Below are 144,179 nucleotides of genomic sequence, written 5' to 3'. Positions count from 1 at the left end.
TGATGCTATGATGAAATGACTGAGTCTGAAATTTGTAGGGTCATGTTTGAAGTTTCCATTGGATTGGGTATTCCAAGAATTTTGTCACCTAATCCCAATATCTCCATGACTCTCCTCACACATTTCTGACTTGAGGCAGAAACAGGACTTAACATAGAGTTACTCAGAAATGTAAACAGTTTTCCCTAGAACCTCCAAAGCAACCGAAGAGCAGTCAGGTCATGAGGGTCATCACAGGCCAAGAGGAGGATTTTGGCTCTCACTGTGAATGTGAGGGATAATCACTGGGGCTGAAGATGAATACACGGAGGATTTAAGAGCCTAAGATGGGGGCAGGAGATGCCCCTCTATGACAGCAACAGAAATAAACCTAGGCTCCGCAAAAATCATTTCCATTGGAGCATGCCTTCCCAAGCCATATTATAAGATATGACTTCCTCTGCGATCTTTGGACCTCTCACCTGTGTCATCTGCTTCATCCATTCGCACGTACCTGGTTATCCAGCTACTGTCTCCATTCCCTTCACATCTCAGGGATTCTTCTTTTACTCCAAAAAGGGGACCTGTTAATTAGAAAAATGAACATAAGTTTTCCTGGAGATCCTACAGTTTCCAATCCAGTATTGAGCTTAGATGAGAAGAGAAGGTATTGTAGAATGTTAAAATATTCTAGAAATTGACTTCCCCAATTACCGGTCTTTTGAAAGCTCCTTTATTGTAGTAGACAACAGTTAAAAAAATCAGATCCTGAGATTCTGACCAAGATCTATTAAGTAAAAAATAAAGGGTAAAAGTCTGATTTTAAGATGTGGGCAGCACTATCTTATAGCACTGAACTTACAGAATTACCACTAATCTAGTGAAGGATGAAGATTACCTCCAGAAAGAAGGTTGGAATTATGATGAATCATCATGCAGCCTTTCTGTCTATACCCACAAACTCCCATTTTTTCCTTGAAAGCAGGGATCTGAAACTCTATTGTAGGACACAGAAGATTCCAGGAGACATTCTACAAACGAAGGAACCAAAACCCTGTGGACGGATAAGGAATTCTGGAAGGAAGTTATCCACACCCAAGGAGACCAGGTTCCTATAGTTCTCTAACATCACATTCTTATGGACAAGATCAGGCATTCCCACTCATCCTGAGAAAATTCTATGGCCACATATGTGAATGTCAACAGTCTCTGAGATTAAAGAGTACATTTGCCAAGTGGCAATGGGAAGAGTTCATTATTTGACCCAAGATGAAAACAGCAAGTTAAGAGAACTGGTTTGATTTAGGACAGTGTCTTGAATTATGCAATAAAATAATTTTTTTTACACAGAAATGTTCTGTATCATATTTCTAACTCCAAGAAAAGAGGATGACATATGATTCATGACACCACTGTAGAGACTATTATTACCTTGAAGAGAAATTATAAAATGATGGCATCAACACAGGCATATGCATTTTTGAATGTTGTACTTCCATTACACAGGATAAACTGTATATATTTCTCAGGTGGAAAAGTCATAATGAGTTAGAAGTAAAACTGTCATATTTTAATATGTAAGAAAGCAAACTGGGGATAATGTAAAAATGCAGATTTTTGACTCAAGAGCTCTGGAGTGGAGCCTGAGTTCCACATTTTTAACAAGCTCACCTTGAACTAGTAATGCCAATGTCTCTGGTCCATGTACCACATATTTTGATACCATAACAGAACAGCATGGTAACAATCTATGGTTAACTTTGAACTTAAAGTGTTTAATGGATTTTGCAGGTCTAATAGAATAGTAAGCATACCAGCAACAATTCTTTTTCAATATTTATGATATATAATATAGCTTTCTACCTTTTTTAACATATTACTGAATGCACCACATAAATAATTGAAGAAACATACTGTTACTCTTCCTTTTTTTGAGAATATTTTGTCAAACATCCATAAAATGGTAGAGCTTGGGTTTCACTCCAGTTTACTTGAACTAGAATTCATCTAAAAAGAACACAGACAAATACACAGACAATCCTACTCAAAGTTTATAGCAGTTTCCATAACTGGGAAGAGCAACAGAAACAATAAAAAAGGATCAGACAATGTTAACATATCGTGCACACAGTTATACATAAAAAGAGCAACTTTGTACCTATTTAAAGTGATAGAGTATGTAGAGTCCAAACTACAACACAAATGAATATGTCTACACAACAGAAACAGACTCACAGACACAGAGAACAGACTTGTGGTTGCCAATGGGGAGGGGACTTGGGGGAGGGAGTTTGGGATTAGCAGATGCAAACTAGTATATATAGGATGGATAAACAACAAGGTCCTACTGTATAGCACAGGGAACTGCATTCAATATCCTGTGATAAATCATAATGGAAAAGAATATAAACAAGTACATATCTATAAATGAGTCACTTTGTTATACTGCAGAAATTAACACAATATTGTAAATCAACTATACTTCAATAAAATTTAAAAACATAAACGTGACAGAGAAGAAAATATACATGTCAACGAAATCAAAATTTTTACTTAGATAAATCTTATAAATCTGTGGAGGATAATCTTTGTATTTTAAAAATACACTAGGGTGCAAACATACATAGTGATATAAAATAAATTAGAGCTATTGGTTTAAATCTTTTCTTTCCTTTAAGATCTTTATAGTTTGTGCTGAGCTATATATTAGAAATTTGACACCATTAATGTAATATGATGCTTGGAAACTTTCTGGAGAATGCAAAGGAGTGATTAAAAAAAAAGAGTATGTCGGCGACATGAGTGTGGAGTATAATGGAAACTGACAAAACCTTGACTGATGAAAAGGCTTGAAGAAAACCTTCACTTAAGGGCTTCCCTGCTGGCACCGTGGTTGAGAGTTCGCCTGCCAATGCAGGGGACACGGGTTCGTGCCCTGGTCCGAGAAGATCCCACATGCCGCGGAGCGGCTGGGCTCGTGAGCCATGGCCACTGAGCCTGGGCGTCCAGAGCCTGTGCTCCGTAACAGGAGAGGCCACAACAGTGAGAGGCCTGTGTATCTCAAGAAAAAACAAAAACAAAACAAAAACCTTCACTTACAAAACCCAGTATCTCTAATAAGTAAAGTTGAATTTTTATATTTCAAAGCCAACTGCAAACAAAGAGAAACTAAAAAGAAATGGAGTTTCTACATTAACTGGAATGGTTTATACATTTCCCTCATTAAATCTTTCCAAGACTGTTATTAAGGCTAAAAAAATTTTGAACTTCATAGTGCAGGAAATTGGCAGAAAGTACCTGAATCAGTGAACCTCAGGTGTAATGGGATAAATTGGTATCAGGTGACTGAAGCACGCAGCAGGACACATTATCACTGCTTAGGTATTTTGGGCAAAAATAAGGAAATCAGAATCTACCAGGGGAAAATATGAGTTTTATGCAAATTCCAATCCATATGTACCTCCCTTGTTCCGTATCCCTAACAGTGCATTTAAATAGTAAGTTTTTCTTACAAATAGTTTAATGTTTTCTTCAGAACTTTCTGAGGAATTCTGGACCATTAAAGTCAACCTGTTTATACGTGCATTTCCTTAATCCTGTTCTAAAGAGCTGATGTTGCATCCATATATCAACTAAACACTCTTCCCTTCTTCGCTAAGATCCCCAGATCCAGCCCCACCCCAGTGGGAAGCTTGGCTATCAATGCCTTCCCGTGTTGATCTCTCACAAAGAGCTCTCAGTAGCTGAAAGTCATTAATTCTTGGTGAGAATTCTTCAGGCTCTGCAGGGAGCCTTGATGCAGACACCTGAGAAAAGGCTCTGGAATATGAGGGAGAAGTATTCTAAAGCACTGATTTTGACTATAATAAAAGGGAAAATAATTAAGTAGTTGAAAATGACCACACTAGGCAACATCAGAAGTAGAGAATTAAAGGTTTGTAAGTTCTTAGCCCATGATATTTCAGGAGGAAAAGCAGACACAGCCTCTGATATAGGACTGGATATTTACCTGAGAAACTGCCGTTTCCTCCTTTCTCCTCCTGTGCTGGGTCCTTTTCTCATCAATATTATGTTGAGGAATCACACCAGCATCTTGAGAATATGCCTTCAACGGCGTCAGCACCGCTCCTTCACCTGCTCCCAGCACAGCCACAGGCAGGAGGACCTTGAAATGCTGAAAAAGCCAACCTCTCCTGTCCTTTGTCTCAGGAGAGACTGGGGAACAATCAGCTCCCACAAGGAAAACAAACTGAGGTTTTTCTTTGTTGTCTACACGTGTTCTCTCCTCATACAGACAAACAAAAATTCTTCTAACACAGAATATGTGGGCTGCACTGACATTCCCCTTCCAACCCCACGTACAGGCGACCCTGCTGCCTCCCCCAGGACTGAAGCTTTGTCTGAACTCTCACAAATGTAGCTGGGAGCCGACGTATTTCACCCAGGCGTCACCTTAGAATCACCTGGAGCACGTAATACAAACAATGCTGACGCTCCCACAGCACCAATAGCCAGATGCTGTGGGGAGGGCACAGGTGATGTGATTTATTGATATTGGTCATGTGATCCCGCTGGGAAACCAGATGAGAATCACTTAGCTAAACGTTTTCTCTGAAGCTTTAAAGTGAATACAAATCTTTTGGGGCTCACCTCCCCAATCTAAGAAGTTATGAATCAGCAGGTTTGAGGTGAAGCCATGAAATGACATGTTTAACAAGTTCTCTGTTGGTGCTGATGTTACTACCTACAAGACCTGTTTTCCATAGCACTGAGCTATAGAGATATCACACACAGCACACCTGAGACCTCTGAGTAGGGTGAGCAATTTGGGGCCGTAACTTCTAGAAGCACTGGCTCTGTCAGCCTGATATTCTGGGGATGGGGCCTTTTTTGTTATGGGCATGGCCCTGTCATAGCCTAGTTCATATGCCCTTGGGGAAGGGGAGGTGAGTGATTGACAGGAATCACATGATGCCATTGGGATTGTGTGAGACTTTGCTCTCAGAATTCTCTCAAAAGTTACCCTGAGTCCTTAGGTCCTTTCACCCCCTCCTCTCCCTGGGGCCACATGCATTCACAAAATGATTTGCAGCGACCTCCTGTCTGTAGGTGAGAGAGCCTCCGTCTTCAGAGAGGAGGTGCATGAAGGTGTTTACATCACAGCTTTCTTTGAAAATAAACCAAAGGCAGCAATGGAGGATGGATTAAAATGTATGTTGGAAAGGGACAAAAGCCTTTGGAAATGATGTCATAAATGTGTATTTGATGATACACAAAGGAAGTAATGATCAATATTAAGTAATAATGCACACTATAACTGAATGAACATATGATTTTTTTGGTGTTTTTGCCCTATCGTGTGTTTCTATGTTTTAAGAATTGCATGGCTATAGTTTGTTCTCTCCCCACTCCTTACATAATACTTATATTTTATCACATCTATAAAGTGCATTAATTGAGATAAAAATAAAACAAGGGAAACATGTCCATTTTCTAAATATTATTTGAGAGCATTAAATATTTTGAAATATCCTATTAAGTGTGCATGCACCCATACCAATGTATTTTTTTTTTAAGTTTAAAGAGTTTTTTTTTTTTTTTTTTTTTTTTTTTTTTTCAGTACGCGGGCCTCTCACTGCTGTGGCCTCTCCCGTTGCGGAGCACAGGCTCCGGACGCGCAGGCTCAGCGGCCATGGCTCACGGGCCCAGCCGCTCCGCGGCATGTGGGATCCTCCCGGACCGGGGCACGAACCCGTGTCCCCTGCATCAGCAGATGGACCCCCGACCACCGCGCCACAAGGGAAGCCCTAAAGAGCTTTTTTAGAGAAGGTTTAGTTTCACAGCAAAATTGGGAGTAAGGTACAGAAATCTCAATATACTTCTTATTCCCACACATGCGTAACCTCCCTCATTATCATCATCCTCCACCAGAGTGGTACATTTGTTACCATTGATGAATCTATATTGACATCATAAGTAATTAAAGTCCATAGATTACCTTAGTTCACTTCTAGGATTGTGCAATTTGTGACATTGGAGAAATATATAATGACATGTATCCATCATTACAGTTTTCAACCTTTTTTTTTAGTTTTTTAAGGAACCTCCATACTGTTCATAGTGGCTATACAAATTTATATTCCCACCAACAGTGCAGGAGGGTTCCCTTTTCTCCACCCCCTCTTCAGCATTTATTGTTTGTAGATTTTTTGATGATGGCCATTCTGACTGGTGTGAGGTAATACCTCATTGTAGTTTTGACTCGCATTTCTCTAATAATTAGTGATGTTGAGCATCTTTTCATGTGCTTCTTGGCCATCTGTATGTCTTCTTTGGAGAAACGTCTATTTAGGACTTCTGCCCATTTTTGGATTGGGTTGTTTGGTTTTTTTTGATATTGAGCTGCATGAGCTGTTTGTATATTTTGGAGATTAATCCTTTGTCAGTTGCTTTGTTTGCAAACATTTTCTCCCATTCTGAGTGTTGTCTTTTCATCTTGTTTGTGGTTTCCTTTGCTGTGCAAAAGCTTTAATTAGGTCCCGGTTGTTTATTTTTGTTTTTATTTCCATTACGGGTCGAAAAACATCTTCCTGCGATTTATGTCAAAGAGTGTTCTGCCTACGTTTTCCTCTAAGAGTTTTATAGTGTCTGGCCTTGTATTCAGGTCTTTAATCCATTTTGAGTTTACAAACACTGAAACTTTTGATGTCTTACACCTGTGTCTTTAGCAAATATCATATTGTTAAAATCATATATTATGTAGTCTTTTCAGATTGGCTTCTCTCACTTAGTAATATGTGTTTAAGGATCTTCCATATATTTTCATGCCTTGAGGCTTACTCATTTTAGCACTGAATAGTATTCCATTCCCAGTATGTACCAGAGTATATTTATCAATTCACTCACTGAAGGACACCTTGGTTGCTTTCAAGTTTTGAATAAAGGTGCTATAAATATCCATGTACAGGTTTCCGTGGAAGTAAATATTCTATTCCTTTCAGTAAATACCAATAAGCAAGCCTGCTGGGTACAGGGATGTTTATTATTGTACAAACTGGCAATCTGTCTTCCAAAGTAGGTGTACAATTTTGCATTTCCACTCACAGCGAATGAGATTTCCTTTTGCTCCACATCCACCACAGCATTTGTTATTGACCCTGTTCAAATTTTGGTCATTCTAAGGGGTATTTAGTGTTATATCATTGAATTTTTAATTTGTATTTCACTGATGACATGTGATGTGGTTTATCTTTCCATATGTTTATATGCCAAGTGTCTATCTTCTTTGGTGAGGTATCTGTTAAGTTTGTTGGCCCATTTTTAATCCAGTTGCTAGTTTTCTTATTTTTTTCTTCCAATCTATCTTGTATCCAATCTGTATTCATTTTACTTCCTATTCTTGTCTAATTGCATTAACATGGACTTCTTATACAATATTGAAAAGAAATAGTGAAAGGAGACAACCTTGCTTCGTACCTGGACTTAGTAAGAAAGCTTCTTGTTTCTTATCAAGTGTGATGTGAGCTGTAAGGTTTTTTGTAGATTTTCCTTGTTAACATGAGGAAGCTTCTTTGTATCCCCAGTTTACACAGAGTTTTTATCAAGAATGGTGTTGAAATTTGTCAAAATTTTCTTCTGCATATTGATATTATCATATGTATTTTCATCATTAGGGTGTTGATGACATGGATACAAGTACTTAATTTTGCAGTATTGAAGCAGCCTTGCTTGACTGGGATAAATCCCTTTTGGTCGATTGCACAATTCTTTTAAAACATTGTTGGATTCAACTCGCTGATATTTAATTGAGGATTTTTGCATCTTTGTTCCTGAGACATACTGGTCTGTTATTATGAATATTATTAATGTTTTTGTCTGGATTTGGATATTCTGGTTTGATGTAAGACATTTGGGGAAATTTTCAGTCATTACCATTTCAAATACTTTGTATTCCTTTCTCTCTTTATTCTCCTCCTCATATACCCATTGTACATATGACACACTGTTTTAATTGTTGCACAATCTTTTCATATTCTGTTCTGTTTTTCTTTTCCAGCCCATTTTCTCTTTTGCTTCAGTTTTGGAGGCTTTTACTATGTCTTCAAGCACAGAGATATTTTTCCACAGTTGTGTCCAGTCTACTAATAAGTCTCTCAAACACATTCTTTATTTCTGTTAGTTTTTTTCCTAATGTATAGCATTTCTTTTTGATTTTTATTAATTTTTTTAATCTCTCTACTTATATTGCCATCTAATCATTCATGCTGTTTATTTTATCCATCACAGCTCTTAGCATATCAATTGTAGTTGTTTAAAATTCCTGACTATTTCCCCAATTTTTAATTCTACTTCTGTTTTGATTAAGAATTCCATATTTACATTGTTTCCCTCTTCTCCCAGTTTACTATAAGCATTTAAGAGAAAGACGACTCCTTCAACATTTTGCTTAGACACTTCCTCAGTCGAAGTTCCAGTTTCATTACTCACAAAATCTACCTTCCAAAGAACTCTAGGAGAGGACTACAATTCAGCCAATCTACTGCCACATTAAAACAGCAATCACTTTCCTCTAGTTTCCAAAAAAATGTTCCACATTTCTGCCTCATCCGATTGTTCTTCAAAGTACAGATTGCTCCCCCAGTTTTGTTTATGGACACTGAAGTATTCCTTAAGAAGTCTGAGGTTCTCTGTGGCTCTCCTCTTTTCCTTCTAAGCTTCCGTCAGAGCTGTCCTTAATAGTTCTTTCATGGTGAAGCAGCGGTTCTTTTCAGCAGGCACTTCCAAACTCTCCTGTGCTCTATCAAACATGCAGTTCTAATGGCACTTGTACATTATTAAGTATTCTTTATCAGATGTACTCTTATTTCCCAGTACCAATTTTTGCCTTATTCTCTTTGGGTCGCTAAAAAACAAATACCAGAGCCTGGGTAGTTGATAAACAACTGATGATTTTTTCCTCAGTGTGGCAAAGACTGGGAAGTCCAAGATCAAGGCACCAGCAAATTCACTGTCTACTAAAGGCACAATTTCTGGTTCATAGAGACGGTCCTCTAGCTATGTAGTCAAATATGACTAGGGGCAAATGAGCTTTTCTGCGGTACTATTATGAGGGCACAAATCCCATTTATCAGGTCACTTCCCTCATGACCTTATCATTTCCAATATCACCACCTCCTAATACCATCACCATTGGAATTGGGTTTCAAATACAAAAATCAGATGAACAAAAATGTTCACAACATCAGAGGAACCAATGAGAAAATTGATTATTTCTTTACTGCTGGAAGGTATGAACACTGTAAATTTGCTTACTTAGTCTCAATAAATCTTAAATTGGTAATAGGATTCTCACCTTTGTTATGTTTTATGAGCTACTCTTTTTTTTTTTTTTTTTTTTTTTTTTGCTGTACGCGGGCCTCTCATTGTTGTGGCCTCTCCCGTTGCAGAGCACAGGCTCCGGACGCACAGGCTCAGCGGCCATGGCTCACGGGCCCAGCCGCTCCGCATCATGTGGGATCCTCCCAGACTGGGGCACGAACCCACGTCCCCTGCATCGGCAGGCGGACTCTCAACCACTGCGCCACCAGGGAAGTCCTATGAGCTACTCTTACTGGCAGCCTTGGGATTTGCATCCTGAATTCTTTTACTTGCAAAAATGCCAAATTAGCTTCTGAATATTATAGGAAAAAAATGCCTTTTTACAGATCTCAAATTACATGCAATTTTACCCCAGAAATCATGTATTTTAAAATTTTCAACACTCACCTGATGTCTTTAAAAAATTAGCAAAAACATGTTTTGTGCTCTCTTTCAGCCACTCTAGATCTTACTGGCCACTTCCAAATGAAAATGTTTAAATGTGCTAATGTGCATTCATAACATCACATTTCAAATGAGTGCAATCTCTTCAAAGATTAAATATAAGAAGTTCATATTTAGGACCCCCCAAATCTTTACTCTCTGAATCTGAAATACCCTTCAGCTTAACACCACACTGTTCACTCTTTTCTGGGATTTTTTTTTTTCTTGAATGACCATCTTGGATGCTGTTTATGTCACGTAGCGTTTCCTACAGTTCCATGCATACTTTATTTCTGGGAAAATTATTATTCTAGATTGACAGTTACATACACAAACACTTCTCTGTAAGTCTCAACTCCTGCTTAATACTGCCTAGACTCTGAAGCTCTCTTACAAGCATGAATAAAATTTCATTTACATAAGTATTTATATGATAATTGCACAATAATGTATTTAAAATTGTATTGCTTCTTTAGGAGCACAAACTTAACTGTTTTGTTTACCACCCTTGTAAGTGACTGTTTAATAATTGTACTTAGGACTCAAAGAGGGATGAATAAACAGCTGAACAAAGTGCAAATACAAGCAATTTACATATGTCTCATAAGACTAGGTGATCATTTAATCTTTATACAAGAAAAGAAGAGCCTGGATACTCTGAGGTCATGACTCATGAGAATATAGGGGCTTACGGTTGGGAAACATGCAGTAATCAGTGCAGCAGAGTTCACCAGCCACCTGCTGTGATTGTTAAAAAGAGCCAAACAAGTGTGAAAGACTGAAGAGAGAGTGTACAAAGACACAAAAGTGCTCACCAGGACAAGGATACTTTGGATCGCTCTAGATTCAGGGGAGGATCTTGGAGAGATATTGGTTGTATGAATGTATAGCACCCTTTGCTTGTGCCTAGGCAAGATGAAAACCATGGAGCCACTGGACCAGATCATGAGCACCAAACATGAAACACCAGGAAATAACAATAATCCTACATTCAGTAAGACTGTGATTCTGTTATGAATTCAAGCAGAACAGAATCCCAAATCTTTTTTCTTTGCGATGTTTATGTTACTCCCATTATCTGTCACATACCTAGTAAATATAATATTTATCAACATGTGCAGAATCCAGCAGAGGAAAATAGAGGATTCAACGTATTTGGGCACTTTCATTTTAAGCTGTGCCCACCTGGAGTTCCTGGGACTGATGTTGATGGTCTGGCGGACACTCAAGAGGCAGATGTTGCCAATGGACACACACCTGGCCTCTCTGTGAATACAGTAAACAACTTTGCGTTCAATATCATTGAGAAAATGTTTCCACCCAAACGCTCCCATTGTCCTTGGGATTCCTGTAGAGAGCATGACCAAGGAGTTGGCTATAAGCAGACGCTCAACAATCAGATCTGTGAATCTTGGGCTGTATCCAGTGAAGTGACAGAAGAGATAATGGTAAAGAAGAGAGAAATTTCCCAGGATTCCAAGTATATTCTGGGATAGGAAGATCATTTTATTGCAAAATCTCTGGTAGCCATCCTGTCAGTTCTCTGTGAATGATATTTCCCTTCTGAGCTAGAGTTTCCCGAACAGAAAGATGAGGCATGTGTTACGTGTGTCATTATCAACTGAAATCCAATCTTCTCAACTTATTATTAGTTTCCACTGAGATAGTTTACCTTAATGTTTTTCTTTTAATAAGAGGTTTCCAAGATTTTAATATATAAATTTTAAAGAGCTTTTATATGTCATATGATATCACATATGTGGAATCTAAAAAGAAAATAGTACAAATGAACCTATTTACAAAACTGAAATTGAGTCACAGATGTAGAAAACAAACTTATGGTTACCAAGGGGGAAAGGGGCGAAGGATAAATTGGGAGATTGGGATTGACATATACATATTACTATATATAAAACAGATAACTAATAAAACTTACTGTATAGCACAGGGAACTATACTCAATACTCTGTAATGACCTATACGGGCAAAGAATCTTAAAAAGAGTGGATATATGTATATGTATAACTGATTCACTTTGCCGTACAGCATAAACTAACACAACATTGTAAATCAACTATACTCAAATAAAAAAATTAATTTAAAAGGAAAATAAAATAAAAGCAGAGAAAATCTGAAAAAAAAAAAAAAAAGAGCTCTACTGATGAGTGAATCACTGCTGTGAAGGTCATACATGTACTTGGTAACTTCTTTATTTTTCCCAAACCTGTGAGAAGGAACAGGTTACTTTTATTCTCAAGAAGAGGAGAACTTAGATACAGAGAAATTAAGTGGACTAAATTTACACCATAGTTATAGGCAGGAAAGGACTTAAACTTGACTTGTCTGATAAAAAACTTAGCACGTTTAATCGCTATGACATACTGACAAATCCAGGTAGCTGTGTTCTCCTAGTAGTTTAAATATATATTTAGCTGCTTTGATAATGTGTCATAATATTTGAAGTCAGTGGTCATTTATTTTATAATTTTAGTTGTAACAAGTTTCCATTATGTGTAAAAATGTATTTCATAGACAAATAACAATTGTTCATGAAGATTTAGAGATCTTAACCAAATGTAAATTCTGGGATTTTTAAATACTACAGAAAGCGGCCACACGGCCAAGTTGGATTTAATAAATACAAGAGCGGCTCAGCGTCAGGACCACAATAGACAGTGTCACTCGCTTTTGTGCCTGAACAAAATGTAATACCACCAAACACAGGAATTATCGAACATCATACTGTGCCATAAAGTCGTGGATATGAATCACTAATGTGTAATATAATTGCTAGTGTAGAACAATTTTTAATAATTTCTGATCATGTATTCATGAATATATTAATTCATGAGCAAAAGTATTAACAAGAAAGGTAGATTGTCTTATATTTTAACCTTTAAGAAAGTATGCAAAATGGAATCTCTAATGTGTAAAACTGTGCTTTTTATTAAGTTGGAATTAGACATTTTTAATCGATAGTAGAACATTTTTAAATAAGTGAAAGTATCACGATATATTTGTGTCTGACTGCGGCTATCTGAGACTCATCATAAATTTACATTTTTCTTATGTGCTGATTCCTTTTCTTCAATAGGGAAAACAGACTCATCAAATTAAACAGACCAAAGACATTTTCAGGAGGTAACAATTACGGTCTCCATTAAGTACTTCGTATACCCAGAGTTAGAGCAAACAGTTTTATACCAGGAACTGCCATTTCGATTCACCATTTCTGCACAGGCCTAAATGCCTTGTAGCTTCATCTTACTCTTTATGATAAGCAGAAGGTGTTATAGGCACACACATCTGCAGTAATCCTGAAAATTTAATATATGGTTTCAGTAAACGAGGCTGAACTTCAGACTGCGTTCAAAACTATTGTTCTTCAGAAAATTAAAAGTCAAGCTGCATTATCACTTCGATTCAATGCTGGGAATCAAGGTCATTGTGGATTACACTAAATCATACTCTATAAATTAGGAGCCATTATGGATTGACGTTGGATCTATAATCCTGATCTCTCTTTACTAGTCCAGCTCAAGTCTCAGAATCATTCCATCTTTCTGTGTGGCTTTGGCGCTGGACTAGATTTGAACCCTGAAGAATTCCTCTTTCTGAGATAATCACTTACCCCTGTTCCTGATACTGGCAGACTCTCCCTCTCAGACTGAAATAGAAAATTGTAACACGACTTCTTTCAGTTCCCAGGATGCTGTGCAATGCAGTGTGATGGTTTGAAAACCAGCACCTGTGTTACACGGGGGGCAGTCAGACCCCTAGATATGGGTTTACGTTTCTGTGACCTCCCCTCCCCTCAGAACTGCATTTATCTTTTCACTTTTAGCTGCAGTGCGAAAGCAGGCTCAAGAGGGTATGTGTGAAAAACTTAATTAACTTTTTAAAAGCTGTTAATTACCAGTAACGCTACAATCAACTTGTCATTCCCAAGGAGACCATTGTAGTGCTTTGAGAAGCTTTTTCTTTTATATGATCTGGGGAGGCAGACAGGTTCTCATACGGAATGAGCAGGAAATACTGAGTTGACTGGTGAGAGTCTGGCAATGAAGCTCTTGTATCTTGCTGACTTCTCTGCTGCCCTGAGAAATTTTTCTACCCAACAGTGAGTTCTTTCCTAATCTTCAGACCCGCAAGCACCAGCATCAGTTAAGTATGAGCAGAGACAAAGAACCAAAGTGCCTGAGAATTTCCAAGCCCTATAAGTAAAAGGAAGGCCATGATGACAGCAATTTATATTATAAATTATTGCATATATTTGTCCAACTCAATGCCAATGAATTTGGAAGTCTAAGTGGTGATAAAGATGCTTTCTAGTAAAATGTATTTTGCCAATATGGACCCATTCTCAAGTAGTCTAAATAGAAAAATATACATAGAAATATAGAAATCTATAAGCCTCTCCCCCCCAAAAAGCACCTCAATAGTAAGTTTTAACAGATGCTACTATTTAACTGTCACATACGTCATTGTTACTTTGCTCAGTTCAAGAATGTTGAATGGTTACTACCATCCTCTACAACATTTTTCCCCTGCATTTTCAGCAAAATTGATTGCTTTTGTAAATAAATAAATATAAAATGTGAGTTCAGCTAATCCTTTTATCTGCATACAAATCTACATTTTTTTTCTGGGTTTACTGTTCAAACCCTCCCAATTTCCAAGCCAGAAATAAGAGCATAAAAGCTAGACTTCCCCAGTAACTACTACATCTATATACACACACACACAGAGAATTTACGTTCATTTGTTATTGCTATAAAATCAGAGTGACTAAGATTGTTGTGGTCTGATAAAAGAAGAGGGATAAGCATGAGATGGAGGCTTGGAAGGTTAGTAGGTTGATTAGTAGTAAACCTACTAGTAGGTTTACACTCTCTTCTCCATCTTCCAAGTCTGTGTTGCTCTTTTTAATAATCCCAGTTGGTTACCAGTGAACATCTCTGCATTCGTTGCTGCATGTTTCCCAACTGTCAGTCCCTTTCTTCTCACAAGCCATAAAGTCAATGTAATACAGGCTCTGCTTTGCCTGTGTAAGGAATGCAAAAGCTCCTGATCTTATCAGAAAGAGATAAAGTTATGTTTTTGTACCATGTTCACTTGTGTATTCACTCATCCTCACGGAGCTGTAAGTGAAATTATGGAAGTCACATCACAAGGAAGTGGTGCACAAGACATAAAATTCTGCCCCGTAATAAACGATGAAAAGTAGTAGCAACTGTAAATGAAACATTATGTAATTATTATGTAATTACTTATACAATTGTATTAATGTTTTTAGTGGAGTAGTTCAGAGTCAATGAAATTTTTAAAAAGCAGAAACAAAAAAACAGTAGAGCCTGACACAATCTGGATGTCCTGAGGATGTCTTTGAGTGTGTAACTTTCAATTTCACATAATGAATTTATCCAGAAGTTAACTAAACATGGAATTTCTGTAAAAGTTCCATGAAAAAAAAGAATAGCATGTAGGATGGTCATTAAGAAACTGAAGAGAAAAATGTTCTCAGGGAGTAATGAGGTACCATGGGGTGAAGATGGAATGGAAATCAGTTTCAGAGAGTAGGTATATTGGGAGCCAAGTTATGAAATTTGTATGTTACATCGTTATAAAGATGGTGCTCATGTGAAGTATAATGATATATAGGAAGACAGCATATTTAATTTTTTTTTTCATGTAGCAATGGCCAGATTAAATGGAGTGGGGAAAAAGAGAGTATAAAGATGTTTTGGACAATTTTAAAAAAAGAAAAAAAAACCATGAGGTGAGTGAGAAAATTTAAAAAGACATGATGTTTGGGATAAGATGGCACGGGTTTTGGCATCTGTAGAAGATAGATTTTTCTGTATAGTGTGAGGACGCCAGCTGACCGTATTGGAAAGAAAGCGATTTGAAGGAGTACTCTCATGTCAATTACATGAGGAATTAAGTGGAGGTTTTTACTAAACACACACAGTGGAGGAATAGTTATTTGGGGAAGAAAGTCATGAATCCTTTTTGTTTCTGTGGAGTTGATGGCAGGTGGATTTCTGCAGGAGCAAGACAGTTGTCTCAAGTATAGGAAATATTTTAATATAGCTATCTCTGTAAAGTATTAAAGATACAATCAATTGAAAAACAAAGAATGAGTTTGAAATAATGGATGTTGATATGTTGAACCTTGTGGCCTGGAAATAGAGAAATACAAATTTTTAGCTGAGAAGAGGCACTTTGAAATATTTACCACATATTAGACCATAAACACACACACACACACACACACACACACACAATTATGTTAGATTATGTTTGTTATTTATCAAGTAATAGTACTGGGAAATTGTACCTTAATAAATGTTGTAATAGTACCATTTAATTATACTGATGACCTACTGTAAAGTCTATTATATGGTCATGTTGTGTTTTTAATAGGTTAAAAAGCCATGACATATATATTTCTTTTTTTTGTTTTTTTTTTTTTTTGCCGTACTCGGGCCTCTCACTGTTGTGGCCTCTCCCGTTGCGGAGCACAGGCTCCGGACGCGCAGGGTCAGCTGCCATGGCTCACGGGTCCAGCCATTCCGCGGCACGTGGGATCCTTCCAGACCGGGGCACAAACCCATGTCCCCTGCATCGGCAGGCGGACTCTCAACCACTGCGCCACCAGGGAAGCCCTATATTTCTTTATTTTACTTTAATCCAAATGTTTTAACTAGATCTCTTGAAAAAAAAAAATCCAACTGGAGTCAAACCATGTTAGACCTGGAGGAAGGAGATCAGGATGGTGGAGGAGGAGGGTGCTGAGCTCATCTCCCCCTATGAACATATCAAAAATATTTTTACATCTACATGGGGAAAAATTCTCTTGCAAAACTAAGTGGAAACTGGTAAAAGGACTCCTGTACAACCAAGGCTGTAAAGAAAGATATACACAGAGTCACGCAGGAAGGGAGGTGAAGCAATCAGGGTGGGATCCACAGGGATATCACAAGCTTGGAGATCCTCCCTGGAGAGTAAGGGGTTCAAACCACATACTGGGCACCCTAGCCCTGGGGTCCAACCCCAGGAAGACAATTCCCCTTGGTTAGTTTGAAAACCAGTGGGACTTAAAGGAGAGCTGTAAGAAACAGATTCCACTTGTGAAGAGCACACGCATGCTCACTTACTCCCAGGAACAAGGTGGTGAAGGAAGCAGGCTGAAACTGCCCGGGGCTCTGGTCAGTGTCCCGACTGCTCCAGTGAATGCCCTGGCCCACACCAAGTGCCCGCCCCAGCCCCTCTAGCTCCAGCACAGCTCCCCACTAGGGAAGAGACTATCACTGCAGGGGAGTGTGCACTCCGGGCAGCAGGGGGGTGGTGAAGAGCAGGCTAGACCCGGCACTGCATCTGAACAGGGGGAGAGGGGAGAGCAGTCATTATTGGTGCTCATGGAAGCGGCAGATGAGGAGTTTGTCTGGAACTCTGACATGCCAGGAACATCCCAACACACTCCAGCCCACACCGGGCACCTGCTCTGACCTCTCTTGCTTCAGCACCGCTCCTTTTGGGTTGAAGGTGCTGTTGCCAGGAGGATGGAGGGCACACACTCAGAGGAAACAGAACCAGCTTGGACCCTACCCTCAGGGCTTCTGCTCCAGCACCTTGGGACCCAATCCCACCCCTAATAGGGTGGTGATGGTCACTGAGCAGAGGGGAGGGAAAGTTCCTGCTCGCACCTGGCTCTGGCTCTATCTCCTCCATCTCCAGCCGCACCCCCCACCAAGGTGACAGCTGATAGCAACCCTGGGGAAGACGTGACCTGTGCTTACTTCAGATGCAGCTCTCCCACCAAAGCCACTGGGCACATGCAACCGCATAGAGATGCTCCCACATAAGGACAGGCTTACTGACTCACCTAATTTCATTGAGACAGAGAAAGTTAACCAAAATGAGAAGACAGAGGAATTTGTTTCAAATGAAAGAAAAAGAAAAAAAAAAATAACTGAAGAAACAACTTATAAAAGAGAGATACACAATTTACCAGATAAAGAGTTCAAAGCATTAGTAACAAGAATGCTAACGGAACTTGAGGGGAAAAATAGATGAACACAGTGAGAATTTTAACAAGGAACAAAAAACATAATAAAAAATCAGTCAGAGTTGAAGAATACAATAACTGAAATGAATATCTCACTAGAAGGAATTAACAGCAGACTAGGTAATATAGAAGAAAGTATAAGTAACCCGGAAGACAGAATAATGGTAATCATCTAATCATAACATCAAAAAGAAAAACAATTTTTTAAAAAATGAGGACAGTTTAAGAGACCTCTGGGACAACATCAAGTGTACTAACATTCCCACTATAGGGGTCCCAGAAGGAGAAGTGATAAAAGGGTTAAAGATGTATTTGATGGGGGCTTCCCTGGTGGTGCAGTGGTTGGGAATCCACCTGCTTATGAAGGGGACATGGGTTCGAGCCCTGGTCCAGGAAGGTCCCATGTGCCGCAGAGCAACTAAGTCCATGCGCCACAACTACTGAGCCTGTGCTCTACAGCCCATGAGCCACAACTACCAAAGCCTGCACATCTAGAGCCTGTGCTTCCACAAGAGAAGCCACCGCAATGAGAAGCCTGTGCACCGCAAGGACGAGTAGCCCCCCACCTTGCCACAACTAGAGGAAGCCTGCATGCAGCAACAAAGACCCAATGCAGCCAAAAATAAAATAAAATAATTTTTTATTCTTATTTATTTATTTTTGCAGTACACGGGCCTCTCACTGTTGTGCCCTCTCCCGTTCCGGAGCACAGGCTCCGGACGCGCAGGCTCAGCGGCCATGGCTCACGGGCCCAGCTGCTCCGCGGCATGTGGGATCTTCCCCGACCGGGGCATGAACCCGTGTCCCCTGCATCGGCAGGCGGACTCTCAACCACTGCGCCACCAGGGAAGCCCTAAAATAAAATAATTAAAAAATATACATATTTGATGAGATTATGGCTGAAAAATTCCTGACCCTGAAGAAAGAAACAGATATCCAGGTACAAGAACCACAGAGAGTCCCAAGCAAGATGAACCCAAAGAGGCTCACACCAAGGCTGAGAGAACGGCTTTGGAGGTGGTATGCTCTCACAAGAGCATAAATTGCTCTTAAATTGAGAATCCCACGAATTAGAATACAGCTACATGCCCTACAATGGGAAGGCTCACACAAGCACAGTGCCTCCTATTTACCAAATGCTTGCACAGGAAGGTCCCCGTGAGCCTCACAGTACTCACCTGAGATCTGCAGGGCAGGTGCCACCTCAAAGGGGCAATCTGAGACTCACAAAGGTTAAACAACTTGTCAGGACCCAGAAGTTCTGCCACAAACCTCAACTAGTAATCCTCATACTACACCAGAACTATCTTTATACTCCTATTCTTGTCTCATGCTGTACAAAATTAAAAGGATCTCCCCAACTGTCACTACTGGAAGTGTGTGTGTTTTATTTCAGGAACTATGACATTCACCAGTATGCCCATTAAATTCTCTTAAAAGCACTAGGAATGCCTGGACCCCGCTCAGAGTTTTTGTGCAGAGACATAAGGTATTAGAGAACCGTATTAGAAGACACATTCCATCCAAAAGGTAAGACCTGTGCTTGCGCATCTTTCTCCATGGTCAGGCTTTTGAGAAGCCCTGCCTTGAACAACCAAGCTTCTGATCCCTGTTTTTAAGGACAAGATTGAAGCTCTGTTCATTCAGAAATGAAAGAATCACAGTGGTGCTTCTAGACTTCGGTCTTCCTCTTTCCTCAGAAGGTCTGCTCACTTCATGCAGGATTGGTGGTGGTTCCAAAACGAAGTATCCACCAAACCATAATACAGCAAACACTTTAAAAACCGAGTTCTCTAGTTCTACCCTTGTGCTCCTGATTCAGGAGTTCTTGCAAGTAGAGTAGACCTGTATTATGTGGGATGTAGGCACATCCACATTTACAATACTCATGAAACAGGAAGAGGTGATGAGCAGACAGTTGTAAGAATTATTGTTAAGACTCATTTATCATATCCTTTATTCTCATATCAACAAACAGCTGGATTTGAATTTTGTAAAAGCCACAGCAAACCACATTCCCTTTAACTTTTTATTTTGAAATAATCACAGATGTACAGGAAGGTACAAAGATAGTAGAGGCATCACCTAGTTTCCTCTGATAGTTACATCTTACACAAATATAGTACAGTATCACTCTGTGGACACAGTAAACAAATTTGCAACCAAAATCGCTGAGAACATGTTTCTGCCCAAAAGCCATCACTGTCCTGGAGATTCCTGTAAAGATGAAGACGAAGGAGTTGGCTACAGACAACCTGACCATCAAATCTGTGGACCCTAACCTTCACCTAGAGAAGGAAAGCAAGATATAATGGTAAAGAAGTGAGAAATTCTCCAGGAATCTAATCATAGTCTGTGATAAGAAGACCATTTCTATTGCCAAAAAAACCTGGAGGATCTGTTAGCTCCCAATGACTGACATATTTCTTCTGGGGGATGCTGCAGGAGAACCTGAAGCAATGGTTATATTTACCATTTCAACTGAAATTCAATATTCTCCACTTACCATTAGTTCTCACTGAGAAATATTTACTTAAGTTTTACTTTCATTAAGAGCCTTCAAAGAGTTGAATGTGTAACTCTGAAAAACCTTTACAATGTAAGAATCACTGCTAGGAAGCTCAGTAACATCTTCATTCTTCACAGATCTTGGAGATGGAAACTACTACTATTTTTATTCTAAAGAGGAAGAAAACTTAAGCACAGGGAGTTCAGTGATTTCAATAAATTCACACATTGGTGAGCAGCAGATATGGGGACTTCAACTTAGTGGAGACGGTAACAAAGTATAGTATTTAACCATCATGATATACTGAAGAAGAAGTTTAGCTACGTTCTTCCAATAATCTAGACCTATATTTAGTTGTTTTCGTAACTTGTCAGCATGTTTTAGATTAGTGGTATGTTATTTTGTAGTTTTGGCCGTGACAAGTTTCCATTTGAGTAAAGATTTTTCTATATGCCAATACCAATTATGCATCAAGCTTTTGAGATCTTAATAAAATGCAGATGCTCTGACTGCAACACAGAATAACAGGAACTTGGCCCATGACCAATTCGGATTTAATGACTAAGACTGCGTCAACATTAGTATGGTAACAGAGAGGCTCTTTATGCCATGAACAAAACGGGGTGGCACCTATCACTGGAACTGAACAACTGCATGATACCCTAAAGTGTGGTACAATAAAACACTACAGTAGGGCTGCAGGATACAAGGTTAATGTATATATACCACCAATGAACAAGTGCAATTGAAAATTAAAAACAAAAACCAAAAATAAAGGAAAGAAAATTTAAAACAAATCACTTTTTACATTAGGAACGAAATTTTTAAAAAGTTCCTTTACAGGTGTAAAGTTCCTTTACAGGTGTGTTTCATCATGGCAGCACATGAGAGGTCTGTGATGAAGATATAACATCATTAACAGATGTTGAACCTCAGATTAAAAGTCACTAAAAATGGAGCCTTAACAAGAAATCTAAGAATAAAAACACTTCATAACTTGGTAAGTGGGCCTTTTCAAACATCCTTGATCCTTTGACCCCCCCGCCACCATCTCATGAATTTTAGATGATTTTAACTTTTAATTAGAGTGTAACATGATTTGACTAATCTTCAAGAAGGACTAGACTTAGTTCTCCCTACTAATAATTCCCTGATGCACGGTACATTCTGAAACCTGCTTAAACAATTTACCTCACTCATTATATTTGTAAGGGTTTTCTCCATTATGAAATCTTTGGTGGTCCTGAGGCCAGGTCATTTCTCGAAGGCCTTAATATATTCTCCTGTAAGGTTTCTTTCCAGTATAAATTCTCTCATCACTCCAAACATATGAACATTTAATAAAAGCCTTACCACACACTTTACATCTGTATCTTCACTCCATGTATATTCTGGTGTCTGTTGAGACTTGAGTACTGCTTAAAGGCTTTGCCACACTCGTGACACTTGTAAGGCTTCTCCCCAGTATGAATTCTCTGATGAACTGTAAGGCTTGAATTCTGACTGAAGGCCTTGCCACATACATGACATTTATATGGTTTCTCTCCAGTATGAACTTTCTTATGTTGAGTAAGGTTTGAGCTCCCAGTGAAGGCTTTGCCACACTCATGGCATTTGTAAGGTTTCTCTCCAGTATGGATTCTCTCATGGCCCCAAAGGTGTGAACGTGTGGTGAAATCCTTACCACACTCCTGACATTTATAAGGTTTCTCTCCAGTATGGATTCTCTTATGTTGAGCAAGATTTGAATGCTCAGAAAACGCTTTGCCACACTCATGACATCTGTAAGGTTTCTCTCCAGTATGGATTCGCTCATGGCCCCAAAGGTGTGAACGTATCATAAAGTCCTTACCACATACGTTACATTTATATGGTTTCTCCCCGGTATGAATTCTCTGATGCCTTGTGAGGTTTGAGAGTCTGTTAAAGGTTTTGCCACACTCGCTACATTTGTACGGTCTCTGTTCAGAATGAATTCTTTGATGATTGGCTAAGACTGAGCAATGGCTAAAAGCCTTCCCACAGTCATTACATTTGTAGGGCTTTTCTCGAATATGTGTTTTCTGGTGTTGTGTAAGCAATGAAGGATGCGTTAAAACCTTCCCATTTTTATTACAAATGTTGGTTTTGACACTAGCAGGAATTATTTGAAGTGGTGAAACTGAGGAACAGTTTTTGGTAGACTTCTCAACGTGATTACATTCGTAAATCTTCTCCTCAGTTTGAAAAATCTGCAGTTCAGCCAAATGCGAATGAAGGCTTAATCCAAGCCTAGCTTCCAAACATCTCAAACACATGTTTCCTGAATAGCCTACGTTACTTTTTAGTTCCTTATTCCTCATATATGACTTGTAATACTTGTAATATTGAGACATACTTCTTACAGAAACATTCTGCTTTAAAGGAAAATTATTCCAGGATTTATGATGTTGTTGATCTCTACTACCAGTGAGATTTTTGCAAGGGGTTGCAGTCACTCCTTTGTAACTTTTTTCTTCATATTCCCACTGATTCACAAACTTGTGCATATTTTGCTGGACTTCATTGAAATCAAAATCATCGAAATCATGACTTACAAGTCTTTCAAAAGCCAATGTCTGAAATAAGTCTCCATTATTAATGTCCTCTTTTGGTGATAATTCTTTGATCACACATCTGGTAGACATATCTGTAAGATATAAGGCTTCCTTTTAACCAGATTGGAAGATAGATATTTTATGCTGAAAAATATAATATTACACCAAAGGTAAAACTCACAATTAACAGACTTATCAAGCTTTACAACCATGGTCTGCAAATGTTTAGGAACACAAATGAATAAGATTCCTCTAAAAAGAAAGGGTGATTACATGCAATTCAAATTATTTTCAGGAAAGCCTATTTTCAAATGCTCTGTTATCAAAAGTTACAATAACCTTGAAAGAAAAGGAATTTCCCCACAGGCACCCCAAAGCACACACCAACTCATGGGAGGCATACAACTGTCTAACATTTGAAAAATAAAAGATATCAAAAATAATCACTGGGGTCCAGTGGTTAAGACTCCACGCTCCCAATGCAGGGGGCACAGGTTCAATCCCTGGTAGGGGAACTAAGATCCCACATGTTGCATGGCGGGAGGAAGGGAGGGAGAGAGGGAGGAAGGGAGGGAGAGAGGGAGGAAGGAACGAAGGAAGGAAGGGAGGGAGGAAGGAAGGGAGGAAGGGAGGGAGGAAAAGTTTCTTAAGAAAATTAATATTAAAAAAAACACTACTGCATACTTGTACACAACACTAAAACAACACTGTAAGAATAGCAAAACATTATTTTGAATACTTGTTATACAACTATACCCATGAAAAACAGGCATACTGCAACATAACGATTAGTTCACTGTGCTTATATTACATAACATATGCTAAATATTAATTATCTGTTAATCAAAATAAACAGTAACAAACATTTTAGTAATGTGAGACAAATCCAGCCATAAATCGTAAATAATAAGCATTTACATTTGTTAAATACACACACACACAGACACACACACAGTGTATGTGGAATTCTAAAGAATTCACCTTATAAGACTAAAAGAAAGAACGTATTTCAGAAGGAGCACACAATATGAGAACTGGAAAATATGTTAAAAATCACTGATTTTGAAATAAAAGGTCCAGGTAAATATGTAATATTACAGAAATTAATGGGGAAATGTGACAACAAAACTGACAAAGCAGGGAACGCCAAATGTACTTCTCTGTACAAAACAAGAATTGAACTCACAAAAACTGTCAGAATCAACTTTATAAGAACTCTGGAAATGAATCAAAGGATTCCAGCTACCAGGAACACTCTTAACCAAGAAAAAGGCAGCTGTTTTTTCTTACCTTGACCCATCCCTGTTCCTCAGCTAGGCAGTGGCCTTGAAGATGAGAGCCCACAGGCTGGTACAGGTTTCCAGAACCAGAGGTGACAGAACAGACCTTATAAAGAATTTCAGCTGGTTGGGTTTTGGTTTTTTGGGTTTGTTTTTCTTGTTTTGATCTGCCTGATGGATACCTAAAGGACTGGCTCAAAGTACTTGCAAAACTATACCTAGGTGGAACTGCTAACCTGAGGGCTTGGTCAAAAACATTTAAAGGTAAATATACTAGCCACTGCCACCTAGGGCAAGGGATAACAACTTGGGCAAACAATGGAAAAATCGAAAACCCTGAGAAAAATGTGGGGAGTGAGTTGTACTGGGAATTAAGGACTTTGAAGATCTCCCACATATTCCAGGGAATCCAGATAGATTTGGGCATGCCTAGGACTGGCAATGTAAGAAAAGACCTGAGAAGCTCCTAAGCCCTCATGTCCAGCTGAACATCAGATTTTCTGCAAGAAGCGAATGCTAAGGCAGAGTTGTAAACTCCTTGCCTGAGTGTTTAAGGAATTCTCCAATACAAAGAGCTCATCTACAAAGAATATAAGGTGGTTTTGTTTTGGTTTTGGTTCCAGGTGTTTAAGGAAATCTGTCAAATCACTAATTGACCAATAAGTCAACAAAGACTTCAGTGGCCACACACAGCAATGAAAACACATCACACAAAATTAGTTGAGAGAAATAAAGACACAACAGCAGTCACAAGAAACAACAACAAAATCCAGGGGGGTGAGCATGGGGGGAGGAGTGGATTATGATTTCCAAGGTTTCAACATACTCAAAATATCCCATTTGTTAAACAAAAGGTTACAAAGCAGGCGAAGTAACAATAAAGTATCAATATAACCCATACAGAAAAATGAATAAACAAATAGCATAAATTGTCCATAATGGAGCCTAAACTTTGGACTTAATCAACAAACACTTAAAATCAACTAATTAAGCTAAAGGGAATGATGGACACAGAATTAATGAAAGTAAGGAAAACAGTGTTTAAACAAATAGAGAATATCAATAAAATGATAGAGATTATAAAAAGAAACTAAACAGAAATTCTGGGGCTGAAAGGTAAATTTATCAAAATGAAAAATTTCCTAGAGAGGTTCAGCACCAGATTTGATTAGGCAAAAGGGAGTATCAGCAAACTTATAGGTAGATCAGTCAGAATTACCTAGTCTAAGGAGCAGAAATAAAAAAAGACTGAATATAAATGAACAGAGCCCAAGAGACCTGTAGATACCATCAGTGGACAAACATACAAATAATGGGAGTCCCAAAGAGAAGGAGAAAGAAGGCAGAAAGAATATCAGAATATGGTCAAAAATTTCTTAAATGTGAGTAAAGACATGAACCTACAAATCTAAAAACTGAATGAACCACATGTAGGAAAACTCAAAGAGAATCACACGATAACAAATTATAATCAAACTGTTAAAAGACAAAGGGAAAGAGAGAATCTTAAAAGCAGCAAGGGAGAAGGTAGGTATTTGTCATATACAAAAGATCCTCAGTAAGATTAAAAGCTGATTTCTTGTCAAAACCATGGAGTCCAGAAACAGTGGATGATGTATTTGAAGTGTTGACAGAGGAAAAAAAACTGTCAGCCAATTCTACCTCTAGAAAAACTGTCTTTTAAAAATGAGGGAGAAATTATGACTTCCAAGATAAACCAAAGTTGATGGATTTTCTTACGACTAGACCTGCCCTATAATAAATAAAAGAGAGAACACTTCTTTTTTTTCCTTTTCCATTATGGTTAATTACAGGATATGGAATATAGTGCCCTGTGCTATACAGTAGGACCTTGTTGTTTATCCATTCTATATATAATAGTTTGCATCTGTTAATCCCAAACTCCCAATCCATCCCTCCCCTACCTCTCCTCCCCGTTGGCAACCACAAGTCTGAAAAGAGAGAACATTTCTTAATTCATTCTATGAGGCCAGCATTATTCTGATACCAAAGCCAGACAAAAACAGCTCAAGAAAAGATACTACAGACCAACATATTTTATGAATATAGATGAAAAATCCTCAACAAAATACTAGCCAATTGAATACATAGCATATTAAGATTATATATCATAAAAAAGGCAGCCTTGTTCCAAGAATTCAAGGGTAGTTGGTTCAACATATGGAAATCTATCAATATAATAGCCCACATCAATAGTAGGAAGGGGGGAGACCTACATAATCATCTCATTGTATGCAGAATAGATATTTGAAAAAAATCCAGAAACCGTCATGATGAAAACAGTCAGCATACAGAAAGTGAACTTCCTCAACCTGATAAAGATCATTTATGAAAAATTCACAGCTAATATCATACACAGTCAATGATGAAATAATAAAAGCTTTCCACCTAAAATAAGAAATAAGACATGATGCCCACTTTCACCACTGCTATCCAGCTATTCAATGTTGTACTGGAAGGTCTACCCAGAGCAATTAGGCAAGAAAAAGAAATTAAAAGTATATAAATTGGAGAATAAAAAGGAAAATTATCTCGATGAGCAGATGACACAATCCTGTATAACGAAAATTCCATAAAATACACACACACACACACACACACACACACAAACAAGACCTACTAGTCTTATAAGCGATGTCAGCCAAGTTGCAGGATACAGTATCTACATATGAAAATCAGCTGTGTTTCTATACATCAACAATGAACAATTTGAAAAAATTTTTTTTAATAATTCCACTTACAATAATATCCAAAGAATAAAATACCTAAGAATGAATTTAAGCAAGGAGATGAAAGACATATAGACTGAAAACTACAAAACATTGCTGATATAGATAACTAATAAGGACCTACTGTATAGCACAGGGAACTCTACTCAATACTCTGTAATGGCCTATACGGGAAAAGAATCTAAAAAAGAGTGGATATCTGTATATGTGTAACAGATTCACTTTGCTGTACATCTGAAACTAACACAACACTGTAAATCAACTATACTCCAATAAAAATTTAAAAAAAACGTTGTTGATAGAAATTAAAGAAGACCTAAATAAATGGGAAGACACTCCATATTTATGATAATATTTACCAACATGGTCTATAGATTATATGTAAACACTATCAAAATTCCAAGAACATTTTCTGGAAAAATGGAAAAGATGATGAAATTCATACGGAACCGCAAAGGGCCCTGAACAGTCAAGACAGTATTGCAAAAGATATGATATACACAGAATAGATAAATCCACAGAGACAGAATGCAGACTGGTAGTTGCCAGGGGCTGGGGACAGAGGAAAATGTTGAGAAACTGCCTAGCAGGGAATGAATGCTAATCATACTTTTTTGAACAATAAACAATGGCATACACATGCAATGAACACTGTTGCAAGAACAACAGTTTGGCCAATGGTCTCACTGATATGTGGTTATGAACTTGCAATTTTCTCCCTAGAATAAATCCCTGTACCTGAGACAACCCCAAATCAAACAGGATGATCGTTAGTATACTTAATCAACATTGCCACACTGCCCTTCAGAGACACTTTTGTGATGATCCACAAAACCCAGAAGGACAACTGGAACCATGTGTGCCAGGCTCTCATGATACTTTCTACCTCAGCATCCTGGAACATGCTGACCACTCTACTCAGTTACTTCAGAAGGCACTTGCCCATGAAGCAGGATGATACTGTAACGTCTAAATCAAAGCATTCTCCACTCAGAATTTTACCCAGTGACACTCCCCGTGGCATAGTTCACTAGAGCTTCTCCAGCACCTAAGGGGTGGGTTATCACAGCAGGAAACAGAAAATAACATTTCGGACACCAAGCAGGTGTATTTCAGAAGCAAATTTCAGAGGCAAAATCACACACACTCAAAAAAACATGGAAATCAGGTAGAGCCCAAGTTTTTCCGCATTTGCATACTAAGTAGGCACTGCAAGAGAGAGAAAAATAAAAGACACGAGAGTAAAGCAAGGGATTCAGATTTTGTGGGATGTTGAAATGGGCCCTGGGGTCTGCCTACAAACCCCAAAATGTGCCTGAGATATGCCCCCCCGAAGGACTGGGGATCAAAGAAAGGTTCTCTCTGCCCACTGTCTTTACAATACTGCTGAGGAACAATCGCAAAAGATTCATGCCAGTCCCATGATACATGCTCCTAAAGGCAAAAGCAGAAACGAAGAAACGTCTGAGGCACCTGAAGGGGTACAGAGGGCTTGAGACAGGCCCCTGTACTTGCCTGGGGCCCCAGATGCAGTGGATGAGCAGCCCGTGGCCCCCATCCCCAAAAGAAGGTCTCTCACGTATGTGAAATGGGGATGGAAGCCAGAGAAGGAGAGGAGCCGGGACAAGCGAGACCTCAGCTCCATGTGTGTGGACTGAGAACTGAGTCTAGAATGAGAGGCTGGTCCCCCAAAGTCCAAATACAAAAACAGTCACAGACGGCAGGTAACAGAAAGTTGTGAGTCAGGATAAAGACTCTGCCTTTGTCTTTGCAACGAGATGGAATACCACTGGGATGGGAGGAAACTTTTAAGACACATGGGGCTTCCCTGGTGGCGCAGGGGCTTCCCTGGTGGCGCAGTGGTTGCGAGTCCGCCTGCCGATGCAGGGGACGCGGGTTCGTGCCCCGGTCCGGGAGGATCCCACGTGCCGCGGAGCGGCTGGGCCCGTGAGCCATGGCCGCTGAGCCTGCGCGTCCGGAGCCTCTGCTCCGCAGCGGGAGGGGCCACAACAGTGAGAGGCCCGCGTGACGCAAAAAAAAAAAAAAAAAAAAAAAAAGATAAATAAGACACATGAATAAGAGGAGGGGAAGTACAATTTCCTTCGAGAGCTCACAGCAATAAACTTCTGTCTTCCCAAAGACCTCTCACATTTAGGAAGAATTTCCTAAAAAACGTTTGATGAAGTAGCCACCTCTTTGCCGTCTGAGTTCTTCCGTATGTTCGTATCGTTGATACATTCCCACCCACCTCATTTTTTTTTTTTTCTATTTTCACCTCACTCTTCAGAGGCCAGGGCTCTCTCCCCTGCTCCAAGATGAAAATAATATTCATCTCAGAAAGACAGACTCCTGCTTACATGAAAAAAGGTGAATGATGTGCTGTGCCTTTTCCATAATACAATTCCAGCCCTTTGCCCAGCTGAAAAGGACAATACAGATGGCATAGAATAGTATTTCACAAATTTGTTCAATGACGGTCTTCTTCCAAATGCTTAAAGAATATTTTAAATATACAGATATGTAGCTTTCTTCCAAGAACTACTAAACCAATAGTACAGAAGTAAAAGCAGGCAGATAGCTTAAAATTTTGCCATAAGATTTTGTGCTTACTCAACTTCCAGAACCACCACCACCTAGCATGTCGTGGACAGATCAGCTGAAGAAAGAGGAGGTTTAAAGTCCGGACACTCCATTATAAGGCCTCTCATTTCTGAATCAACATGGCTTCAGCCGTAGGTGAACAAGGCAGGGGTTCCCAAGAGACTCAAGATAAATGCAAAGACACCCGAGGGCAGATCCCAATTTCTGGAGGGAAACTATCCTCACCCAGGGAGACCAGGTTCCTGTAGTTCTCCAACATCACGTCCCTGTACAAGGCCCTCTGAGCAGGGTCCAGGCATTCCCACTCCTCCTGAGAGAATTCTATGGCCACATCCCTGAATGTCAACAGTGCCTGAAATGAAAACACATTTCACCAAGAGGCCGTCAGGAGAGTACTTATCTTCACACAACATGAGAAGAGGAGAGAGGCGCCAGCGCCAATTAGATAGAAGTGAGTGTTCTGATAGTGCCACAAAGAGAATCTTGAACAATACACCCCTAATTTTGCTTTATTACACTGTTCTATCAGAGGATGTCAAATCTACTAAATTACTGAGGAATTTAAAATTGCATGCAAAAAAAGTATATATATATATACACAAATGAAAAAAATTCAACAAAGCGTTATCTATACACAGGTTCCAGACATTATACACCAAATGATAACTAACTTCCAGATGAGGTACAGTAATGTCTTTAGGGATGACAAAGTCCACAGTAGCTTTAAAGAAAGGTGAGAACTGAAAAAATGGGATAATGATAATTACAGTAACAACCAAAAGTTACCATACAGTAAGCATTACTCCAAATGTTTTATAAGTATTAACTCATATAACAACAAAGCATCCAATTTATTCCCACCTTACAGAGGACCCAACTCTGTTATTCAACAGCTAATAAATGGCAGCCTTCACCTGAACCAGGTGGTCCAGCTTTAGAACAGAACCTACAGCATCATACATTTAAGTATCAGGTATGACATTAAAAGTACGATGACACAGTTGTTTCCTAACTGAGAAAACCTGAAACAAGTTCAAGGCTGAAAACACAGAACTGGCTGAAAGGTCAATACATATACACGTACACACACATGCGTACATTCAATGAGCACTGTCCTTACTGCTCGTAACTCATTAACATGGCACGGTAGGAGAAAACTTAAGGACATGGAAAGCATGTAAGACACACTTTCAAAGTTAAAATAAATATAAGACTTATTTATGAAATGATGGTGTTGTTTAGACACACCATGGGTTCCTGCTCACAGACACAAGTGGGTGCACTATAAACATACACACCAAAATGAACTGAAATAAAAGCGGTAGTGTCTAAAATGACATTTTTAAAATACATCTTCATTTTCTATTATTTTTTACTTGTGTATTTCAGCATTTTTGGTACAATGAACATGTATAAATTGTACTAAATTTAATTAAGATTGTCAACATTATTCTATAGTAGCCTGATTATTAAAGAACACTGCAAAAATTGAGAAAAAATACATTAGAAAACTTAACTTTGATCTCCATAAATACATCGAGTGTGTAAAGATACAGAAGAGAGTCTGTGTGGCGATGAGAGGAGATTGAAGGAAGGCCGTGGGGCGAGTCCGAGCAAACCCGTCAGGCAGGATACTTGAGAGTGAGAGATTATCAAGTCCAAATGGCATTTCAGGACAGAGAGGACTGAACAGTAAACTAAGAATATGACTTTACCTGAGAAAGAGTCATTCCTGACTCCTCGTCCTTTCCTCTTCTTCCTCTTCAGGGCTTCTTCCTCAGGCAAGGTGAGTCCTGAGATGCCAATCCTGAGTGTCAAAAGATGCTGTTTAATGCTTGGAATCGACACACCCCCTTCCTGTACCACAACCACACACAGGGAGGACCTCAGCATGTGGAACAGACGGTCCTCTGCTGTAAGGTTTTTGACCCCTTTCTTCAGAACTCACTCCCCTCCTGGTTAAGCCACACACACGCTGCAGCAGTGGGGACCTAGGAAGGACTGACCCTCCCCTTCAGGTCAGAGAACCAGTCCTGACCGAAGGCCATGCAGAGGACAGCACCCCCTCCACCCCTCTAGTTTAAGGGCCGGTCTCAGTCCTCAGAAACAGATGAGCCAGAGCCCTAGTGCTCAGGGCTGGATACAGATTCGATCGCCTGAGGCTACTTAGTCAGCCATGACCTAGAAGAAAACTCTAGGGGAACTGGGCACAAAAGAGGTATCTGAAAAGGGCTCAGCAATCTAATGGAAAGTCAGGGTTGAGCGTCATTCAGAGGGGTCAACTCCAGCACACCTCCCACTCTGTGGCCCTGCCCTCTCCTCGGGCCCTGCCCCCTGTATCTGGATAATGGAAGGGGAAAGAGCAGAGAGAAACACACAGAGCAGGCATTACAGGCTAGGGCGGGGGGAGGAGTGCGGCTGCAAAGTTAAATGAGAGACTCAGAAAAGGCCCCACTGAGAATGGGGGCAGGTGTGTTATCAGAACAAAGATCTGGAGGAGGAGGTTCACCATGTGCATCTGAGGGGTCAAAGAGTTCTAGGAATCCCTGAGGCAGCGGTGACCCTGACTCTGGGAAAAGCAGAGACATCTGTGTGGCTCAATCTCAGTGAGAAGGGAGGAAACAAGCAGGAGACGGTGTCACACGAGTACTGCAGGAAGCAGATCAGCAAGGCCCGTGGTCTTCAGACATTTTTCTACCCCATCCCAAGTGAATTTTGGAAACTATGTATTGTCTCATCCACCTTAACATCTAATTCTTTTGTATCTCAAGTTAAAACACATATGAATAATGTAATATCCTGTATATGTGAAAAGCAGCCAAGACGGTCACACTGGCCCCAGGAGGTATGCCACAGCTCTTAACGGAAATGTGCAGGGCTGTAGGGTCCAGGAGCTAATGTCTGCACAGTGTGGCAAGAAGATGCCTGTGAGACGCGCCAGCAGGGATGTGAAGGGTACCGCTGGACAACAGGAGTCTGGAGTTCAGGGCTGAGGTCTGAGAAGGAGATGTGGAACTGGGAGATGTCAGGGTGTCTAAAGCCATAAGATGGGATGATATGGAAAGTCACTGAGTGCGGCCAGAGAAAAGGTCCCAGATGGAGCTTGGGGCCCTGCCCCCATCAGCGACCAGGGGTTAAGGCAAAACCAGGAGAAGAAAATGAAAAGTGAACAAGGAGAAAAGAAAATTGAAACAGATGGCCAGACTTAAAATGATAGTTTATCTTTAAATACTGGGATGTCCTGCAAGCCATGAGAAAACAAAGAAAAAAGTGTTTAACGGAAGAGGGAGTGATCAACAGTTGCTGACAGGACAAGACAAAGACTGTGAATTAACCAGTGGGTTTAGAAACAGGGAGGACATTACAGCCTCTGACAAGGAAAGTGGATGGTAGATGGGGAAGCTTGATTGGATGGGGTTCCAGCAACAGCTGGAAGCAAAAGCTGACAAATGGTGCCATGATGTCCTCTTGCTTGAGGACTAATCACTGTTTGTCTTGAGAACATGTGCATAAGGGGTTGTGTCTGCTTGGCTATAAAAAAGGGTGAGGTTTCTTTCTGCCACAGCAATCTTTTTGGTGGCGTCCCTGTGATGCGGGTATATGTCCAGAAGTGCAATTGCTGGATCACACGGTAATTCTACGTTTAATTTTTTGAGGAAATTACCACTGTTTTCCACAGCTTCTATATCATTTTATCCTTGTAAACAATGCACAAAGGTTTCAATTCTCCACATTCCCTCCAATACTTGTTATTTTCAGTTTCTTTTGATAGCAGCCATCCCAATGGGTGTGAAGTAGTGTCTCACTGTGTTTTTTTTTTTTTTAATTAATTAATTTATTTATTTATGGCCGTGCTGGGTCTTCGTTTCTGTGCGAGGGCTTTCTCTAGTTGCGGCGAGCGGGGGCCACTCTTCATCGCGGTGCGCGGGCCTCTTACTGTCGCGGCCTCTCTTGTTGCAGAGCACAAGCTCCAGCCGCGCAGGCTCAGTAGTTGTGGCTCACGGGCCCAGTTGCTCCGCGGCAAGTGGGATCTTCCCGGACCGGGGCACGAACCCGCGTCCCCTGCATCGGCAGGCGGACTCTCAACCGCTGCGCCACCAGGGACGCCCTCACTGTGGTTTTGACTTGCATTTCCCCTACGATTGGTGATACTGGGCGTCTTCTCATGAGCTTATTGGCCATCTGCACATCTTCTTTGGAGAAATGTCTATTCAAGTGTTTTGCCTCTTTTTCAACTTTGTTTTTCAGTGGTAGTTCTTTATATATTCTAGATAATAATTCTTTATCAGATATATGATTTGCATAATTTTCCTCTTATTCTGTGGGTCGCCTTTTCACTCTGTTGATAGTGTTCTTTGATGCACAAAGATTTTTATTTTGATGAGGCCCATTTAACTATTTTTTCCTTTGTTGCCTGTGCTCTCTGGTGTCACATCCAGGAGCCTGGATTTTGTCCCAAAGGCAATGGGAAGCCAGCAGAGGGGTTAATGCCAGGTACTGAAATGGTCTAACTTCAGATTTACTTCCGATGCAGAGACAGAACTCTGAGACAGACTCTGTCTCTGAGCCCTGTATCTTTCCTAGTAGTTTTCATCATCGTTGTTGGCCTGGCACTCTTTTAAGCTTATAATTACAATGGTTACCCTCTTGCAGAAAAATGCCACATAGATATCCATGCAATATTGTCAATCATTTTAGGGATCGCTGTCATTCAGCAATCCTGATCTTGTTCATCACCTGTGTGGTAGGTAGGTTCACAGAGGCCCAGAAGGGAAGTTACCTTGAGAACATCTGAGCTGAGTGAGAACTGCCTGTCACTGAATTTTGAAAGGGTGGCCTAGAAGAGACAGTGAGCAGTTTGTCCTTATCATCTCATTCCCCTTTGAAAAATTCCAGGATCATGTTTAATACACCTGAGCAAAAGACACCTCTTTTGTGGTTTTAATCACATTGATCCCAAGCATTTACTCCCTCTTTTGCAGAAAATCACAGTGAAACACTGAAGAAATATAAAATGATGAACACAGATTTTGGTGCTGAAACTTTTAAAGAGGGTTAGCTATGGAAATAGGATCAGTGCAAATTTCTTTACCATGAACAGATGGGCTGTTAGAACAAAGTTTCAAGTCGATCCAGCCCATCCCTCATTATTTTCACAGAATGGACAAAAGGGACTTGAGCGGAACATCTACTTTGTATCTCACAGCTCACTAATTCAATAAATCACACAAAGGGGACAAAAGAGGCTGCTGAATATTAGACTAACTCACTAAACTAAGTTCTAACCATTAAGATGCTATACACCCTTACCAAGTATATATTGAAACAGTCTAAAATTATTTACTAAGTACTACACAATGTTCCAACATATGACAAAGGGTAGAAAGAATGCAGTCTTTATAATCTGAACTAGACACAATATATTCAAAAGGGAAAACAATTTGGGACTATTTTTTTTTTTAATCTAATGACTTCTGGGGTCAAAATTTGTTTTTAAATTGAGACTACCTAATATTTAGAATAGAATGATGACAGCTGGTTATCACATGTCACCGAAGCTTATTTCAGAAGCTGATGATAATTTACAGAGAAAGGGGAATTCGGTATACTAAAATTTACCTCAATATGCTTTTTAAAAAAATGAATTAAATGTAAGACGGGTGCAAAAATGTATGTGTCCATTTAAAAGAAGAAAAAGCAACGGTTTTAATATTCCCTTAAAAAGCACCACGTAGTGACGGATTCAGTAATTTCTTGTCCCAGCTCACCTCCCTCACACCATTCCAAGCAAAGATGGCAACGTACAACTCACAGACAAGTCTCCCCTCGTTGTCAGAGTAAAGGGCTGCAAATGGAAGCTGCACTGTGAGGCGAATAATTATAAAACGCACAAGCCTTATAAACAGGAGTTTTGCAACTCTCATTCTCATCTGTAAAATTAAAACAATTAAGCAAATTTTAAACTAAATATATTACAAAGCCACAAGTCAATATATCACACCTTAGCCATATCCCATCGAGTCACCACTCACGCAAAATCAGGTTCCCCTTCTTTCACTCTACTCTGTATTTCTGTTAATCTGTTTATGTCTCCCTTTCCTTGCTTCTCTCCACCGTTCTCCTTTTCTGTGTTTCCTCTCTCACTCCCGCTGCTCTTTCTCCCCTTTTCTCTATTCCTTTCCTTACACTTGTTTTGCACAAGGCTTGAAACCTATTTCAACTTCAGTTTCTCCTTCTCCCCAGTCTGTTCCCAATCTCTATATATGTCTGCCTTTTTCTCCCCGCATTTCTGTGTTCCCTCTGCTCTCCATCACATTGTCTTTCCTATTACACCCCCTCTGCCCCGCCTCACTGCATCCCTAGCTGGCCAGGTTCTCTCAGTGCTGTTTCTCACTCTGCCAACCCTAAGCCCTCGTTCTGTCCCTCCACTCAGCTCCTCCAACTGTTTTTCTCCTAACCACTCTGTCTGAAGTGCCTTGACCTTCGTGGCTGGAGCTCCTACCTTTCCTCTGTGTTTCTATTTTCTTTTCTCCTCTTGCTACTTTGCCGAGTTATTCCCTGTCACTTTGTCTCTCTTCAAGTCCTTCCCAGATCCTCTATTTTTGCCTTAAATTATGCGCCGCCCCATTGATCTTTTTCTCCCTCTCACTTTTCTATTTCTCTTCATTCTCTCTCTGTCTCTCTTTCTCCTGATCATCCTCACTCCCTTGTCCGGCCGCTTTCCTGGTCTCCCCTTTGCAATCATCACTTCCACAAAGCACCAGATCCCCGCACGGGGGAGGTGACTTGCTCTTGGGGCACCCCGAGTTCTTCAGTCCTAAATCCCATCCTTCTGAAAAGTGTGTTCTTCCGAGACACTGGGCTTCTTATTAAGCGGGGGGGGGGGGGGGGGGGGGCGGGGGGAGGTTCCCAGGAAGGCGGTGGGGTCTGCTGAATCCCAGGGCCAGGGAGAAAGCCAGGCCTCTATGGGCCAAGAGGGACGAGGATGAGGGGAGACGCGCAAAGTGTTCGAATCTATCTCAAAAGTCCATCTGCCATGACGCTGAACAGCGCGGGGCGGGAGGAGTGGTCAGTGAAGGGTTTTACAGGACAGCAACGCGGCAGGCGGGTCTAATGGCCCGAAGGCCCAAAATCCATGGGCGGGGAAGGCCTCGGAAATATTTTAACAGAAAATGAACGTGGACCCCCAACCCAGCAGCGAAGCGGTCAGGCTTCGGGAACTCTCACCGGGACGCCAGAACTTACCGAAGGTAAGAGGCACGGGTGCAGGAACGTTAACGTCCGTAGCAACCCCAAAACTCCAGGCGTATAGGACTGTGGACTGAGACGCTCAAGTTTAAACTCAAAAAGACGAAAACACAGACGCCGACGTGACCCTAGCCCCACGCTAGCCTCTTCCGGTCTGCGAGATACTGCGCGTGCGCGCTTCTTTCGGGGAAATGTTGGAGGCGGGGCCTAGGCGGAGCTCCTTCGGAAAGGGGCGCGAATGGTGACCAGGCGTAGGCGGGGACCGCGGGGGGGGCGGGGCGGAGCCGAGCCGGGATGGGGCGGGGACGGGGCGGGGCCGGGGCGGACGGGGCGCCCCTTGGCAGCTCCCTAAGGGCGTGTTTTCTTTCCGAGTTTGGATCACTTTGAATTTCTTTCCTGTGCCGCGGAGCCGGGCTGCTCCTTGCCTGTTTTAAGTTGATGTTTCAAACAACTTAAGGGGAAAACTTAGAGTTGAGAGGCCACTTGTTGAAAGCTAAGATGTTTGCGTTTTAAGTAGTTGAAAACGAGTTTAGTCAAAAATCGTTTTTGCAAAGGGGTGCCGGGTCCTGAGAGAGAGACGAGGCGGACTCTGCGGTCTGGGAACCCGGACCTGGATTCGGAGTCGATGTGGGGAGATAGTTGGATCCAGGAACGCCTCCTGCAATTAGAATTTAATTTAAGCGATATAATTAAGCAAGGAGTGCAGTTGTCTGTGCAAGAAATGCAAACTTGAATGTGAAATGCAAAACTCTACGGGTGGGAAATGGGCCACTTCGTGCGGACGTCCATCAGAACATCATATCCATTTACATTCCCCATTCACTCTGTGCTCAGCCCTGTGCTCAGTTCCAGAGGCTTTCATAGGTACAAGACCCGAGCAGGGGGAGGTAGACACATGAGGCATATGATGATTTAGGTCACCAACCACTGCTTTAAAAAAATTAAAAATCAAAAATTAATATAAACTGTATTGTTCTTTATAGTACTTGTTATTCTGTTCCACACCTGAGGCGAATGATACGTACCTCTGAGATAAATTTTTGTGACGTCATAATTCATTTGTCAGTAATTTCCAAAGATAACAATCTAATTCACTTTACATTTATCCAAGAGTAACTAGGAAGAATATTTTTAATAAAAATATTGTTTTACATTTTAGCTCTTTTGTTTATTTTCTATTTCTCAATGTTCTGTCAGGTGTGAATAACAAACCCTATATGTACTCTTTAGAAGACTACTGAAGTTGTTTTCACCTCAAAAATACTATTGCAATATTTCCAGGGGTGTTTGATAGGGATGTCTATATTATTTTATATGAACCCTAAAGGAAGCAAACTAGATTTATAGAATTTCCAATGGTCTCTTTTATAATCTTTAAGGCAATTTCCATGAGTTAATATCCACCATGAAATGTGTTTCTTTCAAATCCCTAAACGTAGAAGATTTCTCTCCAGTAAGAATTTTTTAATGCGATAAAAGCATTTTGAATAAAAAGTCTTTTAACGTATATTTAATCTGTAAGGTTTCACTGCAGTATATATTATATGATTTTTCACAAATTTTAAGCATTGATTATAGCTTTTTGATGTTCATTACATTTGAATTAACTGATATTTAAGGCTTCAGCATCATTACTCATAAATTGAAAAGATTTCACTCCCAAAATAATATTCTGACGATCCCCCACAGATTGACTTTTGGACGAGAACTTCACCACACACATTATATTTTTAAAAATTACTCTTGTGTATTTATTTCCTGATGTTTAGTAATGTTTGGCTTTTGGTTAAATACATTGCCCCATTCATTATAATTTTAAGATATCCCCCAGTATGCATTTCTGATGACCAATGATGATTCATGCTGCCTAAAGACCTTCCAAATTCTCTGCATTCGTTAAGCTTTTTTCTAAATGGTATAACTCTGATATTTTGTAATCAATGAAGAATGGATCAAAACTTTCCCACCTTTATTGCAAATATTGCCTTTGACACACGGAATGATTCTTCCAAGTAGGGAAACTAAGGAACCATTTTGATAGATTTCTTACCTTGATTACATTTATTCTAGGCATGCTCAATTTTAAATCTCTGCAGTTCACTAAGATTTAACTGAATGCTCAATCCAACCCTATTATCAAATTATTCCATGCATTTTTTTCCTGCACTAGACACATTTTTTAATGAAAAAAATATATACAGTGTCAGGGCTAGATTTTCAGATCTTTACAAGGAAGACTGTGTAAATTATGCTGTATTATGTATTATTGCCAACTAGCCATGTTGGCACAAAAGAGATTTCAGCATGGACTCCCATGTTCTCATGCAAATAAATAAATGGATGGTGAAACTTTTCATCAAACAGAACATCTGGAGAGAAGCCGATCATAGGTGAAATTCATGAATCCACATTGCTTAAGGGAAGTTTTGTTGCCTGTATAATTTACAAGGGAGCAAAACAAACTAATTCACAAGAAAAAGAAAGGATATTTCCTTAATCGCAGGAAGATTTTGACATATGTCTCCCTGTAGTATTATAAAAACAGATGCAGGGCTTCCCTGGTGGCGCAGTGGTTGAGAGTCCGCCTGCCGATGCAGGGGACGCGGGTTCGTGCCCCGGTCTGGGAAGATCCTACATGTCGCGGAGCGGCTGGGCCCGTGAGCCATGGCCGCTGAGCCTGCGCGTCCGGAGCCTGTGCTCCGCTATGGGAGAGGCCACAGCAGTGAGAGGCCCGCGTACCGCAAAAAAAAAAAAAAAACACACAAAAAAAACCAGATGCAAATTATTAACGATTATTAAAGACTTCAAAATAAAGACTTCAAAAATTTGAAAAACACAGGAAGTAGTTTGACCTACTGTATTAAACTCTGTGTCAGAAAAATAGAGACACTACATTTTTAAAGCATGCTGTAATATACAATATTTACGACTGCCAAAATTTTAAAAAATATCTCGACTTAGGTAAGGAGACACTTCATACAAAAGATGATTGCAAATAGAGAGAATGCTCTGACCACAAGATCTGCACATCTGTAATGGGTCTTTTAAAAAGGAACATTAAAAACTTAGGCTAAAGTGGGGTTTATCCCAGGAATGCAAGGATTCTTCAATATACGTAAATCAATCATTGTGATACACAATATTAACAAACTGAAGAATAAAAACCATATGATCATCTCAATAGATGCAGAAAAAGCTTTTGACAAAATTCAACACCCATTTATGATAAAAACTCTACAGAAAGTGGGCATAGAGGGAACCTACCTCAGCATAATAAAAGCCATATATGACAAACCCACAGAAAACATCATTCTCAATGGTGAAAAACTGAAAGCATTTCTTCTAAGATCAGGAACAAGACAAGGATGTCCACTCTCACCACTATTATTCAATGTAGTATTGGAAGTCCTAGCCACGGCAATCAGAGAAGAAAAAGAAATAAAAGGAATACAAATTGGAAAAGAAGAAGTAAAACTGTCACTGTTTGCTGATGACATGATACTATACATAGAAAATCCTAGAGATGCCACCAGAAAACTACTAGAACTAATTAATGAATTTTTTAAGTTTGCAGGATACAAAATTAATGCATAGAAATCTCTTGCATTCCTGTACACTAACAACAAAAGATCAGAAAGAGAAATTAAGGAAACAATCCAATTTACCATCGCAACAAAAAGAATAAAATACCTAGGAATAAACCTACCTAAGGAAGTAAAAGACCTGTACTCAGAAAACTATAAAACACCAATGAAAGAAATCAAAGATGACATAAACAGATCGATAGATACACCATGCTCCTGGATTGGAAGAATCAATATTGTGAAAATGACTATTCTACCCAAAGCAATCTACAGGTTCAATGCAATCGCTATCAAATTACCAATTGCATTTTCCACAGAACTAGAACAAGAAATTTTGCAAGCTGTAGGGAAACACAAAAGACCCCGAATAGCCAAAGCAATCTTGAGAAAGAAAAATGGAGCTGGAGGACTCAGGCTCCCTGGCTTCAGACTATATTACAAAGCTACAGTAATCAAGGCAGTATGGTACTGGCACAAAAACAGAAATATAGATCAATGAAACAGGATAGAAAGCCCAGAGATAAACCCACACACATATGGTCACCTTATCTTTGACAAACGAGGCAAGAATATACAATGGAGAAAAGACAACCTCTTCAATAAGTGGTGCTGGGAAAACTGGACAACTGCATGTAAAAGAATGAAATTAGAACACTCCCTAACACCACACACAAAAATAAACTCAAAATGGATTAAAGACCTAAATGTAAGGCCAGATACTATAAAATCTTAGAGGAAAACATAGGCAGAACACTCTATGACATGAATCACAGCAAGATCTTTTTGACCCACATCCTAGAGAAACGGAAATTTAAAAAATAAACTAATGGGACCTAATGAAACTAAAAGCTTTTGCACAGCAAAGGAAACCAAAATTGAGACAAAAAGACAACACTCAGAATGGGAGAAAATATTTGCAAACGAAGAAACGGACAAAGGATTAATCTCCAAAATGTACAAGCAGTTCATGCAGCTCAATATCAAAAAAACCCCAAACAACCCAATCCAAAAATGGGCAAAAGACCTAAATAGACATTTCTCCGAAGAAGACATTCAGATTGCCAACAAAAACATGAAGATGCTCACCATCACTAATTATTAGAGAGATGCAAATCAAAGCTACAATGAGGTATCACCTCACACCAGTTAGAATGGCCATCATCAGAAAATCTACAAACAACAAATGCTGGAGAGGGTGTGGAGAAAAGGGAACCCTCTTACACTGTTGGTGGGAATGTAAATTGATACAGCCACTATGGAGAACAGTATGGAGGTTCCTTAAAAACCTAAAAATAGAATTACCATATGATCCAGCAATCCCACTATTGGGCATATACCCAGAGAAAACCATAATTCAAAAAGACACATGTGGGCTTCCCTGGTGGCGCAGTGGTTGAGAGTCCACCTGCCGATGCAGAGGACGCGGGTTCATGCCCCGGTCCGGGAGAATCCCACATTCCGCGGAGCGGCTGGACCCGTGAGCCATGGCCGCTGAGCCTGCCCATCTGGAGTCTGTGCTCTGCAACAGGAGAGGCCACAACAGTGAGAGGTCCGCATACCACACACACAAAAAAGACACATGCACCCCAGTGTTCATTGCAGCAGTATTTACAATAGCCAGGCCATGGAAGCAACTTAAATGCCCATTGACAGACGAATGGATAAAGAACAGGTGGTACATATATACAATGGAATATTACTCAGCCATAAAAAGGAACGAAATTGAGTCATTTTTTGAGATGTGGATGGATCTAGAGACTGTCATACAGAGTGAAGACAGAGAGAAAAACAAATATCGTATATTAACGCATGTACGTGGAACCTAGAAAAATGGTACAAATGAACCAGTTTGCACAGCAGAAGTTGAGACACAGATGTAGAGAACAAACGTATGGACACCAAGGGGGAAAACTGTGGTGAGGGGGGATGGTGGTGTGCTCTTTTGGGTGATTGGGATTGATGTGTATACACTGATGTGTATAAAATTGATGACTAATAAGAGCCTGCAGTATAAATAAACAAACAAACAAACAAACAAAACAACTAATACTAAACTTTCTTTGAGTTATTTGTATGAAAATATGTTAATATAAATGTTTCTAACATTACATGAAATTTCTAAAAATCTTATATGTTCTGGTATAATGTTATAAGTCATAATTCTATTTATTACTTTAAAATGTATATCTCAGAAATAACTAAATTTCCTTGTCAATTGCATTATTATGAACTTTCATCAAATATTTAACTGTGGTCATTTTTAAGTCTCTTGTCATTTATAGACAGTTCTGGGTGTACTCTGATTCTTTTGCAAATATGTTCCTATAAAAGGGTTTCATGGAAAAGACTCTGACAAGTACAGGTTTCTGTTAACTGAAAATGCTGCTGCACTGAATGAATAAGCATTTTCAGAACTCTAATGGAAAACTGATGAATTCATAAAAGTGCTAACAAAAGATCAAGATAAAAAAAATTAATTACATGGGACTGAGTGAACTGATGAGGATAATTACAATTTTTGTGACTTTCTGTTTGAATTGAAAAAAAAAATCCCACAAGGACTCAGAGGGAAAAAATATACAAATCAATTTTCACTGCAAAGTAAAGGAGCTGTTACAGTGGAGGATTCCTGGACTGAATGTCAATATTATGACATAGTGTGAGTGTGTTTCGTGTTTGGTAATTGCAGTCATTGTTGCTTCTGTTGTGGTCATCCCTTTCCAATGCCTGGTGTCAGTTTATTTATCTCTTGTAAAAATAACATACGGTGTGTGTGTGTGTGTGTGTGAAAAGAAAAACACACCTGGGGAAGTGTAAAACACACGTATAGAAGGGCTCTATTTGAAATAGGTTAGCTACATGAAAATAGAGGATACAATGGAGAAAACTTTAAAAAAAAATTAAAATTAAATAAATAGCATTAGATGATGAAAACTCTAATTCAAAAAGATACATGTACCACAATGTTCACAGCAGCACTATTTACAATAGCCAGGACATGGAAGCAACCTAAGTGTCCATCGACAGATGAATGGATAAACAAGATGTGGCACATATATACAATGGAGTATTACTCAGCCATGAAAAAAAGAATGAAATAATGCCATTTGCAGCAACATGGATGGACCTGGAGATTATCATACTAAGTGAAGTAAGCCAGAGAAAGACAAATATCATATGATATCACTTATATGTGAAATCTAAAAAAATGATACAAATGAACTTATTTACAAAAGAGAAGTAGACTCACAGACATAGAAAACAAACTTATGGCTACCAAAGGGGAAAGAGGGGAGGGAGGGATTAACAGATACACATGACTAAATATAAAATAGATAAACAACAAGGACCTATTGTATAGCACAGGGAACGATATTCAATATGTTGTACCAACCTATAATGGAAAAGAATCTGAAAAAGAACCTGAATCACTTTGCTGTACACGTGAAACATAAATCAACTATATTTCAATTTTGAAATGTAAATGAATGGGGATATGTTTATATGTATAGCTGATTCACTTTGTTATAAAGCAGAAACTAACACACCATTGTAAAGCAATTATACTCCAGTAAAGATGATAAAAAAAAGTAAATGAGTAAATAAATAACATTGGATGGTTACCACATTTTTCTATACCTACTTTTTCCTGAATTTTCAGTATTCAGCTCTAATTGCTTTTGTAATTAAGAAACAAAATGCATTGTCAATTAATTTTTTCCTTAAAAACAAATACATAATTTGTCCATATCATCTATTTAATACTCCCCCATCCAAGTCAGAATAGAGCCACAACTGTGGACAACCCTCCTGCACATGTGCAAACACACACACACACAAATACAAACACATTTGCACATAAATGAAAACACACTTGTGTATTTACAACACACAGGCAAATACACAGCAATATACCCTCACATACTAACACACACTCTCACATACACTTTCCATAACAAAATCACACTCATCCACACATTGAGGAGCACACACTCACATTTACACACTCTCACTGTTAAAGGTACTCACTCATACTCACACATTCCCTTTCACACTCATAAAACCACATTCACAGTCAATATGCAAGTATGTATCTCAATAATGTGCTCATATATTGAAGCCAGGGGGATGTATTATAAGGTAGTGGCTCAGGAGATTATGGAGGCTGAGAAATCCCAAGATCTGTGGTTGGCAATCTGAAGACCCAGAAGAGCCCACTGTGTAAGTAGCAACCTAAGCCCAAGTCTGAAGGCAGGAGAAAATCTATATCCTGGCCAAAAAGATAGAGCAAATTCTTCTTAACATTTTTGTTCTATTTGGAGGGATTGAACGAGGCCCACCAACACTGGGGAGGGCAATCTGCTTTACTAGGTCTACCCATTCAAATGTTAATCTCACCCAGATACACCCTCAAAGACACCCAGGAGGATAATGCTTAACCAAATATATGGGCACCCTGTGATGCAGGCAGGTTGGCCCATAAATGAACCATCACACCATTTAACAGAACTAGCAAATAAAACATGGAAAAGGTCCCTGGGTATCCTGGGTATTACTACTTCCATAGTAAATAAGACCAAATCTTATAAGAGTAGGGAGGTGGCCCCTCACACTTTCCTCTTCTTTTTTTTTTTTTTTTTTTTTTTTTTTTTTTGCGGTACGCGGGCCTCTCACTGTTGTGGCCTCTCCCGTTCCGGAGCACAAGCTCCGGACGCACAGGCTCAGCGGCCATGGCTCACGGGCCCAGCCACTCCGCGGCATGTGAGATCTTTCCAGACCAGGGCATGAACCCGTGTCCCCTGCTGCCAGCAGGTGGGCTCTCAACCACTGCGCCACCAGGGAAACCCCCTCTTCATTTTTTTACAGCAGCTGTCTTGCCACATTGCGAATAAGAGCTGTGTGATAATTCTTATATGTGGAATCTAAAATTTGACACAAATGAACTTATCTACAAAACCCAAACAGACTCTGAGACATAGAGAACAGACTTCTGTTGCCCAGGGGGCATGGGGGAGTGAAGGTATGGATGGGGATTAGCAGATGCAACCTATTATATAAAGAATGGATCAACAACAAGGTCCTATTATATAGCACAGGTAACTATATTCAATATCTTGTGATAAACCATCATGGAAAAAATGTGAAAAAGGTACATATATAAAATATATACAAAACTGAATCACTTTGCTGTACAGCAAAAATTAACACAACATTGCGAATCAACTATACTTGAATAAAATAATTTTTTCAAAAAAGCTGTGTGATAATAAAAGTAGGGTAGGTAGAAAGAGGTAGACCGGGTCCTTGATGACTTCCTTGGACAGCTGTCACATCCTGAACTGCAACCTCTAGATATCCTATTGTATGAAATAATAAACCTACTTGTTCCTGTCACCATGTTCCAGGCAATCTTTCACTCACAAACAAAACCATAACTACCTGACAAAGCACACTATTGTTTTGTGTTGGGAGTCGAGTGCATTTAAGAGGGAATCTTGAAATATTTAAAATCAAGTGACTTAGAAACAGGGAATGAAAACCTTTCTCCAGTGCATGTTCACCAACGCCAAAGCTCTTCAAACCTTGTCCTTCAGGGGATTTTGGAGGCTTCATTACATCGGCACGATTAATTAAATCATTGACCATCGGTGATTGAGTCAACCCTCAGCCCCACTCCCCTTGGAGGTCAGGGGTGGGACTAAAACTTCCAACCAATCACATGGTTGGTTCCCTGGCAACCAAGCCCAATCCTTGGGTGCTTTTCAATAGTCACCTCATTAACATAACAAATGATAACTTTGTAGCCACTTAGGAAATTCCAAGTGTTTTAGGAGCTCTGTGCCAGAAAAGGGAAATAAGACCAAATATATAATTTTATTATAAATCACAATATTATAGTGTCTCAGATATAACTACATGTTTACTTAGCCATAAGAGTTTATTTATTGTACTGACTTTGTTCTTTGCATTGACAAAATATAGTCAGTCTTTTATTCTTTTCTTCAACCTATATGTGTGGAGTATTGGCCGTCAGGAACTGTTTTAATCATTAGTGATCTAGCAGAAAACAAAACCTATTCTCTGGCCTCAAGTAGCTTTTTTCTATTGGTGTTATGGACTGAATGTGTCCTCCCAAAATTCATATGATGAAATCCTAACACCCAGCCTGATGTTATCAGGATCTGGAGTTTTTGAGAGGTGATTGGATCCTGAAGGAGGAGCCCTCATGGATGTGATTAGTGTCCTGATAAAAGAGACCCCAAAGAGCTTTCTTACCCAGTTCATACTGTGAAGACAGAGGGAGAAGAAGACCATCTATGAGCCAGGAAGAGGGCCCTCACCCAACATCGAATCTGCTGGCGCCTTGATCTAGAACCTATTATCTTCTAAAACTATCAGAAATAAATATTTAGTTTTTATGGTATTTTTATTATAGCAGCCTAAAAGGACTAAGATAACTGGGATAAGTAAGCACTAATTAAGTAAAAATACAATATGATGATGAGTCCAATGAAAGTGCATTTGTTAGGTTACAGTGGGTGAGGGGTGTGCTAATTTAAAACTGGGAGTTTGGGATTGACATATATACACTAATATGTATAAAATGGATAACTAATAAAAACCTGCTGTATAAAATAAATAAATAAAATAAAATAAAAACTGTTTGTGGAATGCCTGTGTGAAAAGGTGATAAATGAGCAAGACATGGAAATAAATGGAGTGGTTCATGCAGAGGAAAGGGGCAAAACAGAATTAGGCAGAGAAAATAGATGGAGAAAATTCCCGGGATTGATATATAGCTTGGTGAGGTGTGTGTTTCTACTGCACGCATTTATAATTTGGGATTTCAGATTTTTTTGTGTGTGTTTTCAGGATTTAAAAGTCAAGACCTATGTAAACTGATTGTGTATATTTTTGATCGTTGATGCTTTCAAAAATAAAAACCATAAAGAAAAAATTCCCTAGGAAGCTTTTTTTTGTTTTGGCCACACTGCTTGGCTTGCAGAATCTCAGCTTCACAACCAGGGGATTGAACCCGGGCCACGGCAGTGAAAGCACCAAGTCCTAACCACTGGACCCCCAGGGTATTCCCTCTAGGATTTTTAAGATATAAGTAGAGGATACATAATCATGACGCATTTGGGGTCCTCACAAAAAATTTCCTTTAGGACAAGCTATTTACTTCCTGGGGTAGGGTAAATAATGAATGAATGGGAAGAAATTTAATGTCGTTTTCCAAAACTATCTGAGATGTGTAATTACTAACACTGCAAGTCATTTTTAGAAAACACCCTTTTCCTGTAGTCCCCACGGTAGCCACCAAGGGGAACATTGTTACTTTCACTTATGAGTGAGTATTGAGTAAAATTAATGAGTTAAAAAAATGTTTTAATCTGCAATTTTCACCACTCTATACCTTCAAGGTTGATGTCACAAAGGAAAATATTTTAACACTTAATAAAATTTTGTAGTTTCAACCAAATTGCAACATACTCCCTCATCTCCATACTCTCCTTGTTTTGAATCCAGGACCTACTGTCTCTGAATGAATTCTGGGTTACTCTTCCAGTTGAGACCAATTTCGTGTCATCCTTGCTTAATATTTGACCCTAAAATGGACTTGTCGGTGTTCTTCTATTTCCCAAATTTTATAATCACACACACACACACACAGGATAAAACATAAATCTACATCAAAAGTAGCAATTTTTTTCTGTATACAGCCAAATAATAACTATTTCAGTCTTTGTAAACTACTCTGCCTTTGTCAGACCAACAATGTGTAAACGAATGGATGTAACTGGGTTCCAGTGTAACTTTATTAAAAAACAAAAGAACGAAAAAACAGAGGGTGGAGGGATTTAATGAAAATCCAAGGCTTCATCTCTCCACAAAAGCAACTGATGGGGGAACTTACCTGGTGGTCCAGTGGGTAAGACTCAGCACTCCCAATGCAGGGGGCCAGGGTTCAATCCCTGGTCAGGGAACTAGAGCCTGCATGCCACAACTATAAATAAATAAAATATTAAAAAACTGATGAATCAACTGTACTTCAATTAAAAAAAACAGCAACTGATGAGCTGGTGAAAACTATCAGAGTCAACTTTTGCAGAACTCTGCAACAATTAAAAAAATTACAGCCAGGGGAAGCCTTCATGTAGGGAGAAGATACTGCTTTGCTGTGAGAGACTACTGGGGTGCATCAAAATGCCTGCTTTCTATCACCAACATTCCATATGAATGGCAGTCATGGGGATGCCAGCACACACTCCTAATGCATATTGCTTTTGCCAGGAGGAGTTACACTGTCCTCCTCACAACCAATTGCACTTTAGTGTTTTGATCTATCTGCCTGAGGGACAAGGGGAAGGGTTTACCAAGTGAGTCTTTGATTAAAGATTCCAGGAAGAGTTTTTCCTTTCTTTCTTTTTTTTTTTTTGGCTATGTTGTATGGCATGTGGGATGTGGGATCTTAGTTCCTCAACCAGGGATCGAACCCATGCCCCCTGCATTGGAAGCACGGAGTCCTAACCATTGGACCACGTCTGAGGTGGGTATCTCTGCAAATATGTAATGATCATTTGCGTGCATTTGTGAAATTTAATTTTGCATGTGTTGTCTATTTCTATTGGGTTGTTCCTCTTCCTCCTGATACAGAAAAGAATCCTAGCGTATATTGGTTATTTTCTGCCTATTAGTCTGCCAGTTTCCCTTTGTCCTAAATTGCTTATGATTTTCCTGTTTTCTATTATGATATGGTTGAAACTGTCAGCCCTGTATTGCAGGCAGTTTGATAATTCTGACTCCTGAAGTGTCTACATGAATTTCCTCCCACAGCATCCCACCCGGCCTGTGCCTGTCCAAACGTCCAGGATGAGTTTTTCTTAGTGCTTGTCTCTAGATTATCTGCATCAAGAACACCCAGGACATTAATTCAAGTCATAGGTTCCTGGACCAACCCAACGACAATTTCTTGTAGAACCCGAATTTTCTGTTTATCAAAGCATCACTGGTGATTGTAGGGCTGTTGATTCCAACTGCTGTCACTTTTCTCCAACTTGCTAAGCAGGGCTGGAAGCAGGGGAGCTCAGAAGACTCACTGAGACTCTGAAGCTGACGTCAATATCACATTGTTATTCTGCAGTGCTTAGTGGGTGTCTTAGGGGCGTTATTTCTGCTTCCAAGGAATCCTCTTTGCAGCAACCTGGGTACTCAACGTTGAAGAAACAGCACTAGTGTGATATTGATATATATATATATATATATATTTTTTTTAAACCTTAGATTAGACTGAGGTAGTTCAATGCGATGACATGGTCTTTAGGGACAGGGTCCTGGAGAGACAGAAAAGCTCTCCTGAGACAGAATGTCACAGGGGGAAAGGGGACATCTTCTTTGCTGCTTCCAGTGAAATCACACTCTGAAGAGAGCCATTTACTCTTGTTGATTCAGGGCAGTTTCCCCCAAAAATTGAAAACGGGAGAGGATGGGTTAGTGGGGCATTATCTTTGCCCTCTCCTTCCAGAGAGGATGCAGGTTATACATAAGTGCAGAGTGTTTCACAATCCTTATGTCCAATTAAATAAAGAAAAACCCAGGACTTCCCTGGTGGCGATATGTCCCCATATCTCCTCCCTCTTGCGTCTCCCTCCCACCCTCCCTATCCCACCCCTCTAGGTGGTCACAAAGCCCCGAGCTGATCTCCCTGTGCTATGAGGCTGCTTCCCACTAGCTATTTTACATTTGGTAGTGTATATATGTCCATGCCACTCTCTCACTTTGTCCCAGCTTCCCCTTCCCCTTCCCCTTGTCCTCAAGTCCATTCTCTACGTCTGCGTCTTTATTCCCGTCCTGTCCCTAGGTTCTTGAAAACCTTTTTTTTCTTTTTTTTAGATTCCATGTATATGTGTTAGCATATGGTATTTGTCTTTCTCCTTCTGACTTACTTCACTCTGTATGACAGATTCTAGGTCCATCTACCTCACTACAAATAACTGTTTCATTTCTTTTTATGGCTGAGTATATTCCATTGTATATATGTGCCACATCTTTATCCATTCATCTGTCGATGGACACTTAGGTTGCTTCCATGTCCTGGCTATTGTAAATAGAGCTGCAATGAACATTTTGGTACATGACTCTTTTTGAATTATGGTTTTCTCAGGGTATATGCCCAAGAGTGGGATTGCCGGGTCATATGGTAGTTCTCTTTTTAGTTTTTTAAGGAACCTCCATACTGTTCTCCATGTGGCTGTATCAATTTCCATTCCCACCAGCAGTGCAAGAGGGTTCCCTTTTCTCCACACTCTCTCCAGCATTTATTGTTTGTAGAGTTTTTTGATGATGGCCATTCTAACCGGTGTGAGGTGGTACCTCGTAGTTTTGATTTGCATTTCTCTAATGATTAGTGATGTTGAGAATCCTTTCATGTGTTTGTTGGCAATCTGAATATACATATTTTTAATTGTCTCATACCATGTCTCAAACCAAACCCAATAAATAAATATCCCTGGGGGCAGGCACAAGTCGTTATACTTTTTAAAACTCACCATGTGATTCTGATGTGCAAATTCAGATACAGCTTATTTTCGTGCTTATCAACCTACATAATTATGCTTGTCACACTTCAACCTAAATATGAAACACCTGGAATTGTCACTCAGCCCCAAGATACTGGTTCAAGAGGGCTGGCTTATGCCTGAGAACTTGTATTCCTTACAAGCTACAGGGCCCTGGATTTCACTGTAGGTACCAAGGTCCTCTTTACTCAGGTCAATAAAATTTGATGAAAAAAATAAAGAAAATTGACCTGAGGTGATAAGGAAAAATCAGCACACCTGCAATATATGTTCTATTTCAGAGAAGTTTATTACTATTGAAAGAAATCGATCAAACATAACGTTGCAATGGTTTTTGATAACAAACTGTCCAGGTTAAGAAAATAGTTCCCATTAACCAAGGTGAAGAGAATTTCTACTGAAACTCTTCCACAGTGTCAAAAATTCTACACACAGGAAACATTGTTTAAAAAGTGCAGACCTTTTCCAAAATCATAAAAAGGTCTTTTGTCCAGTTACCCAAATTTCATTTATTCACCCACACAGATGAATTTCATAGCACTCTACTGACATTACAGTGTAACACGGTTTCCTTGTATTGACTCCGTTTCTTATACACGTAACTGACAAAGGACTACATATGACAATTTCACAAGCTCCATTTTAAATACAACATGAATTTACAAAATTTAAAGGCAGTGTTTGTCCCTTAGTCCCTAGTCATATTTGGAGTTCCAGAAGTTGCACAGGTACCACGTGGGGAAGTGCTGCTTCACCAGACACAGGTGCTCCTACATCTTTCCAATCCTCAGTCTTTCAGTCTCGTCCAATCACAAGAGACTTGAGGTTGGGCCTCCTTCCATGGCGGTGGGGAGGGGGACGGTCACACAGTCAATGCGAGGAAGAGACCAGGAGGTCCTCACAGAGGACATTTATTAGGACTGAAGAACCTGTCCCTCAGACTCCTCTATGATGTGAGGTCTCCGACAAACAAGTGTAGACTTCTTGAGGAAGATGAGAGCACTTGAGATTCAGAGCTCGGCCATTGCTTGTCCAGTCTCATAAAGATAGTTCTGTCCAGCTGGCCTGAAACATTCATGGTGGGTGTTGGGGACACTGCAAATCTCGACTGGGCTCAGGCAACGTGAGTCGGATGGAGTCTGCAGGTCAAAGGTGGACATCAGGGGACTTCCCTGGCGGTCCATAAGACTCTGTGCCTCCACTTCAAGGGGTGCAGGTTTGATCCCTGGTTGGGGAACTAAGATCCCACAGGCCACACTGCGTGGCCAGAAAAAAAAAAAAAAGCTGGGCATCAGGGCTGGTGTCTTCCTGGTCACGTGGGGTTGCTTGTTAGGATCCAAGTCCAGGTGTACGAGGGGAAGCTGAAGAGCTTGTCAGCCCCAGACCAGGTCACTGAGAAGTGGGCTGGGAGCTGTAGGATAGGCTGAGTCTTGCTCTTTTGTGGGTAATTCTGGCAAGTCTGGAGGGGATCTGGGATGACCTCTCAAATTATGCCTTGATGCTACATTCACAGTTCTGGCCACACTGTTGTGTGGCAGGTTGTGGGCTGGGCTTTGAATCCCCATCAGGACAGTTGACCTGTGCCTGGAGGTCACAGACACAACCCAGGGCGAGTGTCTTCCTGTTAGACTGCAGACGTCACAGGAGACACCATCAGGCCTGCTGGCTGTCAACTTGTCCATGAAAGATGCATTCCGGCAGAAGCTCTTTAGAGCTTGGTGGGCAAGGCACTGGAATCCACCTCATGTCTTGGGTCCACAAGCACTCAGTTCAGGGGCTTTCTTTCTTTTTTTTTTTTTTGTGGTACGCGGGCCTCTCACTGTTGTGGACTCTCCCGTTGCGGAGCACAGGTTCCAGACGCGCAGGCTCAGCGGCCATGGCTCACGGGCCTAGCCGCTCCATGGCATGTGGGATCCTCCCGGACCGGAGCATGAACCCACGTCCCCTGCATCGGCAGGCGGATTCTCAGCCACTGCGCCACCAGGGAAGCCCGGGAGCTTTCTTGAGAGACTGTGTAGGGCAGAATCATCTCCTATTAAGGTTCTTGACTGGTGGCTGACCTGTGAGAACAGGACCCAGGACAGATCTCCTCCTGGACGTTTGGACAGGCACAGGCCGGGTGGGATGCTGTGGGAGGAAATTCATGTAGACACTTCAGGAGTCAGAATTATCAAACTGCCTGCAATACAGGGCTGACAGTTTCAACCATATCATAATAGAAAACAGGAAAATCATAAGCAATTTAGGACAAAGGGAAACTGGCAGACTAATAGGCAGAAAATAACCAATATACGCTAGGATTCTTTTCTGTATCAGGAGGAAGAGGAACAACCCAATAGAAATAGACAACACATGCAAAATTAAATTTCACAAATGCACGCAAATGATCATTACATATTTGCAGAGATACCCACCTCAGACGTGGTCAAGGGAAAAAATTACAATACGAATCTGAGTTTTTTGCCTATCAGATATGGTATGATATTGCCTGTTGTTGAGGTCAAGGGTAAAAACATTTTCCTGTGCAGTGTGGAGAATATCAACAGCAACTATCCTTTTGAGGACAATTGGGAGTATTTACAAGTTAAATGATCCCTTGTCTTGACGTGAAGCCAGAGAAGGAAGCTGATAAAACACTTCACACACACACACACAAAAAAACACTTCACACATGCGCTGAAAGGCTTCCACTAGCATTTGCTGGCCTACTTGCACAAAATAGGAAAAAAATTCAAATTAAAAAAAATGGAAAAAAATAAAATGGGACCAGAATTTTGGATTACCTAACCCATAGAGAAAAAAAAAGGAATATGTAAAACACAGAAAAAAATTAGAATATGAGAAATACAGGGAGAAAAATAACAGGACTCCTAGCATCCAGCCTGGGTTTAACATAATCCTGCACATATGAGGGGCATAGGACTGAAGCACAATGGGGATGGAGGGGAGAAACAGCAGGGGAGCAGGGGCAGGACTCACCCTCACAAAGGCACACGATTCCACGGATTCCTTCCAGGGTCTCTGCCTCTTCTCTTGGCGTCTCTCAGGACACGTCTGTGGTAGAGGATTTCTCTGCCGCCCCTCTTGCCTGCAGAACAGTTCATCTTAAGTGTCTGGATGCCCTCACCAGTGACTGGGAACCAAGAGGACTGTGGGAACCCAGTCCTAGCCCTTGTTTGGGGGTGAAGGAGGCATCCGAGACCCTGTGACCTTTGTAAGGGCAAGTCCTTCCATGACTTCAGAGGCAGCCCTCACTTCCGGGAAGCACCTCCTTCCCTACCGTGGTTTCATCATTGAATACTTTCAGGTGGTTCTCTGCCTGCCATGTGCATCATTCCAAGGGAGTTTCCGGCCCCTCCCCCTTCATGATTCTCAGGACTAGACTGAGCTCTGAGTGTGAAGCCCTGGAAGGCACAAAGCTCTCGAACGCTGCTCTTGAGTCTCCCTGTCTGCACCTGAGAGATCTATATAGAAAGAGTAGAGGGGCAAGACCGTCTCCCTTGGTACCACTGTCCCCCAACTCATTCTGACCCTGTGGTTCCTCACCTCAGTTCTGGTTCCTTCTCTCTGGCAGCCGTGTTGACAGACCCTGGAGTCCGGAGGTCCTGGGGGTTCGTGGGTGTCAGATTCTCCTTCTTATTGGAGCCCAAAGTCTGGGGAGCAAGGGCCCCACCCCAGGACTTCATGGGGCACCACTTGCTGATGGCCAAGTGTCCAAAGGCTCCACAGTTCCTGCATTTCACCTGGGGGTGGAGGAGGAGGGTGGGGTCAACAGAAACCACAGGCAAGTTTCTTTCTTGTTTTAAAAATTAATTAATTTGGGGCTTCCCTGGTGGCACAGTGGTTGAGAGTCTGCCTGCCGATGCAGGGGACACGGGTTCGAGCCCTGGTCTGGGAAGATCCCACATGCCGCGGAGCAACTGGGCCCGTAAGCCACAACTACTGAGCCTGCGCATCTGGAGCGTGTGCTCCGCAACAAGAGAGGCCGCGATAGTGAGAGGCCCGCGCACCGCGATGAAGAGTGGCCCCCGCTTGCCACAACTAGAGAAAGCCCTCGCACAGAAATGAAGACCCAACACTGCAAAAATTAATTAATAAACTCCTACCCCCAACATCTGAAAAATAAGTAAATAAAATTTTTTTTAAAATTTATTTCTTTATTTATTTTATGGTTGTTTATTTTTTAGGCCATGCTGTGGGCATGTGGGATGTTAGTTCACCGACCAGGGATCGAACCTGCACCCCCTGCGTTGGAAGCACGGAGTCTTAACCACTGGACCACCAGGGTAGTCCCTGCAGGCAAGTTTCAAAGGTTAACACAGTTGACTCTTCAATGACGTGGGTTGGAACTGGGCAGGTCCACTTACACTCAGATATTTTTCATAAACCTGGACTATAGTACTACACCATCCAGAGTTGGTTGAATCCTCGGGTGGGGAACCTCAGGTACAAAGGGCCAGAGGGCTGGCTATAAACTTATACGTGTATTTTCCACTGACTAGGGTTTGCTGCCCCAACCCCTTTGTTGTTCCAGAGTCACCTGCATAAGGACAGATTTTTGAAGTTGGATAGCGGTTTGGGATACAAGACATGGATTAGAACTGCCAGGACATTCGAGATGCTATGGTGCTGCCCGTGGAGCATTTTCGAGAGAGATCAAGGAGAAGAGAATTTAGTGTCTAAAGGTGATGAAAATGAGCCAGATTTGTGCACTGGACAGACACCAAGCTTGACATGACACCGAACAGGGAATAAGGTAGCTCCTCAGAGGAGCCGATGGGCCAATCACCCAGATGAGGATACTACAAACCAGGCCAGCCTGACTTGGATAAGTAAGAACATCTGTCATAAGGCACAGGTGTTTCTGAGTTCCCTGGTGGACCCATGATTAGGGCTCGACACTTTCACTGCCATGGGCGGGGGGGTTTGATTCCCTGGTCGGGGAACAAAGATCCCACAAGCGTTTCCATGGTAAAAACCACTCTCTGGGCCTCCCTGGTGGCGCAGTGGTTAAGAATAAGCCTGCCAATGCAGGGGACACGGGTTTGAGCCCTGGTCCAGGAATATCCCACATGCTGCGGAGCAGCTAAGCCTGTGCACCACAACTACTGAGCCTGCACTCTAAAGCCCGCGAGCCACATGCCACAACTACTGAAGCCCGTGTGCCTAGAGCCCGTGCACTGCAACAAGAGAAGCCCACACACCACAACGAAGAGTAGCCCTGCTCACCGCAACTAGAGAAAAGCCCACGCGTAGCAACATAGACCCAACACAGCCAAAAATAAATTAATTAAATAAATAAAATAAATTAATTTTTTTAAAGTTAATTTAAAAAAAAACACTCTCTGGGATCCATGCAGACACCCTGGTTCTTGAAATATCCAAGCCTCCAATTACCTTGGTACCCTTCTCTCCTGAGAAGGGAGTCTTCTGCCCCACTGGTCCCCTCTGTAGCGTCTTCACATTCTGGGCCGTAGCGGGTCTTTGGGGCGGATTGTGAATGTTGTGACCTTTTATCTGCCTCACGTCCTTGGGCTTCTGGTCATTCTTCCTCGGGAATTGACTGTTCAGTTTTCTAGACACAAGAAAAAAATAAAACATAGTATGTAGACACAGAGACAGAAGCCCATCATACCCCTACTTCTGAATGAATGTGGGGGCTCACTGACCACTAAGTCGTTCCCACTATGAGTTGGTCTCTCCTCAGGAAGTGATGTCCCATTCTGGGAAATCTGTGACCTTTTCCCATCATTACTAACTCCCAGAGCGGGACACTGCCTGTGACAAGACCCCTAGATGAACAAACAGTGAGATTAGGTCTGCAACCTGGAATGCCTGGCTTTGGCGGGTTGGCCGTGCTCAGGGCTGCTCGTAATGTTCCTCCCTGAGAATTTCAGTGTAAACTTGGGCCTGTGTTTTGGGTTTTTAGACAGGCCCTCCCTCCAACATTTAAGCATCTATCAATATTTATTGAAGCCAATGCACAGGCAGACAACAACTATGGATTTTTTTCCCACATATTTTCAGAAAACTCACAATTTTCGCAGAACAGCTTCTTCCTGAGAAAACCTGTCAGTTCTTCTAACAAAGCTTGGCAAAGATTTGATAGTAAGTTAATGAACACCTGTGACATTTCAGACATGACCCCTGAACCATATACTTGTGTTCAACAGAGGCTTGCACAAAGCCACAGAGGAACAAGCAATCTGAGGATGCTTGTGCAAGCTCACATATATGTGCAAATTCACACCAGGCAACTCACAAATAAAAGCCTGTGTTATGCTGAGGGATACACAAGTCAAAATTCTATCCCGGCAGAAATCTACAATGCATACCTGTGCCCTGTTGGAAACCCGCCAGGCTCTACCCCATCACTGCCTGACATTTGACCTACCTCTCCTCTTGGACTCCAGGTCTTTGGGAAGCTCTGTGAGGCTGGACCACTGAAGGATGACATTTCTTAATCGGGACACAGCAGGCACTTGGATCCTCTCCCGGCAACAGAGGAAACCGTAGCAGAACCTCCACAGCGGCATCAACTACCCACTTCTCTGTCATCAAGTTGATCTGATGGAGAATCAAGACACAACCAGAGTTCTGAACACAGGAAGAAGACTTGAGATTACAGAAGATTAAAACTCCCAGTTTCTTGAGTTCTTTAATATAATGCTAATTGGAGTGGAAAAGTTCTTTCCTCCAATCCCACAATGAGTTTGCTTGTGACCTCCAAGGGGCAGGCGGCAAGGAGTGGAATCAGAGTGTTGAGGGAATGCTGGTGATCCCCAGGTGGGAACTGAGGTGCCACAGCTGTTGCATATGTCCTGTCCATCTAATCATTGCATGTCCATTTTCATTGACCAATGCCCATGCACCCATGTTTTTGTTTTGTTTTGTTTTTCTTTCTTTCTTTCTTTCTCTCTCTTTCTTTTTTTTTTTTTTGACGAACTTATAATTACAGTTTTATAATAAAGGATACACATAGGGTGAGGTCTGAGAGGTTTCCAAACACAGCTTCCATGTCCTTGACACACAGAATCAGGACACGTCCGTCTCCTAGCACATCAATGTGTTCACCAGCCAGGAAGCTCACACAAACATCAGTATCCAGAATTTTCAGTTTCATTGATTGACTTATTGGCCATGTGGTTGAACTAAATCTCCAACCACCTTTTGCTTTGTGCACTCATGTTGTTAACCACTGAATTTCACCCCTGGGCACAGGAGAACCTGCCTGAGCACTGATTCAGACCAGGAGGCCACCTCATCCCTCTACATCTCATTTGCCCAACCTAACATCTCCCACACTTACATCTCTTTGTGGAATCCCAACCTTCTTTAAGAACGCTTTGCCCTGTTCCATTGAAAGTTTGCTGGGGTCCATCGCTGCCAGTACTACCCCAAGGATTCTTTTTCTCTGTGGAGAGTAGAAAAGGAAACCATTGAATTTTGTACATCCCTGGAACACATACAGGATGCAGTCAAGTCCCATCCCTCTTCTCTGCCCACCATCTCAACTACTACCTTTTATTCAAAGTACATGTACATATTCTTCTACTAGGAACAGAGTACAAATTAATGAAAAATAAGTTGATACAATTTACAATAACCAAGACTTGGAAACAGCCTAAATGTCTGTCAACTGATGAAAGGATAAAGAAGACATGATATATATATATATATATATATATAATGGAATACTATTCAGCCAAAATTATATATTATATATATTTATATATTATATAATTATTAATTATATATAATTGTATAATCATTATATTATATAATTATAATATATAATTATACAATTATATAATATAATAATTATATAATTATTATATTATATATAATTATATATTATATATATTATATATATAATATATATAAAATGGAATACTATTCAGCCAAAAAGAATAAAATAATGCCATTTGCAGCAACATGGATGAGCCTAGAGATGATCATACTAAGTGAAGTAAGGTCAGAAAGAGAAAGATAAATACCATATGATATCACTTCTATGTGGAATCTAAAATATGACATAAATGAACTTATCTATGAAACAGAAACAGAGTCACAGAAATAGAGAACAGATTTGTGGTGGCCAAGGGGGAGGTAGGGTGGGGGAGGGATGGATTGGGAGTTTGGGATTAACAACTGCAAACTATTATATAAAGAATGAATAAACAACAAGGCCCTACTATATACTAAAGGGAACTATATTCAATATCCCGTAATAAATCATAATGGAAAAGAATATGAAAAAGAATATATACAAACTGAATCACTTTGCTGTATACCAGAAACTAACACATTGTAAATCACTATATTTCAATAAAATAATTTTTTAAAAATAAGGTGATAAAATTTTTTTTTAAGTTTCTCCACTATATCCATGAAAATTCAATTAACAATCAAGCTAGGAAGAAAAAAAGAGTACTTTATTCGAACCAAACTGAGGATGATAAGCCAGGAGACAGACTCTCAGAAGCTCTGAGAATGTTCCTCTGGTCAGGAGTTAGAGGTGCAGTTTTATACTTTTCATGACAATGAATTATGTATCATATGGACAGGTTAACATTATACCTGAATGTCATCAGAGATATTTTGGTTAGGTATGCACGGACAGAGTGAACTTTTAGGTCAATAACATCCCATGTACAGAATGAAAAAGAAATATTAATGTTAAAAATTACAATGCTGGGGCTTCCCTGGTGGCACAGTGGTTGAGAGTCCGCCTGCGGATGCAGGGGACATGGGTTCGTGCCCCGGTCCGGGAAGATCCCACATGCCGCGGAGAGGCTGGGCCCGTGAGCCATGGCTGCTGAGCCTGCGCATCCGGAGCCTGTGCTCCGTAACGGGAGAGGCTGCAACAGTGAGAGACTTGCATACCGAAAAAAAAAAAAAAAAAAATTACAATGCTGGCATCTGAAGAAAGGGACAATTTTTCTCAAAGTTTCACTATATCCTCCTGCCATGAGAAGTTCCAGTTAATGTATAATGCAGGTGCAAATTGCACATTTGGAAAGGCCTGTCCCCTTCAAATGGGGACATGTGGAGGAATATTATGTGTGTTTCAATTCTGACTTAGCTCGACTATCTTGCCATAGAGAAATTTCTGATTTTTCCCCCTCAACTAATTAACATATTATATTTAATAAATGCACATTCCATACTTAGAGACCTTATATTATATACCAGAAAACACTTGGAAAAAGTATTCAGGTAATAGCTCGCAAAGAAAATTCAAGATATTTTACAATCTAGAGTTCCCCTTTGTCCATTTTAACAAAATTAAATATAACTACTTTTTTACATTTCTTAATAACATTAAGGTTTTTTTTTACTGCTTTTTTATCTCTGATTCATAAAAAATCAGTTTTCTTTTTTATTCTGATTCATGGCTTCTAAACCAATTATCATTGCACCGTGTTATGTCAAGACTATACTTTTTATATAGGATTTAGAAACCATCTACAAAAGCAGTTATTTTGCTCTATGCACAAAATGTAAGTCATTTTCAAATCCTCTCCATTGTATAAAAATATGGAACACTTCACGAATTTGCGTGGCATCCTTGCACAGGGGCCATGCTAATCTTTTCTGTATCATTCCAATTTTATTATATGTGCTGCCGAAGCAAGCACTAAGTGTTTTGGTTTTTTTGGGTTTTTTTTTTTTTTGCAGTACGCGGGCCTCTCACTGTTGTGGCTTCTCCCATTGCAGAGCACAGGCTCCGGACGCGCAGGCTCAGCGGCCATGGCTCACGGGCCCAGCCGCTCCGCGGCACGTGGGATTTTCCCAGACCGGGGCGCGAACCCGTGTCCCCTGCATCGGCAGGAGGACTCTCAACCACTGCGCCACCAGGGAAGCCGGCAAGCACTAAGTATTTTTTAAAATGTGAAATACACTGCCACAAATCGCTGAAATCAAATTCCTTAAAATCAGAAATGAAATTCAAATGGAAATCATAAAGAAGAAAAAACAGGTAAACCATTTTGGGTCAAAACTTAGGAGCAGGACAAAATCTGACTTCAGGGGAAATTCTTTAGTCTAAATGGACACGTTATAAACAAACAAAAAACAAAAAAATTATCCAAAGTGTTCTGGGTTTTTTGTTGTTGTTGTTTGGTTTTGTTTTTGACCACACCACACGACATGCGGGATCTTAGCTCCCCAAACAGGGATCTGACCCGGGCCCACTGCATTGGAAGCGTGGAGTCCTAACCACTGGACGGCCGGAGAATTACCAAAGTGTTTATCTTAAGAAAATGAGGACAGAAAAAAAATTACAGAAGGTAAAATAAATAAATAAATAACGGGGAATTGGCTAACTAAAAATTAAACAGGTTCTAATGGAAATACAAATAGAATGCAACAGAAAAATATCTTATTCCACAGACTGTCATGAAAAGTAAATATAATTTATCATACTAAATTATATTAAGAAAAAGAAAAGACAACTTTGCCATAGAAACAGGAAAGAAGGGTCAGAACATGCTATGTCGGATATTGGGGCTGACTTATTTGAAGGTCTAGAATAAAGTACGCTTTCCTCTTCAAATTTCAATGACCAAAATCAAGCAGTGAGGAAGGATTTCCCAACCATAAAATAAGGTAGAATAACTCTTGCTTCCACGTTGCACTAGGAGCTTCACACCTGAGGTGCTGCTCTGTTTTGTGTACAGGCTTAGGGTCAGGGTCCTGAATTTCAGCCACCTCCAGACAAGTTCTCATGAATACACTAGGATGAAAGATAGATGAACAAATTGCTTATAGTTTTATAAAGCCCTCGCTCAAAGGGTTCCACAACTGCTAACCCACCACCACACACAAATCAAGTGCTTGGTGACCATTCTTTGAAAAGTCTGACATTCATTGAAAAATTAACGTTTTGGAAGTATTTTGTGAATCAGTCACTGTGCTAAGAAATTCTATTAAACAATGAACTAATCCTTACCTCAACGTCTAAAATGGCCCTCTGTTGCTTGTTCCCACTCTCCTAGTTCACTGACGATAAACCGTAATGAAAAGTAAAGTGCGCTTCTGCTGTCTGTCCAGAACCGCCCAGATATGTGGACACTGGACAAAACCACTGGAGAGAGAGTGGTTGCCAGGATGCCTGGAGAAGAGACCACTGACCAGAATTCCTTCTTCTGCTGGGCTTTACACTGTCTTAGGACCCCCTGGACTTTCCCTCCCGTTAATCTCATCATCCTAACCTAATCACATGCTAACCAATCATCACCCACAATCCACTGACCGGATGCAATGTTCTATTGGGTGTTTACCATTCCTTCACACTCTCACTTTCTCTCAAATTTGTACATCTGAAACAATACTCTGTATTTTAGTCTTTGCCATTTTCTATGATTTTAAAACTGCATTCGTATAACTATGTAATTTTAACAATATACACTATGTCTAAAAAATTTATGCATATGTCGCTACGGGAGAGGCTGTGCATGAGTGGGGATAGTGGGTATATGGGAAATCTCTGGACTTTCTGCTTCTATTGCTGTGAGCTAAAAACAGCTAAGGGCTTCCCTGGTGGCGCAGTGGTTAGGAGTCCGCCTGCGCTGATGCAGGGGACATGGGTTCGTGCCCCGGTCCGGGAAAATCCCACATGCCGCGGAGCGGCTGGGCCCGCGAGCCATGGCCGCTGAGCCTGCGTGTCCGGAGCCTGTGCTCCGCAATGGGAGAGGCCACAACAGTGAGAGGCCCGCGTACCGCAAAAAAAAAAAAAAAAAAAAAAATGTTTCTAACGCTGATAATAACTCAACTGTCCTTATCAAGTCAGATTGTGGATGCTCAGAAAACTCCATGGGAAACAATGAGGCTTCCAGAATAGATGAGGAAACATGAGGGGAAGTTTCCCTATCCAGCTAGACTTCCTGTTGTTTCAGGATGCCCTGTTCAAGCACCAGTGCTAACCTAACCAATTCAATATGTATGGCTGTGAGCATAACTCTATACTGTTAGTCCCCAAGCAATAATGAAAACTCTCCATGATGGATTCTCGGTGCCCAGAAGACTAGTTACCTGCCCATAAATCTTAACTTAGGAAAGTTCATCCTGTTTCCAAGCACCTACCCCGATACCCTAGGTTAACTATAAAATTCTGGAATGGGCCCTGGGTGGTGCGGAACGCAGCTGTGAAAACTTCCAGATCTTATCATTGTCAGCCTGATCTAGATCCCACCCTGTGAGTAAGTTACACTATCATAGATGGATCCATTGATTAGATAAAGGTCCTTGCCTCCTTTCTCGGTCTCAAGATGCCTTCTCAAAGCCATACTTAGAAAACATACATGCACCCCAATGTTCATTGCAGCACTATTTACAATAGTTAAGACATGGAAGCAACCTAAATGTCCGTCAATAGAGGAATGGATAAAGAATATGTGGTATGTATATATACAATGGAATATTACTCAGCCATAAAAAAGAATGAAATAATGCTATTTTCAGCAACATGGATGGACCTAGAGACTATATATTAAGTGAAGTAAGTCAGACAGAGAAAGACAAATGTCATATGATATCACATATATGTGGAGTCTAAAAAATGATACAAGTGTACTTATTTACAAAAGAGAAACAGACTCACAGGCTTAGAAAGCAAACTTATGGTTAACAAAGGGAAAATGTTGCGGGGGGGTGTTGGTATAAATCAGGAGCTTGGAATGAACATACACACACTACTATATATAGATAGATAACCAACAAGGACCTACTGTATAGCACAGGGAACTCTACTCAATATTCTGTGATAACCTATATGAGAAAAGAATATGAAAAAGAATGAATATGTATATATATATAATAAAAATTAAAAAAATAAATATCATGAACTCAAGAATTAAAAAAAAAAAAGATGCCTTATCAGTTCACTGGGCATTTTTGTTCCCTTTGCCCTCGAACACAATGCAATCACATGAGATCGAATCATGGGGGTCAATGGGAATTGATCTGGCCGGTCTCTCACCCACAAGACCTTAAGAGATATTTATTTCCTGGTTACTTTTCTTCTGCATTTTGATTTGATCACATATGTATGTATCTGATACAATCAACTATAATTTGATATTTCTCATTCCCAAAATTTTAAGAAATTCTAACATATATGTACATACTTTGAACACCATATATCATTTTCTGCAAATGTAAAATATTTATACACATGTCCTTATACTGTCTAATATTTTATCAGGACTTTTCTCCCAATTGTTTTGGAAAAATCTCCTTTTTACACATGTACCTATAGTTCATTGTGTTTCACCACTGTTTGTAATTTTTGTGTGTCAATGCACTGGACTTTTTGGTTATAATCCATGATCCTATTGGTGAGCATTTATGTTTTTCCTTCCACTATCAATGCTCCCATGAATACACTTGGGCAATCTCCTTGTTGTTATAAACAGAACGTGAGAAGTTGAATTGCTGAGTCATCATTTTCACGCATCTTCAGGTTTAGTTTGCATAATCATGTATCTCCTGAAGTGGTTAAGCCCAAAAATCTCACTAACTCCAGAGGAGAATCTCCAGCTCCCCACATCATAGGCACACTGGGTAACATCTGAATTTTTTTAGTAGTATGTATGTGAAGACTTGGTGGTGTTTTTATTTGCATTGACTTTATTATTAGCAATGCTGTATGTAATGTAACATAGTTTTCATCATATGAGTTTACTAACCTGTGAATTGTTTTGTCAGTTGTTTTCCAATTTATTGTGAATAGTTTCCTTTTGTTTTGAATTGGTAGAAATTAAACTTTATATATCTGGATACAATTTCTTTCTGAGTGATGGGGATTATAAGTAGGTGGTTCCATTTTGTAACTGCTTTTAATGATATTTTCAGACAAAATGTACCAGTTCTAATGTTATGAGAAGTAATTTTAATGTAGGAACTTTGTTTAAATCCTGGCTAAAAAAAAATCAAAACCAATAAAATGTGTTTGAGTAATTTAGATTTAGAAGTATGTGAATATGAACTGGGTATTAAATGATATTTAAAATTTTTTGAAATAATTTTGTGTTATAAAGCCTGGGAGTCTTTTATTGTCTTTTATATCCTTAAATGATTACTTCCTAGAACTGATTTGATGGCTTCCAACTTATTTATTAGACAAATACATAATTCTACGATTTGCATTCAAGTCTATCATCTCCATGTCCCACCTAACCCCCACCCAAAGGAGAAGTTTGAGATGTATGATTCAAGACTGGAAAAACATTGAACATTTTGAAGAGGTCTTAAGGGTAAACAGAGATTCACTTTCTCTTCCTGTGTCAGGTTCCCCCGTACAACCACAACCAACAAGGTTCATAATCTCGCACCATCTCAGGCTGGGATAAGTGATAGGATTGTAGAATCCAATCAGCCAATAGGAACAAGCCACGCCCCATGAGGGTCTAATAAAAGGCAGGCACATCGCGCCTGTGGACACTTCTGACTCTGAACCGTTCTGAGAGAGGACGTTGCGTTTGGGCTTCAAGATGGAATCGGGCACTGAAGACCTACACCCGCACAGCCCCTCCGTGGAACACCCCACTGAGCAGCCTCCCGTCCAGCAGGACTCCATGGAAGAAAGAGGCTCAGATGTGGAGGACAAACTATCCCAAGAAAAAGGCAAGACATTCTCTTCCCAGTGAAGAGACAGCCACGACCAAAGGCCAGATAGGGTCCTGGGCTGTTTGTGTGAGGCTGGAAGGAGGGATGGAATCAGGGACACCGAATTTGTGTTTTGTTGGGATTTTATTTGGAGATCGGTGATGGGAGACGGCCCCCAGCCCTATGGGGGCTTTCAGTATTCTGGCAATGATCCCCCGGAACCATATTATTGCTCCAGTTCATGTGTCTGAATGCCCTCGGTAGAGAGAACTGCCCACAAATACAGGCTAGGGATGGACTAAGGGCTTCTGTGTCCCTCGAGGGAGGACAGTCATCTCAATGCCTCTTTTTCTCCAGGGTCAGAGCCCGAGACAGATGAGGAGAATTCAAAGGAAAACGAGACACAGGACAGAAACAGCTGCACTACTCTGTCAGGTAAGATTTCGCTTTTCTGGGGAGGAGGGACAGGGCATATGGAGTAAGTCAGTCTCCCTGGGCAGGGAAGTGGGTGAGCTTTGGCAGCCAGGCCTTGCACATCCTGGACTGTAGGATGTGCAGCTGGGACATGAGCTTTGGTTGGGATCCTGGCTCCTTGTGTGTCCGGGATAGGCTAGGTTTCCAGCGTGCCGGGTGCAGGCAGTCATTCCAACTGTCACTTGATCCACAGATTCAGAACGCGGCTCCAGTCCGGAGAGCTCCAGGAAGAGGAAGCTCAATTCCAGGGACGGCACCTGCGAGAGAACAGGTAGGATCTTGCTTTTGGGTCCCCAGGTGTACAGAGAGAAAAGCAGGGAACCTATCCAGTGTGTGGGCCCAAAGGGCCGTGTTCAGTGGCTGAAGCCGTTTGGAGACTCTGGGATCCAGGGAGCATTGGAGGGCCCAATGTGGGCATAGCATCACCTCATTCTAGAGCTGAGGGGGCAGGGCAGGAGCAGGAGAGAGATGGGGTTTACGGAAGGGACATTGTGAGATCCTGGGAATGGGGGTCCATGAGAATCGATGTGGCAGGTGTCTCACCTACATGCTTGCTCTGCAGGGGCCTCTCCAGATGAGCGCAGTGCGACTTTGGAAAAGAAGAAACAGAAGGTCCTTGACCCTGGCTACAGCAGGAAGAGTGAAGAAATCCGGGATGCCCGCCCCAGGAGGTCCCAGAGGAGGCGCCCTGGGCGCAGCAAGAGGCCCAGATCCAGGTCCCCAGGAGACCAGCCGCCTCCACTTCGGAAAAGCCTCTTGACTGCCCTGCGCTCTATGTCTGAGGCCATTTATCAGAACATAGTTAATGTGTACAATCAGAAGGGCTATTCCCCGCTGCTCTGGGAGCAGCTGGCCCAGCTGCGGGGGCCTCTGTGCACCGCGGTGCTGACCACATATGCCATGGCCAACCAGGCGGCCTATGTCTTCCCTGCTGAGGGCTGGCTCGTCCCAACCCCACTGTCGGCTCCCAGGAGTCCAGCCGGGGATGGAGGAGAAGGTCCGTGCTCCAAGGACAGTCTACCTCTTCCCTAGACAGGCTGTCAGTGGATCAGGCTTGACTTAAACTAAGGGTACCCAAGCCTAATCAGCAGAGACTGCAGTTCTGAAAGAGAGCAAAGCCCTGCAACTGCCCAGATTCTCCAAGGTGACCGGCAGGGCCAAGTTTTCACACAGGGTGTTCCCCATAAACACTAGAACCTGGGGTGGTCATAGGAAAGGAGTTTGAAAACTTGAGTCAAAATGGTGAAATCTGGGTTTCCTTGAGGACGAATATTACGACGCTTTTAACATTCGTGGTAGACAATTGATGCGCCTTAGGACAATCAAGTTGCTGTATTAACCCCCCAGGCCTCTTGCCTCTCAGGAGCGCTAGCGCTGAGGTGCACATTCTACACTGGCATTATTTTATAGTGAGGAAAGTCAAGCACTATTTTATAATGAGAACAAATATCAGGGTGTAATTCATATGCATTTGCATACTTTAAAGTGTAGCAAAGTAAACATATATTCGTATCCTTCCCCTTTTATTCGGAAAAGGCTGTAGCTCTTCCCTCCTTCACCTCCAGTCCGTGCAGGACAGATATCCACAAACCTTTAATAACAATCCACCTTGAGAAATGTTTATATTTTTCAGTTTGATGAAATGAAGTTGATGCCACCACATTTTTTTGTTTGCTTTTTATTTACTTTAGATAAACTGGAAGTCAAGATATATGAAATGTTCTTTGACCATGTGTATTTATTCTTCATCTGTTTCACCTTATGTACCTACTTTTAAATTTTCTCCTACTTCATAGATTTCAGTTTGTTATATTTCCTAGAGGATATTAAATATAATATAGATATAGTCATTGGCTTTATATTAATATATTGTTATATTTAATTCTATATACTCTTTGATTTGCACTTTACACTGGGATCATGCAGTCTCAGCATATAAATGTATATAATTTTTATGTAAGAAAAATAAAATTAAAGCTTTGAGAATCTGTTTTAGCCTTTGCCTTATCACTCCCATGTCACTTAGTGATGAAATAGTAATGTTTTCATGTATTGTATACCTGAATACAATCCCATATGGGATTAAGATCCCACATGGAATTTCTTTTATTGTATGTGTGAGTAGGGAAGCAGTGTTCTTTTCACCTCTGCTTCATCTCCACCTTGACTTTCCTACACCTACCAGCTATTATTGTACCTAAGCTTAGCAATTTATCATTCCAGTAAATGGGGCCAATTCAGTGATATTACATTACAAATCAGTTTGCACCCATGACATGGCTTCAAATTATACGAAATAAGTGATTACGTATGTACAAACATTTGAATTGACAAGTTACACTTGGAAACTGAGGATGCAATTACAAAATGATGAAAGAAAATAAACTACTTAGGAATAAATGTAATAAAAATGTGTGAAGGCCGCCACTGTCTCCCAGGCTGGTGGGTTCACCAACCTGCAGCTGAGCTGCTACCCGGGCGTGGCGCCAGGCGCCAGGGGCGACGGGAAATCCAGTTTTCCCTTGAATAAAGGACATCAAACTAGTTACTACATTGGGCTTCCCTCGTGGCGCAGTGGTTGAGAGTCCGCCTGCTGATGCACAGGACACGGGTTCATGCCCCGGTCCGGGAAGATCCCACATGCTGCGAAACAGCTGGGCCTGTGAGCCATGGCCGCTGAGCCTGCGCGTCCGGAGCCTGTGCTCCGCAACGGGAGGGGCCACAACACAACAGTGAGAGGCCGCGTACCACAAAAAACAAAAACTAGTTACTACATTGTTTTGTCATTTGACATCATTTTACTAAAAAAAAAAAAAAAAAAGATGAAGGAATATATAGAGCAGGTTCTGGTAGGGTTCCTGGCACAGTAGCTTCTGTTCCCCAGCAGGAAACTCCCTCCAGCTTCTCTGTCCAGAGTTTTTAATCAGGGTTTTATTACCAGGCATGACTGGTTAAATCACCGGCCATGTGATTGAACCCAATCCCCAGCCTCCCTCCTCTCTCCAGAAGTTGGGTAGCTGCATGTTCCAATCCTCTGATCACCTGGTTGGTCTTTCTGATGTCCAGGCTCCCATTCCATAGCTTTGTACGGAACCCCCGTTCAGAGTTGCCTTATCAGTATAATAGCAAAGACACTCTTATCATTCAGGAAATTCCAAGGTGTTTTTGGTTTTTTTTTTCAATTGAGGTATACTTGATTTACAATGTTGTGTTAGTTTCTGGCGTACAGCATAGTGATTCAGTTAGTGGAAATTCCAAGGGTTTCTGAAGTTTTGCACTGGGAGCCTGGGACAAAGGGGATATGTTTATTCACAACTGATAAATCAGTGACGTTAAAAATTCAGAAATATGCCTAAGTGCATAAGAAAAGTTAATAAGCAGCAGAACTACACTAAAGATAACATCATTAGTAGTTGATATTTGGGAAATGGAAATTTCTATCAAAATGGTCTTACTCTTCACATCCTATAGCATGATACAACTCAAAGGAAAGAAAAATCTATACAGTAAAATACAAAAATATGGTTGAGGGCTTCCCTGGTGGCGCAGCGGTTGAGAGTCCGCCTGCCGATGCAGGGGACACGGGTTCGTGCCCCGGTCCGGGAAGATCCCACATGCCGCGGAGCGGCTGGGCCCGAGAGCCATGGCCGCTGAGCCTGCGTGTCCGGAGCCTGTGCTCCGCAACGGGAGAGGCCACAACAGTGAGAGGCCCGCGTACCGCAGAAAAAAAAAAAAAAAAATATATATATATATATATATGTGTATATATATATATATATATATATATATATATATATATGGTTGAATTCCTTCCTAAAGTTTGTTTCTCCAGCTCCTGACTATAGCCAACTCCTTGTTCACTGTCTCCAACGGAGTACCTCAGACAATGACAGGTTTGGGGTTGAAATTTTTCCTCACTGATCTTTTTGATGCCTCCAAGTGAATGGGGTACAGAAGTTTAAATTATGCTCTGGAGAGAAGTGAGTATAAAACTGCACATTCTGCACAGGCACAATTTTGCCTTTCCTGTCACTCCAGTTTCCATCACCTCTAAATCAAACCCAGGCTTTCGCTTAATTAAATAAAAAGCTGTAACTGCCTGGGGCCTCAGAAGTTCCGGGATCACGCCCACAACGCCAAGCCCCGCCCCCAAGGTCTCAGCGCTCGTGCCGCCCTTGGTGGTTCCTCATCTTCATCTGCTCGCTGTTTTCACGTAAACCGTTCTCCTCTTCCAATACAAGTGGCCCGCGCATCTCTAATCCTGCACGTAGCCTGGCTCCAAAGGACAACAGACACGTTCAAAAGATTCAAAGTAGAAACGCGGAGTCTGTTCGCAAGGAAGAGGAACAGACCAGAATCTTCCAGCGGCGGGTGCGGGGTGATGAGGCTCCACCAGAGACACCGCCTCCACCCGGAGCGTCTGAGACGCGCCCCTTGACGGCCCCGGCCCCGCCTCCGGCCCCGCCCCCGCCCCGGTGCGCACGCGCAGTTCCCTGCAGACCCGGAAGCGGATCCCGCGGAGCGTCGCGGGCACTCAGGAGAGTTAAGTCTCGGTTTTTCTGGAAATTATGCTATGAGGTCTTCGGGCACTGCTCCACCACACCCGGCTTTCCGGGGTCTCCCGGTAAGTTAAAACCGCTGAACGCGCTCGTCGCTCTTGCTCTGAGTCTAATCTTTCGCCTGTCTCGGCGTCGGCAGAAGACTCGGTTCGGGTCCCTGGAGTCTGGTTCTGGTTCCGGTTAAATCGTTCTGAGTCAGGTACCGGCCCCAACTTTCTGCCTTCGGTCCATATAGACACTGACTTCCTGCAGCGATGTTTTCCTACTCTGACTCCCTTTCTCAAACCTTTGACTCCCGGCCCCCCTCCCCACCCCCATTCCCACCCCACCCCACCCTGCGTCGGGTGAAGTCCTGACTCAGGAGGTGGATTTGCGCTCTTCACCTCCCTCCCGGGAGACCAGTGAGGGAATACAGAGGCGGAAATATATGCAGCTAGTGAGGCATCAGAAATATTGTGGAGACTGACCACGACCACCATCCCCCGCCTCCCCCCCGCCCCCCGCCCCGCTCCAAATCTTACTCCCTTGGTTTGAATTCTCTGCTGGGTTATTTCGGTTCATTTGGTAGGGGACCAACGTCCTGTGCCTCACCAAAACTAAGTTCTTAGGTTTGGTTTTTTTTTTTTTTTTTTACAGTGATGAGAAAAATGAGAAGGGACTCCTGTCATGTTGGTTTCTAGCGTGTGAGATACTGTCTGCTGTGTTCTGTATTTTTTTATTTTATGACTAACTGTATGGAAAGTTGTCAGGAAGGCCTTTGTCAGAGGATGGATTTAAAAAAAAAAAAGAAAGAAATATTGTGGAGAAAGAACAACAGGTGTTGATACAGAGGTTGCAACAGAGTGAGGCCAAACAGTCTGGGGGAGGAGGAATCGAGAGAGAGAGGGAAAGAAAACGATGCATAGAAGAGAGAGGAGGAAACACAGAAATGGTCAAAGGAGAAAAGAGAAGCAGAAGGACACAGAAAGACATACACAGAGAAAAAAGCACATAGTGGTGGAGAAAATGGGGTCCCCAAACCTAGGTGACTATTGAGTAGATTGGACGTGGGATATTAAGTTCTGAAGTACTAACATGTGGCTCTATAATCTAATTTATGTAAAATTTATTGACTTGTTTTAATTATGCAGAAGACAGTTGCCAAGCTAGGTGTTTGAGGCGTCTGCATTTTCTAATCATTGCATCAGATGATAATTTCATTTGCAAGGCCTATTCATCCAGAAGGCAGAGAATTAGTCAATTCTAGGTCCTCCTCTTACCTTTCAAGAAATGGGGAAGAATTTCTTTCACCACTTGGTGCTTTTTTAAAATGGCTATTTTTGTTTGTTTTGTTTTTTAAAGATTTTTTTTATGTGTACCATTTTTAAAGTCTTTATTGAATTTATCACAGTATTGCTTCTGTTTTATGTTTTGACTTTTTGACGGCGAGGCATGTGGGATGAGATCGAACCTGCATTGGAAGGCAGAATCTTAACCACTGGACCACCAGGGATGTTCCTAAAATGGCTATCATTAACAGTACTGTTGCCCTCTCCCTTTTCTACTGTGGCTCATGCCATCCTTTTCTAAATTTGATGTATCCTCACACTTGTTTTAACTTTAATCTCAGAACCCAGTGGCTATTTTTTAAATTTCCAGATTATTTTCCCTCTAAATTTTATTGTTCAGATTATGAGAGTTTTATGCTTTATATCCTAACTTGGAACTGTTCTTTGATGTCTGGTCTGGTAGATAACTTTACAGCATTTCACTATGCATGTGGTTAAGGATGTCGATAATCTTTTAACACTCAAATCCTAGTTTAACCAGTTAGTTTAATATTTAACAGCTTTTTTCTTCCCTTAAGAAAAAATGCTAAATTAGTGAGCTCTGAGCTGAAGTCTGCAGCTAAGTAGATGTTCCCCTCTAGTCCTCTTTTGTCCTTTCTGTGCAGATGTTGAAAGATGGGCTGGATTGACGTGGAACTTTGTTCCAACAGAGGCCATGTTTTCATGATGAAGAGACTGCTTAGAGCTCATCTCCACAGGCGATCCTCTTCCATGTTCTCCTGCAGTAATAACTATTTATAATTTGGATTTTTTTTATTTTGCGGTACGCGGGCCTCTCACCGTTGTGGCCTCTCCCGCTGCAGAGCAGAGGCTCCGGACGCGCAGGCCCAGCGGCCATGGCTCACGGGCCCAGCCGCTCCACGGCATGTGGGATCTTCCCGGACCGGGGCACGAACCTGTGTCCCCTGCATCGGCAGGCGGACTCTCAACCGCTGCGCCACCAGGGAAGCCCAATATAATTTGGAATTTTTGATTCTGTTTTTTTCTGGAGTAGAGGAATTAAAATTAAATGTTTGTGTTTGATTAAACCCCTGAAAGAGAAGCTTCTCTTGCTAAGGAATATGAAAAGTAATCTGGAATTAGGACAAACTCTTTCTACTTAAACCTATACAAGCCACCACTTACACTCAGTTCTGCTCACTCAACTCAGGCTTCTTCAAAGTAACTTGGTTAAATTACTTCCCCTGTGAGTCTCATGCATCACCTATAACATGGAGAAATTAAAGTAGATCAGGTTTTCTGGGTCTGAGCAAGTGAGATCCCTGAAATGATTTTCAAAATTGGTCTTGTGTTTGCATTTGGCAGTTTTCTGGAATGAGTGCCCAGTTATAATTAGAATTTGAAACGTGCCCCAGTCCTCCAACAAGTATGAAAAACTCTTAAGGAAGGGGCAGGGACATAGGCCCAGAGACAGAGGCATACCTTTCTCTCAGCTTCTCTTTCTCTATTTCTGTATCATGGGGCAGATCTTTTTTTAAGACTTAACATGAACATTTCATAGTGTATGCAAATGTCAAATCACTATGTAGTATACCCAAAATTAATGTAATATTGTACATCAACTGTATTTCAACAAATAGGGAAAAAAACTAATATGACTTTAGAATATGTTGCTATAAGTGCAACATTCAATATCAATAACATAAACACAGATGGTTGGTCCTCCATCTCTTCAGTATAATATTATGTTTTAGACTTTGGGCCAAATTTTAGGAAGAACCTTTGATAACGTAGGATGCCTATATGAGAAAGCAGAACTGAGCCAGAGGACCTGAGACAACTTTTTGAATAATTGCTTAATTACAATCTTCACAAAACATTGGAGCACTGTAACTGAGTGCAAAAAAACACAGTATTTATTCGTTTATGATGTTTGTCATAAAAAAATACACAGTATGTTTTACTGAAGGCAGAGGTTATGAAGAAAAGATTAGACCATGTGTTTGTGGAAACTTGTAGTGTTGGATGTGTTGCTGTGTGTGTCCACACTAATCAGTATCAACGAGAGTATGAGTGGGCAGGTAATGCAGTCAAATGGAAAACAGCTCCTACTCTGATTACATTGAGCGGGTAAGAAGGCTACTTGTTGAAGATAGAAAATACCTCATCAGTATGGACTACCCTAGCTCCTTAGGTATTATTATATCCTCATATTCAATGACCTGGGTCCAGTCCCAGCTGGCACAAAATCCACTTTTTAAATAGTGCTCGAGTTTGCACCAGTGGAAGTGTTGGGAGCCACATCCTTGTACCTTCTGGTATACAGACAAATTTTAGCCCTAGTAATCCAGTAGGAAGGTAATAAAATGATATTCATAATAAAATGATATTACCATGAAATAATATTGCTGTAAACGCAATGACATCTTCCAACTGGTGTATGCTTACTTCTGCTTCTGCACTTATACCTCTGCTCATTCAATGTCAACAACTTATTTTCAGTGAGACACTGAAACACAGATATTTCTTTTTTAATAATTATGTTTTCATCGAGTGTTACATGATTAAGGATATCGTCTCGGGAGTTCCCTGGTGGTCCAATGGCTAAGATCCCGCACTGCCAGTGCAGGGGGCCTGGGTTCAATCCCTGGTCAGGGAACTAGATCCCACATGCTGCAACTAAAGCTTTTGCATGCCGCTACTAAAAAGATCCCACGTGCCGCAACTAAGACCCGACGCAGCCAAATTAATAAATAAATACAATTTTGAAAAAAGGATATCGTCTTACCACTCAAGCGCCTTGTTTCAAATGGCCTATAAGGAGACCCCACTGAATGATGAGGAGCTGGGTAAGTCAGTTACCATAAGGTGGGCTTTCAAATTATGTTCAGAAGAGATCTCAGGAGGTGGCTGCCAGCATGTGGAACCGAATGCAAGCTACCAGAGTGGAAAACATGTTCCCTGTTACACAGAGCTTACATTCTTTTAGGGAAAATAGATATGTGAATATTTTTAAACATACCTTGTTAAATGAAATAACAGAAGCATGCGTAAACTGCAGAGGTGAATGATTCTTTCTGGGTGGGATTAAATGAGACCGTTAGGGGAAGAGAAAGAATCAGGAGAGGCAGCTCTTACAGCCATTTCATCTTAGTTTCTTTTTATTATTCAAGTTGGATTTAAATAGTTTATATTAATGCAACAGCTAATGAAGGAGAAGCAGCATTCCAAAATAAAGAAAGTAAGTGTATTGTCAGGGTGGAGAAGAGGATCTTAGCATCCTGTAACGTTGCTTGGACGCAGAGAGTGAAAGAAATGCAGGCAAAGCAGGGGTCCTGTCACCAGGGGACTCACGACATAGTCTCTCCTAAGGAGCTTGATTTGATCCTGTTGACACAAAGAGGTCATTGAGAGGCTAAAACAAGATACTAATAGGTCAGTGTTGCATTTTAAATAATGAACTCTCATAAGTACGTGAATTATGGATTGAAGGAAGAAGAAATCACAGGCAAGGGAAACTTCGCAGATCTTTGAAATTATCTGAGTGACACGTGAGGATGCGTGTGGGGTAGAAAGCGTCATGTGAAAGGAAAGGATGAATTTGAAACCTATTGAGAAGGTAGAGTCTGTGTCGTTTGATGATTTACTAGATGTAGGTAAGAGGAAAGGATGGAGTAATTGAAGATGATACATTGTTCCCTGGAAGAATAGATACTGTGCCACTAATTAAGTTGAGGAAACAAGTATAATTACAGGTTTCAGGGTAAATCTTAAGTTTAATTGTGTCATCTGTTGGCATTAAACCCTCTTAGGGTTTCCCATCGCCTTCAGGACAAAAATCTGAAGTCTTCAGTATAGCTTCAGGGAGCTCTGGAGCTGGGGTGGCCCTTCGGAGTTGCTCCCACTTGTGGGACGGGGCACGCATCCTACCCTGCATCAGCCAGTCACTGGATGCCGGCTTCGTCGGAGGAGCCAGGGGCTGGGGCGAGGCACTTGCCTCTGGCTGAGGGCCAAGTGGACAGGGGCGGCGCAGTTGCAGCGCTGGGCGTTCCAGCAGCAGCAGGGAGGGCTTCCTGAAGAAGTGGGTGACGGGCTCACCGACTGGGCTCCTTACAGGAGGTTATTTGTCTGCATCCCTCCTGTTGCTGCGGCCCTTCTCTCCCCCGTATTAAGGTTCTCCCTGTGTGTATACTTGTGGCACGGGGGTGGGGGGGTATGTTGATTCTAAGCATTTAAGAACGTATTTTTGTCACACAGAATAATCCTACCTGAGAAAGAAGCTCAGAGGAAGAGGAAAGAAAGGAGAAGGAATGGCCCTTTCCCAGGTGAAAGTCATACTCTTTGTGGACTGTTCTCTCCTTCCTAAAATGACACGTTTTGGACGTGCTGAGCTTCTTGGTCTCTGAAGGTTCCTGTCTAAAATATTTGCTCACACACAGGGCCTTCCCTCAGTCTCCTGTCACCTCCCTGCAGATTCCATGTCACTGTGACCCAGTGACGGGGAACTTGGGAAGAGCCCCCTTTCAGGCGGTCATCCGTGAAAGGTTTTATACTCAGGCGTGGATTGGAGATGGGGAGTCGGCTCTGTGGTGTCAGTGAGGTAGGGCAGTGAGGATCGTGTAGTGCACCCTTCTGAGTGCCCCTTCATCTCCACGTAACCCAGGATGAAAGCGACTACATATGTAAGTGATGTACTACTGTGCACAGATACCTGAGGAGGTCTGGGAAGGAAGACTGATATGGGGAAACTTGCTTTGTCAGATTTTATTAGTGCCTTTGAAGTTAAGTGAATCAGTGTGTTTCTGACTCCAAATTATCAGTACTTTAGAATAGAATGGAAAGTTCCAAAATAGAAATAAGGTATAGAGAGGGTGTTTTAGTACATAATTTGTTTTAAAAAGTGGAATCAAATTAATTGTCTAACTGGAAAGGCTCTATAAATTATTCACACCACATTCATCTCACAAAGACCCAGGTGTTCCGGTAAAGACTCTCATGCAGCAGGTGTTTTAGATTAAAATGATTATAATTTAGCCAAGACATAGGAGCAGAACTTTCTACCATCAGAGAGCCTGGAGCCACATTCTGATTCTACTAACTGTTGTTCAGGGTTATATTTTTTTAAATTAGACATCTCATGTATGTATATTTGTGGTTCAGCTCCACGTAGTGATGTGGTTTAGAGACTGAGAAGTAAAACATCCCCTTCTCTGTCGTGTCTTCCACCATCACTTACTGTCTCCATTAGGTACAACTGTTAGCTCTTAGCCCAAATCTTATAAAAATACATTTTATAATCTAAAGTGACTTTAGAAAATATATTTTGGTAAATGTTTTGTTATGGTATTTTATTCTGCAAATTTTTAAAAAATTTTAATTGGAGTTGCTGTACAATGTTATGTTAGTTTCAGGCGTATGCAAACTGAATCATTGTACATATATATATGTCCACTCTTCTTATTTTTAGATTCTTTTCCCATACAGGCCATTACAGAGTATTGAGTAGAGTTCCCTGTGCTATACCGCAGGTTCTTATTAGCTGTCTGTTTTATATATAGTAGCGTGTATATGTTAATCCCAATCTCCCAATTTATCCCTCCCCCCCATTCTGCAAATTTAAATATTTACATGCCATATGTGTTGGAGTTATTTTCATGTTAGTAAACATAGAGATGACTTTCTCATTTATTTCCTCATTGGACTATTCTCTTAATGAAAACACAAGGGTTTTCACACTTTTTACTGTTAAAAAAAAATGCCATAGTGGCTGCTTTTGTGCAGGCCAACTTCAGTACAGATGTCTAAGGATTTCTCCAGATTGGGCAGCTTAATCATGATTACTGCATTAATGATGGTGTTTCCAAGGAAGAACAGACATTGCGTACTAAGTAAAGATTTTTTTTTTTTAATTTTTTTTACGGGAGTCACTGAGCTTTATGATTTCGTTCGGCCCCAAAATACACTTTTAGGGGACCTCAAATTACTAGACATGTGAATCTGAACGTTCTCTCCGCACCCCCAGGTCCCTTCCACCCTTCAGTTCCTCCCATGAGCTCTAAAGCCAAAGTTGAGTCTGTCCCACTCAGGTCGTTCCACAGCGGCTCTGCTCCCTGGTGGCTGCAGTTGTGATGTGAATGATGGTGACGTTCCAGCGCAGGGGCCTCTGCCAGCTGCTGTCACATGATCGCACAGCATGAATTTTGCTTCCAGGCCGTTTTATAGAAGGCTTTAGACTGTATTCCCAGCGCTTCGGACTTGGACACCAGGTCATCTAGCTTTCTGCCTCGCTCTAACAAAGACTCCATGGTGTTGTGCAGGATGATTTTGGTCTCATCTAGTTCAGCCTGCACTTTAGTCATGGGGTCAGCTGCTCAGGTGTTCTGGTATCTACTGAGGTGACCATCCAGGCCTGCGTACTGGATGGTACCAGGGATCCAGCTGGCCAGTCTATCCTGTCAACCTGCTTGGAGAATTCATCTAGTACTTTCTCCAGCAAGGAAAACACCACCTGGGATGAGTATTCACTGTCAGCAATGACTACTCCCGCCAGACTGTCGTTTCTCACGTAGACATGGCCCAGATATTCTCTGATAGAAGCTCTGCTGCCTTTCGAGGAGCACTCCACAGTCAGTTGACTTGTGAAGGTCATGAATTCCAGAACGCTGGACCTCTGGGAGAAGCTGAAGGAGGACACGTCGTACGCGGCTTTGAGCAGCACCGCCTTGGCATAGCCTTTGTACAGGACGCTGAGGCTGTACAGCTTCATGGCGCCACACCCTCAGGCTGGCTACCCGCCTGGCCACGGGACCAGCTCGCAGGGAGCAGTGCGGCGCCGCCCCTCGAGACCACCGCCGGCTCCTAAGTAAAGATTTTAAATCAACTGTTTTAAACATACTCCGAGAGCTACAGGAAACCATGGACAAAGAACTAAAGCAAAGTGGGAGAACAGTGTTTCAACAAATAGAAAATATCAATAAAGAGACAGAAATTATAGAAAAGAGAAGAAAAAGAAATTCTGGAGCCCAAAACTACCATAGCTGAGATTGAAAATTTATTACAGGGCTTTGACAGCAGATTGACCATCAGAATAAAGAGTCAGTGAACTTAAACATACATTACTTGGAATTATCCACTCTGAGCAGACGAAAGGTAGAAAAAAGAAGAACAATGAATAGAGACTAAGAAACCTTTGGGGCACTCTCAAGAATACTAGTATAGGGGACTTCCCTGGCGGTCCAGTGGTTAAGACTCCACACTTCCAATACAGGGGACACAGGTTCGATCCCTGGTCAGGGAACTAGATCCCCGAATGCTGTGTGGCACAGCCAAAAAATAAAAAAATGAAAGAAGATGCACATGGTGATTCTTAGTTAAACAATGTGGGCACAAAATGAGAACCTGATAAACATTTGTTTAAAAAAAAAAAAAGAATACCAGTATACATATAATAGGGGTCACAGAAGGAAAGGAGAATGGGCAGAAAGAATATTTGAGGAAATAAGAGCTGAAAACCTCATAAATTTATTTAAAAACTACAAATGTAGGAAACTCAACAAATTTCAAGTGGATAAACACATAGAGAGCCTGGGCAACACACATAACCAACTGTTAAAAGACAAAAAGAGAATGGGGAAAGTAGCAAGCAGAAACAACGGCTCGTGTACAGGGATCCTCAATAAGATTAACAGCCTATTACTCATCAGAAACTGGAGGCCAGGAAGGAGTCTGATGATATATTTAAAGTTTGAAAGGTTAAAATAAAAAAACTACCAGGAATTCATTATCAGGGAAAGTATGCCTTAAAACTGATAGTGAAATTTAGAGATGCCTTCATAAACAAAAACTGAAGGAGTTCATGCTGACTCACTTATCCTACATGAAATATTAAATGGAGTTCTTTAGACTGAAATGAAAGGATAACAGCAGTACCTCAAAGCTGTGGGAACAAATAAAGAACAGTGGTAATGTAACTACATAGGCATACCTAAAAGCCAGTATTATTGTATTTTTGATTTTTAACTCATTTTTTCCTATGCAACTTAAGAGACAAATGTGTAAGACAGTAATTGTAAATCTGTTACTGAGTGCAAAATGTATAAAGAAGTAATTTTTGACAATAACAATATAAAGGGGGACAGTATAGGAGCAATTGTTATATGCTATTAAAGCTAAGTGAGTATCAACTGGAACTCAGATATTAGTTTAATATAAAGTAATAAACTGTAATTTCCAGGGTAACCACTAAGAAAATAATTTTAAAATATACAGAAAAGTAAATATGAAAAGTAAATATGAAGGGAATCCAAATGTTATGCAGACAGAGACACAAAGAAGGAAGCAAGGGCCAAATGTTATGCAGACAGAGACACAAAGAAGGAAGCAAGGGAGGAATTAAAAAACAAAGAAGATATTGGACATATAGAAAGCAAATAGCTAAATGGCAGAAGCAATTCTTCCCTTGTTTAGAGTTACTTTAAATGTAAAAAGATTAAATTCTACATTAAAAGGCAACAATTGCAGAAATTTTAAAAAAATGATTCCACTGTATCTTTCTACAAAATGCTCACTTTAAGATCCTCAAATAGGTTGAAAGTGAAAGGATAGAGAAAGATATTCCATGGAAATAGTAATCAATCCTAGCTATGCTAATATCAGGCTAAATAGACTTTAAGTCATAAAATTGTTACCAACGATTTTTAAGGACATTATATATCAATAAAAGGATCGATGCATCAATATGATGAAACAATCATAAATAATATGCACATAACAACTAAACCCCAAATATTTTGAAGCAAAACTTGGAGAGAGATGGACAGTTCAACTATAATAGTTGGAGACTTCAGTACTCCCCTTATAATAGGTAGAGCAACCAGACGGAAGACCAATAAGGAAATAAAGGACTGAGCAACTGTGTAAGCCAACAAGACATAACAGACATGTACAGAACACTCCATGTAACAAAAACAGAGGGCACTCAAAATTAATAATAGAAGGGATATCCTTGATCTGAAAAGGCATATTTATTAAAATCCCACAGCTAACATCATACTCACTGGTAGAAGACTGAAAACTTTCTTATAATGTTAGGCAGAAGACAGCGAGCCCCATTTTGCAACTATACTTCGGTATTGTACTGGAAGTTATAGCCATTCAAATTAGAAAGAAAAGAAATAAAAGGTATCAAAATTGGAAAAGAAGTCAAACTATATTTACAGGATACATGATGTCATATTTAGAAAGACCTAGAGAATCCTCAAAAAACTACTAGCGATATAAGCAAATTTACTGAAGTTACAGAATACAGTATCAGTACTCAATATCAGTTGTATTTCTGTACCTAGCAATCAACAAATTCAAAGTAAAACAATTCCATTTACAACAGCATCAAAAAGAATAAGAATTTAACCAAGGAAATGGAAGATTTATATAATGAATACTACAAGTATTGCTAAAAGAAATGAAAAAAAACCTTAAATAAATGTAAAGATATCCTCTGTTCATGGATTGGAAGACTTAGAGTTGTTAAGATGGCAATACTCTCCAAAGTGTTATGAAGATTCAATGCAATCCCCATCAAATCCCAGCATTCTCTATTGCACAAATGGAAAAGTTGATCCTAAAATTCATATTGGGGACTTCCCTGGTGGCGCAGTGGTTAAGAATCCACCTGCTAATGTAGGGGTCACGGGTTCGAGCCCTGGTCCAGGAAGATCCTACATGCTGAGGAGCAACTAAGCCCATGCACCACAACTACTGATCCTGCGCTCTAGAGTCCGTGAGCCACAACTACTGAGCCCGTGTGCCACAACTACTGAAGCCTACGCACGTAGAGCCCATGCTATGCAACAAGAGAAGCCACCACAACGAGAAGCCCGTGCACCGCGACGAAGAGTAGCCCCCACTTTCCGCAACTAGAGAAAGCCCGCATGCAACAACAAAGACCTAACACTGCCAAAAATAAATAAATCAAAGAAATAAATTAAAATAAAATTCATATTAAATTTGAACAGACCCCAGATAACCAAAATAAATGTGAAAAAAAGCAACAAAGTTGAAGGACTTACTGTTCCCAACATCAAACCTTACTACAAACCTAGAGTAATCAAGACTGGGGTTCTAGCATGAGGATAGAAATACAGATCAAAGCAATAGAATGAGAGTCCAGAAATAAACCCATACATCTGTGGTTAATTCCTTTTTTTGCCAGGGTGCCAAGAATATACAATGGAAAAAGAATAGTCTCTTAAGTGGTGCTGGGACAACTGGATATCCATGTGAAAGAGAATGAAATTGAACCTCTGCCTTTCTCCATATAAATAATTCAAAATGAATCAAAAACTAAATATAAGAGCTAAAACTATAAAACCGTTAGATGAATGCATAGGGGTAAATCTTCATGACCTTGGGCTTGGCAGTGGATTTTTTTGATACGACACCAAAAGCAAAAAGCAGAAAGACAAAATACATAAATTTGTCTTCAACACAATTAATAATGGTTGTGCACTGAATGACACTGTCCTGTAAGTGAAAACAGTCTACCAAATGGGAGGAAATATTTGCAAATCACATATCTGGTAAGGGTCTACTCTCTATAGAGTATATGAACGCCTACACATCAGCAACAAAAATACAAAGAACCCAATTATAAGTTGGTCAAAAGACTTCTAGTAGACATTTCTCTGATCCTAAAATTCAACAATAGAAGATATAGAAACAGCCAAGAAGCACATGAAAAGATGTTCAACGAAGTTAGTCATTAGGAAAATGCAAAATTAAAACCACCATGAGACATCATTTGGGACTTCCCTGGTGGTCCAGTGGTTAAGAATCCGCCTTCCAGTGCAGCGGACACGGGTTTCCATCCCTGGTTGGGGAACTAAGATCCCACATGCCTCTGGGCAACTAAGACCACACGCTGCAACTACTGAACCTGCACACCGCAGCTAGAGAGAAACCTACGCATGGCAACAAAAGATCCTGCATGCCGCAACTAAGACCTGACGCAGCCAAAAATAATAAATAAATTTTAAAAAAAGAGATATCATTTCACACCAAGTAGGATGAGTATAATAAAATGCAAAATAGCAAGTATTAGTAAAAATGTGGAGAAATGAGAATCCTGACACATTGCTGGTAAAATGTACTGCTGTGGAAAACAGTGTGGCAGACCTTAAAAAGTTTAAACAACGTGATTCTAATTCCTCTCTAGCTATATACCAAAAAAACATTGAAAACAGGTATTCACACACATACTTGTACATGAAAGTCCCAGCAGCACTGTTAACACTAGGCAAGAAGTGGTAACACGCTAAATGGCCATCAAGGGATGAGTGAATAAGTAAAATGTGGTGTAGTCATAGAATTAAATATTCTTCAGCCCTAAAAAAGGCATGTAGTACTGATACTACATCATGGATGAACCAAAAACACCATTCTAAGTGAAAGAAGCCACACGGAAAAGCTCATTTCATACCATTCCATTTATACGGAAATATCACAAATAGGTAAATGTGTAATGACAGTAGGCATTAGTGGTGTACAGGGATGGGGGCAAAGGAGAATGGGAAGCGATCGCTTAATTTCCTTTAGCAACGATAAAAATGTTTTTGAACTAAACAGGTGGTGTTTGTGCAACATTGTGAATGTACTAAATGCCTCTGAGTGATACCTTAAAATAGCGAACCTTATGTTACATGAATTTCAGCTCAGTTGGAAAAAAATCGAGAAATGTAACTTGCTTACAATTATCTTATGGCTCAGTCAGAACATTTGCTCTAGCCAGAGCTGCTTCTGTAATTTTGTGTCAAACTCAGAACTCTGTCCTTGTCCACTTGGTGAAATGTGCTTTCCTTTCAGGGACTGTTGACATTCAAGGATGTGGCCATCACGTTCTCTCAGGAGGAGTGGGAATGCCTGGACCCTGCTCAGAGGGCCTTGTACAGGGACGTGATGTTGGAGACCTACAGGAACCTGCTCTCCCTGGGTGAGAATATCTCCTCTCCGGAAGTTGGTAACTACTGTATATCTTTGCATTTTCCCTTCTGAGTCTTTTATGAGCCCCTAGCATGCCTGTGAGAGTTTCAGATCTCCTCTGTTCTTGAGAGAGTGATTGAAGCTGTTTGGATTCAGAATGAAAAGCCTTCATAATGTGGCTTATGACTCTATAACTTCTCGCTTCTTCAGATGTTCTGTATTCATGCTTGATTAGTGGGGGTTGCAGAACATCAGCAGTCAGAAAGCCTTATGGCAAAATTTTAAAAATATGTCTTTCTGTGGTTTCACTCTTGTGCTTTTGATTCTGTAGTTTGTGGAAGAGGGCTAGATATCTGCATACTTCAAATAATCTAAGCATTCAGAAGGCACAGTTGACTAATTTTTATAATACATTTCTAGACCCAACTATAATTTTCTTTCTTCTTGCTGAACAAAGAGCTGGACATGTGTTCTGGAACAGCATAGCATGTCATACTCCATTTTACTTTATGAATGGAAATCTCTCTTAAGCTGAATATTACCTCCATTTTAGAACAAGGGAAAGAGCCCTGGACTTTGGAGGGTAAAGTGAAAATAGGGAAAAATCCAAGCAAGTGGGAATATATCGAGATGTGAGCTCAGGTGGGCACAAAGTAAACTGCTCCATTAAATATTGTTTAGGAAATTCTCCTCAAATGGGAACGATCTGTGGAAGAATACAAGTTTGTTTCTTTTGGGTGCTCAAAGGAAATCCCTCCCCCACACTAAAACTTGTCACTCTGTCATTCAAATATATAAAAGCTTAAGCTCCCCCTCTACCGTGATGCTCCAGCTCATTCAGAGGTGAGGAGAAGCTTTGTCATGACCTACAATACTCTATTTTCTGACACCATTGACCATTTTGGTGCCTTGGTTTGAGAGGGACTGAGATAGCTCTCTCTGGAGTCCTCTTTCCCCTTGATCTCTTTTGGTTTTCATTTAATACATATCAGGGCTAAGTCCTCTGTAGTCCTGACCGCAGGACCTATTTAGTTTCCTTTCATATTTAATATCCTTGGAAGAACTCAGGAGATAGACAGAGTTCAGTGATTCTCAACATATATTTCACTTTTCCTTTTATATGTTCCTTCTAGAATGTAAATTCTTTCTTTGATTTTTATGAAAAAATCTGTTAGAATGCCAGAGACTATTATTTTGTATAATTGTGGTTACTTATTAACTTACCAGCTAGATTTATCATGGGTTACTAAAACATTTTATTAATTATTATTGTGATATACAGACTTTTTAAAATATCTTTTTTCTTATATATTTCCATATGTTATTAAACACATTTTTTGTATAATTACGTAATTCAATATAAAATATTTATTTTCCAACTGATTTAATAGGAAGCCTTTCTGCTGGATTTGCAATCAAGGAGTTATCACCAAGAGAGGACATTAATAAAGGAGAATTATACCATCTAGTGATACTGGACAGAAATGACAACCATGGCATCAAGGATTTTGACTTCAAGGGAGTCTGTGCAGATGTGCAGGAGTGTGAGAGTGAGTGGGGATGTGATGCAAGAAATGACAAAGAAGTACTTTTGACCCATAACAAAAATCTCACTCATGGAGAAGATCACGATAATAAGTCCTTAATTAATTTTCCTCAGAGTGTTTCTGTAAGAAGTAATGCACGTGAATATTTCACGCATGACAAGCCATTCATAAGAAGTTTGTTAACAACGAAAAATAACGTCAGCGCTGCTAGAAACAGAGATCTCAAGTGTTTGGAAAGTAGACCTGGAGTGAGGCTGCAGGCCCAGGCGGCTCAGCTGCAGGGATGTGCAGCTGAGGAGAAAGTGTATGCGTGCGGTCAAGGTGAGAAGCCAGTCAGCAGTGGTTCCTCAGCTTCACCACTTCACAGAGTTCCTCCTAGTGTGGAAAACACGTTGTCACCTGCGCAGCACAGGAGAACACACACTCGAGAAAAATCTTACAGCTGTAATGACTGTGGAAAGGCTTTTAGCAAAAGCTCAAACCTCAGGAATCACAGGAGAATTCATTCTGGACAGAAACCTTACAGATGTAATGTGTGTGGCAAAGCCTTTAACCAGTGTTCTAATCTCACTACACATCAGAGAGTGCATACAGGAGAGAAACCATATAAATGTCACGTATGTGGCAAGGTCTTTAGTCGAAATTCACACCTTGCAAATCATCAGAGAATGCACACTGGGGAGAAACCATATAAATGTCATGAGTGTGGTAAGGCCTTTATCCAACATTCACTCCTTTGGAGTCATGAGAAATTGCATACTGGTGAGAAGCCTTACAATTGTAATGAGTGTGGCAAAGCCTTTGCTGAGCGGTCAAGCCTTAACAAACATCAGAAGATTCATACTGGAGAGAAACCTTACAAATGTATCCTGTGTGGCAGAGCCTTTACCATGCGATCAAATCTTACTCAACACGAGACAATCCATACTGGAGAGAAACCTTACAAATGTAATGAGTGTGGCAGAGCGTTTACCCAATTTTCACGCCTTACTAGGCATCAGAAAATGCATGCTGGGGAGAAACCCCACAAATGTAATGTGTGCGGCAAGGCTTTTATTGAACTTTCACAACTTTGGGGTCATGAGAGAATTCATACTGGTGAGAAACCACACAAATGTAACGTGTGTGGCAAGGGATTTACCCAACGTTCAAGCCTTATGGCACATCAGAGAATTCATACAGGGGAAAAATCTTATAAATGTAAAGACTGTGATAAGGCTTTCATCCAACGTTCACAACTTTGGGGTCACGAGAGAACTCACACTGGAGAGAAACCTTACAAATGTAATGAGTGTGGCAAAGCTTTTACAATGCGTTCATATCTTACTCAACATAAAACAATCCACACTGGAGAGAAACCTTACAAATGTAGTCAGTGTGGCAAAGCTTATACCCAATTTGCAAGCCTTACTAGGCATCAGAAAATACACACTGAAAACAAACATAAACCTAACATATGTGGCAATGCTTTTATTCAAAGCTCAGGCTTTGGGGATCATCAGACAATTCACAGCAAAAAGAAACCTTAAAAGGTAATGATTGACACATAACTTGTGCAAGTATCCAAGCCTTACTCAGGCTGAGAGACTCCCATCATGGAAAAGGAAGACATACAGATGGCCAACAGGTGCGTGAAAAGAGGCACATCCCTAATCATCAGGGAAATTCAAATCAAAACCACAGTGAGCTACCACCTCACATCTCTCAGAATGGCTGTCATCAAAAAGACAACAAATCACAAGTGTTGGTGAAAATGAGGAGAAAAGGGAACCCTTGTGCACTGTTGGTAGGATTGTAAATTGGTGCAGCTACTATGGAAAACTATATGGTGGGTCCTCAAAAAATTAAAAATAGAACTGCCATATGATCCAGCAATTACTCCAGGGAAAACAAAAATACGAATTCAAAAAAATATATGCACTTTGTTGTTTGTTGTATCATTATTTATAATAGCCAAGTTAAGAAAGCCACCTAAATGTCCACTGATAGGTGAATGGATAAAGAAAATGTGATACATATATACACATACATACACACACACACGATGGAATATTAGCCATGAAAAAATGAAGTCAGCATTTGTAACAACATGAATAGCTCTGCAGGGTATTTTGCTAGATGAAATGTCAGAGAATGGCATAGCACATGACTTCACTTATATGTGGAATTTAGAAAAGCAAAATACAAGGAAAATAGACTCATACATAGAACAAATAAATGGTTGCCAGAAGGTAGGAGGGAGGGTTCGAGGTGTGTGTGAAACAGGAGAAGGGCTTTAAGAAGTACAAATCTGCAGTTACATAATAAAGCACGGGGGTGTAATATACAGCATAAGGAATATAGTCAGTAATAATAACTGTATGGGGACAGATGGCTACTAGACTTACCGAAGTGATTATTTTGTAATGTATGCAATTGTTCAACCATTATGTAGTACACCTGAAACAAAATATTGTGTATCAACTGTGTTTCAGTGAAGGGAAAAAAAGACTCCATCATGGAGAGATAACCGTGTAAAACCAATGTGTATGGCAAAGCCTGTAGCCAGGACTCATGCCTCACTTGATATCAGATTATACATCTTTGAGGAAAAACTACACAAATGTATGGAGTGACAGAGTATAAATGTAAAACTGTTTTCTAAATTACTGTGCTTTTGGGGGTCACAGCCCCTTCTCTGGATTTGTTGACAGGACTCAGGGCCTCTCTTGATTATTACAGGAAGGGCCTACTCTACCAGCTGATCATGAACGAGAGCAGTACAGGATGTTGTGAGAACGAGGTTTTCATGTGAGTAGAATGATGGGTTACTAGAGATGGCATACGTGGGAGGAAAAATGGGGAGGGGGAACAATGGTCTCCCTGTCTTTTGAAAGGGAATGGCTGCTGTATATATAAAATAATAAAAATGAGTCTTATTTTTGGAAACTGAAGACTGAAGACACAGTATTATAGAGGACAGTAATCAAAAGAACCAGAGTAGAGTGTGCTTGTGAAGGCTGCAGATTTGGCCTCTGGAATTGCATTTTGACACCATTTTATTTAGAATGTATCATACTCACATCCAAATAAGTAACGTGTTGGGACTTCCCTGGAGGTCCAGTGGTTAAGACACTGCAGGGGGCATGGGTTCGATCCCTGGTTGGGGAGCTAAGATCCCACGTTTCTCGGGGCGTGGCCAAAAAATAGGAAAACAACAACAAATAAGTAAAATGTAATCTTATTTACAACCCTTAATGAATCATGTGCCCTCTGTTAACCCAAGCCTATCCCACCGCATTGGGGCACTTTATAATAAATGGTCAGTACGCATCATCATGCTTTCTAAGTTGAATGACATCTGTAACAATTTCTTTCTATGTTAGATTCAAACAACAGTTTTTGAAATATACGTATATTCATAATTTGCATGTGAGCTATGAACTCCATAGTGTAACCCAGATTATTTCTGTAACTATAATGAAAATACCACAGCAGTACAATTTCAGACTCAAACCCCCTGAAACCTGCCTCCCCGTTTGTAAATATGCACCACGTGATCAGATTTCTACATACCTTTTTTTGTGTGTGCCAAAACAAGACCCCTGGGTTGCACCTTTACAGGAGATGAAGATATAGGAAGCATATAAAAAATATTAGGAAATAAAATTTCAGAAACAGGGATAAAAATAATCTCTTTTTTGTGCTTGGAGTTGATGAAATAAAATTTGTATTTTAAGGAAAGACAAGAAAAAATTAAACATAAAATTCTCTCTGTGTTTGTTTGGACCTCCTCCCTCCCTAAAGTGCAGTGTGCATCTGCATTACACATCAACCACAGCTCCTCAAACGTGGGAGTGCCTGCTCGACCATGAAGATCAATTTATTTTTTTCTTCTGACACTAGTGATTTAACTTCTTAAAAGAATACAGTTCTTTCCCAACTCTGTAGGAGGTCATGGTGACTTACTGCTCGCTCTGTATGTACTAACCTGGGTATGTATCCTTGGTGAACTTTTTGAAAAATTATCAGTATGTCATTTTGATGAACGATCCTTTGTCTTGAAAATGAATCCAACTGTGCCTTTGACTTCCAACAGGCGGAACAGTCCTCAGAGCTTTATGAGAGTCCGTCTCCCAAGTTAGAATCCTCAGTTTGGCTCAAATAAAATTCCCTTTTTTCTCCTTGATTTTTTTTTTTTTTTTTTTGCGGTATGTGGGCCTCTCACTGTTGCGGCCTCTCCCGTTGCGGAGCACAGGCTCCGGACGCGCAGGCTCAGCGGCCATGGCTCACGGGCCCAGCCGCTCCGCGGCATGTGGGATCTTCCCGGACCGGGGCACGAACCCGTGTCCCCTGCATCGGCAGGCGGACTCTCAACCCCTGCGCCGCCGGGGAAGCCCTCTCCTTGATTCTTAATTGAATTTTTGTTGACATTTTCTTGTTGTACTCAGTATGATACCAGAGACACCTATCAGAGGACACCTGGAGTCTACCTCAAACCGATGCTTGGTACCAGCATGGGTCCTTTGAGACGCATCCACTTCTCGGTACTCCTCAGCTGCTTTGGTGATTTTTCCTGATATTCAGACATCATTGCTTTACATGACATCCTGAATTTTATTCAAGCTGTTTTTTTCTTGGGACTTGAAGTCCTAAGAGGGAGTATGGTACATTCCCTAGGCAGGGACCTGGAGGGGGAACTTTGGAGTGAATTGGGTTGGCTGGTCTTATTTTTAAATTTGGCTTAAATTAAAAAGATTATATATAATCTGAACAAACCATTTGATAGTAGAATGAGAGACTGAGAAAGGACCGCTTACTCCTTCCAGCCACAAGGCCTTCTCAGGTGATTGAGAACCTAGTGGACATATCTGAGGATCAATCCTTCAGATGTGCTGGGGTCCTACAAGGGACCCCACTACAAGCATTAAGTAAATTCTGCTCGCCGCCGAGGGGCACAGCAGTTTTTGCTGGAGGGAGAAACCGAGACATGTAAGAGGCTCGAACCGACCCAAGAGTAACCTCTTGGGGAGCTAGACTCAGGAGCAGCACGCATGCGATCCATCACAGTGCCCTCAGAAAGTTGTTCAGATTATATCTGAATTAGGCTCCCAAAGTAATAAAGAGAAACTGCACTTCAAAGGCTGAACAGCTCCCTAGTCAACAGCCACTCACTGGAACTCTGGCCAGCTTCGGTGTGCAGTTGGAACAAAGCCAATACTTGCAAGCATTTAACTTTTAAAGGGCCAGGATGGCACTCTACTGACACTCCAAAACTGTAGAGAAAGCTGGTTTAATCTTTTCAATTCTGACCTTGGGAGAACAAGTATTCCCAGGAGAAAGCTTAAAATTTACAACTCTTACCATATCCTTGAAATGTAGCCCACGTTGCCTGACCTACAGCCTTGGGTCAGTTAGTAGAATTTAAAGCTGGCAAAGAACAAAGGAGTGGGGAGGGGGAAGGACTTTTAAACTGAAGCAGGAAAACTGAGATCTCAGTGTAGGGGACTTTCTTGGCAGTCCAATGGTTAAGACCCTGTGCTTCCACTGCAATGGGCCCGGGTTCAATCCCTGGTCGGGGAACTAAGATCCCACATGTTGTGCAGCGTGGCCAAAACAAAAACAAAAAGCTCTCTGCGTCTATCTGGATGAATGTATGTCTATCTATACATAATAAATGTGATATGTCCCTAACTCCAGATCGTGTTATTAAAATTAACTTCTAAAGGAGCTCTACTGAATTGACTTACAAGTAAGTGCTTACAAATCAAATATTTGTAAATGTAACAAACTAGCTCAAAATTTCTTTTTCAAAAAAAAAAATTCTTTTTCATTTATTTATTTTATTTATTTATTTTTGGCTGTGTTGGGTCTTCGTTGCTGCATGCGGGCTTTCTTTAGTTGCGGTGAGCGGGCTTCTCATTGCCGTGGCTTCTTTTGTTGTGGAGCACGGGCTCTAGGCGTGCGGGCTTCAGTAGTTGTGGCACGTGGGCTTAGTAGGTGTGGCTCTCGGGCTCTAGAACGCAGGCTCAGTAGCTGTGGTGCACAGGCTTAGTTGCTCCGTGGCATGTGGCATTTTCCCGGACCAGGGCTCGAACCCGTGTCCCCTGCACTGGCAGGCGGATTCTTAACCACTGCGCCACCAGGGAAGTCCCAACCTATTGTCATTTTTGTAGGAATCTCCATTTCCCAAATATAAAGTATTAATGATAGCCCCGCTGTAGTTTTGCTGCTTATTAACTTTTCTTATGCATTTTGGCATAAATTTTAGCTGCACTGATCTGTCAGTCTACTCATGAATAATCATATCCCCTAGAGATAGCCTCCCTCATTTTGATTCATTTCTAGAGTTTTTGTGGCTCTTCTTATTTGCTCTTCATTCTGTAAGATTTTTGCAATAACGTTGCTAGGCTCCAAAACTAGCTAAAGTTGTCTATACAGGGAGGCAGTAATTTTTAATTAGCTTAAGGAGAATTGATCTTTTTGTAATGTTGAGTTTTTCCAACCAAGAACAAGATGCCAATTTTCATTTGTTTATACCTACTTTCATATATTTCAAGAATGTTTTATAGTTTTACTCAGAGTATTTCTATCAGACAGACATAGAGGACAGACTTGTGGTTGTCAAGGGGGGGGATTAGGGGAGGGATGGAGTGGGAGTTTGGGATTAGCAGATGCGAACTATTATATATAGAATGGATAAACAACAAGGTCCTACTGTATAACTCAGGGAAATATATTCATACCCTGTGATAAACCATAATAGAAATGAATTATTTCATGTTTACTTTCTTTAGGGTTCACATTAAAAAGACTATACCTCCTTACTAAATGCCTTACATATATTGCAAAATTGATTATTCTTTAGGTGAAAATAAATCCCAAAGTCTTCTCGAGACTATATATTTACAGGGTTTGTCATCCACACCTGACAGAACGTGCAGAAATGGAAAACACAGAAAAGAGCTAACATATATCACAATTTTTAAATTACAAGTAAACTTTCTAATATTCTCAAAATGAACATACAGATACTATGAAATTACATTTAGATATTATTGACTTAAGCATATTAGGATGTAAACAAGTTTTTCTGAAAGATATTTGAAGGTAATCCATCACAATATTTATAACTGTTATAAAGACAAATGCAGTTCCCATCAAAAATGAAAAAGACATTTCTTTTGTGCCTTCTCTTTTTATTGTATCTATATGAGATGATGGATGCTGATTAAACTTATTGCAATAATTACGTCACAATATATGTAAGTCAAACCGTTATGCTATACACCTTAAACTTATACAATGAAGTATATCAATTATATCTCAATAAAACTCGGGGAAAGAGTTTGTTTTATTTGTTTGTTTTGGCTACGCCACGCGGCATGCAAGATCTCAGTTCCCCGACCAGGGATCAAACCCACGCCCCTGCAGTGGAACCGCAGAGTCTTAACCACTGGACCGCCAGGAGAGTCCCCAAGAGTTGGTTTTAAAAAGGCAAATAATTAAAACACTTTAGCAAAAGGAAAACAATGCAATTTATAATTTAATTGTAACAAAATATCCCTATTTTAAAAGCAATGGTTACCAACCTAAATTATCACATGCCTCAGGCCTCCAGTCTCAGACTGGAAAATCTTGTCGACGAAAATAATCAGTAAACAATCAATAATAAGAATAGAAATGACGTTTATTTGAGCCAAACTGAGGACTAGCCCAGAGCCTGCTTCCCAGATTACTCAGAAACTGCTTCAGAGAAGCAGGGTTTTCTGCCACACTTTTACATCTTGTCAGGACAAAGAACATTAAACAAGTCAGGGTTACATTTCTACGGGTTTCAAAAAAAAAAAAAAAAAGAACAAATAAGCACGTACTCCAGCAAGTCAGCAAGTATAGCCTTGGCACTTGGGAAAGGAGTCTTTTTTTTTTTTTTTTTTTTTTTTGCGGTACGCGGGCCCCTCACTGTTGTGGCCTCTCCCGTTGCGGAGCACAGGCTCCGGACGCGCGGGCTCAGTGGCCATCGCTCACGTGCACCAGCCGCTCTGCGGCATGTGGGATCTTCCCGGACCGGGGCACGAACCCGTGTCCCCTGCATTGGCAGGCGGACTCCCAACCACTGTGCCACCAGGGAAGCCCAAGGAGTCTTATCATCAAAGGAGAGCCAGCATCTGCGTCCCAAGAAGAGAGGCATTTAATCTTTATTTTTAGCATGAACACTCTTTAGTTCTGGTCAATGTGCCCTTTTCTTTAATAATTAAAGCAGATGTACAATGTATGTTTGCTAGGCCGCAAACAGGCTATTTTATTTAACATCAAATTCAAGTTAACTCATGTATAAGCCAGAATGACTTCCCTATATCTCAATATGTGAAAACTGCTTTTATCAGTCTTGTCTCTGTGAATCTCTGGAACTGAGCACAGTGTCCAGTTGGCCTCCTGCGAGAACAGGGAATAGAAACGGAAATGCTGTCAAGTAGGGTGTCAGTATGAAGTGGCTGAATCTACAGAGGCAGAGTTTTGGTTTTGGTTTTGGTTTTGGTTGGGGTTTTTTTCTGAAAAAAGTATTTTTATTTTTAAATTTAAAAAAATTTTTATTTTATATTGGAGTGTAGTTGATTAACAATGTTGTTAGTTTCAGGTGTACAGCAAAGTGATTCAGTTATACATATACATGTATCTATTCTTTTTAAAATTATTTTCCCATTAAGTTAATACAGAATATTGAGCAGAGTTTCCTGTGCTATACAGTAGGTCCTTGTTGGTTATCTATTTTATATATAGCAGTGTGTACATGTCAACCCCAAACTCCCCCTACCCTTTCTCCCCGGTAACCATAAGTTCCCTAAGTCTGTGAGTCTGTTTCTGTTTTGTAAATAAGTTCATTTGTATCATTTTTTTTTAAGATTCCACATATAAGCGATATCATATGAAATTTGTCTTTCTGTTTCTGACTTACTTCACTTAGTATGATAATCTTTAGGTCCAGCCATGTTACTGCAAATGGCATTATTCAGAGGCAGAGTTTTGTATGTCACATTCTAGTCAGCATCGCTACACAGACAACTCCAGCTCTGGTTTACTTAAACTGCTTAAATTAAATCCAATTGCAGGAAATGTTCCTGGATCCAACCAGCGATCCCTCACCACTGAATTGCTTCAGCCTCATTAGCAGGACTGGGGCGCAACTCACTGGCACAAATAGCTTTTGACTTAAACTGTTTTCAACTTGTTATGAGGAAAACATCTTATTAACATCGTAAGTGTTTCACACAACAGTAAGCTTTACGGTTAGAGACAGTAACTTAATCCAGGCAGGGTACAACGCTGCATCATAAAACGCAAAAGACACCCCCAAGTATTCCTAAAGCCGAAAGCTACGCCTTCGCAGCTAGGCGGAGGGACGCACCCTTCCCCACCTTCTCCTGGGGCGGTGCAGACCCGGGCCCCACGCCCCGCCGCTCGCGGTAGCGTTCCGCCCAGGCCCCGCCCCCGCCGCTCAACTCTGCGCGTGCGCAGTTGTCAACGGACCCGGAAGCGGAGAGCGCGGAGCGAAGGTCACAGGCGGAGCGTAAGTTTCTTCTTTCTAGTGTAAATTTGCGCTTCACAACCCCCACCCCAACCCATCCTCTGGGTGTGGGAGTCACTACGGACCTTAAAATCACCGCACCTGCCCCTCCGCCCCAAGTGAGTACAGACGTCGCCGTCACAGGGCAGGGGTCGTTTCCCTCTAGGTTTGAAATGGCTTTGAGGCTAGTTCGTTCCTTTGGCTTTTCTTTTCGCTTCTTTTTCGCTGCATTTTCCTGGTTAAAATCCTTTACTGACCTCCGCCCCCCCTGTGAAGTCCTCTTCTTTGAGGTGGATTCGCTCCACCCCAGCCTCGTCCTCTCGGCCCCTGGAGGGCAGCCCTGGCCGCCCCGCTCCCGTAGAGCCCGCGTCCTCTCCCCGGTCCCGGGATTCTGGAGAGCCCGCCCCTCTCCTGAGACCCCCCTTCCTCCACGCCCGTCTTTTTTCGTGTCTTCCTCAGGCCGGTCCTTCTGCTCCCCCGGCCTCCGCTTCTTAGTCAGCCCTTCCCCTCACCCCGCAGAGGGGGAGGTGACCTGGGCCAGCCGTGTGACGCTCAGTGTTCTTCGGTCTCAAAGTCCACCCCGCTGGAAAATGTGCACTTCCGCTGGGCGGGCATCTTAATTCAGTCGACATCACGGTAAATATGTGGGCGAGGGGGATCAGGAGAAGCAGAGACAGAGCGGTTGACAGAGAAATAGGAAAACTAAGGTGAAAATAAGAATGAGGGAGAACAGATGGCAACGTAGAGGATGGGTGAGGGCCTGTTTCAATGAGTACTTGGTAAGGATGTCAGTGATCTTTTAACAGTTGAAAGTGAGTTCCGTCAGTCAATCTAGTATTGCGTTTTCTTCCCTTTTATGTGAGCTACTAAGTAGATGTGCCTCTCAAGTACCTCTTGTCTGTTCTCTGCAAGTGATGAAGAACGGGCTGGATTGACCTGGAACCTTCTTCCAACAGAGCCCCTCTATTCATGATGAAGACGTTTGCCCAGAGCTTATTTCTAAGCTGACCCCTTTCAGCGTTTTTCCAGGAGGACCACCTTCTTGATCTCCATACTGAATGCCCAGTGGCCTTCAGTTTGCAGCTTGTGTGTGTTCCTCTCGCGATCCTGTGCCCATAGGTCTCTGTGCCTTTCAGCCCTGTTTGCTCAGGCATGCGTGAAGGAGAGGAGGAAAAATGGAGAAAGTGGAGAGGAGCCTGTAGGTGTCTGCCGGAGGGATACGGAAGTAAGTGTGGGCCTCTAGATGAGCCTAGTGAATGGTGTGTGCACCTGTCCCGAGCAGAGTTGTGGGATCATGGGGTGTGTGGAACTGTTGGCCAAGGGATGCCGCAGTTCTGGCTGGAGCATCTGCAAGTGGGTTGATGGGTGGTTGCGGGCTGCATGGCATGGTTTGGGGTGCTCTAGTGTCTGAGCTCACGTGTCCTGGGACACAGATGCGGAGACTGAGATTTGCACGCATGGGTTTAATCGAGTAACTCATGATCACACCTGTGGAGGAATGAAGGCAGTGGATTTGGCAGAGAGAAATGTATTCCTGCGATGTTGTTAGAATCAAAGTCTGAGCTGAGCCCACAGGGAGAGCTCTGTATGTAGGAGGATGAGGTGTTGGTCCTAACGGGTGCCTAGAGGGTGTCCCACAGAATCCACGCCACTCAGTGACGTCTGTGGGATCTTTTGGGAAGGCAGGAATCATCATGCATCCCATATAGTAATTACAGGGAAAACCTTCAGAGATCATTTTCTGGGTTACCTTTTGTGTTTTGAGATATTTTGAGTTGCAGGTGAAGAAAGTTCCAGTAGCATTTTGGAAGATACGAAAGAGAATTTGGAGTGTTTTCTTCAAAGATGTTGGGGTCTTGTTGGGACATGTGCATCACTGGAGACAACTCTCTTAGTAGTAGTTTTTGGAGATGACAGTGTTTGTGCTGAGGTCACTGAATGAAAATATGGTGTCTTCAGTCTAGTGGGTCCTCGAGGGTCTTCATGTGTACTGTTCCATCTAAATGCATGAGTTATTAGGGTTTGGAATGTTTTGTGGGGTTTCATAGGATAAGGGATCATTATGGGGTGTCTTGGGAGTGTCTTGGGCCACATGAGACTTCGTAAGTCTGTATGACTCCAGAAGGGAAACATTGGGTCTTAAGCTGCAGATGGCAGAAAAGTTTCATACGGAGGACCTGTGGGGGATGTGTCTATGGACACAACTTGAGAGGGGCCATAACGCCCTCTGACTCGGGGAAGGATTGTTCCAGGAATCGGGGGCAGTCAACACCAAGGTGAAGTGAAGTACAAAGGCTCATTGTTGGGAAAATGCAGCTTCTACTTTCCTCCTACCAGGCCAGTGGTGGGTTCTCTACTGTCCTCTGCACATCAGTCCCAAAACACCACACGCACACACACACACACACACACACACACACACACACACAACAGTCACAAGGCAGCTGGGGAGCAGATGAGCAAGATGTTTTAAACTAAATGCGGAACCAATGAGAAGGGCTGCTATGGTCTGAGAAGGGAATTTGGAGACAGGAAGGGGAGCCTCATTTGGGGAGTTACAGCCCTGGTATTTGCAGGAAAACTCAGGAGTGGGATGAAGGAAAAGCTCTGTTCATACTCACCAGTGGATCTGGGGCTCAGCCGTTAGTAGAGTGTAGAATGGGGTGAGCTGATGAGGTCAGATGACAGAAAGGAACTTGTGTTCCTACCCAACACACACTCGCCCTTCATACACATTTCTCTGTTGTGTTCGCTAGAATGGCAGTGCTGGTGGTTTCCCAGGTAGGTGACTTGAGGAAGAAACGTGTTTTCTCTCTTTGTGCCTTGCCTCCCTCAAGTCTTCCAGCTCCCCCTCTACTGTTCGGTTCAGACACCCACTTCCTGCTGTGCCTCTGCTGTTGCTTTGCACAATCCCAACCAACCCAATCAAGTCAGGATTTCAGGCTGTGACCCTCCCACCCCCCAGCCCCACCGCAGCCTATGGGATCTTACTTCCCTGACCAGGGATCGAACCTGCGCCCCCTGCGTTGGAAGCACAGAGTCTTAACCACTGGGCCGCCAGGGAAGTCCCAGGTTGTGATTTTTTTTTAAGCCAGTGTCATTGCAAACAACCAAGACCTTTTCTCCATCGAGGGGTCTAGGCAGCCGGGAGGCCTCTCCTTTTTCTGCTGATTTTAGGCTCCTTTATTTCCGAAATGGGTCTTGCTCAGCCTGAGGCAGCTACCCCTTGGTTGAGGTCCCTGCGGTCCCGGTGGAGCTTACACTTGCCCTTTGCACTTGTTGAGGGTAAGGGGCATTGTCTGGATGGAGGACCCTCGGCTAGACCCATTTCTGCTGTTCCTGGTCAGCTCCTTCTCACTCTTTCCAGGGCAAAGGATCCCTGCACACATCTGTCCCCCAAAGTGAAGACCATGCCGGAGGGTGTACGAGTTTCACTCTGTGTTCTTCTCATTAATTTGCTGACTACATACGGAGTATGTACTATAGTCCAGGCTTGTTTTGTCTGCATCAGGGGTAAAATGATAAGCCAGTGGGATACACTCCCCCACCTTATCCAGGTTGTTTTTCCATAATGGAGACAAGCACACCCTGTCACTTACTTACAGCCGTGCAAGTCAGATGCCCCAAAGCAAAGGACGTGTGCACTCATTCTCCTGTGGCCCTCTACTTCCTTGCCCTCCCTGGCATCCCCATCACATCCAGCTGTGCCTCCTCTGTGCTGTCCCCGTGTGGCTCATCACAGCTGGAGAAAGCACACCCCCAGATTGACTGGTCTCACTTCAGATCCCTGGCTCTGTTCCCTCACATTCCCTATGTGTCTGCTCCATGCCCTTCCTTTACAGGCCCTCAAAGGTCCAATTCATCCTCTCCCATCTTTTCTCTCAAAGGCCCTGTTTCTTCTTCATTGAACCCCTGGAGCAAAGGGAAGAGATCTCTTCTAACTGGCTCACCCATCTGCCTCAGGGCCTGTGTTGTGTCCTCAGTATCGACTGTGAAGAGTCTGTCCCTGCTCCTGGCTGCGGCTGACCCTGCGATTGTGCCCTTGTTGCCAGCTTCACTCTGTGTCAGGACCGCATGGCATCCTTCCTCCACTGCATCATGTATTTGACTTTTAGGGGTTTATTTGCATCAGCATACACAAATGGTGGTGTTGCCCATCTTACACACAAGGACCAACACACACACACACGCCAAAACCTTTTTATGCACTCTACCATCTTTATTTTTTTAAAGATGTTCTATTGGAAGTAGCACTCTTTCTTTTTTTAAAAAAAATTAATTAATTAATTTATTTTGGGCTGTGTTGGGTCTTCGTTGCTGCACGCAGGCTTTCTCTAGTTGCAGCAAGCGGGGGCTACTCTTTGTTGCGATGCTTGGGCTTCTCATTGCAGTGGCTTCTCTTGTTGCAGAGCACGGGCTCTAGGCATGTGGGTTTCAGTAGTTGCGGCACGCAGGCTCAATAGTTGTGGCTCGAGGGCTCTAGAGCGCAGGCTCAGTAGTTGTGGCGCACAGGCTTAGTTGCTCCGTGGTATGTGGGATCCTCCCGGACCAGGGCTGGAACCTGTGTCCCCTGCATTGGCAGGCAGATTCTCAACCACTGCGCCACCAGGGAAGCTCACTCTACCATCTTTAAAACAAAGCATTCTTGGGCTTCCCTGGTGGTGCAGTGGTTGAGAGTCCGCCTGCCGATGCAGGGGACACGGGTTCGTGCCCCGGTCTGGGAAGATCCCACATGCCGCGAGTGGCTGGGCCCGTGAGCCATGGCCGCTGAGCCTGCGCTTCCGGAGCCTGTGCTCCGCAACGGGAGAGGCCACAACAGTGAGGGGCCCGTGTACCGCAAAAAAAAAAAACAAAAAAACAAATCATTCTTAATTAACTACATTTTACCCACTACTAAGTACCTTTTCTCTATGCTCCATTTCAGAGCACAATATACTACAAACTTGTTTATGTTCTTTGTCTTCAATTCTTGCCTCTAGTTCCCCTGTGAACCCCACCCAATCAAGCTTTCACATCCACCATCTACTGATACTTTCTTTTCCAGAGTCACCCATGACCTCATCTCTCAATCGAATAATTTATTCCCTCTTCTCATCTTGCTTGTTGTATCGGCAGCATGTTGCGCACTGGATCACTCCTTCTTCCTTGAAAGACTGATTTTCTTGAAAAACTGATTTAACCTTTAAAAGTCCGTTTGCTTCAATTTTCTTCTCACTTCCCTGTTCCCTTCTCGCTGTCCTCTGATGAATTTTTCTGAACACCCTGGTTTCTGAACGTGGCAGCCTCCAAAAGTTTTAGTCGTTGAACCTCTTCTCTTGTCTACATCCGCTGCCTTTCCTCATCATCTCTTCTCATGAGTTTTCAACACCACTTGCCCGTCTCCCAGTTTGCCCTCTCAAGCCCACATCTCTCCCTTAAAGTCTGGAATCCTGTGTCCAGCTGTCTCCTCGACATCTCTGCTGGGACATCTAACAGGCATCTCCGCCTTAATTTGTCTGAAACTGACTCCTTGAGATCCCTGACCATGTTCCCCCTGCCGTCTAACACATCTTGCTTAAGGGCGACACCATCCTTCCTGGGGCTCTGATGAACATTTTGGTATGTATATAAAATATATAAAACACTACATTATGTGTAATTGTTCTAAAATATAAGATACAAAAATATTAGATGTTTACTTAAAACGAGTGATGGAATACGTGGTTGCTAAAATTCTTTTTTTCTTATGGAAGAAAAATGCTTGGAGACCAAGGCCCTGCATCATCAGCTTCCCCCGGTGCCTCTCTGACCTCCCCTCCCGCCCACCTCCTCACCCTGCTGCAGCCACCCAAGGCTCCTTCCTTTTCCTGGGGTCAAGGTTCCTGCTGTCCCAGGGCCCTCACAGGGGCTGTCCCTCAGACCCAGGTGGCAAACACGCTTCCTCCACCAGGTCTGTGGTCTGATGTCAGCGTCTGAGTGGAGCCGTCTCTGACCACCCCCCTCCCATATAACATGCCAGCCACACCCTCACCCCCACCTCTGGTCCATAACGCCTGCCCTGCACGTTTCCTTCTGCTTCTTCCCCTTCCACTGGCTGAGTCCTGGTGAGAACCAGGCCTCAGGGGAGAGCAGACCCACAAGGAGGTGTCACACCTTTCAGAATGGCTGTTAGCCAGTGGATAAGAGATAACAAGTATTGGCAAGGGTGAGGATAAAAGGGAACCCTCCTACACTGTTGGTGGGAATGTAAATGGTACAGCAGTTGTGGAACTCAGTGTGGAGGTTTCTTCAAAACTTGAAAATAGGTCAGGCAGACCGCCTAGCAAGCCCATTCTGGCTGTTGATGCAAAGGAGACAAAATCAGTATTTGGAAGGAGACAGCTGCACTCCTGTGAGCATCCCTGCATTAGTCATAGCAGCTAAGATGTAGAAACAACACGAAGGTCTGGTGACAGACAAATGCATAACAAAAATGTGTTATATACATACCATGAGCTATTACTATTCAGCCGTAAAAATGAAGGGTCCTGCCGTTTACGACACCGTGGATGAACATGGAGAACATTCTGCTGAATAAACTAAGCCAGACCTAGAAAGACATACTGTCTGATCTCGCTAATGTGTGGAAACTGAAAAAGTTAAACTCATAGAACCAGAGAGTAGAATGGTGGTTACCGAGGTCTGGGAGTTGGTGAAAATGGGGACATTTTGGTCAAAGGGGTAAACTTTCAGTTGTAAAATGAGTAAGTTCTGGGGAGCTAGTGTGCAGCATGCTGACTGTAGTTAATTGTAGTGTATTTCTATATGCTTGAATTTTGCAGAGAGAATAAATGTTAAGTGTTCTCACCACACAGACACAAAATGGTAATTGTGGGTTGATGGAAGTATAATTACTTGATTGTGATAATTATTTCACAGTGTATACATCTGTCAAATAATCACATCGTACACCTTATATTTATACCATTTTAATTCGTCAGTTACACCTCAGTAAAGCTGGGAAAGAATAAGAAAGTGGGGGCTGTGCTGGGCTTGCCTCCTGTGAGTGGTGCTCACCCCAGGCTTCCCATTAGATCGATGAGGCTTTATGCATAGACATGTTTTGTACCCTCTGACCAGGTACCCTCTTCATGTAGTCAGTGTGGGACCAAAGTTCAATAATATTTATGTTGCCCCAGGATGTTCCAATCCGGATCCCTCACTGAGCATCAGGACTCTGGGTCCCCCCGTTCCTGAGGGCTGAGATCTGGGCTGAGGGTGAGGGCTCTGCTCTGCGTGGGGATGGATCAGGGCTGGTCTGTGACCTGCAGGGGATCGTCGGGTCCAGCTGAGGTGCTCACTGCTGCTGGGTACGTGAGGGCCTCACCAGGAGGGGAGTGAGATCTGAAGAAAGGGTGGGAAACTCACCTGTTGGACTCTGCGTAGGAGTTTATTGCCCCAAATCCCTCCTGGGACAGTGGGCAGCAGAGGACCGTCTGTTCCACATGCTGAAGGCTTCCCTGTGTGTGTGGTGGTGACTCAGGAAGGGGGTGTGTTGATTCTAAGCATTAAACAGCATCTTTCCAACTTTCAAGGTCAACCTCTAAAGACTCACGTTGTCTGAGGAAGAAGCCCAGAAGAGGAGGGAGAGGAAAGAAAAGGAGTCAGGAATGGCTGTGAATCAGGTAAAGTCATATTGTCAGTTGATTATTTTGTCTGTCCTTCCAAAATGCCCTTCTTCGGACTTGCCAATCTTCTCTGATGCTTCAGTTTGCTCAATAAAAGTTCGGTTGTTTTTTTTCTAGCATTCTTTTTGTCATGATTTTTAATTATCCAAGAATTTTTCAACTCTACTATTTTGATAATTTCTTTCCTTCTGTTAAATTAATGTACACCACTAATAACCCTTCCAATTTTGAATCAGTATTTTATTACTGGAATAAACAAACTTGGTTTGGCTTTTTTTAATAGCTACATATCTAAATTTAAATGGATAAAATTATATTTGTATTTTTGAGTATATGTATTTTATAGACATTAAAGCATTATATATTTCTTCATGTTTGTATCTGTTTTTTACTAACCTACTATAGAATAATGTTGACAAACTAAATTAAGTACACTTAGTACATTTTTGTTGTCCCAGAGATGTTGAAATACATTGATCAAAATGATAATTTAAAAAATCATCCAAAATATGTTGAGACAGCGGCTCTCATTTTAGTGAATGGTGTGTCTACATGTGTGTGCATTAGTGCATGGATGTGAAAGTCCATGGCTTTTATAAAATGTCATTTTATAAATAAGTTTTATATTTTTTTAGCAGTTGAAATTACATGTTAATCCTCTTTTACACTATCCCATTAATAATTTAAATAGTAGCAAAAATGGTAACATTATGTGTAGACACGTATGTATGTATATATGATTTTTTATGCATTTGCACGTTGTTCTCCTTTTACGTTTCAGGGTTTTTCAGGGAGCCCTCTGTCAGGGAACTTTTCATGCTGTACTTAACTGTTTGATTGTTTAGGTTTGATTAGGGGCCGACCACCTGAGTTCAGGTGCTCGCTGTGTCATTTCTTAGCTATTTGATCTGAGGCGAGTTTCTTAGAGTGTCTGTGACACAGTTTTCTCCTCTGTAAAGTGGGAACAGGTCTTTCTCTAATGAGCTATTATGTCGATAACAAGTTAATATATGTCAAGTCTCAAGCGTAATGCTTAGCACATAGGACGTGTTCACATGCGTTTCATCATTGTTCTTTGTTATCCTCATCACAATTTTAAGATCCTGATCTCTCGGTAAAGCCACTGTGGAGTCCCCTCTGAAGACACCACTCATGTCCTAGTTCATCTGCATACTGAATACCCTCAATGTGTGGAACGTAACATCTGACACTCCTGTGTAGACAACCCGCGTTGCGTTTTTACTTGTATATTTCATGTATCATCCACAAAAGCCAGTAATCCACACTGACTCGGAGGATATCGTAATCTTTTGTGGAAGCAAAGAAACTAAAATTTCAGGCATATAACTTGCTCAAAATGCCTTTACTCAAATCTGTCAGAACGCAGTCTTCAACCCGGTTGATCCTCTCTCTTCTCCTTTTATGTGACGGTAAGAACTCTCCTCATGGCCCCTTGGTGAGATGTATCTTTTGTTTCAGGGACAGGTGACCTTTGAGGATGTGGCCATCACGTTCTCTCGGGAAGAGTGGGAATGCCTGGACCCTGCTCAGAGGGCCTTGTACAGGGACGTGATGTTGGAGACCTACGGAAACCTGCTCTCCCTGGGTGAGGATAACTTCCCTCTAGAAGTTGGGATCTGCCCTTGTGTATATTTGCATTTTCCCTTGTGTGCCTCTTGGGAGGCCCTGTTTTGCTTGACTGACCTGAAAGCCCTGTTGACTCAGACATGAAAGCTTTATGATTCGACATCAGGAGTTTAAAATTGCTTTTCTTCAGGAATCTGCCCATTTCATGATATACTAGTTGTTCCAGAGCTTCAGTATTTACAAAGCCCAATGGCAAACCCTTAATATATCAAATTTCTTGTTTTCTACCCCTGTGCTTTTGATTCAGTAGTCCTAGGAAGAGAGCTAGATGTCTGCATATTATACTGTTCCCTGTGTATTCAGAAGGAGACGGTGGATGAATTTGTGAAATGTTTCTCCAGACCCATATGTAATGTCCTCACTCCTCAGCTGAACAAGGAACTGGGATTCTGGAAACACCACAGGACACCATGTTCCGTTCTTTTTATGAGTACGAATTTCTGTTTCTGTTGTGAATATTATCTCCATTTTGGAGCAAGGGAAAGAGCTCTGGGCTCTGCAGAGTGAAGTGAAAAATAGCAAAAAATCAAATGAATGGGAACGTATCAGAGGTGCCAACACAGGTCGGAGCTCAGAAGAGCAGAGAGGAAACCTCACCATTAATAGTGTTTGGGAAACTTTCCTTAAGTGGGAGAGTTCTATGGGAAAACAGAAGTTTATTTCCTGTGAACTCTCAGAGGAAATTTTTCTCCTCCCTAACTTACCACTCTGTCCTTCAACATGTAAAATGTGTCTTTTCACCCTTCAGGGGTGCTGCAGCTCCGAAACAGACAAAGGCAGAGTTTTTATCATGATCTACACCCCGTCATTGGCTCCTGTGAACTCTTTGGCTCCTTGAGGAGTGTGGGACAGGATGTTTGCAAGGGGTCTCTTTTCCCCTTGGTCTCTCGTTCTGTTCTTGATTCCATCAGATGCTTAGTTCTTAGTCCATATGGATCAGAGCTGACACCTCCACAGTCCTAACCCCTGGACCTTTCCCAGTTCCATCTCCATTTGCTGTACTTAGGAGACCTAATCAAGAGATGAGAAAACACTGGCTGCTCTTCGATTCCATCTGTCACCGCAGAACCTGCATGGGGCTGTCTCAAGCCCTGCCTGCCTGTTCAAATCCCTCCACCCTTCCTCCTGTTCTTTTTTTTTTTTTTTTTTAATTTATTTTGGCTGTGTTGGGTCTTCATTTCTGTGCGAGGGCTTTCTCTAGTTGCGGTGAGCGGGGGCCACTCTTCATTGCGGTGCGCGGGCCTCTCACTGTCGCGGCCTCTCTTGTTGCGGAGCACAGGCTCCAGACGCGCAGGCTCAGTAGCTGTGGCTCACGGGCCCAGTTGCTCCGCGGCGTGTGGGATCTTCCCAGACCAGGGCACGAACCCGTGTCCCCTGCATTGGCAGGCAGATTTTCAACCACTGCACCACCAGGGAAGCCCCTGTCCTATTTTTGTCACACAGCTTGGGGGTGTGTAACGGGAGGTGGGTTGGATCATCTGTGATTGTTACTTAGGAATACTGTAAAGACGGTGGACAGAGATATCTTTTTAATCCCCAGTCCTACATGAGGAGCATATGCCAGTCTTTCAGGCTCTTAGCTTGGCATCTGTGGATAGAGCACATGGTCCCTTCTCAAGATCCTACAATATATCTGACCCCACATCTTGTATCTTCCTGCCTCTTGCACTACTCTATCTAGTTGGGTAATATAGACTCTTCCAGATTTCATATTCTCTTAAGTTTGCATGAATTTGCCCCTGAAACTTGCTTCTGAAATACACAGTCCTAGGGTCTGAAATTTTATCCTGTTTTTTTGCCGTGATCGTCCACCTTTAAGTAACGGACGATTTTTGGTGGATTCTCCTGTGGAGTGGGTTTCCTTGGTAACAGAATTCTTGATGGAGAATACTGTCACTCATATCTTGCGACGTTATCCTGCTACATAAGAAGCACCACTTGAAGCTACTCAGTAGAGTGGTCAGCATGTCCCAGGATACTGAGGTGGAAAGTATCAGGAGAGCCTGACTGATAAGTGTTTTCAGTAATCTTTCCAGTTTGGAGGAGTGTCATGAAAGCATCTCTCAAGGACACTGTGACAATGGTGTTCACATATGCGAATGACCATCCCCTTTGTGCCACAATAAATAACACACGAATTTCTGCTGGGAACATTTGTTATGAAGATCATATGCTCATATCTCTGAGGCTGTTGACTAAACTATTGTCCATACCACATTTTTTATCCTCTGTGTGTGCCATTGTTCATTCTACCTCAACACATTATTTTGAAGCAATTTAGTGAGGGAACTTATGAAGCTGAATGATACCTTCAGTGAAGTACCGTAATTTGTTGTGTTTAAGCCGCTGCTACTCTTTGTGTTCTTTGTTTCATATTTGCAGTGTGTGGGAGGGGGGGATTAGGGAGTGGATATTGTTTTCTATATATTACAGTATTTCCTCCTTTAGAGTTGGGGGTATGGCTCAGCAGCTAAATCCTACACTTAGTCCAGAATATTTTGAAAACATAGTCTCATTAATTCCTTCTACTTCTTTTCACCTGAGTACCAAATATTAAATTAAATTTATTACAATTTTTAAGTTGAGATTTTTAATATCTTGAGAATGTATGTATTTTTTATTGTCACTCTCTTAATCCCAGGAATACCATTTGATTGCCTTGCCATGATTTGTTATATAAAATTCATTGCTTTTTCTATTGTATGTTTTCAATTTTCTGTACATAATTTGTTGCATTTTATATAAATTTCACTGAGTTTTTATTTGGGGGCATGACTGTGGTATTCTAATAATCATGCTCCCTGTCTAGGTTCATAATGTCCATGTTGGTATAGTGAATTAATACTTATATATGCCATTGTGTTTTATAGAAAATTTAGCCCATTTCTTGCACTTCATGAACTTCTCCACTGTTGTTTCTGACACCTGTATTTCCTGCAAAACTTATAACGTTCTGGAAACTCCATTCCTTTTCTTTTTTTAGTTTATTTTATATTGGAGTATAATTGATTTACAATGTTGTGTTAGTTTCTGGTGTACAGCAAAGTGATTCATTCATACACATACGTAATAGTTTGCATCTGCTAATCCCAAACTCCCAGTCCCTCTTCTGGAAATTGCATTCTTGAGTGAACACTAGAAGACCGTCTTGTTCCCCATCTTCCTTTCATTAGCTTCATATAAAGTGCACCTGGTCCCCGTTGTCCCTCCTACTGGTGCTGTGCTCTTGTCCTCCAGCTTATCTGCTGTGTGTGTTGGTCACCACCTGTGTGCACGTGGGTCTCTTCCATCAGTCTCCATGCCACGGCCAGAAAATGTTTCTGCACGGAACTGCTGTTACTACAGCGCCCATTAATGCAAGTCCTCCCCCATGAGGGCCATTCAACTGTTGTCTCCATAAGGTTACTTCTGTTCTCCTGATGACATTTATGAAGTCTAATTGATAAATTTTAGACACATTGCATATTATTGATTGATTCGAAATAATTATGTGTCTACTAATACATGTTCTTTTTTTTATTGTGTCAAATAACTTTCATAATGTTTTACATCATTTGAGCTTAGAAGAGTTAACATATACCACGTTTTTCTTGTTGTTTGACTATAGATTCAGTTGATGACCATGAATATTTAAACTCACTTGATTTCTCCCCATTATCCCCCCTCAGCAGCCCCTAGCAAACACCATTCTGCTTTCCGTTTCCATGAAGTTGACTGTGCTTGATAACCTCACATAAGTGGACTCGTATTTTTTGTGACTGGCTTATTTCGTAACATCCTCAGGGTTCATCCATGTTGTAGCACATGCCGGGATCTGAGTCTTTTGTTGTTTCGCCTGAATAATCACCTTTTTGTGCATTCATCTGTCAGTGGACACTTGGGTTGCTTCCACCTCTTGGCTATTGTGAATAATGCCTCTGTGAACACGGGTATGCAAATATCTCTTCCAGATCCTGCTTTCAGTTTCTTTGTTACATATACAGGGAGATGAAATTGCTAGATCATAGGTCTCTTAGTCGGTTTTGGCTCCTCTAACCAAGTCCCATAGACTGGGTGGCTTGTTAACAGCAGAAATTTACTTCTCACCGTTCTGGAGGCTGGAAGTCTGAGATTTGGGTGCCAACATGGTTCAGTTCTGAGGAGGACCCTCTTCCCCATGTCTAGCACAGAGCTCCCCAAACTCTTGGAATTTCCTGAGTCATAACAGCAATGGGAGCATCTTTTGGTATAATATTAGGTGTCTTGTCCTCAGTTTCTAAAACTACTTCAGAGCCATGAAGGTAGAATGGGTGTCTTGTTATTCATAACAAACCCCCTTAAGACATGGCTGAGTTTATGGTAATAAGGTGACTTTTGGAAATTCCCTTAAGATGGGGGGCTGTCACCAGGGGAACCAGCCATGTGATTAGAAGGTTGGAACTTTCAGTCTCACCCCTGATTGGAGGGGTTGGGGAGAGGGGCTAGAAATTGAGTTTGCCTGCCAATAGCCACTGATTTAATCAGTCATGCCTGCGTAATGAAGCCTCCATGAAAACCCAGAAGGAGAGGGTTCTGAGAGGTTTCAGGTTGGTGAACACGTGGAGATTTGGGGAGAATGGTGGTCTGGGGGAAGGCGTGGAAACCCCGAACCCTTTCCCCATACCTTGCCCTATGCATCTCTTCCAGCTGGCTGTTATTGAGTTATATCCTTTATAATAAACTGATGATCTAATAAGTAACATGTTTCTCTGAGTTCTATGAAACATTCTTAACAAATAAATCGTTGGAACCTCTGATCTGTAGGCTGCTGGTCAGAAGCCCTGGTGACATCCTGGACTTGAGACTGGCATCTAAAGTGTGAGGTGAAGGGGGCAGTTTTATAACACCAAGCCCTTAACCTGTCGGATATGACTATCTCCAGGTAGATAGTGTCACAACTGAGTTCAACTGTAGGACACCCAGCTGATGCCTGAACATTGCTTGTTGGTGTGGGGATCCACCTCTACCCCCATGATGGAATTGCTGATTAGACCCTTTTAGAATTCTTTCTATATTCCCAATATTAACCTATTATCAGATACATGATTTGCAAATATTCTTCCCATACCGTAGATTGTCTTTTCACTCTACTGAGTGTGCTTTAATGCACAATACCTTGTAAATTTTGATGCAGTCCAGTTTATCCGTTTTTACTTCTGTTGCCTGTGCTTTTGATGTCATGTCTGATAGATCATTGCTGAATTCAGTGTCATGAAGGTTTCCTCCTGTTTTCTGCTATGAGTCTTATACTTTTGGAGCTCATGTTTAGACGTATGTGGTGTAAGCCAGTGGTCCAGCTACATTCTTCTGCATGTGGATATTCAGTTTTCTCAACATCTTTTGTGGAATACACTATCATTCCCCCACTGACTGGTCTTGACACGCTTGTGGCACATCACTTGACCATATACACATTGTTTCTTTCTGACATTTATTTCTCTATTCTGTTCCACTGGTCTCTCTGTCCTTATGCCAGTACCACACTGTTTTTGATGAGTGTACCTTTGTGTTAAGTATTTTTTTTATAAGTTTATTTATTTTATTTTTATCTATTTTTGGTTGTGTTGGGTCTTTGTTGCTGTGTGCGGGCTTCTCATTGCAGGGGCTTCTCCCGTTGCAGAGCACGGGCTCTAGGGTGCATGGGCTTCAGTAGTTGTGGCGCACGGGCTTTGTTGCTTTGCGGCATGTGGGATCTTCTCAGACCAGGGCTCGAACCCGTGTCCCCTGCATTGACAGGCAGATTCTTAACCACTGCGCCACCAGGGAAGCCCTGTGTTAAGTATTGAAATAAGGAAGTGGGAGATCGCCAACTTTATTCTCTTCAAGATTGTTTTTGCTGTTCTTTGTCTCTTGAGATTTTATATGCATCTTAGGATGAAATTATCTATTTCTACAAGAAACACTTGGGATTTTGCTAGGTATTTGCATTGAAGATGTTGATTGTTTTGGGTAATATTGACATCTTGACGATGTTGTATTCCAGTCCATGAACTTGGAATGTTTTTGCATTTATTTGTATCTTTCCTAATATTTTTCAGCAATGTTTTTAGTTTACAGTGTACAAATCTTCTTGTTTGCTAAGGTTATGTGTGTTTTATTCTTGGATGTTATTGTCAGTGGAATTGTTTTCTCAATTTTCATTCAGATTGTTCATTGTTAATGTATAAAAACACACTTGATTTTTACATGTTGGTAATATATCTTGCAACTTTTCTGAATTCATTCATTAGTTCTAGCAGGATTTTTGCAGAATCTTCAGGTCTTTCTCCACAATTGATCATATCGGCTGGAAACAGATACTTTTCTTCCCTTTTTCTATCTGGATACCTTTTATTTCTTTTTCTTCCTATTCTGGCTAGGACTTCTAGTAATTTTTTTTCAGTAATATGTTTTATACAGATAGTGAGAGCATGTATCGTTGTCTTGTTCATGATCTTCCAGGAAAAGCTTTCAGTCTTTCAACATGGAGTATGATGTTTTGGCCATTTAATACATGTCCTTTCCTGTGTTGAGGTAGCTGTTTTGTATTCCACTTTACTGAGTGTTTTTTATCATGTTAACTTTTTTCAAATAGTTTTCCTGCATCAATTGAGATGATTGTGTAGCTTTTTTTTTATCCTTTTACTCTTTTAATGTGCAGGTTTACATGGAAAAGTTTTTATATGTTGAACCACCCTTGCATTCCAAAAATATATCCCCCTTGGTCGTGGTGTATAATTGTTTTAATGCGGTGTTGCATTTGGTTTACTATTGTTTTATTTGTGATTTTTGCATCAGTATTCATCAGAGGTATTGGTCTGTGGTTTTCTAGCAGTGTCTTTGTCTGTTTTAGTGTTAGAGTAATTCTGTCCTCATAGAATGAGTTTGGAAGTATTTCCTCCACTTCATGTTATTTTGCAAGTGTTTGAGGAAGATTGGCATTCATTGTTTTTTTTTGCATTCATTGTTTTTAAATGTTGGGTAGAATTCTGCAGTGAAGCTATCTGGCTTTCCTTTGTTGAATGCTTTTTGATTAGTGATTCAGTCTCCTTACTAGGTATAGGTCTGTTCAGTTTTTGTATTTCTGAATTGTTCAGTCTTCAGAGGTTGTGTTGCTAAAAATTTAGCCATTTCTCCTTGGTTTACCACTCTTTATTTACACATAGAATTGCTTATACTATTCTCTTAGAATCCTTTCGATTTCTGTAGCATCAGTTGTAATCAGTTGTAATGTTCCCTCTTTCATTTCTGATTTTAGCTATGAGTCTTCTGATTTTTTCTTAATCTTGCTGAGTGTAAATTTTGTCTCTCAAAGAACCAACTTTTAGTTTTTGTGATTGTGTTTTTTAAATTTTCTAGTTCCTTTATCTCTAATCTTACTCTTATTTCTTTCCTTCTGGAGCTTTGGCTCTGTTTTGGTCTTTTGAGATCTTTTTTTTTCCCCATCTTTTCTTCCTTTCTCTCTCTCTGCTTTTTTTTTTTTTTTTAAAATACTTATTCACATGATAAGCCAGGATCTCTTTTGTGTACTCCTTTGTATTTTCTTTTTCCCCAGGTCTGTTGACAGATAATCAAACATAACATGGTGTAAATTTAAAGTGTACAGAGTGATGATTTGATATACATATAATATATTGCTAAATAATTACCACAGCTTAGTTAATACATACATCAATTCACATAATTACAGTTTTGTGTGTATGTGTGGTGAGAACATTTAACATCTACTGTCTTATCAAATTCAAGTATATAATTACAGTATTGTTAACAACAGTCACCATGCTGTGTATTAGATCCCCTGAACTTATTTGCCTTATAACTGAAACTGCCAATCCGCAGCCCCTGCAACCACTATTCTACTCTTTTTCTAATCATTTCGCTTTTGTTTTTGTTTTAAAATTCCACTATGTGTGATATAATTGAGGTCATACTGTATTTGTGTTTCTCTCCTGACTTACTTCACTTGGAATAATGCCCTGAAAGTCTGTCCATGCTGGTACAGGTAGCAGGATTTACTACTTAATTTTTTTATTGCTGAATAATATTCCATTGTGTGTGTAACATTTTAAAATTTATTTACATACCGTTGGACACTTAGGTTATTTCCATGTCTTGGCTATTGTAAATCGTGCTGCAGCAGCATGGGGGGCAGATATCTGAGGTAGTGATTTCATTTCCTTTCAGTATGTATCCAGAAGTGGGATTGCTATATCCTATGGGAGTGAAACCATGCACCTCAGATTGGGACTTGAACCCACGTGCCAGGACTCGAACCTGGCCAAAACCCACAGTCTTCCAACTGAGATCACACACCTGGTTTCAGGACTTAATGAAGCTCAGGTTCTTGATGGCTCATGGCAGAAAGAATTCAGTGAGAGACAAAGTGATTGGTAAGAAGTGGATTTATTTAGAGAGAAACACACTCCGCAGACAGAGTGTGGGCTGTCTCGGAAGATGAGAAAAGCGCCAGGGTATAGGGTTGTCAGTTTTTACAGGAGCAGGTAATTTCATAGGCTAATGAGTGGGAGGAGTATTCCAGCTATTTTAGGAAGAGGCGGGGATTTCCAGGAATTGGGCCACTGCCCACTTTGTGATCCTTATGGTCGGTGTTGGAACTGTCATGGCGCTTGTGGGTGTGTCATTTAGCTTGCTGATGTGAGCGTATACTGAGGCTCAAGGTCTAGTGGAAGAAGTTGACTTGTCAGTCATCTTGGATCCATTTGGTTCTAATCAGTTTATGTCATGTCCTCAGGCTTTGTCATTCTTTCAAAGGTTGTGCCCTGCCTCCTTCCCTCCTGTTTCATTCTTTTTTTGTTTGTTTGTTTTTTAATATTTTGAGGAACGCTCCATACTCTTTTCCATGGTGGCTGCACCAATTTACATTCCCACCAGCATTGCACTGGGTTCCCTTTTCAACACATCCTCACCTCCCCTTATTATCTCTTGACATTTTGATGATAGCCATTATACCAGGTGTGAGATGATAGCTCACTGTGGTTTTGATTTGCATTTCCTCCTAAGGAAGGAGCTGGAATTTGGGAAGCTTCCTCCCAGTTGTGGTTGTGGTTTTCTGTAGTTTTTATTCTCTATTTCATTTATCTCTGATCTACTTTTTTCTACTTCTGCTAGCTTTGGTCTTTTTTCTTCTTTTATATATATATATATATATATATATATATATATATATATATATATATATGTATATGTATATATGTGTATGTATATATGTATATTCCACCTATAAGTGAGATCATTCAGTATTAGTTTTTATGTGTGACTTATTTTACTGAGCATATACTCTCAACGTCCATCCATGTTGGTACAAATAGCAGAATTTCCTTCTTTTCTGTGGCTAAATAATACTGCATTGTGTATGTCTACTAGATTTTTTTTATCCATTCATCTTTTGGACACTTAGGTTGTTTCTATGTGTTGGCTGTAGTGAATACTGCTGTAATGAATATGGGAATGCAGGTATCTTTTTAAGACAGTGATCTTATTTTGTTCGATATATACCCAGCAGTGGAATTGCTGCATTATATGATAGCGGGGTGTTTTTTTTTTAATATTTTGAGGAAATTATATACTGTTTTCCATAGTGGCTGCAACAGTTTACATTCTTACCAGCAGCGATCCCTTTTTTCCACGTTCTGCTCAACACTTGTTATCTCTTGTCTTTTTTGATGGTAACCCATCTGAGGGGTGTGAGGTGATATCTCACTGTGGTTTTGATTTGCATTTCCTCCTGAGGGCAGATCTGGGTTTTGGGAGGCTTTCCCCTGTTCATTCTCACAGCAATGTGCTGGGGAGTGAGTGAGTCAAAGGCTAGCAAATCGTCATGATCTTTCGGACACTTTTTGGTTCAGTGTTTTGGGGGTAGTCATTTGTTTGAGTGCTGCAGCTTTATTACTGGTTTCCAGAGTTTTCCCAAAGGATTTTTTTTCCCCTTTGGCTGTATATTGTTATTAACTGGGTGTCTCCATTGCCTTGAGTTTATTGGTCTTACCATCTTGCTGACATCACTCCTCGTGCCTTTTATATGGCGGAGATTGTGTTAAGAGATCCAGGATATGAGTTCAAGTAATTAGAGACCCCAGGAAAAGGGACACTATTATTTTTAATACCAAACAAAGAGTCTTAGATTTCTTTTTTAAAAGATTTTATATAAGTAGTGTTTTATTTAATAAAATTCTTTAAAAAAAAAAAACTAACATTATCACTCAGGAGGGGACAGCAGGGGACTGGGACAGCATTGTGCTCCTTGCCATTCTTCTTTTCCTCCGAGCTCAGTATTTTAGTCACGCTCGTACGGTTGTAGACCCAAAGACATGCAAACACAAGCTGTGCACCCACGTGTTTGTTACTCCCTGCCCTCCACTCTTGCCCTTCCTCAGACCTGACCTTTCTCACCAGGTATCTTGACTTGGATGGAATACACTGTTATTTCCTAGAGTTATTAAGTCTGTACTCTGGAACTCCCCGATTTCCACAACACTCCTTTACCCACCCACCCTACCCCTGCACTACTCACACTGTAAAAAATGACCCCTATTTATCCACTGAACAACTTTCTCCAGACAGGACCTGAATCAGAATGCACAGGGCTGAGGACTCAAAAGCAAATTCCAGGAGGAGTGGCCGAGTCACACTGTTACAGTGACACAGCTGAGTTCTTATATCTCTCTTGAAGTATTTCTTTCTAAGCTCCTGGTATTCGTTGTAATATTCTGTAATCTGTACTGCCTGAGTGGCCAGTCATGCTTAAGAACATGTCTGATTCTGTAGGTACAGGTTCAAATCTTGCTTCTCTCACTTTCTGTGTAAATTTGTGTTATGTACATAAACCCTGTGAATCTGCTGTCCTTATTTTAAAAATAGTGGTGTTTTACCTCAAGCCTTAAAACAAATTAGTGGTTTTTTGGTTTTTGGTTTTTTTTATTAGGTTGTGTGGGGTCTTAGTTGCAGCAGGCGGGCTCCTTAGTTGCAGCTCGCCAGCTCCTTAGTTGTGGCATGTGAACTCTTAGTTGCAGCATGCATGTGGGATCTAGTTCCCTGACCAGGGGTTGAACCCAGACCCCCTGCACTGGGAGCGTGAAGTCTTATCCACTGAGCCACCAGGGAAGTCCCCAAATTAGTGTTTTTAGATGGCTTAGAATATTGTATGTTTTACAGTAAAGACTCAAAAAGTTACTTTTCTGTAACAAGATATGTCAACTTTCTGTCATATTTATTATGAGAGAACCCTTTGTCTGCAATGCACCTTGTATGTTTTTATTTTGCAGTATATTCTCAACAATGTTGTCTCTGACCTTAATTAGTAAATTTTCAAAGCACATTACTCTGTATCACATATAATTTGGTGCCAGTGAACAGGATAATTAAAGGGCACTGCATAGAGAGGGAACTCCTCTATTAATTGACTGATATAACTGCAGTCATGAAATCATAACTGTGACTTCTGACTTCTTTCTCCAGCTCTTCTTTATAATGTTATGTATTTTCCTGACATGATATTGCATGAGTAGGTGATTTCAACATAACTCCCAGTTCTCATATTGTGTGCTCCTTCTAGAATAGAAGTCCTTTCTTTATTCTAAAGGGGGAATGTTAAGAGTTCCACAGAGTAGGGCTTCCCTGGTGGCGCAGCGGTTGGGAGTCCGCCTGCCGATGCAGGGGACGCAGGTTCATGCCCCAGTCCTGGGGGATCCCACATGCCGCGGAGCGGCTGGGCCCGTGAGCCATGGCCACTGGGCCTGCGCATCCAGAGCCTGTGCTCCGCAACGGGAGAGGCCATAACAGTGAGGGGCCCGAGTACTGCAAAAAAAAAAAAAAGAGTTCCACAGAGTAAAATTTTCTATAATATGGTGACTTATTATTTATGCTGGCTTTATCATGATTTACTAGAATATTTATCAATTTATATTGTGATTTATAGATGATGTTTTTTCAGCCTGTATTATGCAATATATCTGACACGCACCACTTATTAATGCTGTAAAATGCCTATTCTCAATGGGGACATGTGGATTTATAATGTGTATTAAGATAAATATTTTGTTTTCTTATAAATTGTTTTATTGACTTATTTTCTCAATGCTGCAATGGTTTTGTGATTCTAAACGGCGAGTTATTTAGATTATTCATTAGATAAGCTTGTTTTGGATTATTTACCATTACAGTACATTGTCAGTACTTATTTATGTACAATAATTATGCATAAAATATATATTATGGTTTTTTCTCCTCAGTTATGAGACAGCAGTATGTTTACTGCCAACAGGTATGTGATCTTTGTGGTCATGGTGGAAAATACCCTTTCTTTGAGAGCTAAGTTTCCAAAATGTGAGTGTTTTTGTCATAGGGTGTTTGACTAGGCTACCCTAAAATTAATTTGAATTACATGTGATTATTCTTTCATTAATAAAGGATCCTATTTCTTTAGTGTGTCAAAAATTTTGAAGATCATGGTTGGGAAGTTTTATAACTCTGTTCAGGATAAGTATTACCTTTGGCGTCATATCACGTTTTCAACATGAAACATTTATGTACGATCTGTAATTAATAGGATACCTATGTTTCTTTGTATCTTGTAGCTGTCTCTCATATACATGTGATCAAGAAATTAAAACCAAAAGCGAACAGTGACATAGGAGAAGCATTCCAAACAGTGATGTTGGGAAGACATGAAAGCCATGAAATCAGAGATTTTTACTTCAGGGAGATCCAGGAAGGCATGCATGTGTTTGAGTGTCAGTGGAGAGATGATGAAAGAAATTACAAAGGAATGCCTATAACCCATAGTGAAAATCTCACTGACAGAAAAAATCAACATGGTGGAAGGGATACTGGAAACAAACTTATTGAAAATAAGCTTACATTAAGCTTTCAGGATGAACTGCATATATTTAAAAGTGAAGAGAAGTTTGATCAATTTAATCAGGCTGACAAGAGTATCAACAGTAGTACCTCATTTTTACCACTTCAGACAATTTCTTCTGTTGTCCAAACCAACATTTCTAATACATATAAGAGTGACTTTATGCATCCTTCAGTACTGACACAAGACCAGAAAGCATACAGGGAAAAACCTTACAAATGTAATGAGTGCGGCAAAACCTTTCCTTATGGCTCAAACCTCAGTAGACATCAGTTAATCCACACAGGAGAGAAACCATATAATTGTGATGTATGTGGTAAGGTGTTTAGTCGAAATTCGCACCTTGCATGTCATCAGAGAATTCATACTGGAGAGAGACCTTACACATGTAAAGAGTGTGGCAAAGCCTTTAATCAGCGCTCAAACCTCACTCGACATCAGGTCATCCATACAAGAGAGAAGGCATATGAATGTGACGTGTGTGGCAAGGTCTTCAGTCGAAAATCAATCCTTGGAAGTCATCAAACGGTGCATTTTGGAGAGAAATCTTACACATGTAATGAGTGTGGCAAAGCCTTTAGGAAGCATTCAAGCCTTACTCAGCATAAGAGGATCCACACCGGAGAGAAGCCTTACCTATGTGTTGAGTGTGGAAAGGCCTTTAGGAAGCATTCAAATCTTACGCAACATAAGACAATCCACACTGGAGAGAAGCCTTACAGATGTAATGAGTGTGGCAAGGCCTTCAGCGTGCACTCAGCCCTGAGGAACCATCGGATAATCCACACAGGAGAGAAACCATACAAATGTGATGTGTGTGGCAAGGTCTTTAGTCGCAATTCAGTCCTTGCAAGTCATCAGAGGCTGCACACTGGGGAGAAGCCTTACAAGTGTCAAGAGTGTGGGAGGTCATTCATTCAACGTTCACTCCTTTGGATTCATGAGAAAATTCATACTGGCGAGAAACCTTACAAATGTAATGAGTGCGGCAAAGCCTTTCCCGTGCGGTCAATCCTCACCCAGCACATGAGAATCCATACTGGAGAGAAACCTTATATATGTGTTGAGTGTGGCAAAGCCTTTACAAAACATTCAAATCTTACTCAGCATAAGACAATCCACACTGGAGAGAAACCGTACAAATGTGAGGAGTGTGGCAGAGCTTTTACCCAAATTTCAAGTCTTAGCAGGCATCAGAGAAGGCATACCGGGAAGGAGACCAATAAGTGTAGTGTGTGTGTCAAGGCTTTGATGCAGCGTTCGCAGCTTTGGGGTCACGAGAGAACTCACGCTGGAGGGCTCCAATGCAACTTATGTGGCAAGGCTTTTACCCAGCACTCAAACCTTGCGGCACATCAGAGGATTCATAGAGGAGAAAGACCTTATAAATGTAATAAATGCGATAAGGCTTTTGTCCAGAATTCACAACTTTGGCGTCACAAGAGAACTCATATCGGAGAGAAATCTCATAAATGTAATGAGTGTGGCAAAGCCTTTACAGATAGCTCACATCTTAATCGACATAAGATAATACATACTGGTGAGAAGCCTTACAAGTGTCATGAGTGTGGCAGAGCATTTACCCAATTTACAAATCTTGCTAGGCATCAGAAAATACACACGGAAAAGAAACATCATAAAGCTGATACGTGTGGCAGTGCTTTTATTAAAAGCTGAAGCTTTGGGGATCGTTGGAGAATTCATAGTAGAAAGAATATAAGGATTGAGATAAAACTTATGCAGGTGGTCAAGCCTTAAGATCAGAGACTCCATCAAGGAGAGAAATCATATAAAACCTTAATATGTGGCAAAGCTTGCAACCAGGCTTGTGGAACATAACAGAATTCTTACCAGAGAGAAACCTTCCACATGTAATGACAGTGACCAGCTTTGTCAGAAATGTGGACCTTTGTGGTCATGAATGAATTCACGTAAGATAGAAACTGTACAAGTGTGTCAAGGCCTTTAAGCAGTGACCTCAGGATCCACCACAAAGAATTCATACCGGAAAGAAACATTACAAATGTAACAAAGGTGATAAAGTGTTCAACCAGCGCTGTCAATCGACTTACACATAAGAGAATTTATACTGGGGGAACTAAATCTGCCAATGGAGAAAGGACATCTGTGGGAAAGTTTAATTATCTTCAGTTTGTGAAATTTTTTTATTTAGTTATTTGAGGTTTCTTGAAAAGGCTGCATTATTGTTGATGACCTGCAGCCTGAAGTTAGAAACCTGTTGATGTCATAGTTTCATTACATGCTTTTCATTTGTCACCATGATGGTCTCAGGAAAGGGATCAGTAAGATGAAAGGACCTACTTCTTGGGAATTCCCTGGCGGTCCAGTGGTTAGGACTCCGCACTCTCACTGCCAGGGACCCAGGTTCAGTCCCTGGTCAGGGAACTAAGATCCCACAAGCTGCGCTGCACGGCCCAAAAAGAAAAGGACCTACTTCTTTAGGTGGGGTTTATTCATATCCGTGTAACCTAGAAAAACTAGGACACAATTTTAAGATACAATATGATATAAATTTGAGAGCCTGGGGAGTGACAGAATAGATGAACACTAATAATACATTATTTGGCTGTTTGGGTTGAATGGCATATATAACAATCTCTTTGCATGTTAGACTCAAACAACTTACAGTTTTGAAAATGTATATTCATAATTTGCATTTAGCTATTCACTCCATGGTGTATCCTAGATTATTTCTGTGCCTATAATAAAAATACAGTGAAATTTCAGATTCTCACACCCTAATACCTGCCTCCCAACATTCATGGGTATACACGATATGATTATAGTTTTGCCTGCCTTTTTGTGCATGGAGGCCAAAATTAGACCCATGGATTGCACCTTTACATGAAGTGAAAATAGAAATATAGTAAGGATACGAAAAATATAAGAAAATAGAAGAAATTTCAGAAGTAAAGAAATATAACAGCCTATTTTTTGTAATTGGAGCACTCAGGGAAATAATTTGAAAGGATCGGTGTTCACGAGTTTTTTTGTTTTTTGTTTTTTTTTTGTGGTACACGGGCCTCTCACTGTTGTGGCCTCTCCCGTTGCGGAGCACAGGCTCCGGATGCACAGGCTCAGCGGCCATGGCTCACGGGCCCAGCCGCTCCGCGGCATGTGGGATCTTCCCGGAACGGGGCACGAACCCATGTCCCCTGCATCGGCAGGCGGACTCTCAATCACTGCGCCACCAGGGAAGCCCCATAATAGCCATTTTGAAAGGCTATAAAAATCTATTTGAAGTTACAGTAATAAGTAATATGTTTCATAGTTTCTAAACTGTAGTAACATTCCATTTTGTTAGTCATACTTATCGTCTTTTTAAAATACTGTTTAGCCCAATTTGTATATTTAATTTGTATTTCCTTTTTATGGATTCAGTGAAGAATCTGGAGGATGCATAAATCAAAGTTATTTTCAGTTTTGTGTGGTATGAAAGTGTACGTAGAGCAATGACGGGTACAAAGCATGTGTTATATTAAACACAAAGAAAGAGGCCTCTCACGTTTTTCATTTAGGTTGAGAGAATTGAAATGATACGAGATAATGAACCAAAGTCTCAGAATGTGGAAGCAGGAGACTTGTTGCTAATGTGCAGGTGCATCACTGGAATTTTTGGAAACTCGCTATGTTAATTTTATCTTACAGTGTATCTCTTCAGTTCCTCCCCATCTTGCCCTTATTCCTGTCATCGTCTTTTCCTTCCATTAGTACAATGGAGACTGGAACTCATGTCCCAACACCTTGTAGGCCGTGGTTAGTATGATAGAGCAGATCGCTTTCCTGAGTTTGCTATGGAGATACTAGATTGTGTTTGTTTTGTTGAGGTGTAATTTGCGTATGATAAAATTCACAATTTTTAAGTGCACAGTATGGTAGGACTTGTATATTTACAATGTCCAACCACAGTATTTTCATCATTCATCACTCCCCTTTAAAAAAAACAAACAAACCTGCACACATTAGCAGTTATTCCATATTCCATCCCCAGCCACAAGGAAACATTAAGTTACCTTCGGTCTTAATGTGGCTCTTTGGGGCATTTCATATAAATTAAGTCATATAACGTGGCCTTATTTCTCCCTTCTTTCAGTTAGTTTACTCTCTACAAGTGTCATCCATATTGTAACATTTATTAGTGCCTCATAACTTTTTATTGCTGAGTAGTAATATCCACAGTTTGATTACCCAGTCGTCACTCATTGGAGGGGTTCTTTACACATTTTGGCTGTTAAGAAAAATGCTTCTATGGACATCTTTTACAAGAAGTCTTTGTGGATATGTGTCTTCCCTTCTCTCAGGTATATTTGTATAAGAGGAAGCTCTGATTGTGATATTATAATTTATGACATATAGATTTGGTCATTCAGATGAGTAATGCATTACTTCCACTCACACTCTATTTGGTGAAACTGTTCTCACGGTCTTGCCTAGCTGCACAGTGGCTGAGAAATTAGGGGAACGCGTAGCTCTTGATGTGGAGCAATTAAAAGAGTGAAGAAAGTCATTATGTTGGTGTAATTACCATGCAACTATATGTGGAAATTAAAATGAATAGAAGTGAAAAATATAATTGAGAAGTATAATGTAAGAATTATTTCATGTCTTTCAGAACAAACATAACTTTAAAATAACATTTTAAGTTCACCCTCAATTGAGTATGTTTAGCATTTCCAGGGAAATCCTGTTGACATCTCTGCTGCTTCATGGGAAATATTTATTGTAGCTTTCCCAATTCTGAACATCACTGAGTTACGATATAACAGTTATATTTCCATTAAGTTGTAGTCCAATATGAAAATACATTTAGAGATGACATTAAACTATATTCTAAACTAGAATCAGAATATCTGTATTAAAACTTGAAGAATTATTATTTTATTTTATTTTTTAATTTATTGTTGGCTGCGTTGGGTCTTCGTTGTGCGCGGGCTTTCTCTAGTTGTGCTGAGTGGGGTCTACTCTTCGTCGTGGTGCGCGGGCTTCTCATTGCGGTGGCTTCTCTTGTTGCGGAGCACAGGCTCTAGGCGCTCGGGCTTCAGTAGTTGTGGCACACGGGCTCAGTAGTTGTGGCTCGCAGGCTCTAGAGCGCAGACTCAGTAGTTGTGGCGCACGGGCTTAGTTGCTCCGCGGCATGTGGGATCTTCCCGGACCAGGGCTCGAATCTGTGTCCCCTGCATTGGCAGGCAGGTTCTCAGCCACTGCGCCACCAGGGGAGTCCCTGAAGAATTATTTTAGTTTGTTTAGATTGAGATGAAGCTGAAGGGAAATAAATCTGTAAGTTAGACAACACTAAGTCCTCTAATAACTTTTGCCTCATTTGGAACGCCTCATAGACTGGCCATGAGTTGCATGGAATATTATACTCTCAGGCCTCAGAACAAAGTCAGTTGATATATCTCTTCCCACAATTATCCTTGGCTACCTTGTCATTTAATATCATTAATAAAAGGGGTATTTTACTTTGATCTGAAAAATGTTTTCTTGAACATCTTTTTCCTTTACCTTCCTCTGTTTTTGAGGTGGGAATATGAAATTCCAAAATTCCAATCCCTTATCAATTATGGTGGCCATTTAACACAACTAGCTAATAATATTTGGGTGAAAAAATGGGATTATTGTTTCCATGAAAACAGGATAAAATCTAATAATGAAAAGGGTTTTACCCCTCAGCCTTCACCCTTCTTTGTCATCCCTCAGCCAGGTTGCTATTAGGACACCGAAGACTTAAGTGCTCATGGTGGTAGAAGGGTAGAGGACCTATCACCGCCCACGGCACCCTCTGGACTTCCTGTTAGGCAAGAATGATAAACCTCCTACTTGTTTCATTCACTGTTTTCTAGGCAGTCGGTCACTTACAAAAACAAAACCACAAACCTGTTCTACGTGACAAATAAGATTATTATTTTGTTTTGGGAGTAGAATGGAGCATTGGAGAGGGAATCCTGAAATTAATATTTGGTGGTTTGGAAAAATTCCATGAAAACATTAGTTCCCTGATGAGTTAGATCCGTTTAGCACATGTTGCCTAAAATCCACAATGTGTGAACAAAACTCAGCGTGACCGTTTACGACAGATGCTTAGTACACTATGTTGGAAAGTTATGGAAGTGAGGAATTCAGTGTCACAAATATATTTTACTTGACCGTTTGACCTACTAATCTGTGATTGTACCCATTACAGAAACTTTCTTCTTTGCACTGATAAAATGCATTCATTCATTCTATCAGTAAGAAGTGATTCTGGGACTTCCCTGGCAGTCCAGTGGTTAAGACTCCACGCATCAAACGCAGGGGCTGCGGGTTTGATCCGTGCTCGGGGAACTAGTATCCCACATGCCGTGCAGCACAGCCAAAAGAATTTTTTTTTTAATTTTTTAAATAAAATAATAATGTGACAGAAAGAGAGCATCATCCCCTTTGGAAAAAAAGATGATTCTAATCACTGATGACACAGCAGGAAACAAAATGCCCTAGCTTCCAGTAGCTTATATTCCATAAGGGTAATTCAGCAATAAGGTACGAAGTTTAAAAGTACAATGAAAGGGTTTCCCTGGTGGCGCAGTGGTTGAGAGTCCGCCTGCCGATGCAGGGGACGCGGGTTCGTGCCTCGGTCCGGGAAGATCCCACATGCCACAGAGCGGCTGGGCCTGTGAGCCATGGCCGCTGAGCCTGCGCGTCCGGATCCTGTGCCCCTCAACGGGAGAGGCCACAACAGTGAGAGGCCCGCGTACCGCCAAAAAAAAAAAAAAGTAGAATGAAGGTGTACATGTATAATAATAGAGTGACAGGGTGTCCTAATATAAACAATGTGTTCTGGAAATGCCCAGATGAGAAGGGGAAATAAATTACTGGATTGAGAGAAGAGGAGGTCATTGGTGACTCTGGTAAAGAAAGCACCAGTGGATGGTGGATGTGAAAGCTTGGTTGGGTGGGGTTCACGGGAGAACTAGAGGCAAGAATTGAAGACAAAGAACATAAACAAGTTTGTAGTATATTGTGCTCTGAAATGGAGCATAGAGAAAAGGTACTTAGTAGTGGGAAAATGTAGTTAATTAAGAATGCTTTCTTTTAAAGATGGTAGAGTGCATAAAAAGGTTTCGGCATGTGTGTGTGTTGGTCCTTGTGTGTAAGATGGGCAACACCACCATTTGTGTATGCTGATGAAAATAAACCCCTAAAAGTCAAATACGTGATGCAGTGGAGGAAGGATGCCATGCGGTCCTGACACAGTGAAGTTGGCAACAAGGGCACAATCGCAGGGTCAGCCGCAGCCAGGAGCAGGGACAGACTCTTCACAGTCGATACTGCGGAGACAACACAGGCCCTGAGGCAGATGGGTGAGCCAGTTAGAGGAGATCTCTTCCCTTCGCTCCAGGGGTTCAATGAAGAAGAAACAGGGCCTTTGAGAGAAAAGATGGGAGAGGATGAATTGGACCTTTGAGGGCCTGTAAAGGAAGGGCATGGAGCAGACACATAGGGAATGTGAGGGAACAGAGCCAGGAATCTGAAGTGAGACCAGTCAATCTGGGGGTGTGCTTTCTCCAGCTGTGATGAGCCACACGGGGACAGCACAGAGGAGGCACAGCTGGATGTGATGGGGATGCCAGGGAGGGCAAGGAAGTAGAGGGCCACAGGAGAATGAGTGCACACGTCCTTTGCTTTGGGGCATCTGACTTGCACGGCTGTAAGTAAGTGACAGGGTGTGCTTGTCTCCATTATGGAAAAACAACCTGGATAAGGTGGGGGAGTGTATCCCACTGGCTTATCATTTTACCCCTGATGCAGACAAAACAAGCCTGGACTATAGTACATACTCCGTATGTAGTCAGCAAATTAATGAGAAGAACACAGAGTGAAACTCGTACACCCTCCGGCATGGTCTTCACTTTGGGGGACAGATGTGTGCAGGGATCCTTTGCCCTGGAAAGAGTGAGAAGGAGCTGACCAGGAACAGCAGAAATGGGTCTAGCCGAGGGTCCTCCATCCAGACAATGCCCCTTACCCTCAACAAGTGCAAAGGGCAAGTGTAAGCTCCACCGGGACCGCAGGGACCTCAACCAAGGGGTAGCTGCCTCAGGCTGAGCAAGACCCATTTCGGAAATAAAGGAGCCTAAAATCAGCAGAAAAAGGAGAGGCCTCCCGGCTGCCTAGACCCCTCGATGGAGAAAAGGTCTTGGTTGTTTGCAATGACATTGGCTTAAATATTCACAGCCTCGAATGCTGACTTGATTGGGTTTGTTGAGATTGTGTAAACCAACAGTAGAAGGTAGAACAGCAGGAAGCTGGTGTCTGAACCGAACAGTAGAGGGGAAGCTGGAAGACTTGAGGGAGGAAACGTAGGCAAGGGGCAGACAAACCGCTTTGTTCCTCAAGTCTCCTACTTGTGAAAGTATCACCATTACTATTCTAGAGAAGACAGTGGAAAAATATGCATAGAACCAATGTGTGTTTGTCAGAAAGACAAGCTTCTTTCCTAAATGGGCCCTCATTAGCTTACTGCATTCTATTCTACTAATTCCTGAACACCATTAAATATTGTTGAGGGTGGAAATGAAGTTATCAGACCTCAGGTGATCTAGTTTTACTTTCTCTAGTGTTCATATTAAAGAGAATATACCTCCCTACTAAATATCCATAGAAATAATGCAAAATCGATTATTCTTTAGGTCAAAATAATCCCAATGTCATCTGGAGACTATATATTTTACAAGCTTCGTTATCCATACCTGAACATTCAGAAATAGAAAACAAAGAGCTAAAATGCCTTCCAATTTTAAAATAAAAAATAAACTTTCCAGGTACTTTCAGAATGAATGTATAATGAATTTGAAATTACATTATATTTAGATATTATTGATATGTATATGATGAAGTGAACAAGTTTATCTCAAGTGTGGAATAGAATAACAATTATATTAAAAATGCAATTTGATGAATTAAAGTTCATATTTTAAAGGCAAGACAAGAAAAATACCTGCTCGACATTGAAGATCAACTTTTATTCTTCTGGTGCTAGCTACATAACTCCTTAAAAGATAACATTCCTTTCTCACTCCTGTAAGGGGTCATGGTGACTCACCACCTGTGTTATACATGCAGACATCTGTAGTGAACTTTATGTACAATGTCAATCTATTATTTCCCTTAAAGATAACAATTGGTTCAGAAAATAGGCAGAAGATCAAAAGAGACATTTCTTCAAAGAAGACATACAAATGTCCAATCGGCACATGAAAAGATGCTCAATATCACTAATCATTAGAGAAATGCAAATCAAAACTACAATGAGGTATCACCTCACACTTGTCAGAATGGCCATCATCAAAAAGTCTACATATAATAAATGAGGGAGAGGGTGTGGAGAAAATGGAACCTTCCTACACTGTTAGTGGCAATATAAGTTGCAGCAGCCACTATGGAGAGAACAGTATGGAAGTTACTTTAAAAACTCAAAATAGAGTTACCATATGATCCTGCAATTCTGCTCCTGTGCATGTAGCTGAAGAAAACTCTAATTCAAAAAGATACGTGCACCCTAATGTTCATAGCAGCACTATTTACAATAGCCAAGACATGGAAGCAACCTGAGTGTCCATCAACAGATGAATAGATTAAGAAATGGTATATATACACAATGGTATATTACTTGGCCATAAAAAAAGAATGAAATAGTGCCATTTGCAGCAACATGGATAGATCTAGAGATTATCATACTAAGTGAAGTCAGACACAGAAAGACAAATATCATATGATATCACTTATATGTGGAATCTAAAAAAATTGATATAAATGAACTTATTTACAACAGAAATAGACTCACAGACATAGAAAACAAACTTATGGTTACCACAGGGGAAAGGGGGGGTGGGGGGAATAAATTAGGAGTTTGGGATTAATATATACACACTACTATATGTAATATAGATAAACAACAAGGACCTACTGCATAGCACAGGGAAGTATATTCAGTATCTTGTAATAACCTATAATTAAAAAGAATCTGAAAAAAGTATATATTATATATATACTTTAGGATATATATAATATATAAATATTATATGTGTGAATCACATATAACACTTATAATCACATATAACATATAACACATATAATCACATATAACACTGAATCACTTTGTTGTACACCTGAAACTAACAACATTGTAAATTAACTATACTTCAATTTTTAAAAATGGTTAAAAAAAAGAGATAACAATTGGTGCAGAACAGACTGGGTCTGACAACCTTGGGAGATAATGGGTCGCACCTAGTGGAAGTTCGTAACTTAAATACTTACTTAGGACCTTATTAATGATAATAGCTATACTACTTGTATTCTGCCTATTTTACAAGATTATTGTTTCTTGCATTACCAAATATGTGACCGAGCCTCCGATAAAAATAATAGTGACTATGTGACTTGAAACAGTTGACCAAATATAGTCCTATAAGATCAATGATTGTAATAGTGTAACTCTACATATGGGAAGAAGCAACAAGAGGGAACCTGGACCATAACAGACTGGTAAGATAGGCGGTCCAGAGGCTTTTATCTACTGTTAACAGGGCTTAGTCCAGTTACAGCACATCAAGGAGCCCATCCACGAAATCCTCACCTGACCTGGGAATGAGCATTCTTAGCACCGTGGGACAAATTGGTCACGAAATGCCTCCCAAAACTTGGTTGAAATTAAGACCAAAAGGGAAGGGGTTTTAAAATAGAGAATGTTGCTCACCATCCAGTTCTACAAGAAACAAGACATTAGCCACCGCAGTCACTGAACTACAGCCACCCTGACAGGAATTCAGGGCGAAGATCAGCATGAGGCACTCTCTTCTCTGCTCCGGGAAAACTGGCAGAACTGGCCCACAGATAGATATTTTTAGGAGACAATTTTATGAACCCAGTTTCTTGCATCTTCCCATAGTTAAAAAAGCACTGGGGCTTCCCTGGTGGCGCAGTGGTTGAGAGTCCGCCTGCCGATGCAGGGGACACGGGTTCGTGCCCCGGTCCGGGAAGATCCCACATGCCGCGGAGCGGCTGGGCCCGTGAGCCATGGCTGCTGAGCCTGCGCGTCCGGAGCCTGTGCTCCGCAACGGCAGAGGCCACAACAGTGAGAGGCCCGCGTACCGCAAAAAAAAAAAAAAAAAAAAAAAAAGCAATAAAACCATTAACTAAGACAGCTGTTCCTCACCAATAGCAGTAACCTTCTTCCAATACGTGTGCTTGTATTGCACTGTATCTCTTCCCCAAAATCACATATATACTGGCCTTCACCCGTACTTCTTCCAAGCAGTCCTCAGAGCTCTCGGAGAGACTGTCTCCCAGGTTATGATCCTCAGATTGGCTTAAATAAAGTATTCCATTTCTACCTTAGATTGACTATTGATTTTTTTTTTTTGTCGACAAATTTATACAGTTCATAAAAAACTTTTGCTCTTTTCTAAAGCAAAGATTAGGGACCTAAATTGTCACTGCTTAGCCCTCCACTCCTCACATCCAGGTCTTGTCCCCATCAGAGCCTCTGGAACTGAACACAGTTAAATTTGGCCTCCTGGGTGAATGGAGACTAGAAACAAAATGCTGTTCACAGCGTTTTAGTATTAAAAAGCCCATTCTACCCAGGGAGAGGTTTGTGTAATCCCTACAGAGATAACTCCAGTTGCTGTTTATTTAAACTGCTTAAATTAATTCTAACTGCAGGAAATGTTCCTGGCTCCAAACACCACCCCATATCAATCCCTCACTGAGATCCCAGTTCTCTCAGTTCAGGACGGGCGTTCAACCCTCTGGCAGAAATAGGTTCTGACTTAAACCGTTTTCAGCTTATTAAAAAGAAAATATCTTAATTTCCAAAATAAGTGGCCCACACAACTGTAAGCTTTTACTGTAAAACTATTAAAGACAATAACTTAAACTAAGCTGGAAGCAATGCTACCTCACACGACACAAAGATCCTCAAGCACGTCTAAACTTTGAAAAGAGCTTGGGAGGGAAACTAAGAGACGCGCAGACCACGCCCCTAGCCGGCACGCGCCCCTCCCTCTCGCCGTCGCTGCGCAGGCCTGAGCTCCTCACGCCCCGCCCCTTGTTGCTGGCGCTCCGCTCAGGGCCCGGCCGTAGCCCGGATGCGCACGCGCAGTTTCTTTCAGACCGGGAAGCGAATAGTGCGGAGCGAAGGTCACACTGGGAGCCGTGAGTTAACATTGTTTTTCTAGCTTAAACCTGCGCCTCGCAGTCCCTTCTCCAGACAGACACTTAAAATGAGCAGTTTCGAGGCAGGGGGAACTACTCCTCCCTCCCCATCACCGGCCCCGCAGCCCAGCGTTCCCTGAACGGGGCTCGGCTCCCTCCTCGCCCTGCCCCTCGAAGGATGGCGCCCAGGCCCCGCCCCCGGAAGCCCCGCCGGAGACTCTGCGCGCGCAGCTTTTTATGGACCGGGAAGCGGACAGTGCGGACTGGAGCTTGCACTGCCCAGCGAGTTTCTCGTTTGTAGTGTAAATCTGTGCTGCGCGGTCCCGCTGACTCCACCCTCAGGGTCTTGGGAGTCACTATGGACCTTAACTCCCAGCAGCCGGCCCTCCGACCCAGTAAATCCAGACATCGCCGTTACAGGTCGGGTATGTTTTCCTTTGGGTTTGAAATCGTTCTGAGGCGGGTCCCGGTGCCCTTGGCTTTTCTACCTTCGGTCCAGGTAGACACCTCTATTCGTGACATTTTCCTGCTTTAAATCCTTTACTACCTCCGCCTTCCCCTATAAAGTCCTCCTCCGCGAGGTGGATTCGCGCCCCCCAGCCTCGCTCCTCGGCCCCTGGAGGGCAGCGCCGGCCGCCCCGCTCCCGGACAGGCCGCGTCCTCTCCCCGGTCCTGGGGTTCTGGAGAGCCCGCTCCTCTCCTGAGGCCCCCCGCCCTCCCTCCCTCCCTCCCAGCGCCCCTGTCCTCGCGTCTCCTCAGGCCGGTCCTTCTGCTCCCCAGGCCTCCCCTTCCTAGTCAGCCCTTCCCCTCACCCCGTGTAGGGGGAGGTGACCTGGGCCAGCCGTGTGACACCACCTCCATTGGAAAATGGTCCCTTCCTGTCCGCGGGCATCTTATTCAGTCGCCATCACCGTAAATATGGGGGCGAGGGGAATCAGGAGAAGCTGAGACAGAGCGACTGAGAGAAATAGAAAAACTGAGAAGGAGACAAGAATGGGGGAGAACCGATGGGAACATAGAGGGTGGCCGAGGACTTGTAAAGAGACGGAAAATGAAAGTGATTAAGCCTTGATTGTAGCAGGTGAATACAATAGAGAAGTCAATTAAAAAGCCGGATCTCCAGGGATTGGAGAGCAACATAGAGAGGGGGGCTCTGGATCAGCGGTAGCGGGGGAGTAACAGTGATGAGGCCCTTCACACATGGAACTGGGGGAGAGAATAAAAGAGTTGGAACCTTGGCCTTCAGAGCAGCTTGGTGCTGGGAGACAAAGAGGACTAGTGACTAGAAGAGCAGAGGAAGAGAGAGAGAGAGCGGGAAAGAAGCAGCCCCACGGGGTGCTAGAGAGTTGGGAGGAAGGGAGTGTAACAGGGAGAGAAGTGAAACCACACACCTCAGATTGGGACTCGAACCCACTGTCTTTTAATTAACATCGCACACGTGGTCTCAAGACTTAATGAAGCTCAGGTTCTTTACATCTCAGCGTAGAAGGAATTCAGTGAGAGGCAAAGTGATAGGTAAGAAGTAGATTATTGAGAGAGAGACACACTCCATAGACGGAATGTAGGCCCTCAGAAGGCGGGAGGCCCTGGGATATGCACATTCCATAGACAGAATGCAGTCTGTCTCAGAAGGTGAGAGCGGCCCCAGACTATGGCGTGGTTAGTTTTTAGGGGCTGAGTAATTTCATAGTCTAATGAGTGGGAGGATTATTCCAACTGTTTCGAGGAGAGGCGGAGATTTCCAGGAATTGGGCAACTGCCCATTTTTGGGCCTTTTATAGTTGGCCTTAGAACTGTCATGGCGCCTGTGGGTGTGTCATTTAGCTAATGTATTACGGTGAGCCTATAACGAGGCTCAGAGTCTACTGGAAGTCGGGCCTGATCAGTTATAACCAGTTTTTGTCGTATTCTCAACAGCTGTGTCATTCTTCTAAAGGTTGCGCCCTATCCCCTTCTGGCCTGTCTCAGAAAAGGTGTAACCGAGAGGGCAGAGAGGGAGGAGGGGTGGGGGAAGAAAGAAGCAGAAGTAATGGACAGTGAGGGCAGTCTGGTTGGGCAGAAAGAGCAACAAGAGGGGAAACGGTTGCAGAGCAGGACAGGTGTGAGGGAAGAAATAGAGAGGAGGGAAGAAACAGGAGAGTGGAGGGGAACAAGAAGAGAGACAGGGAAAGAAATAGGGAGACAGAAACAGAATGAAACGGAAATACCTAGTGGTGCAGGTAGAGAGGGGAAACTGGATTCAGATGGGTGGTGAGTTGTTTGGATGTGGATGATTAAGTTGTGATAATACTGATTTGTGTCTTTAGAATCTAATACATTTAAAATTTGTTTAAATTGGGGTTTCCCTGGTGGTCCAGTGGTTAAGACTCCGTGCTTCCACTGCGGGGGGCACAGGTTCGATCCCTGGCTGGGGAACTAAGATCCTGCATGTGGCATGGTGCGGCCAAAAAAAAAAAAAAAAAATTTTTTTTGTTTGTTTAAATTTTGCAGATGAGGATGGGAATTGCAGAGCTGCTGTCTGCAAGGCTTGTGCATTTTGGAATTATTTGTATGCGAAGATAACATTTGCCCACCATGTTCAGCCAGGGGGCAGTGACTTGATTCACTCAGTTGTGAGTCACCCCCTTCCCTTTTCCTGATGTGGAGCAGAGGAGTAGGGAGAGGACAAATGGGGCAAGAAATGATTGAATCTGTCACCGCATGTTACCTTTGTAAAGGAACAGTTGGAAGTGTTGTGTTTTTTGTGATGGATTTACGTTTTCTTTATCATTTCTTTACACAGCTCGGAATAAATTTTAGTATGTGCAATTTGAACTTTCCTGTAAATAATTCTTAACTTCTGGAATAAGCTTTGGTGACCTTCTATAATCAACTCGTGTACTACTTTTCTCAATATGATATATTCTCAAGTTTTTTAAACTTTGACACCGGAATTTTTAGATTTATAAATAATTCACTGGCTTCCCTGGTGTCGCAGTTGTTAAGAATCCGCCTGCCAATGCAGGGGACATGGGTTCGATCCCCGGTCTGGGAAGATCCCACATGCCGCGGAGCAACTAAGCCCCGTGCGCTACAACTACTAAGCCTACGCTGTAGAGCCCACGAGCCACAACTACTGAAGCCAGCATGCCTAGAGCCTGTGCTCCGCAGCGAGAGAAGCCACCACAATGAGAAGCCCTTGCTCGCCGCAACTAGAGAAAGCCCACGCGCAGCAACAAAGACCCAACGCAGCCAAAAATAAATAAATTAAAAAATTTTTTTAATTTCACAAAATATTTCTTTTTAAAATGTTTCAGGCTTATTCGAGGCCTGCCTGCTTTCTCCTCATTAAGTTATATATAGGAAATGTTCTTTGGTAACTAGTAAATAATTTGACTCTTTTGATAAGGACTTGGAAAGATGTCAGTGATCTTCTCTATTAACAGTTAAAACTTAGTTTAACCAGTTAGCTTAATAATAATACATTGCCTTCCCTTTTATGTGATCTGTGAAAATCGTGAGCTGTGAGGTGACATGAAGATGTTTCCCTCAGGTCCCTCTTTTTTTTTTTTTTTTTTTTTTTTGCGGTACGTGCGCCTCTCACTGTTGTGGCCTCTCCCGTTGCAGAGCACAGGCTCTGGACGCGCAGGCTCAGCGGCCATGGCTCACGGGCCCAGCCGCTCCACGGCATGTGGGATCTTCCCAGACTGGGGCACGAACCCGCGTTCCCTACATCGGCAGGCAGACTCTCAACCACTGCACCACCAGGGAAGCCCCCTCAGGTCCTTCTTAATTGTCACTGCAGTTGATGAAGGATTGGCTGGATTGACTTGGAATCTTCCAACAGAGCCCCTGTGTTCATGATGAAGAAGTTTGCTCAGAGCTTATTTCTAAGTTGACCCCTTGCTATGTTTTCCACAGCTATGTTTTTGCAATTCTGTATTTTTAAAGTATTTTACTGTGATTTTTCTGGAAAAGAAGAATTAAATTCTTGGTATCAGTGTGATCAGACCTTGAAAGAAGTTTCCTTTGCTCAGGAACATGAAAGATGGTCCCAGTGTTTTAAATGAGACAGGCGTTAGCAGAAATAGTCTGATAATCCCAGCATCCCTGGCGTATCTGATTCTGATGTTTCCTCTGCCTCTTCCAACTGTAATTGCTGCCTTTGATGTGCCTTGTAATTTTTCTCGTGGTAGACATGATGCACTGGGTAAAAGCAGTTGCTGTAAATAGGCCTTTAGTAATGTGATGGTGGGGTGTGGGGGGACGGGAAGCGTTCAGAGTTCAATGAGTGGGTCTCAGTCTTTTAGTGAGTCTATAACTCTGCACTGTGAACTGCATATATAATTCTCATTCTCCCTTTTGTGGGACAGGATGACTAGTATGGTCTGCAGTTGGGTGTTTCCCTCCCAGCAAGTCAGTTAGGTTCAAAACCTCAGTAGGTAAGACTATGGTTAAATAGTCTTACCTGTGGGCAGGCCTTTTTAAAAAGAACAGTATGCTCAGGTGTATTTCAAAATAGTTCCTTTTTCTCTGTCGCCGCTGGAAGCTCCAGAGTCTTTTTCTCCAGTATTTACTATGAGAACTTGGTTGAGCTCCTGCAGGTGAAACAGTTGCATGGAGAGGCCCACCTATGACTGGGTCCCTTGGAGTTTTTACTTCTTGGACTTGTCTGCTCGGAGCCTCCAGCAATTTGTTAATTACAGTTGAGGGTTTTTTTTCTTGTTTTACTCTGGGACCAGGTTCTGGTGGAGTTTCAACTCATGAGTTTCCACTGCAGTAAGTTGTGATTCTTTTTGTCTGCCTCTCTGTCTCCTCAATTATCGGTTCAACTGAAAATTGTTGTTGGCTCTGTGACCTTACTTTTCTTAAAGTTGTTGATTTTTTGGTTTGTTCAGCCTTGTGGTTAGAACATAGTTGCAACTTCCAGTCTCCTTTCAAGCAGATTCAAGACACATGGGAAAATTTTAATTTTTTTATATATCTAGGACGTTTAATAGATTACTTTGTATTTTGTCTTTAGTATGGGATATTTAGTATTTCAAGAGGTAAAAATAGGGGCTTCCCTGGTGGCGCAGTGATTGAGAGTCCATCTGCCGATGCAGGGGACACGGGTTCGTGCCCTGGTCCGGGAAGATCCCACATGCCGCGGAGCCTGCGCGTCTGAAGTCTGTGCTCCGCAGCAGGAGAGGCCACAGTGGTGAGAGGCCCGCGTACCTCAAAGAAAAAAAAAAAAGGTAAAGATGATAATGTGGTTTATCCTTGTTATAAAGGACTGAGGTTTCTCCATTAAAAATTTATATGTGCTTTCATATAAATTTTTCAGCCTATGTGAATTATATGTTCTATTTAAATATTTTAAATAATATTTCATTTTACCAGACTTAAGGTTTTATTCATTAAGTATTTTCATGGACCTATTCTGAGCAGAAACTGTTACTAGTGCTGGTTAAAATACAGTTTGAAGACAAATTGGCATGTCTTCATGGAGTTGCCAGGGAGTTTTTTATTTAAATAATATTTTTTTATTTGTAAAATTTCCATTTTGTCCTTCTTATAAAATTTTGTATTTCTTTAAAATTTCTACCTTTTTAATTTTTTTCACGTATGTTTCTTTGCCACATAGAGCATGGTTTTATAATAGCTGCTTTTAAAATCTTTATCTGATAACTTTATCATCTGAGTCATCCCAGAATCAATGTCTCTCAGTTGCCTTTTCCCTTGAGAATGACTCCTATATTCCTCAGTTTTGGTATGTTAACTGTTGTTTTATTATTTCATGGATGTTGTGAGTTGTGTAGACTCTGGGCTTTGTTATAATCCTCTGAAGAATGTTGATGGTTTGTTTCTGTAGGAGATCGAGTTTATTTTGTTCAGACTGCCAGTTGTGTTTAACCTTTTGTTGCAGTGGCTCAAGTCTCAGTTGTTTTCTCAAAACCTTGGTCATGCTGATTTGGCCTGTCTCCTTTGAACCTGTTAGGTTCAGGGATTAGGCTGAGGTTAGGCTGAGATTTTGCAAGTGGTTAAATGTCAGCTGAGTGCTCAAAATTGTTGCTATGCTGATTTGGGTTTGTGCAAAGCACGTGTGGTTCACATGTTAGGCTGGGAGTATTATGGGCTTCTGCACAGAAATGCTGGTGCCTCTTTTCAAGCTTCCTCTCCTCTAGGATTTTCTTCCCATACTCTGGTCTAACCAACTGACTTTGTTCCATTGTTCCCTGGCCAGAAATATCCAAATTTTCTGTCAGAGCTTTAGCTGCACGTGCTATGTGCCACTGTGCAAGTGGTGTCTGCCCTTGGTGCAAAACCATGCGGCTGGGCTGCTTCTCCAACTATTGGCTCATTCCCATCACCTCTCTGCTCTTGTTTACCTTCCAGAGTCCTCATAGTGTTTGTTTTCTTTTGTAATGTATCCAGATTTACTATTGTAATTAGTGAGGGGGATGGGTGCTAGGGGCTTTGATTTCATAGGCAGTATTTTATTAAATACATATTTCCCTTAACAGTGAGACATTAAAGGAGTTGCCACCTGCATTTTGAAAAGTAGTATTTGTAGCATTTCTGAAGGTGTCTGATGAGTCCCTGAATGGTATAGGCTTCTGAACCAGTGTTGGATTCAGCACTAAACTGAACCCACATGGTAATTAATTGGCACCAATTAGGTAAGCGTGCTTTATGGCTGCCCAGCTGCTTGGCAAGAAAATAAGATTGGGAAATCAACTTTAATCTTTGCTATTTAAAATCAGCCATATCCATTATTTTTGAATTTGAGCATCTGCGCTCTCTTCTGAAAATTGAACGAACACATCTGTCTTAGTAAGCTGGTAGATTTAAACAACAAAAAGGTTTCTGATAAACATTTAAAAACAAATCCTATTGCTGCTACAGCTCTATCAGGTACTCACATGCAACTCACTTTTTTTTTTTTTTTTTGCGGTACGCGGGCCTCTCACTGCTGTGGCCTCTCCCGTTGCGGAGCACAGGCTCCAGATGTGCAGGCGCAGCGGCCATGGCTCACGGGCCCAGCCGCTCCGCGGCATGTGGGATCTTCCCGGACCAGGGCACGAACCCGTGTCCCCTGCATCGGCAGGCGGACTCTCAACCACTGCGCCACCAGGGAAGCCCGCAACTCACTTTTAAACTGGAAAATAATTTCACTCAAATTATACACACTTTTATGCTTTAGTAGCTTGTTGCTAAGAGGGGACGAAAGATAATAGTTATCTATTAGTTGAGTGCTTAATCTTTATGTGGTAACTGCCACGGTCAAATCCAAATTAATGATTAGATTTCCAAAGAAAATGTTTTTATTTTCTTGCTGATGGCAGTCAGTCTGGCATCCTATATATGAACCCTGTTGTTAAACATTTTGAACCAGTAAAATATTTTAAAACACACAGCAGTAGAACTTACTATTGATTGAATTATTCATATATATTCCCAAGATGAAGATGGGGAGGAAATCATGGCATCAATAAATACAGGATACAGTTCTATTTTAGTCATCCTCTGAAGATCATCCTGCAAGTCTGTAACAATTCTCTTATTAATTCTCTCTTTATTTGTATGTTATATCCCTTGTGTTAGGTAAGTGGGTGTGTAATTGATTTAAATTTAATGTTATAACACCACATTGATTTCTCTATTTTTCTAATTCTGAGAACTTTATTTTTGTTATAGTTTCTTGAAGCTCATGGTCTGAAATTGAATACATTGTGTATAAAAGTTTTTATAATTGTTAGAATCAAAATGGCGTTTGCCATTTTATTACCTAGAATATAATGATGAAATAGCGAAATTGTTTTTCCTATGAAAATGACACTATTTTCATAAAAGAAACTTCAAAAATAGATTTAATAGTTACATATAAAAGCAAATTGAGAGTAAGATGTTTCTAACTTTTGACCTTTTGATGAATTCTTTTCTTCCAAAAATATCGCTGTTGATTATTTCATAAAGAAATTAAATAGTATTAAGAGGAAAGTATTTTCATGTAGAAAAATAACTAGGTCTCTAGGCTCCTGTATGAGGTTGCTAGGGCTGCTGCAACAAAGTTCCACAAACTGAGTCTCTTAAACAACAGAAATGTATTGCATTACAGTTGAGGAGACGAGAAATCGGAGATGAGGGTGTCAGCCTGGTTGGTCGCTTCTGAGGTCTGCGAGGGACGCTCTATTACTTGCCTCTCTCCTAGCTTCTGGTGGTTTCCTGATGGTCACTGTCATTCCTTGGCATAGTTATTTTTCTGCCTAAGAAGAATCTTCATCTTCACATGGCATTTTCCCTGTGTGTGTCTCTGTGTCCAAATTTTCTTTTCTTACAAGGATACCAGTCATATTGGATTAGCATACTCACTAATGACCTCATTTAAACTTGATCATCTCTATGAAGACCTGTCTCCAATAAGGTCACATTCTGAGGTACTAGGAGTTTGGACTCCAACATATCTTTTCTGAGGAGAAACAGTTCAACCCATAATAGCATCCAGAATCAGGGAGTGATTGGAGCTGGAGATTTACTATTAATCATTCCCTTGCTTTGGCATGTTTATGTAATTTCCAAGAATATAAGAACCCACTTCTGTTTCTTCCTCTCTATTCAATTCCTGCCTGTTTTAGGGAGAAGAAATACACTGATGAAAATTTAATAAAGCAAATTATTTAATTCTGTAAGGGCTTATTTCAGTATAACAATAACTCATTCATTTTCTCTTTCATTCACATAAATATTTTTGAGTACTCTGGGAAAACAGACTTTCATTTTATTAGGAAGAATTCAGAGGGTTCTGCCCTCTTGTGGGTTGAGTGTCTCTGGACTTGTGCAAATTAAGAAGTTGTTGTCTAAGCATTAAAAAAAAAAAAAAAGAAGCTGGAATTTTCTAATTGTTGCACTTCTCCAAAAAAATGTCCCTTTCATTATTGTGATTAAATAAATAAATAAATGGGACAGGTGATAAGGACAAACTGTGCCCACTGGCCCTTCAGGTGACCTTTTCAGAATTCAGTTCCACCTGGTCTGTTCTGTAAACTCAGACCTTCTCAGAAATGTCTCCCCTCTAGGCCTCAAGGAGATGAGATGAGATGACAGACTAGACCAGAAATTCTTGGTCTGAGCAAGTGACCCCTGAAAAGATTGGCCAAGTTGGGTGTGTGTCCGTGTGTGGCGGTTCTTGGAAAGAGTGTGCAGTTGTAATTAGAATTTTTTAAATGGGTCCCAGCCCTCCCAGAATGAAAAACAAAAGTGTTAGGGTGGAGGCCGGAAGCTAGGCTCCGAGTCAGAGACCCCGTAGTCAGTCACCCTTCTCTGCATTAAGTGTAAACCTAGAGGGAGTTTATGTCGGTCCCGGCACTCAGACCTCCAGTGGCCTCCATTTGCCCTCAGGAGAAAATCCCGCCTCCTCCCTGGGGCTGCTCAGCCCTGTGTCCTCAGGGCCCTGCCAGTGCCCCCAGCCTCATCCTGGGAGCCTTTCTCATGGTTCACTGTGCCCCAGTCATACTCACCTGTTCTCTGTTTCCAAACACCAACACCTTTTCTGTGTCAGATCTTAGTTCCTGTTCTTACCTTTGGCCTTGAAGTCACCATGGCTCAGGCCCCTTGTGCTCCTTCAGGTCTAGGCTCAGGGAGGTCTCCCCATCCCCTGCTGACAATCTCTGTCAGGTTACCCAGGTTTTACTGCCTCTGTATCAATTGTCATCAACAGAAATGCCCTTCTCCCTTGATTATTTTGAGTCTTTCCCGTTTTCCCTCCTTTGAAGTGCACACAGCGTTCCTCTTTTTCCCAGGATGACTGCAGTACATCACTTTGAGAATGTGTTTAGATGCTAGGACTGTGGGTTGGGCTGAGTAATCCTCAGGGCAGACCAAGGGACTTGGACAAGTGATGATGGTGGTTTGCATATTTGTTCTGGAAATTTGAACTTTTTAAAAAAAATTATTTTCCATCATGGTTTATCATAGGATATTGGGTACAGTTCCCTGTGCTATACAGTAGGACCTTATTGTTTATCCATTCTATATATAAAAGCTTACATCTGCTAACCCCAACCTCCCACTCCATCCCTCCCCTAATCCCCTCCACCTTGGCAACTGCAAGTCTGTTCTCTATGTCCATGAGTCTGTTTCTGTTTTTGTAGATAGGTTCATTTGTGTCATGTTTTAGATTCCACATATAAGTGATATCATATGGTATTTATCTTTGTCTTTCTGATTTACTTCACTTTGTATGATAATGTCTAGTTGCAACCATGTTGCTGCAGATGGCATTATTGTGTTCTTTTTTATGGCTGAGTAGTATTCCATTGTATATATGTACCACATCTTCTTTATCCATTCATCTGTCGGTGGACATTTAGGTTGTTTCCCTGTCTTGGCTATAGTGAATAGTGCTGCTATGAACATAGAGGTGCATGTATCTTTTTGAATTACAGTTTTGTCTGGATATATGCCCAGGGGTGGGATTGTTGGATCATATGGTAATTCTTTTTGGAAATTTCAACTTTAATTATCTGCTGTGGCTGCTTATTACTCAAAATAAGAACAAAACGATTTAGAGAACCCTAGTAAGCACTTTAGACTGGTGCCCACAGGCAGTGTGCTGAGGTGTCCTCACGTGTAGTCCGCTGTGTCATTGATCCACTATAGTTCTCAGGTCTTCCAGGCTCTAAACATCCAGGGACCAGTTGCCACCTTGACAAGAGGTTTTTGCCTTCCAGCAGTTCATCTGTTCAGAGTTGGGGATACCGATTTCACTGTGTTAAAGGCAGGCAGAAAGTCAGGAACGTAAGGGGGCGTGAAGGAGGCCCCTCGTAGAGAGCTAGGGTATCTTGCAGTTAGCTGTGCGTGGGGAGATCAGGACACAGTGGGACCTGGGGACCCTCTCTCTTGGAGACTTCCTCACTGAACTCAGTAGCCTTTGTAACTGGACTCTATATCGTCCCCAGTTGCTGGCAAGTTTTCCCAGGAGGGCCAACTTCTTGATATTCATACAGAATACCTAGCGTCCTTTGGGTGGCAGCATTCCTACTGTGATGTCTGTGCCCAGAAGCCTCTGTGCCTTTTAGCCCTATTTGCTCAGCTGTGCCCTTAGGAGAGGTAGTAAAATGGGGAAAGTGGAGGGGTCTGCAGGAGGGGTATGGCAGCAGGTGTGGTCAAACAGAAGAGCCCAGTGCATGCTGCGTGCTCCTGTTCTTTGTGGGATCAGTGGGTGTGTGGAATGTTGGGAAGGCATGTCTCAGTTCTGGCTGGAGCATCTGCAAGTGGGTTTATGGGTGGTTGTGGGCTGCATGGAATGGTTTGGGGTGCCCTGGTGTCAACTCAGGTTGCCTGGGACACACATGCTGAAACAGCTTTGCATGTACTAGTTTTAATTGGGTAAGTCATGATCACAGCTGAGGAGGAATGTAAGGCGTGGAAATAGGCAGAGGGAAATAAATATCGTGCAGTGATGGTAGAACCAAGGCCTGAGCTGAGCCCACAGGGAGCTGTGGGTGCAGGAGGATGGGTGCCTTAGTCCCGAGGTGCTGGATCTAGAGGGTGCCCCCCAGCATCCACTCCACACGCTGACTTTTGTTGGGTTTTTTGGAGGGCAAGCGTCATCATCATGCAACCCATGGAGTAATATAGGGAAAGTCTCAGAAATCATTTTCTGGGTTACTTTTGGTATTTTTGAGTATTTTGGGTTGCAAGTGAAGAAAGTTTTAGATGTACTTTGAAAGATACAAAAGAGAAGTTGGAGTGTTTCCTTGGAAGATGTATGTTCTCATTGAGGCATGTGCATCGTTGGAGACATCTTGCTTTTATTATTAGATTTGGAGATGACATTGTTTGGGCTAGGGGCACTGTGAATTAAAGTATTAGTGTCCTGGGACTTCCCTGGTTCCAAGGCACAGTGGTTCAGAATCCGCCTGCCAATGCAGGGGACACGGGTCGAGCCCTGGTCCAGGAAGATCCCACGTGCTGCAGAGCAACTAAGCCCGTGCGCCACAACTACTGAGCCTGAGTGCCACAACTACTGAAGCCCGCGCACCTAGAGCCCGTGCTCCACAACAAGAGAAGCCACCGCAATGAGAAGCCTGTGCATCGCAGTAAAGAGTAGCCCCCGGGGCTTCCCTGGTGGCGCAATGGTTGAGAATCTGCCTGCCGATGCAGGGGGACACGGGTTCGTGCCCCGGTCCGGGAAGATCCCACATGCCCCGGAGCGGCTAGGCCCGTGAGCCATGGCCGCTGAGCCTGCGCGTCTGAATCCTGTGCTCCACAACGGGAAAGGCCACAACAGTGAGAGGACCGTGTACCACAAAAAACAAACAAAAAACCCCGCTCTCTGCAACTAGAGAAAGCCTGCGGGCAGCAATGAAGACCCAACACAGCCAAAAATAGATTAATTAATTTAAAAAAATAATGCTTTATATTAAAATATAGTGTCTTGGGTCTAGAGGGTCCTTACGTGTCTTCATATACATTATTCCAGCATGAATGCACGAGTTATTAGAGGTTGGAATGTTTTCTGGTATTTTATAGCAGGATAGGAGGGGGATATTATCGGGTACATGGAGAGTGTGCTGGACCTCATGAGAATTTGTAAGTTTGAGTCCAGAAGGGAAATTATGAGTACTAAGCTTCAAATGGCAGAAGGTTTTCGTTAGGGAGGTCTTGTTATGTATGGGTCTATGGGCACAACTTAACAGGAGACAAAGTCCTGTGATGTAGGGAAAGATTTTTCCAAGAATCAGAGGGCAGGAACACCACAGTGATCTGCGGTCCAGAGGCTCATCCTTGGGAAGCTGTATGAGACCTTCTTGTTGCCAGGCCAGTGCTGGTTACTCTATTATCCTCTCCCTTTCTGTCCCAAAACATGCAGACACACACGCACACACGCACAATACAGAGAACGGGGAACCCTTGTGCACTGATGGTGGGAATGTAAATGGTATGACTATCATGGAAAACAATGTGGAGGTTCCTCAGTAAATTAAAAAAAGAACAGGCACACAGTCTATCAGAGACTGTTCTGGCTCGATAGCTAATGAAACAAAACCGCTATTCTGAGGGAAATACCTGCACTCCTGTGGGCATTACTGCATCATTCGCCACAGCCAGGGTGTGGAAAGAACCGAAATGTCTGCTGACGAAAGAATGGATAAGGAAAGTGTGTGTGTGTGTGTGTGTGTGTGTGTGTGTGTACACACACAAATGTTATTCAGCCATAAAAATGAAGGATTTTGCCATTTATTACAAAATAAATGAACCTAGAGAACATGCTAGTGAAATAAGCCTCACAGAGAAAGATATTCTTTGTGGAAACTAGAATTGTCAAGCTCATAGAAACAGAATAGCAAGGTGGTTTTGTTACCAGGAGCTGGGTGGTGGGGAAAATGGGAAGATGTTGGTCGTAGGGTATCAACTTGTAGGTGTAAAATGAATAAGTTCTGGGGATCTAATATACATCATGCTGACTATAGTTATCCATACTGTGTTTCTATATACTTGAAATTTGCTGAGGGAGTATCACTTAAGTGTTCTCACTACGCAGACACAAAACGGTAATTGTGAGTTGATGGAAGTGTAAATTACTTGATTGTGATAATTATTTCACAGTGTATACATCTGTCAAATAATCACATTGTACACTTTATATGTGCACCATTTTTATTCATCAGTTACACCTCTGTTAAGCTGGAAAAGGAAAAGAAGGTGTTTGGGCTTTCCTCTGAGTGGTGCTCAACCCAGGCTTCCCATTAGATCAGTGAGGCATTTTGCATATACATGTTTTGTGCCCCCTGACCAAAGATTCCCCTTTAAATAGCTGCGGTGAGGCCTAGCCTCAGTGATATTTAACGTCCATATGACTCTGATCTGGATCCGTCACTGAGCATCGTGACTCTGGGTCCCCCCGTTCCTGAGGGCTGAGATCTGGGCTGAGGGTGAGGGCTCTGCTCTGCGTGGGGATGGATCAGGGCTGGTCGGTGACCTGCGGGGGATCGTCGGGTCCAGCTGAGGTGCCCGCTGCTGCTGGGTACGTGAGGGCCTCACCAGGAGGGGAGCCTGATCTGAAGGAAAGGGTGGGAAAACTCACCTGTTAGACTCTATGTGGGAGTTTACTGTCCTGAGTCCCTCCTGGGACAGTGGGCAGCAGAGGACCATCTCTTCCACATGCTGAGGGCTTCCCTGTGTGTGTGGTGGTGACTCAGGAAGGGGGTGTGTTGATTCCAAGCATTAAACAGCCTGTTTCCAACTTTCAGGATAGACCTCTAAAGACTCCTATTGCTTGAGGAGGAAGCCCGGAAGAGGAGGGAGAGGAAAGAAAAGGAGTCAGAAATGGCTCTTTCTCAGGTAAAGTCATGTTCTCAGTTGTTTCTTCTGTCTGTCCTTCCTGAAATGCCCTTCTTTGGACTCGCTAATCTCTGACTGAAGTATCCTGCCTGGCACCTGTACATTCATACTCACCCGCGTCTTTCCCTCAGGGCCTGTCATCTCCACTTAGATCCTATCTCCCCATGACTCAGTGACCTGGAACTTGTGAGGAGTCCCCACTGGGCAGGGCTTCACATCCATGGATTGGAGACGTGGTGTCAGTGCTACTGGGCAGCAAGGATTTCTTAGGGCGCCATCAGGATGCACTGTCTGCTCTCTGTAAACCGGGATAAAGAAGCTGCACGTGGAAGTGATGGTATTAATATGCACAATACCTGGTAAGTGCTAGAAAATAGACCAGTAAATAGAAATTTGCTCTTTTTCTAATGCAGTTGAATTTAAATGAGTGAGTCACTGACTTCAAAATCTTCATGATTGAGAATGGAATGGAAAGTTCAGGAACATCAGTGATAGAGGGTGTTTTATTCCATCACTGATTTTAGAAATT

The 144,179-nt window shown here is 41.6% G+C and overlaps 3 protein-coding genes, 3 long non-coding RNA genes and 1 pseudogene across 11 annotated transcripts in view; 4 read left to right on the top strand and 3 right to left on the bottom strand.

The window, feature by feature from the left end:
- Window positions 1-10,397: 10,397 nt before the first annotated feature.
- On the bottom strand, window positions 10,398-11,311 carry LOC309976369 (vomeronasal type-1 receptor 4-like; the record flags this gene model as incomplete). The annotated part of the gene is given in 3 exon segments (XM_082861940.1): window positions 10,398-10,799; window positions 10,803-11,287; window positions 11,290-11,311. Coding segments are annotated over 3 exon segments (909 nt in total).
- An 8,565-nt stretch (window positions 11,312-19,876) lies between these two features.
- Window positions 19,877-36,944, bottom strand: LOC309977427 (zinc finger protein 765-like). Of its 4 annotated transcripts, XM_082863535.1 has the most exons (6): window positions 36,813-36,944; window positions 35,336-35,497; window positions 31,283-31,374; window positions 29,793-29,919; window positions 22,937-23,028; window positions 19,877-20,068 (listed from the first exon to the last, which is right to left on the bottom strand). In XM_082863535.1, exons 3-6 carry the CDS (start codon window positions 31,295-31,297, stop codon window positions 20,051-20,053), a joined length of 252 nt encoding a protein of 83 aa, XP_082719661.1. In that variant the 5' UTR covers window positions 31,298-31,374; window positions 35,336-35,497; window positions 36,813-36,944; the 3' UTR covers window positions 19,877-20,050. The 4 variants fall into 4 exon arrangements, with proteins under 4 accessions (XP_082719661.1, XP_082719658.1, XP_082719659.1 ...); XM_082863532.1 differs by having other exon boundaries at window positions 19,877-23,028; XM_082863533.1 differs by having other exon boundaries at window positions 19,877-23,028; window positions 35,380-35,497.
- A 28,530-nt stretch (window positions 36,945-65,474) lies between these two features.
- Window positions 65,475-67,095, top strand: LOC309976368 (protein FRG2-like-1; the record flags this gene model as incomplete). The annotated part of the gene is made up of 4 exons (XM_082861939.1): window positions 65,475-65,607; window positions 65,947-66,024; window positions 66,257-66,334; window positions 66,626-67,095. The coding sequence occupies 4 exons, from the start codon at window positions 65,475-65,477 to the stop codon at window positions 67,093-67,095; spliced, it is 759 nt and encodes a 252-aa protein (XP_082718065.1).
- A 3,517-nt stretch (window positions 67,096-70,612) lies between these two features.
- Window positions 70,613-87,512, top strand: LOC309977455. Of its 2 annotated transcripts, none has more exons than XR_014327054.1 (4): window positions 70,613-70,687; window positions 76,148-76,215; window positions 83,750-83,876; window positions 85,258-87,512. It is a non-coding gene; the product is annotated as an uncharacterized lncRNA (long non-coding RNA). The 2 variants fall into 2 exon arrangements; XR_014327055.1 differs by having other exon boundaries at window positions 83,750-83,903.
- Window positions 78,067-78,656, bottom strand: LOC309977447 (synaptobrevin homolog YKT6-like; annotated as a pseudogene). Its single transcript has one exon. The product of its transcript is annotated as a synaptobrevin homolog YKT6-like (transcript).
- Window positions 87,513-94,913: 7,401 nt separating the features above from the next.
- LOC309977452 lies at window positions 94,914-119,571 on the top strand. The gene is made up of 5 exons (XR_014327051.1): window positions 94,914-94,960; window positions 95,417-96,182; window positions 102,511-102,600; window positions 104,083-104,209; window positions 116,841-119,571. It is a non-coding gene; the product is annotated as an uncharacterized lncRNA (long non-coding RNA).
- A 23,999-nt stretch (window positions 119,572-143,570) lies between these two features.
- The window catches only part of LOC309977457, a 15,143-nt gene continuing 14,534 nt past the window's right edge, over window positions 143,571-144,179 (top strand). Inside the window, exon 1 of the long non-coding RNA XR_014327057.1 lies at window positions 143,571-143,650. This is a non-coding gene — a long non-coding RNA (uncharacterized lncRNA). The remainder of the gene's footprint in view (window positions 143,651-144,179) is intronic.

This window comes from Leucopleurus acutus, assembly GCF_964270905.1.
Source record: "Leucopleurus acutus genome assembly, chromosome: 20".
NCBI classification, from domain to species: domain Eukaryota; kingdom Metazoa; phylum Chordata; class Mammalia; order Artiodactyla; family Delphinidae; genus Leucopleurus; species Leucopleurus acutus.
Note: the sequence above shows the minus strand (reverse complement) of the source record. Positions and strands in the feature narration are given on the sequence as shown.

Bases quoted from the DNA above. Each gene is read 5' to 3' on its own strand.
- LOC309977427 (XM_082863532.1), bottom strand. The intron at 23,029-29,792 runs GTGAGGATAGTT...TATATCTTACAG, and splicing joins CAGGAACCTGGTCTCCCTGG to ATATGTCTACCAGATGTGTG.